The 117,390-nt window shown below is 41.0% G+C and overlaps 2 protein-coding genes across 10 annotated transcripts; one reads left to right on the plus strand and one right to left on the minus strand.

The window, feature by feature from the left end:
* The first annotated feature begins 226 nt into the window (after positions 1-226).
* ICA1 (islet cell autoantigen 1) lies at positions 227-64,373 on the plus strand. 7 transcript variants are annotated; one of them, XM_081164702.1, is made up of 15 exons: positions 227-492; positions 12,315-12,353; positions 12,682-12,853; positions 15,040-15,112; positions 17,336-17,459; positions 19,828-20,026; positions 40,435-40,560; positions 40,744-40,842; positions 47,263-47,360; positions 50,143-50,192; positions 51,675-51,737; positions 51,932-51,973; positions 57,771-58,043; positions 62,743-62,838; positions 64,089-64,373. In XM_081164702.1, the coding sequence occupies exons 2-15, from the start codon at positions 12,337-12,339 to the stop codon at positions 64,208-64,210; spliced, it is 1,554 nt and encodes a 517-aa protein (XP_081020828.1). In that variant the 5' UTR covers positions 227-492; positions 12,315-12,336; the 3' UTR covers positions 64,211-64,373. The 7 variants fall into 7 exon arrangements, with proteins under 7 accessions (XP_081020828.1, XP_081020831.1, XP_081020833.1 ...); XM_081164705.1 differs by having other exon boundaries at positions 228-492; positions 12,685-12,853; XM_081164707.1 differs by lacking the exon at positions 227-492 and adding an exon at positions 513-682 and having other exon boundaries at positions 57,774-58,043.
* A 10,071-nt stretch (positions 64,374-74,444) lies between these two features.
* GLCCI1 (glucocorticoid induced 1) lies at positions 74,445-117,153 on the minus strand. 3 transcript variants are annotated; one of them, XM_081164237.1, is made up of 8 exons: positions 116,218-117,145; positions 104,722-104,873; positions 92,917-93,003; positions 91,289-91,402; positions 89,693-89,845; positions 85,804-86,014; positions 78,010-78,130; positions 74,445-76,961 (listed from the first exon to the last, which is right to left on the minus strand). In XM_081164237.1, exons 1-8 carry the CDS (start codon positions 116,762-116,764, stop codon positions 76,610-76,612), a joined length of 1,737 nt encoding a protein of 578 aa, XP_081020363.1. In that variant the 5' UTR covers positions 116,765-117,145; the 3' UTR covers positions 74,445-76,609. The 3 variants fall into 3 exon arrangements, with proteins under 3 accessions (XP_081020363.1, XP_081020364.1, XP_081020365.1); XM_081164238.1 differs by lacking the exon at positions 92,917-93,003 and having other exon boundaries at positions 116,218-117,148; XM_081164239.1 differs by lacking the exon at positions 78,010-78,130 and having other exon boundaries at positions 76,726-76,961; positions 116,218-117,153.
* Between the last annotated feature and the right edge of the window lie 237 nt (positions 117,154-117,390).

A 117,390-nucleotide genomic window follows, 5' to 3' on the forward strand; every position in this document is an offset into this window, starting at 1 on the left:
GAGGCAATAAATATCACCATCACGGAGTAGGACGCCCTTATTGGAGGGTCTGCGACAAATTCCCTCAGGTGAAGTGGGACGAGCTACACCTGTTGAATGTCAAAAAAAAAAAAAAAAAGGCACAGGAGCCCTATTTTATTTGTTGGGAGAGGCGGGAGGGAGCAGCAGGAACACTTCCAAGCTGCAGTGCCGTCTCGGCGCTTTGGTGGCGAGAAAGGGAGAACAATCGCAGGAAGCCACAGCCGCGCCAGGCGCCTCCGGGCCCAGGAGAACAAACGAGCCCGTCAGGCCGCCCGGGTCTTTCGCCCGCCTGAGGCAAAGGAGGGGAACCGGGCAGTGGGGACTGGGGGGCAAGCTGAGGTAACAACGGCAGCGGCGGTGGCGGCCGAAGCTCCTCCCCTGCTCGGGGCCGTTCTCTTCCCCGGCGGAGGAACATTGTGACGCTGGCGGCGCTGGAACACCTGAAGCCACGGCGGCCGCGGGCGACGTGAGGTAAAAACAAAAGCAAACCATTCTCGGGCGGAGGAAAGGGGAGGGGAGTCCCTGGGCAGGCAGCCGCCGCCATGAGGCTCCCCCTGTGAGGAGGGGCGCGAGGCCGCGGAGCCCTTCGAGGGAGTTGGGGGGGGGGGACGACGACGCACGCAGCCGCCCTCCGCCCCCTTCCCTCAGAGCCGCGGGCAAGGTAGGTGGGGAAGGAGCGCCGCTTCGGCCCAGCTGGAAAAGCAGGTTCTTCCTCCTCAGGCAGCGGCCGCCGCCGCCGCAGGGCGGAGCCGCGCATGCCGGGCAGGGACCACCAACCACCTCGGCAGGCGGCAGGCGGCGTGTCTCTCACGGAGGAGGAGGAGGAGAGGCGAATAGCTCGGGGATGCCTGGAAGCAGGAGGTGGGTCGGGGTGCGAGGGTGGGGCGCGTCCCTGGCAGAGGGAGAAGGGAGCTGCGGTCTGAGGGGGGGGGGTCAGGATTCAACCCCCCCCCATTGCTTCGCCTGGGTAACCACAATTCCCCCGGTTCCAAAATGGCATCTCTCCCCCCCCCACCCCGCCTCACCCTTCGCTTGCTCGGTATCCCCCGCCCTCCCTTCTCATCCTTTCAGCAGATATGACAACCAGCAGGTGCATTTGCTTCCTCCTCCCCGGTTTGGTGTTTTTCTTTTTTTTCCTTTCGTAATTTGCTGCATTATTTGCTTTCAGTCGTTAACTTGGGCGCCTGCTGTTCGCAGGCCAGGGAAGCTGCTACTGACACTTTTTGAGGTCAGCAGCACAGTGTTACCATTCAAGCTGATAAGTAATAATAATGGGTATTATTATTCTTAAACCCAGTGCTTTTTTTCCTGGGGGTATGCATACCCCTAAACATTTTGTTAATCTAAGTTTGGCCTCATTGAGGGGCAATATTTCAATATGAGTAGGAAAATAAGAGGACCCCTAAACATTTTTTTTAAGGAAAAAAAAAGCACTGATTAAATCTACAGCACTGGTACCAGAGGGGCCAACTTGAATGAAATATTGGGGGGTGGCGGCACATAAGCCCAGTCCCACATAATCACAAGATGCGGCACCCACCCACTATTTGAATGGCAACGTCCATTAACTTGGGGTGGGCGCTAAGCCCCCTCAAATGTTTGGGGGGGGCAAAGAGACCCCGGGCCCTGAGAGTTGGCTCCGAGGACTGGTACTTTGGGTGCCTGCTAGGCACTGCAGAAGCCCTGAATTATATTGTCTTGATCTGTGTTTTAGAGATTGCATTATCCAGTGATAAAGACTGTGTTGGGGTGGTCATGTCTCAGCTTCGTAAACTGGAGTATGAATGAGCCTTTTGCCCACACATGTGTGCAGCCCCTTTGCTTCTTTCCCGGCTGATTCAGCAGACAAATCAGGACGGGGTGCCAACTTGAATAACATATTGGGGGGCATGTAAGCAGCACCCCACATAATTGATCACAATATGTGGTACATGCACACCATTTGAATGGCAATGCCTATCAACTTTGGGGGAGGGGAACCAGCCCCCTCAAATATATTATTTGGTGGTGCAAAGGGACCTTGCCCCCTAGGAGTTGGCTCCTATGAATGGGGAAGTTTCCAGTCTTATCCAAACCAGGAAACTATGGTTATCAGCTGCAGAACAAGCCAGTATGTTAAACCATGGTTTGAAGTTGTTTTAATATCCTAGTTTGTAACCATAGATTCATGGTTTGGATGATACAGGAAATGATGGTTAATTGGAGACTTACTGGTTTGATTGCAAGGAGTGGTGGGGCTGCATGCATAGGGGAAAGGCTCATTTGTAGCTTGACCCATTAAGTATTCAATATATGATCATCTGAAAGCAGAAATCACGAATTATAGCTTATAACTTGCACCATCTGAAATGTTTAGGATCATGATGGCAACTGTATTGCACTCCTGTCCTAGAAATAGTGGCAGGTTAACAGGAGTACAGGGAGAACAAGTGGATGGAAAGCTCCCTGGGGGCTTATTTAGACCTCATCATCATTGTATGCTGTCTTTCCATTGTTAAACCGTGCTTACAATATCGATATGAAAACATCATTAAATATGCAATAAAATCAGACAATCCCTACCTAATTCATCATAAAGTATTGACAAGAAAAATACAAAAACAGTTGCAGTATCAGTAAAAATGCTTCTCCAAAATAAACTCTCAACCCAACAGAAACCCCTAAACACACCACCACCCCGGTAGTTTCTAGGCATCCTGAGCAGGAAGTCTCTTTGGGCTTAAGAGCAAGATAATCTCTGACCCCTTCAGCAGCAGCTTTGTAGTTGGAGTCTGTCAGGACCCTACCTTCCCTAAGCCATACTTCTCTGTATGTATTTTACATGTTGCCAGTGTTCTCCATGCATTGCTTCACATTGTATATCCCACCTAGTCTCCAAGGGCACTGTGAGATGGGGACTTGTCCAAAGTCATCCTGTGACCTTCATAGCTGAACAGGGTTTTCACCTGAGTTTTGTCCATGCAAAACTTTCAGGAAATGACTCTGACAACAAACTTTAGGGAAACCCTTTCAAACCAATCCAAGTGAGAATTTCTGACATCTCTGAAGTAGACTCACAGGAAGTGTGGCATTCATGCCACACTGTATTTGAGCAACTTTTTATCAACAAAGAATCAAACTAAACAATGAGTATTGCAGTTTTGTTGATGTTTCTAATTACGTTTTGCAGATACTGTAGTTATTTATTGATTTCATTGTATTTATGTTGTAAGCTGCCTTGATATTTGTTGCGAAAGTGCAGGTCACAAATATACAAATAAATGATAGTTTGCCTTCCAGCCAGACAACTCATTCACCAGCTGGAAAGGTTCTGTTGTCACAAGGTAGCAAACTACCCATCATTGTCACTTCATAGGCCTGGATATAGACTCCCTGGGATATGCAGTCATTTTTTTGCTTGGGTCTTTCTCCACTGGTGCTCAAGTTCTTTCCTAGCCCATTTCATAGATCCCAGCACTTTAATATACTAGGGTGTCAAGGAGGCATTTGTTTAAGCCCTCTGCAGTCACTATCTGGTTCTAGGTATGCCACCAGCATCACTTTTCTATCTGAAAAAATATTTTTCATCATAATGGTTCCACAAGTGGAAAATGGAAATAGTCGTCATGTACTGTAGAGAGTTGTTGGAAGAACAAACCAAAATAAAGTTGTAAATCATTCAGTACATAAATTGTGCTGTATACCGAAGAGAGCAGCTTAATGAATATTTTGTTCTACTAAGAATGCTAATTTTATTTGTCAAATGTACATATATTTATTTATTAAATTTGTATACCCATAGATCTCAGGGCAGTTCACTACATATGTTGTCTCTTTCCTCCATGCAGTTCAAAAACGGTGTATATTCCCTGGTCTAAACAACTTCAAAAGCAGATGATGTACCGTATTTTTAGCTCTATTGGACACACCGGACCATAGGACGCACCGGACCATAGGAGGGGGAGAACAGGAAAAAAAAAATTCTTGTTCTCCCCCTCTAAGTCAAGGTGCGTTCTGTGCATTCAAGGTGCGTTCACTTGAAGCCTCCGGAGCCCAGCGGGAGTTCCCGCTGGGCTCCAGAGGCTTTGGATTCCTTTCGACCTGCTATTTGGGGCTGGCGGGGGGGAGTGCTGCTTTCGCCCACCGCCAGCCCCAAAGACCAGGTCGGGGAACAGCGGGAAGGCGGTGCTCCCGCCGGGCTCCCCAGGCTTGTGGATATCTGCCCGAAGCCTGGAGAGCGAGAGGGGTCGGTGCGCACCGACCCCTCTCGCTCTCCAGGCTTCAGCGAAAGCCTGCATTCGCTCCATAGGATGCACACACATTTCCCCTTCATTTTTGGAGGGGGAAAAGTGCGTCCTCTAGAGCGAAAAATACGGTAAATAACATAACTGAATGCTTTCCAGTGTTAACCAGATAAAATCTTTTAAACATAGAAACTAGCAAATCAATGGAAGATTTCCACATGCAGCTTCATATTTATTCATTTGATTAATTTATGAATCACTTCCCAATGAAGCATGCAGAAGCAATATACAATATAATATAATATAATATAAAAGAAGTCACAAATATTAAAACAGTTAAAGCAATTGCATATATAAGAACAATGGGAAACATAAGCATGTGACAGGAAACATTTGAGCATGTGATTGCTGACTTGCAGCATCCTTGGAAGAGTATAGCCACATGAAGTTTCTGAATATGAAGTTTGGCTCTTAAACATAAAGACTCTTACAGACAAAAGCAACCTGAACGAATGGGTATGATTATGCGAGTTTTTAATGTTCATTGGGCCCAGGATCCCAAGAATTGTTTCTCTTGAAGAAAATTTGAAGAACACTTAATATTATCCCAGTCAAGTAGTTTATCATGTGTGAAAAATGATGCAAAAATAGAAGTTGAAAATACCTGTGTATCAGCATAAAAGCAAGAAAGCCGCACATAATTGCATTCTTCTGCCAAACTTGGTGCATGATCAGGCTGGAAGTTAACATTTTAGTTCCACTGAATCTAGATAATGCTTAATGCATTAAATTACACTGGATCGCTCAGTGGACCCATATATCCTTTAGAATACCACATTGCCAGACCAGACAGGACTCTGTCCCTCATTCTGGTAGGGGGTGGGGAGGCAGAAGTATTTCAGCCTTCATCAACCTGGTACCTTTCAGATGATTTGGACTGCTACTCCCGTCATCCCCAGCCAACAAATGCTCATTAGGACTGATGTCACCAATTTTGTTTTTAGATGTGGGTTACCATTTTAAAACTAACAGATGGCTATGCTAAAAGCAATATATGCTGCTAATTGCTAGTGTGGAATGCTGAATAAATGTTGGACTCAGTCTAGTGAGACTTGGCTTTGTATTCCTATGTGGCCATGAAACTTGCTTAACCTTTCTTACAGAGTTGTGATAAAATGGTTTGACCTTGTGTATGCCACCCTGACTTCTTTGGAAGAAGGATGGGGTGCAAATGTAGCTAATTAAATCTCAAACCCTTGCAAGTTAATCCTTTGGAGTGAAAATTCAACAAGTGCAAGTTATCATTGCTGCTCCACGAATCACTGCCCTTCATTGCACAATGAATTTTGTTGGAGAAAACATTACAACCCTATTTTTCCACATTTTCTCTTTTTTCACATGGTTAACTTGCAGTAAGTTCAACTAGGTTCTGTAGGAACTGAATCTGTGTATGTCCTTTAGATGTATCATACTTTAAAACTTTGCTTATATAATATCTAGAAGTTGGGTCCAGTATAGTTGAATAAGGTGTCCAATCCCAAGTAAGGGATTTATTTATTTTTAAGATGAAACAATTAACTTGCTCATTTTAAAAGAAAAAGAAGCTAACTTGCTGAACAACCAGTGTGTCCTTGGCTATTTACTATGGCTTGGATTCTAAAACGAGTGAATGGAAGGGGGGGAAATGAAAGGTACTCACCCACCTCACTCATTCAGACACCTTTGCCCATGGCTAGCCTCTTTGTAGGATGTGGATTCCTAACGAACAGCACAGAGAAGGATGTGTGTGTGTCCAAAATTAGGAGCAGGCCTCTGCCTGATTGTGGGCTGTTCTTCCCTTTCCAGCAGCCTGTGTGCTATATCCTACATTATTTAGAAGCCCCCCCACCTAATCCTCCAGAGTAACTTTGGGGATTGGTGCATGGGAAATTTCTGTGAAATTTATTCCATTCACTTGTTTTAAGATTCACCCCCATATCTGTTACGTTGGGTTATAATTTCACTTTCATGTAATAGCTTCAGGATCTTTTTCTGACTTGGTCACTAAGGTAGTTTCATTGGCCTTTGAAAACTTTGGTGTAACTCAGAAGCAGGGATAGCCAGTGTTTTATACTTGGAAGCTGCTTGCTTCTGAACTTATATGTTCAGGTGCCTTTTCATAGCAACAGAATAAGGTGCATTAAACTGCAATGGGGGTTGAGAGATGCCAGGTGGCTATTCATTGTAGCTGCAGGCTGAATTACCTGGCAACAATACTGCATGAGGCCTGAAAATGTGCAGTTGTTTCCATGACAAGTCGTCTCATTATTTCTAGGACCAGGTTGTATTGAATGTCCCCGGTAGACGCTTCCCACCATTCTCTGTCACCATCACTTCCATTGCATTGATCATCCTTGGCAACTCTTCCCTTCACAGTCCAGGAAACTACCCTTTGAGTTAAAGGTGCTTTCCTGCCTCCAGGGTAGTCAAGGCAAGAGCAATATCAGGGTTGGGAGTGGAGTGTGCCCTTCACATGATCACTTAGGTTCCCAGCTGTGGGGGAAATGTAAACACATCATTCTTCCCTTTACAGACTCTCTGCTCCTGTTTGTGGTGATGGGGAAATGAAGGCAGGATCAGTGGGCACAGCTCTCCTTTCCCTCTCCATGCGCTTACATATGTGTGAACAAAAAACCCAAATAGGGCTACAATGTCCTTTTTTAAAACTGACAGTTCATTTGGAAGGCTGAGAATGTCATTTATATATTCAGTTCATACTGAGGGGAAGGTCTGGTTTTGTGTAGTGCAGAGTTTTCCCCAATAGATATTCCTACTAGGTCAATGACTGTTTGCTTCAGCTTTATATATTTAGCTTTTTATGTTTCCTTGTCATAGTAGCTTATAATATAGCATCAAAATATCCCACATCTTTGTATAGTAGTTTCCAAGAGTGTGTAAATTTTACCTTGGATACCATGTTAATCTCCCCCCCCCCCCCGGTATTTTTCTTACATGAATATTTTAAGCAGCTGTTTAAATTGGCAGGTAAATCCTGGTTTTTGTTTTTACAGGTCAAGAGTAGCATTTCTACTTGTTCTTTGTGTTTATTTTAAAAACTGGTTTGCTGTGCCTCCAGTCATTATATATTAGTTCCGTTGTTAAGGCAGGTGGCTAGTATTTTGCAATGGTATAACCTTGAAAGCACTTTTCTAGATTAAATCCTTCAGAGTATGGTTTAAAGCATCGCAAACAGCTAAGGTCCTTGAAATGTTGTACTTTCCATCTCTGATAATACTAATGTCAGCAATCACACACACACACACACACACACACACACATATGCCTTGCCAACGTTCAGACCAAATTTATAAATAACTGCACACCTGGATTGCCTATGGCAGTCGAATTGTTACGGGGAATCTAGGCAGGAAAGCTTCTAGGCCACAAATGGTTGACATGGGAATGTGTGAACAAGCAAGCTACTGAGAGGTAATTTTGTTTAATTGAAATCTATTTTCACCCTCTTTTTTTTACCATATATGCTTGCCAGTCAATTGACTGCCTATCCTTTTCTGCAGTCAAACCCTTTCCTGAAGCCAATAATGCTTTATGAAATTCTTGGTAGCAGCTTAACTTTGCCTATTTATTGATAGCATTGTTTATTGTAAAGGGCAGGAGCAAGAGCTTAAGGCTGGTTAAACCTGCAGTAAATACGGGAAAATGTAGCAGCATAACAAACCTTCTCTTTGTAGTCACCCCTTGTAACCACAGGTTTCTCCTAACTAGACCACCTCAGTAGCAAAGGTCACTGTTGAACCAAGCAGTCCAAAAGGGGTGGGTAGGAGTGGGAGAATTCAAGGCAGAGGAATCATGAAATCACAAGGTCTGCTGCACTAAATGCAAAAGGTGGGTGGGTATCTTTAGTTTTTCTTTCTGTCCACTGTGGTTTCCTTCATATTTTCCTTCCCATTGGTCCCAACAGTTGCTGGAATTGGGTTATTTGCAAAGCTGACCTATATTTGACAAGAAGCAGGATGAGGCTGCTGTGTGGAACAGCCAACAGTCCATGCTTGGAGATCTTTGGCTGTAACTCACCCCACCCTACCCCCCCCCCACTCTTCACCTTAGCCTGTCTGTATTTATTCCTTTGTTCCTCTTGCTTCTTGGCCTGCCCATTTGTTACCTTTCCTCAGCCTTCAGTTTTCTTTATTATCCGGGATCAGGTTTAAGGTGCTGGTTTTAACCTTTAAAGCCCTATACGGCCTAGGACCCTCGTACCTACGGGACCGCCTCTCCTGGTATGCCCCACAGAGAAACCTACGGTCTACAAATAATAACACCCTCAAGGTCCCAGGCCTCAGAGAGGTTAGGCTGGCCTCAACTAGAGCCAGGGCCTTCTCAGCTGCGGCTCCAACCTGGTGGAATGCTCTGTCACAAGAGACTAGGGCCCTGCGGGACCTGACATCTTTCCGCAGGGCCTGCAAGACAGAGTTGTTCCGCCAGACCTTTGGTCAGGGCGCAGCTTGACTCCCTCCTCTGGCAACCTGCACAGAATTTTGTTTAATCGGTTGCCATCAATTTGATTTTAACTAATTTTTATAATGAAATATTTTTAGAATGCGTTATTATTTGATTGTTTATTTGATTGTTGTTAGCCGCCCTGAGCCCGGCTTAGCTGGGGAGGGCGGGATATAAATAAAAATTATTATTATTATTATTATTATTATTATTATTATTATTATTATTATCCTGCTAAAAGCACCTGGTCCAGCAATGCTTCTTTTACCCCTGTAAGACCCCTGACATCTAATTTTACTTTAACCTTTGTGCAAAATTAGGGACAGCTAGAAACTCTCTGCATGTTTTCTGAAGTTAAGTGCTGAAGGAGAGGGTGCACTGGGAGCCTGAAAGCAGAAAGAATGGGGAAGGGAATATTTTGTGGGGTGGGTAGAGCTTACAAGAGTGGCTGATTATACAGGGGAAAGAACCACTTGGGTAGTGACCCGTGTAGAAATAAGTTTAAGGCACATCAGTTAAATAAAAGCCGAACCTTCTATCAGCCACACCCTGTGTTGGCTAAGGGTGTTGAACACAAGGTAGTGAAACAGAAATGCAAAATGGTACTGAAGGATCTAAAAAGTTACATATAGTTAATCAAGAGTATGTTGGCTGTACAGAAGAATGTATTCTCCCCCATGTGCTCCAGTGTAGAAGGGTTGGATGACTTCTGCATTTAATCTTCCAGGAGCAAGGTAAACATATTTTTCACAAGTCTAGTTAAATGAGTTTAGAATTGGGCTATAAGTAGTTCAGGTATAGGATTAAAGAACAATTGAAGCTAGGTCTGTGCACCTCAAGGATTTTTGGACATCCTACAGCCTTTGTGCTGTGTGATAAACCACTTTTGCAACTGAAAGGATCTTCAAGGAATTTTGCATATGGTATATGGGGGTGATTCTGGTATTTCAGAGGAAAAATAGGGGGAAATGTCTCTAGTGCGTAGGTCAGGGGTTGTCAGCCTGGTCCCTACTGACCACTAGTGGGCGTTTCAGGATTCTAGGTGGGTGGTAGGGGGTTCTGTGGCACAAGCTGAATTCTCCTTCCATCAAGCACTGGTGGGCAGTAAGGAAATTTTACCATCAAGAAAGATGCATTAGTGGGCGGTAGGTATAAAAAGGTTGACTACCCCTGGCATAGGTCTTCAGCTGTTGGGTCGGGGCCCAGTACTGGCGGGTTCAAGAAACTGCTGCAGCTGCAATGGACAGCATTGGAAGCATGGTCTGTTCTTCCTGAAATTTAAAAGCTGAGTAAGAGGAGCAAAAAGCATTTCACATTTTATAACTGAGAATTTTGTATTGTAGAAAGAGGTTTCTAAATTCATTGAGGATTTTTTGCTAGATATTAGTTGCTAACTAGGTTTTTACTACAGCTGGAGGAATATTCATTATAAAAGCTACAGATTCCCAAACAACTCTTTTGATGCAAAATGGCAGCCATCAACTTGAATACTTTGCAAGAGGCAAAATAAAAAAAATCCTTCCTGTAGCACCTTAAAGACCAACTAAGTTAGTTCTTGGTATAAGCTTTCGTGTGCATGCACACTTCTGTTTTTGCTTTTTAGTTGGTGATAGATTTAGGAACTTAAAAACACAAAAAACAAAATAACTGCCACTGACAAGCTACAGCTTAGTCAGGTCACAATGAAAGGCTTTTTGTTTTCATATTTGTTACCTGTCTGGTTGCATAAACAAGTAATTGTGTCTGCAAAACCCAAATCCTGCCTCTTCCATTAGGAGTATTCCTTTTAGGCTATTGGAATCTAAGGGTTCTTCAATTGATACCTTAACAGCATAGTGGATTGTTATAAAAACAAACCTGCATCAAAAGCAGTTAGAAAATGAAGTTACCATACTTTGTTTAGCAACATTTTTTTGCACTTATCCTCCACTAATTTTACTCAAGAGTTGAAGAAATGAAATAGCTCTAAGGCAGAAACAGTTTTCCCCCCCTTGGCCTTTATTCAAGATAGCAGCTGCCGTCTTGTTTTGTGAGAAGCTGAGGGATATCCATAAAGAAGTCACAGTCCAGAATATGTGATTAAGACATCCATCTACCCTTATGATTAAGAAATGAACAGAAGGTAGCCCAAGGATGAAGGAAATAAAGCATGTTATAGTTATTGCCAATCTTACATATATTCATTCCTTTTTAGAGTATTTCCATTACTGCAGTGGGAGTACATGTAAATGTAAATACCATGATTGGTATGAAACTAATATCATTGGTAATTGGCTGCCATACAAAACATACCATCAGCATAGCTGGGCTTAAATTGATGTTTAGCCTATTACACAATCCTGTGAATCATTGCTATATAGTTGAAAAAGCCTATTTTCATGTAAAATGCTGTTTCCAAAGGTAAATGTTTTCTGACAGTTTGAAAGCCCCAAAGTATAAATGGAAAAGGTAATTTTCCTTGTCTCTTACTGACATTTAAATATATATTAAAAAATAATACTTGCTAGCTTTATTCGTGGATGGAGATGTAATGCTGGCTTCTACAAACCACAGTTTGCACATGGACATCCAGTTTCAGTAATGTGCTCTCACTTCTCTGTTCTCTGGAACAATTTCCCCTCACCCTTCATTTCATTGTGTCAACCATGTTTAGCATGATATGGACGAACACTACCCCTAGTGCTTTACTAGCCCAAAATATAACCATGGTTTGAGGTGGCTTATGAGGGAACCTGGTTTATGTTGATGATAGTTTGTGTTGGTGTAATTGTTATGTAGCATCATGGTTAACTGGAAAGAAGGAGGGAATAAAATTTCTCCATAGAAAGGTGGGTGTGGCATGTGTTCATAAGATAGGTTCCATATTTGCACCTAATGATTTGCAAGAATCTAGTGTTGTACCTGTACTGGGTTTATCTCTTCATTCTGAAAGTTTATGTGAGTTGTTAGATGTGTTCCAGCTGCCCTCTTTTTCAACATTAAATGAAGTATATATCCAGCAGTACCAGGGGCAGTACAGGCAACTCCCCATTCACATGCATTCAAGGCATGTGTGATGGCGCACATGTGCATCACCATGAACCAGGAAGTGGCACAAAAGGGGGCAAAAATGGCCCTAAAAGAGCTTATTTTTCTTGTTTGTTTATTATAGTGAAACTGCTGAATATCTATACCTTATATATCCTGTGATATATATCTCTATAAAGTGCATAATTGGTATCTGTCAGCTAAATGTTGTCTGTGCCATGGTTTAGGGCTACCATAACTGAAATGATCTCATCCACTGATGCAAAAGAAAATGTGATGATTCTGCAATAACATTTACTAAGGAGAACTTCGTTATCCATACGTGAACTTCAGCTGAATCTTTGGGATTCACTGAGGATACAAGAATTTATCTTCTCTGAGAAATGGATAATATTGCAACACAGAGGGGTTTGGGAAATACCCTCTATAATTTCAAACTGCTTTATGCATTATATTTTTCAAAGTAAACAGTATAAACATGACAAAGGTTTGGGATGCATAATCACATCAATCATTTTGCTGTGCTTTTCTCCCCTTATTTCATAGTGCTTGAAGAAAATAACAAAAGATGGACGACCACAAATAGTAAGTAGATTTCTCTGTGTTTGTATCTGTATCTGTAGCAGTAACGAAGTTAAGGCACGGCCTTTCTTAAAACTGACAAAAAAAAATTCAAGCTATAATGCATTAGCTGCAGAATAGTTCATCCATACCCCTAAGTATGAAGAAACCAGGAAAACTGGGGTGGTTGTAGTAGGAGCTAAGGTTGGGAAAATGCAAGTCCGTGTAGAACTGTACAAGGAATGTAAATACAGACAGAGATATTGCATCAAATGCTGCTTATATGATATCTTACATGATTTCAAATTGTCTCTTAAATCTCTTGTAAATAAACTAGCATCTTGCTTCCTAGCAGTTATTCAAGGGAATTTTATGATCGGTATGCCCAAGGCCAAGAGAAGTCTGTGGTCAATAAAATGCAGCAGAAATACTGGAAGACAAAACAAACTCTTATCAAAGTCACAGGAAAGAAGGAGGATGAACATGTGGTGGCCTCAGATGCAGATCTGGATGCAAAACTGGAGGTAGGCATGGCAGCCCAGATATTTCCTCACAAAGGGGGAAAATCCTATGTTAGGAGGTCACAAAAATTGGGCCAGGTTCCAAAAAGCCATTCATGCCCTGCGGCTTTTCAACCCTACCTTCCCTGTTGCAGCTCCCCTTGCCACTCTACCCCTCAAATGCACCCTAAAGTTAGAGGGACCCTTGGATATGGCATTTCATGAGGCATGAAAACAGTGGTGCAGCTGTTAACATTTATCTCCTCCCAGCACCATTCTGTACTTTCCAACTGCTTTTTCTTTCCTGATAAGTTAGAGCAGACCTCCCCGCACCAAAAAAGAAAGAAAGAAAAGAAACCCAACACATTTACCAACCTCGATAAATGAAAAAAATATACAGAGCACTTGCAATTTCTCATTTTAAGACTCGCTTAAAGCATAGCACCATCATGAATACAGGAATAAAATGGAGTATGCTTCTGCTTCCCAGATGATAAACAGATTTTGTTGTAAAAAAGGACAATATTCTTTTAATAGTAAAATGAGCATCTGTAATCCCTTATGTGTCTGGCTGGCCTCCCACTGGCAATTTTTTTAAAAAAACCCAAAACAAGTAGAAAGAAAGGATACTGTGGCAACTAGTGTGAACTTCAGATTACCCATGCCAGCCTAGATGCTGGTGCTGGGCCTGATGTTTGCCTCTGCCTCCACCATTTCCTTTTCTTTGGGTGGTAATTTGAGAGCCCCCTGAGCTGCAAGTCCCTGGACTTAGGCCTGGATATCTTAGCTGCACCACTGCAGGAAAAACTACATTGGGAGAAATCAAGAAACAGCTACATGCACCTAATTGAAATCACTGTCCTCTGGCTCATGTGCCTGATTTAGTTGTAAAGATAAAAAGTGTCCCCAACCTCTTGGAAGAATGGGATACAAATGTAGCAAATAAATCAATGTTATGCCATAGAAGTCTGTTTTCAGCCATTTCCTTTCCTTCTTTTGGTGTGCAATTGCTGATGTTTTTTCCATTTTATTAGCAAGGTTGAGGGAATTGGATATGTTTAGCCTGGTAAAGAAGAGACTGAGAAGAGATAGATAGCCATATTCCAATATCTAAAGCAGGCTTCCTCAACCTCGGTCCTCCAGATGTTTTGAGACTACAATTCCCATCATCCCTGACCACTGGTCCTGCTAGTTAGGGATCATGAGAGTTGTAGGCCAAAAACATCTTGGGGGCTGAGGTTGAGTGAGCCTGATCTAAAGGGCTGTAAGATGGAGCAAGCTGTTTTCTGCTGCTCCAGAGGCTAGGGCCCAAACCAATGGGTTCAAGTTACAAGAAACAACTAAACATCAGAAAGAACTTTCTGACAGTAAGAGCTGTTTGAAAGTGGAACGGACTCCCACGAGAGGTGGTGGGCTCTCCTTCCATGCAGGTTTTTAAGCAGAGGTTGGATAGCCATATGTCATGTATGATTGAGTCAATATTCATGTATTACAGGGGGTTGGACTAGATGACCCTTGGAGTCCCTTTCAACTCCACAGTTCTATGAGTCTGATTTTAAAGGATATTCGTTACCTAATGGTAGAATTAAAACAAGCATAGCAGTGTTATAGAATTAGCATAGATAACAGAGAACCTGTTAATCCCTCTCTGGTCTCTCTTTAAATAAGCAAATGTTGATGTCTGATTTGGACTCCTTTTTTTTGGTAACTATTTATTTCCTGAGAAATTCTAAAACTAAAATAATATAAACCTCATCTCTGGAAATATTGGATAGTTTGAGTGTTTACTTCTTGGAGTGGTTCCAGCTTGCAAATTACATTTTACATATTTACTTTCTGCCTGTGACCTTAATTATACCTCTTAAAATCTGTGCCGTCACATTCCTTGCACAGAATGGCCTTCCTGCTATACTGTAAACATGGTTGCATTTCATTGGCAGAGAACATATCACAGAGCATAAATGCCCGTGAGACAAACTGATTTGCTCAGACCATCTTACATGCTTTGTATTTATATAGGAATTGTATTGGAAAATTGCTGCACATGTGATGTTGTACATTGGAGGAAAACACTATGAATTCATAGGCAAGGAAAGCTGATAAGGTTTCAGAAGCAACATACTGTTTTGAAGGGAAATATAGTTTTAAGGAAAGTGTTTTTTCTGTGTCTCCTGTCTCAACAATGGTTTGTATTTTATGTTTCATTTCAGCTCTTCCATTCAATTCAGAGGACGTGTATGGATTTACTTAAAGCAATTGAACTATATCAAAAAAGGATTTGTTGTAAGTATTTTAGCTGTAGTTAGCCTTGCCTTTTCAGCCTAACTTAATCAGTGGTAAAATGAAGTGTCAGAGCTGCCCGAGGTCCCAGCTCACAAAGGACCAACGCCGGTTCATTGTTATATACAAAAGTCTTTATTGAAGTTCAGTTTCGTTTTCACAGCCGCAGCGTGCAGCTCTACGTCTGAAACTCTAGACCGCTGAAGCTCCGTCTGAATCTCCTCCCCCCAGACACCAGTTTAAGACTCTAGCCTTGCTCCACCTCTTCCTTTGCTCTTTCCTCCTCTGGTTCCGCCTGTCAGCTGGGGTCTTGCCCTTCCTAGACTCTTCTGACGCTGAGTCCCCTGAGTCTTCCCCCTGCCTCCGGCGGGCTTTAGGACCTGGTTCCCAATCCGGGTTTTCTGCTGTCCCACGCGCCTGTACATTCGAACTTGGCGCGCGCGCCCAGCCGGCAACCTTCCTCCTGACCGTTACACTGCTCCTGTCACTGCTTCCCCCTTCGGGGAGGCTAGCTGGACCTGACCTCCCCTCCGTTCCCCCACTCTCCGATAGAGGCGTGGTCAGCCCTGACTCCTCTTCTCTCCCTGCTGGAGGAGACGCTGGCCCTGACACATGGGACTCTTCCCCCCCACTACGCTCTGGTGGGGAAGCTGGTCCTGATCTCCCGCTGCTGCTTTGGGAGTCCCCGCTGGCCCCTTGTTTCTGGTGCGTCCCCCCTGGGACCCCCCTTGCCCTGGCCATCGGTGCCTCCTTCTGGGAATCTTCTGATTCGCTGGAGAAGCTCATGGAATCTCTCGGGTCACTGCCATACTCCCCTACGCTGCCCTCAGATTCTTCCCCTTCGCTCTCCATTTCCTCTCTCCCCTGTGCCTCTGTTCCTGAGCCCCTGACATGAAGATAATTGTGAGGTATTCTGCAGCATTAATCAGAGTTCAAGTTGATACTAAAATTATTTATCAGTCTAGGCTTTAAAGATAGCTTTGTACATTTGGCGGAAACAAATACTATGACAAAGAAAAATATGATATTACATTGAACTTGATTAGATCCAGTCCAAGCGGTTTTGCTGTCTGAGGCCAAAGATAAGATTCCTCTCCCCATTCCATATGCAAATCATGCTTGCAATTAAATCTTACTTCAACGTTGATGACAAGACAGCATCCTCCACCACACCTAAGGGGTGTGGGCTAGCTTATTAGGTGCAGAGCAGACCAAATCACACACAGAGCTCTGTCTGCTGACAAAGGGAAATGACCAGCAATGGTGTGTGCCTTAGGACAGATGACAAGGGTCCAGCACTGCTGCTCCTCACCCCAACTGCTGCCTAAGGCAGCTACCCCACTCTTTCTGATAGTAGGGACAGCCCCAAGATTGATAAACTGGTCCAATCTTTGTGTTACACAGAAAACATGAGAAATGTCTCCCTAGCATGTTCTTATATGTTCTTATAAGTGACTACCTGGGAACCACTTAAACTTCTTGAGTAACTTATTGAGTTACATGATGGAAGAAAGGTAGGATATAAATGTAAGGAAATAGAAAAAAGTAAAAATCATCCATTGAGCGATTGCATAACTTGATACCTTTTAATTTGGTCCTCACATTTGCTATTGTGTATGGACCTGTAGGACATGCTTTGCCCTGCCTTAGTTTGCTTTTTTTAAAAAGATCAATATTTTAAAACATTTTCTTAATTTAAATGCAAACTCTGTGAAATCAAATCTTCTAAATGAAAAAATGCAAATATACAGAGGGAATAGAACTGAAGGGTGTATGATGCCCAAGTTGTTTCAATCAGCATCCATTTGACGAGCCCCTGTGAACTTCTGTCACTTGAGCATCAGGCTCAAGGAGTTGAAAGAGAGTGTAAAACAATCAAGGGAAATTCTAGGTATTGTAGTCAGGTCACAGCAGTCTACTTCATCTGATCCCACCAAGCTTATAGCTCTATTCAAGCAAAAAATAGCACGTTCTCCTGTTGCCTTTTCAGCGTAGAGGTCATTTTGCAGTTCTTGTTACATTACACTGAGCCCATGAAGGGATGTGCTGAAGTGAACCCGGTCGTCTGTTTCGTAAGTGCGTGGGATTCATGAAGGTTAATTAGAAATTGCAGGGTTATGTTGGAGGGTTATTCTGTGACCTGAATAATGGGGGCAATGCAACATTTCCCTTCTTTAAACTTAGTGGTGCATCACCACTTTCTCTCTCTCTTTTTTTTAATCTCAGTTCTGTCTCAAGAAGAAAATGAATTGGGGAAATTTCTCCGATCCCAAGGCTCTCAGGATAAAACCAGAGCGGGCAAGATGATGCAAGCTACAGGAAAGGCCCTCTGCTTTTCCTCTCAACAAAGGTATGTTTGACTGGAGAGACTTCATGTATGAAATAGCTTACCATCGTTGCCCTGCCTTCTGAAGCAGGCCTGCACAAGAAGCCCACGTGAGGTTTCAAGCTTTTTCTATCTCCAGCCTCCCAGCAGCCCCAATAAAAAGCAGGAAAGGACTGCTGGTAGCTTGAAGTCAAGAAAGCTCTCTGGCTATATTTTTTGTCTGTGTTTTTTTTTTGGGGGGGGAGGGGTGTCTTTCTTCCTCAATGTCACTTATATATTACATTTCTATCCTGTCCTTGTTCCAGTGAGTTCAAGGCAGCATCTACAATAGGCAGGAAATTAAAAGATTAATTCCTTCTCTGATTTGAAGAGCTAATGAAATGTGCATCCCCTTCTGCAGAGAGGATCCCTCTCAGTTTCCAGCTCAGCCTTCTGACACATCTTTACCTCTGGTTTGTTAAAGCCAGGAGTCTTTGCCAAATGTGTTGTCTCTAAGAGGGCTCCCTTTCTCAGAAAAAAGACTCCAGGCACTTCAGATAAACTCAAACACCAACAGCTATATTTAAGTACAGCAGGCAGGGACCCATACTCACTTCTTTCCCCCACTCGCCTCAACAGGACAGTCCCTCTTCAAGTATTTCCTCTTGACCCAGGAGCTAACCACATACACACATACACACTTTCCGCTTTTCATTTTAGCTCCAGTATGATCATATACCTACACTCCTTGGCATCAATTTCAAATGTGTATGTCCATCCTCTGGTTTAGTATGATGCAACACTAACTAGAAAATGGTGTTTTCTTTTCATCAAAGAGTTCATCTGTATCCTTGTGATCAGGTTGGTATCTAGAGACAGGGTACACCAGGACATTATTGCACCTTCCAGTGCCAAAAGTATCACAGCTTCATTGTCAGGAGGATGGAACAGCTATCGTTCCTTGGTTTGTGGTATTCAGCCTTGCTGGACACAAGCCAGGGGGAAGCCATCCTTGTCCAAGAAACCTATCAGCTGGAAACACCTTAAGAGTTTGTCATATCTTCCTGATAGCATGCTTTGACAAGGCTTTGTTCTATACAATCTCACTAGCTACTGTTGTCCCCCCAGCTCCAGATTGCACACAAGATCATTGGCCAGGTAAGGATACCTTCAGAGGCAAGGAAATCCTGGACTGGTGTGGACCCACCAGAGCAATCTTGTGAGGCATGTGTTTCACAAGAGATGTAAGCCTGTTTGGATGGTGGATGGTGTCGCATTGCCAGAAGTTGATAGCCTAGGACAGAGTACAAAAAGTTTGCTCCAATACCAGTGCTATCTTGTATAATTTAGTATAAATGATATGTGAACCAGGAACATCAGAATGGAATGCCCAATCAAGGAAGAGTCCTTTGTGTCTCCTAATGCTTAGAGATACTGTATACCATTATGAGTAGTTTGAGATATTCAGGAGTTTGATGGCCAGGTCACCCATGCATGCACCAAACTGGAATTCTTTGTTGATTAAACTAGCTTTGCTCCAGTTTAAATGGAGAGTGAACCTATGTGTGAGTAGGCTGTTGTATCTCCAGATAAGTGATAGCAGAAAAAGGTAGTGTGTGCTGTATTCTGAGAATTGTCAAGGTGTGTAATTTGGAGGGAAGGCTTCTCTTGATCTCAGGATGGAATAGGAACCATATTCTAGAAACTGCAAGAGGGAACTTTCATCTTTCACCCAGACTGGCTCCATACTTTGAATGCTTAGCCTGTTATCCACATGGCCAATAACTTTTACCTTGCGACTGCATATTAAATATTAGCTGTTTCACCACAGCACCAGCATACTGTGCAAATTAACTAGGGCTGCTCACTGATATAATAAATATTCTGTTTAGGCTGCAATACGACAATCACTTTCCTGGAAGTAAGGCCCATTGTACCCAGTGGGACTTACTTCTGAGTAGATGGGCATAGGATTGTCTTGTTAATTAATTGGTTACATTTCAACAGGTTATAAAGCTTCTCTGCCATTTTAAGGATTATGAAGGAAAGCTTCAGTCTTTGAGAGTGTGGAAATTAATGAACTGTTAGTGAGAACATGCTTTCTTAAATATTTTTTTAATACACCAGAAGCAATCAGGAAAAAATGGATTTGCTAAATCAGTTCTTGCATCGAGAAATTGTGTGCTGTGTACTTGTGAAAAAATTGTCCTAAATGTTACCATCCGAACTGAACCTTGCGGGGGAGGGGGTCCATTCTAATTTGCCTGTTGGCATTCCTTCCGTTGGCATTTCCTTTCTAGCAACCCTTTGTCTCTCTGGTTTGCTAATCAAAACAAAGCCTAAAAAGTCTCTTTTGGTTTGGTTTCAGGAGTCCCTACACTTGCCATTTTTGTTTTTGCTTTTTTGGTCACAGGTTGGCATTGCGCACTCCTTTGTGCAGGCTATACCAAGAAGTGGAGACATTTAGGTACAGAGCCATTTCCGATACGTGGTTGACGGTCAATCGAATGGAGCAGTGCCGAACTGAATACCGAGGAGCTTTATTGTGGATGAAAGATGTGTCTCAGGAGCTGGATCCTGATCTTTACAAACAGATGGAGAAGTTTAGGAAGGTATGAAAATTCCCACCATTTGCTAGAGAGCAATGCTTGAGAAATGGCAATGGAGCATGGGTTTTATCCCAGTAAGAGAAATATAGTTCAACATCTAGCACTGAGGGTGAAATTAATCATAAATTGATCTTTCCCATGTGGCAGGATACAGTTCATCTGATAGTGAATATATTTTCCATCTTTGAAAGATGCAACTATCAGAAATGTTTTCCTAAGAGTGTAACCCTATACATATTTACATGGGTGTGAGTCCCATTGAATTTAATGGGACTTACTTAAGAGTAGATAAAGAATGCTCTATAAGTAACTGTATTACAGTTGATTATATGTAAACATACATAATATATTACACAAAATGGATCAGATATTACCATAGTAGGCATCTCTTTAGGGTTTTGAGGAAAGACAGATATAAATGTTTTAGGTAAACGTCTGGGCAATACTATACCTGAGAGGAATTCAATTGCACTTACTATCAGGTAAACATAATAGATTGCAATCTATAGCAGATGCATGCAGCCTGTGCTTTTCCATGAAGACTATTGATTGCTAGCTTTCTTTGTTGATTCTGCCTCTATACCCAGGTGGAATCTACACACATGTTAAAAACGTTTTGAAAATGCTTTTGTTAAAAATCATTTTGAAAAATGCATTGAATTTGCCATAGCTCACAGTCACCATCTAGTGTCACAATTGCATATTGCACTTTACAACATATTCAAAGTGTTTTATTTGCAGCTGTGTAGCTGAGTCCAATCAGAAGGTTGGCGGTTTAAATCCCCGCAACAGGGTGAGCTCCCGTTGCTCAGTCCCTGCTCCTGCCAACCTAGCAGTTCGAAAGCACGAAGTGCAAGTAGATAAATAGGTACCGCTTCGGCGGGAAGGTAAACGGCATTTCCATGCACTGCTCTGGTTCGCCATGCTGGCCACATGACCCAGAAGCTGTACGCTGACTCCCTCAGCCAGTAAAGCGAGATGAGTGCCGCAACCCCAGAGTCGTCCATGACTGGACCTAATGGTCAGGGCTCCCTTTTCCTTAGCTGAGTCCCCAGTGGGTCCAGTCCTCCTGAGCTACAAGTTGCTTCTCAGCTCACTATCCAGTTAAGGCATCTGTAGCGCGCGCGCGCGCTCTCTCTACACACACACACACACACACACACACACACACACACACAGAGCTGGCTAAGTGGTCTCTGGAGATGGGCAGAGGACATTTTGTGTAGCCAGATTCTGCTGAAAATGTCTGGTTGAAAGATGTTTGGTTGATTGGGGCAAATCTGAGCCGCAGATCTACGGTATGTGCTACATGCCCTGCCATCATTTTGGAGACTCTTGGTTTGTCAAGAATTCAGGCCTGAATTTGAAGGCCTGCAACCTTGTTGATATGGAGTTGTTCTAAGAGAGGGAGAAAAACGTTTCTCAATCAACTCTCTCCATGCCATGCATAATTTTATAAACTTGTATCATATTGCCTCTTACTCTCCTTTTCTTTAAACTCAAAAGTCTCAACCGCCGTGACCTTTCTTCATAGTGCTCTATTATCCCCTTGGTCATTTGGGTTGCCCTTTTCTGAACCTTTTCCCACTCTTACTGAACTTGCCTTTTAGAATTGTTTATAATACAAAACATCAAGCTAAACACCCTGTAACTTTGAAGAAGCTAACTTCCTCTTCTGGACACCAGGTTTTACAGAGCACATCCTGTAACAGCAGTGGACATCTGCATTGCTTCACAGTTGAAAATTTGATAAGCAAATGTCTTATGTTTCCTTGATGAGAATTAACAGAGAACTACTTCCATGTTTTTCTGAAGGGGCAGTGGAGCTGCTTTTGTCTTTTAGTGTGCAACTCTGATTTGTGCCATTGGGTGGCAGTATTTTACTAGATCTTTCAAGTTATTTGAGGATTTGTATCATAACAAGGGGGACTGCACTCCTGTCTTTGTTCAGGAGGTTGTAGATGTGCTAGGAAAAGAAAAAGCTGTAAATTCTTTTCCTAATCATGATGAATGCAGTTGACAATGCAGGCGATGTGGCAATTTTTTATTATGATTGGGTGAATGGAAGTTGTGTGTTACTACATTATTAGAACATTTTTAATACTGGCATATTTGGGACAATTTCAGTTTTCAAGTGAAGTCATTTGTTGCAGTAGAGAACATGGTCAGAATAAAGTTACTTGGCATTTATTGTCTTTTCCTATGTGCAATACATACATAATTGCAAATATGAAAGTTTATACCCAGTAATGTCATTGAGCATACCTGACTTGGGGCTCGTCCACACTTTGCTTGTCCCACAGGTCCAAGAGGGTTTCTTTGCTTTCTAGACATGGGTCTGAGTAGTTTTCCATTTGCCCCACTGCTTTCCCCAGGAAAAAACTACTATTTAACACTGAATTGGAGCAAACATCAATCCACAGAAAAAACAATTAACATTTATTCCAAATCAGAGGTAAAGAGCGGGGTTTTCCAGGAGAAACCAGCAGGACAAGTGGAAGTGTGGACGAGACCTCATTGCTGAATAATGTTTATTTTTGGAAGAGTGAAGGTAGAGTAGAACTGAGTGCCCCGGAGTAGATGGGATTTTTGTTCATTTTTGGTGTGTTGGGGGAAAGGCAGTGCTTTTTTCAGGGGGAGGGATGCAGGAGTACACATACCCCAAAACATTTTGTGAATCTAAGTTTGGCCTCATTGTGGGGCAGTATGAGTAGGAAAATGAGAGTACCCCTAAACATTTTTTAAGAAAAAAAAGCACTGGGGAAAGGTGAGTAAATTTCCTAAGTATGTTACAAATCTGTTAGTTAAGGTACCTACTGCAAAACACCTGAGTACGTTCCATACGAAGTTGGCAAGGGAGCAGTAGCCTTTTTCATAGTTCCTCGGGAGTGACTTATGTGATGGTTTTATCCTTGCTGTGCACACATTAGCATTCCAACTACTGAATGTTGGGCAAGCAATATCCCTGTGTTTAAGGGGTCCAGCTGCTTTGTTGGGTTCTCCACTACTCCAGTTAGATAGCCCCAAGTACCTTTTGGCATTGTTACTGAGATCAAGAATGCTCAGTTCTGTACTGTGCTACAGGGAAGTTGCCACACTGCATGCTTAGGTCCACTTTAGATGTTTATATATGCGTATAAACATATTGTGATTATATATCCTTGTGATTAAGGTGTTTTATCTGAAACAGGATATGGGACCTGGTATCCCATTAAGGACTTATCAGAAATGTGCACTTAATGTTTGGGCTTTATTAAAGCTTTTACAGAATTGCATTCAAGACTTGCTTTGAATGATAGCAGTTTCAAAATACAGGGTATTTTGCTTCACGTGGCCTTTTTTGTTTTGTTCCTCAATTATGCCAAGCCAAGAGAAATGCCAGCCATTCATTTCTCCTCTTTCTCTTCCTGCCCTCAATTGCAACATATAATTTCATACATTTTAGGCACCTCTTTGCCTTCTTTTGTGTGGGGTTTTTTGTTGTTCTTTCCATAAATTACATGGAACAATGGGAAAGATCTGCCTATCTGAACTTTACAGCTAACCTGTGTATGTTAGGAAGTACAAGGAGAATCTATGTAGGTACTCAGTAGCATTCCACCAACTTAAATCCTAAGCATTACTGGATGGCGACTTTCAGTATGACAGTTTTCATGCTCTTTGCACTACAATGAAAACTTACTGGGAAAGGAGCTGCATTTCTTGAAGCATATTGTCTTCTCTCTCTTTCTGCATTCAAGCTTGGGTGGGGGTAAATGCTTTACTCTATTGGACTTTGTTTTTGCTATTTCTATTCTTTGGACCTTCATCAGTACAGACTGGTGAGTTACCTGTCGGTTGAAAAAAGCTGGCAGATGAAAAATTGTCAGTCCAACAGAGCTGCCATCAGTCATGTTTACAGAGCAAAAGCAGGGCTTTAGCTGATTTTTCCTACCTGCAAATGTTCTCCTTTTTTGCTTATTTATGTCATTTTGCTAGAAGGTTTATAAAGTGTTCTGGCTCTGTGTAGCAGTGGATGCCATTTTATGGATTTCAGGTGATAGTAAAAACCCAGAGCTGTGTGTCTTCCACCATTCTGCATTTGTACACATGAGTCAGTATCCTGAGAAACTCACACATGCAACCATGCAAATTCAATCAATTTGCAAAATGTACATTTTGCTCTGTGCAGAATTTGGAGGAGGTGTTTCGCACAGTGTGCATGGCAATAAGTTACAAAGAGCTGCTACGTGATTGGGGCCCTGAACTCAACCTAGCACTATCAGGGTCCTCTGTTGAAAACATAGGAAATATAGGAAATATCAAGTTAGACCATTGGTCCATCTAGCTGAGTAGAGTGGTACCTTGGTTCTCAAACTTCATCTGTTCCAGAAGTCCGTTCCAAGACCAAAGCATTCCAAAACCAAGGCGCGCTTTCCCATGGAAAGTAATGCAAAACAGATTAATCTGTTCCAGACTTTTAGAAGCAACCCCTAAAACAGCAATTTAACATGAATTTTACTTACTAATGAGATTAATTTTACTATCTAATAAAATGAAAGCAATAATCAATGTACTGTACTATAAAATAAATAAGACAGTATTGTAGAAGATAAAAATTAAAACTACTTTTTTTTTCTTACCTGCACTGCTGATAGTCATTGTTTGGATTGTGGGGGGGGGGGCTTTTATACATTTCTGCACAGAATCAATCATTCAGTAGCTGAAGTGGCTTCCACACAGTCACAAAAACAAATTAACCGAAAAAGCCTCAAAAACAAAAACGCAAAATAAATAGCAAAAACAAAAGCACCAAACTTAATCCATTCTGGAAGTCTGTTTTGACTTCTGAAATGTTCGAAAACCAAGGTGCAGCTTCTGATTGGTGCAGGCGCCACGGAAACAATAGCCGACAACCGCATCGGATGTTCAGCTTCCGAAAAATGTTTGATAACCGGGACACTTACTTCCAGGTTTTTGGCATTTGGGAACCAAGACGTTTACGTACGAAGGCGTTTGAGAACCAAGGTACCACTGTACTGGCTACACTGACTGGCAGAGCCCCACCAGGGTTTCAGTTTCAGGCAGGGTTTCCCCCTAGCCTAACCTAGAGATGCCAAGGATTGAACCTGGGATCCTTTGCATGCAGAGCATGCATGTTATACTCAGCCACAGCCTTTTGAGGCAGTCTGCATTGGGGGGGAAATTACACAATGCCCAAATTCACTATTGGGAGAGAAAATACAACTGTAACGTTTTCCCCCTTTTGATAGAAGTGAGTGCAATTTGTAGCCTTTTCAGAGTGGATTAAGCACGACAAATTACAAGCAAACAGTTCCAGAGTTATTTGTGCTGGTCTCCTCTTAAGGTTTGAGGTGGTTTTTTTAAGGAGCCATCTATAACTTTTCTTTATTTCTTTGTAGAATTGGACCAAAGTTGAACCAATTGCTACCCCTTCAGAGGAGGTAAATCCTGCCAATTTGATAGCTGCAGTTGTTTTCCAGCAAGGGCAACCTTTTCAATTTTAGGGGTGGTCAAAATGATACCACTTAATGTTCCTTAGGGTTTCTTGGAGAAATAGTCTGAAAATGTCAGACTTGAGAAAGGTGCTCCTAGATAAGAAACTGTCAAATTTCAGGCAAATTGACCCAGAGGTTTTTGTGCTAGGCACCTTTTAAAGTTGATTTTGAGTGTGTGTGTATGTGCGGAACTAAAAGGGATGTGAGTCAGGGTAAAATAATTTCCTCCACTTACAAACTTGATGTGTCAGTCACAACAGAGCTTTCCCTCTCTCCACCCTGGCATCTGCTCTTCCTATCACTCCTTTCTCACTCTCACTCACACACACACGTATTTTCCTTATATGAAAGACGATAAAGGTGTAGGTTTTTTTAAGCAGTCATTTGTCTGTAGTTTCATTTTTGGCCACCACAAGGGCCTTGGGGAGGGGTACTTTGTAGGGTGCCTTGTACAGAACCTGCTTCACTTGGACAAGCCCAGAAGCACCCCACTGCAGCTAAGGGCTTGTCTGATGCCACTGAACACCCCTACTGCAAACTCAGCCTTGGTCAGTGTCATTTGTCAGACTCCTTTTCATTCCAAAGAGTTGCTTTGGAACAGGAGACAATGAATTTCTTCTTTAACTGGATTGTGTCTGGCCAGCTTGTGATCTTTTCACTCACTGATTACTCAGAGGGAGAGAAGGAGGAATGGAAAGGAAAATTCACTTTAGAGGAATGCTCTAAGAATCTTTTTAATGCAAACATATATACTTCATGAATTTTAATTGCCATAGCAGGGCTACTGGTTAAAGCATTGTAGTTACTCTATGATCAATAACTGTCTACCTGCAGTCACTTAGTATGTATTAAATGGCTGGGAGGACTACATCATTGCTGTTCATAGGTTAAAAGCAGTGTAATAATGTGTGATAGAGATGCCCTTCAAATCCATAATGAAAACTGCTCTTTAAAAATAGAAGCAAGCTTCTGGGAACATATTACATCATCTTAAGATGTATTGCTTTTAGAATGTTGTAGTAACTGTAGACCAAATGCCCTTGAGTGATTTCCTTCCCCATCTGCTCCATTTTAGTCTTAAGAAATAGAAAACTGAAATGATGTTCTAGGAGAAGTGCTTTTAAATTAATGAATGGAATTAAAATAAAAGTGGTATTGTAGATACACAGCTCTTCCAGTTATTCCCACTTGCTCTGTGATGCAAGTGAAACTAGGGTAACGGGCTCTTTTTAAAACCCTTGGGCACATGCAGAATCCAGCAGAATTAAATGTATGTATTACAGTGAAAAATACAGTTTCTGTATCAATGTTCCCCCCCCAACAGAGACCTGAATGAGTCACTGGGAATGCTTGGATAATCATATTTTGGCTTAATAAATGGGGATATAAAGGAGCCCTTTGGTAGTGTGCACAAGCCCTTCACTCCTCTGAGGTGCAATCAATAAAATTGGACAGCTCATTATTAAACATAGTTTCCAATTTTGTCCAAACCAGGAACCTGCAATAAGCCAGGTTATTAAACTAACTTCAAACAGTGGCTTAATATCCCGAATTGTTCCAAAGCTTGCATTTTCCTGGATTATTTTTTTAATGACTGGTTATTGTGTACTGGTTGTTGTTGTAGTGTTTTTTGAAGAAATGTGAAACCATTGTTAGTTGAAGACTTCCTGGCACATGCTTGTGTATGGGCTGCATACATTGGCAAAATTCTTGGCCATATCTCAGCTTCTTAAGATGAATTCAAACCAGCTCACTGTTACATCTCAAAGGGAAAATATCTGCCTTGGGGTTGTTCACAACCTCTAAAGATTTTCTGTTGATATTAAACAGTCACTGTATTTCAGATCTTCACTATAACAATAAAGAAAACAATGTGTTAATGCACTATGTTAGAGGTTTATCATCATCAATACTATTACAGCTATACTTGCTGTTGGACTATAGCCAGTGTGGACAAGATAAATATTGGAGCTGGATCCAAGAGAGGTATGCTGTAGATTTACAGAATGCCCATAGGTTGCTTTCTCAACCTTAATCATGAAATTATATTTTAGAAGTTTCTTTTTTCTTTTCTTTTTGCTATCTGACTGTTGACTTCATATTAAACTATTGATGTAATATCTGATTACATTATAGTGTGAATATTTATAAATGTGAGCTGCTTGCTAGATCTGAGAAGCAATAATTGCTCACTCTTCTTGACTTTGCTTCAGTGTCAGAGGCATAGCGTGAGGGGGGCTGGGGGTGCCCCCCGGTAAGGTTTCAGGGTGGGCGCCCTTCTACCCGTCATGAGCCATTGCATCCTTCTCAGACACCCTCCAGCAGGAGGGAGCCTGAGGAGGCATCAACAGCTCAGGTGTCCTGAAAGCCCTGTGCTCGCAAAAGGAGCACAGGGCTGGCACTTGCCTGTTACCGCCTTCTCAGCTACCCTCCAGCTGGAGCTTGGTGGGCACCTGAGAAGGGCACAACAGCTCAGACGTCCTGCAAGCTCAATGCCATTTTTGCGAGTCTCACAAAGTGATGCTGGGCTTGCAGGGTGGCGTGAGGGGCAGCCAGGCAGACAGTGTAGCATGGCCCCCAAGCATCGGAGAGACGGTGCTGCCCCTCTGTCTGATGCTGGGGTGATCCAGGGCTGCGAGGGCGCCCAGAAGGGTTGTGGCGGCTCAGGTGCCCTGCAGGTCCCGTGCTGCCTGCAAAAGTAGCGAGGGGCTGGTGCATGGAGCTGCTGCATCCCTCCAGCTGAGAAGGATGCAGTTGTTCCGGTGGCGTGTGCTACAATCCAAGCAGAGTTATTTGGAAGCAAGTCTCACATAATACAGTGAAAGCTATTTCTGCATAAAGATGCATAGGATAGACTGTAAACACTCAAAACTTTCTATAAAGCAATAGCTGGTAGTTGGAGGCTATAAGCAGTGTTCCTCCATAAGATGGGAAGACTGTCCTATCTGCTTGGTAGAGCAATAAATGTTCATAATTTGAGAAGTGAACACATTGTGCTGTTCAGGTACTTGGGGTGCATAAAAACTGGAATGTAGCTCTGTGGGCCCTGCAGATGATTCTGGTGATATGCATGATGCATCTCCTAAATCACGAGTGGGAAACCTCTGACCCTCTAGATGTTGTTGGAATCCAACAGCTAACAGCCCCAGCCATTGCCTTCATGGCTGGTGGTCAGGGATGATGGTAGTTCCACGTGTTGCTGGGCCTAAAGTTTCCCATCCCTGTCCTACATATTGGCAGTTGTGGGAGCATGGTTCAGTTAGAAGCCCACAATAATAAGTGCAATACATCACTAATCATTCTATTTATATACAGTGGTACCTCGCAAGACGAATGCCTCAGAAGACGAAAAACTCACAAGACGAAAGAGTTTTTCGTTTTTTGAGTTGCTTCGCAAGACGAATTTCCCTATGGGCTTGCTTCGCAAGACGAAAACGTCTTGCAAGTTTGTTTCCTTTTTCTTAAAACCGCTTGAAGAGGTGCAGTTGCGACTTGACCGTGCTTGGCAAGACGAAAAATTCGCAAGACGAAAAAACTCGCAGAACGAATTAATTTCGTCTTGCGAGGCACCACTGTGTGTGTGTGTGTGTGTGTGTGTGTATAATAATAATAATACATAAATAAGCTTACATAATTTTAAATAAGTGATTCTGCTCATAGTTTTTTATATATGCTCATATGAGTTTTTTTATATATTTCCTTAATAAAGGGTGGATATTACATAACAATATCATTCATGTACTCAAAGCCTAGAAAATATGTATCAAACGCTACATTTAATAAAATTATTAATTTGCACTTAATAATGCACATGGTTGTACAGAGTCCTGTACCTTCAAATTCTCATACATAACAAAAATACTGCACTTTTCACAAAACATAAACTTGTTTACGCTTTTCTTGCTGTAAGAAAATGTCTCAATTTGATCATATAGACAATATTCCAAATTCTCCATAACAGTTCTAAGAAGGTTGCATTATGTTTCCTGTTCCTCATAATTGATAAGGCATTCTAGATACCACAAAGGGGTGTATAATAATCTCATGATCCTCTGTTGGAACTTACATAGCTAAACAATAAAATTAGGGGATCTGAAGGAAGACAATAATGAGAAATTTTTCTATATAGATAGGAATTAATTTCATTGTTTAAAAACTTAAGAGACATCCAGTAAATATGACTTACATTTGCTCTTACTGTGTTTTAGTGACATTGTTAGCCCCTGAATAGATTTGCCTCAATAATTCAATATTTTCCCCCATGGTTTTTGGTTTTTTATACAGAGGTTAAGTAGAGATATTATGATCAAGAAAAACAAAGTATATAACTTGAATTAATGATCTAGGTTACTAGAGGCATGATGCAATTGAGTTGTTGTTGTTTTATTAAAAAACCAGTTCATGGTGGTTGTTTTTTATCCTCCCTCTCTTGACAGAAGAGCATGGAATCTGAAGCGCTACCATAAACATTTTTTTTTCTCTTTAACGATGATGTGTCTGAGCAAGATTTGTTTCTTTCAAGCAAAGCTGCAGCAGCACCTGGCAAACATAGATGCCTTTAGCAAAACGATAGCAGTGAGACTGTTCACAGATGGCCCACAAGGCATTTTTCCCCTCGTCTGTCCCAGAGGTTCTTGTTAAAAAAAAAAAATCAGTGGAATCTCCTGTTTACATTTTTTTTCTCTTTGACTTTTTTCCCACAGCCATAAATCAAAAGGTTTTTATTTATTTTTTATAAAGAACAGCTCCTATGTTTTTTAATATCTTTGCACACTGTTTTGTACTTTTAAGCATGTGGCTTGTTGAGTGAACCTGTTGAATTCTCTACCTCTACTTTTTTTTGGGGGGGGGTTGCTGCAGCAGAGATGCTGTTCCCACTTTTTAAATATTTTATCAGCCCTGGAGTAAGTGAGTGGTTGCATTTTAGAGTTCTGTTGCTGCAGGATGTCTCCTGTTTTCTTCTGTGAGAGGAAAGCTATCTATGCTTGATCTTAATGAATGAATAATTTGTTAAGTAGAAAAAGAAATCTTCATAATGCAGGCCAGGTTAATATAAAAGGCTGATTCCCTATATTACATGAAAACTGATGTTACTGGGTAAAGAACTGGACTTTTGTCAGCCTCCAGGCAGCACCCCTCACTCACCCCAGCTCCACACCCTTGCTGAGCATTTTCGCCTGAATGGAATGTGCCCTTGAACTGTAATAAAGCCCTTCACTTGTCTAGATGAAGGACAGAGGAGGGTGAGTGAGCGTATGCAGATGCTAGCCTATAGTACAAAAAATAAAATTTTACAAACATTGCTCCATCCAATTTTGCCTCTGGTTCTACCTACCACTGGCATGTGGTGCTGGAAGTTTACCAGGAAGGGAATGTGCCCCACCCCTTGTTTACAACGGAGATGATCCTAGTGGTCTGGTAGCCAATTTTGGGCTGGTAAATTTATTCTCATTCTCTCTCTGCCTCTCCGTCTCTTTTTCTCCCTCTCTCACATCTTTCCAAACTCTTAGTCACCTTTTTTGGAGTTTGCTAACCCATATACTTCAGAGTTTCCTTTGCATGCCCACTCCATTTCACTCCACTGATGCCAGGTCACAGAACATATATCCCAATGTTGGCATCCTTCCTCGAAAATGTTTTTTCATAGGTCTTCAGCTTGTTGCTCACGTCCTGTTGTTTTTCTTCTTCAATTCGAATATCCCCCAGCCTCTGCTTCTCAGGAAGCAAGGGACTTGAATCTGCACACACAGTTTCTTGTGTACATATGAATCAGACCAAGCACAAGAGAAAAAGGTACCATGCCCAATGTTTCCTTTGTGCTATGAGTCACCAGAGATAAAGCCTGGAATCTGTGTTCAGTATCAGGGAAGAGTCTTGGAATATGCCTCTCAGCATGTGGCGAGCAGGTCTCCTTATTTCTGAAGAACTACAGATTATTTGCACACACCCTCACAATTAAAGGTACAGGTTTACAGGGCATATGGAATGACTACCACACATACCTGAGTGGTAGCCTCTTTTTTTATCTATTGAGCATGGCTTCCACATGAGGCTGCCACCTTGCTGAATCTAAGTACATCTGGGTCTGGTCAGTGCTGGGATAGGTGACAGTGTGGAGTTCCCTGATGGAAGAAAGGTGGACTGTAAATACAAGTAAACAATATGCAGTTGTACAACCCAATTATTTCCATAAAAATCCACTCCTTGTTTTCCTCCTATCCCCTTTCCTGTGGCAATAAAAAAAATATATACTCTTCCAGTGCAACAACTGTCTTCTTTCCTTCCCTCCCCACAAAAAAGCAGGGAAGTGGACTAAAGTTAGTTACTGCATCCATGAAGGAAAGAAGTCAAGTTTCTAACAGTAGAACTTAGCCCAGAAATTGTCTCGTTTTCCTACACACACATCAGTTCCCAGTCTCTTTTCATTTTTCATTTTTCCAGCCACACTTATGGAGTCCTTCCAAAGACAATAGTCAACTTCTGGAGAAGGATAGGACTGGCTTGGTGGGAACTTTCCTCCCTCAGGCAAATAAAGCAATCTGGCTCTTTGGGCAGGAAAGCAGCTGAGGTGAGAGAAGGGGCTTTCAAAATGGTGTCACCATTTCTCTTCTCCTTTCCTCCCCCCTCCATGGCTAGCTGTGCCATCAGAGGACTGCGGGTCTCTTCCACCTCTCTCTCCTCTCCTTCCCCGGTGTGTGCCTTGTTTATGTCACCAGCCACAAGTATATTGCAATATAGACAATCAAAAGCACTCATAATTCTTTTTTTTACATATTGCAGTTGGGAGTGGCAGCCTTATAGTGCCATGGTCCATATTGAGCATATTGGGGCATGGGAAAGAGAGAACCATTTTCCTTCAGTCTTTTTTGCTGCGGATTGGTTGAAGATACATTGTAACAGATTGAATGTGAATACAAACCATCATAAAATATATACACTACCTAGGTTCTAGGTCTGTTCAGAGTTTGAAGCTTGCCGTACAAGGAAAATGCCAATGTGGAGAGAGGAGGCAAGGAGACCTCTTCCCTGACTGAAAATCTGATTGGAAATGATTTCACCAGGGCTCTTCAATCATAGTGCCTTGGGGGAGGGAAGTTAAAGTAATATATCACCTTGTCATTGTCTGTTCGGCATTCTTTTCTAGTTTTGTTAATGGTGCTTGTTTGGAAAATGTGGGATGGTCAGTTCCTTCTGTCTCTGCCACATTCATTCCTGCCAGTTCAGTTTTGCATTTGGTTTCTGAGATTTATGGTGCCAATTGAGCAGAAATCAAGCCCAAAACTGTTTTTTCCATTCGTCATAATTCTCTATCCCCTACAGCCATCTCTATCACCTGCACCCACCCATTCTATGATGTATGCCATTTTCAAACTGAAAACCATTTTCTACAAAACTGCATTCCTTTTAGACCGCTATCTAAATCAAGCATGGCCAAACTTGGCCCTCCAGCTGTTTTGGGATTACAACTCCCATTATCCCTAGCTAACAGGACCAGTGGTCAGGGATGATGGGAATTGTAGTCCCAAAACAGCTGGAGGGCCAATTTTGGCCATGCCTGATCTAAATCAATGTTAAAGGTGACTGACCCTGTATCTATCCTACTGGAATTCAGTAGATTTCTTACCTTGAAGCTGGTGTGTGCTTCCCACCCCCTACAAATCACCCGCTAAATGTTAAGGGAGATTAGAGGAATCCCCCAAGACTGTAAAGATTGTCCTCACAAAAAACCACTGCAGCTACTCTGTAACCTGGCAGTATGCATCCCCTTAAAAGGGGCTACCATGCCTACAAACATCACCCAATTATGTCAAAAAATTATAAAGTTATAGACTGTTCCTTTATTGCTCCTGTGAAATTTTGTCAACTAGCCACAGAACCTGGTGTTGTAGGGCAGTCTGTGATTTGTATTCTGTTATTGTCAAAACTAGATAATGTTGAGCAGTAGTTTGAGAAAACAAAAGGGGGTTGCATCATGAACTGTGTGTGCTTACACAAAGATAAGTCTTGTAGTGCTCCACAGTGCTTACATATGTATTCAGGTAAGAAGACTAAAATGTAACCATCCCAACCATCCCTTCTAAGAGATGATAAACACAACTTAGATCCTAAAAACCCCAATTATTACCAAACTAAAATTCTCTTTTTCTTAGTAAAAGTGATGTGTTTCTGCATTGCTTCTTAATGGAACAATAATAGTTTCCATGAAAATCAACTGGTGATCATTTTGCAAAGGATGCCTGTCAGAAACGCTTTCCTGCTGGGTGCCATTTAGACTCTCCTGTCTGCCACCCTGCTCAGGTTTTACTTGCTTTCAGTGTTGAACACAAAACACTGAGACAAGAGCAGTTAAAATCTGAAGGGAGAAATGGCATGCTAGCCCAGTCAGCTGTGTGTTTTTCCTTTAATTCAGTTCAGTCAATATTTGTGTTTGAGTCTTGAACGGAGAAAAAGAGATGAAAAGTAAGCTGCATTCTATGCTCGCAATTAATTTATGTAGCAAAAGTAAAGCAGATGGACCACATTAGGTATAATCCCAACCCTCTACCAAGTCTTGAAAGCGAGAGTGGCAATCATAGCAAATCTGTTCTGTAAAAAACATCCGCCCAGCAGCTGTGTTTCCTTCCTGTTTACTTTTCCATTCATCCCCTATTTCTTTACTCTTATTTCTCCATTTCAGTCCAGCTGTAAATCATTTTTATCACATAGTTCTGCAGATGACCCACTAACTGTACACATTATGGAAATGTAGAAGCTTTTTGCTTCCTTTTGGTTTCTGTCCTTTGCAAAATCTGAGCAGAATTATTTTCTAGAGGGTGGTGTAAGGCCTTGTTTGGGCTGGCTATGAATGAACAATCAATATGCCAAAATACTTTAAGTTTGTGTTGACACACAAGTTTAATGGTGGTTTCATCCATTAGAAACTGAAGTCAGAACCCAGGTTGGAAATTGAAATAATAACTACACTATCATTGAGGGAATTTATACCCCGCCCTTTGTCTCCAAGCAGCCCAGGGCAGCAAACAGATACGACAGTTTAAAAGCAAAAGCATTCTAGTATTCTGACCTCATGGGTACCTGTTGTTTTCTCCAGCTTTAGTGGCCTAAATAGAGCCTGTTTGGGGTCTTTCTAAAACCTCAGCATTTGAAATGATCAGTCTTAGAAAACAAAGTAATAATAATAATAATAATAATAATTTATTATTTATACCCCACCCATCTGGCTGGGCTTCCCCAGCCACTCTGGGCGGCTTCCAAAAAAAATATTAAAATACTGTACTACATCAAACATTAAAAGCCTCCCTAAACAGGGCTGCCTTCAGATGTCTTCTAAAAGTCTGGTAGTTGTTGTTCTCTTTGACATCTGGTGGGAGGGCATTCCACAGGGAGGGCGCCTCTACTGAGAAGGCCCTCTGCCTGGTTCCCTGTAACTTGGCTTCTCGCAGTGAGGAAACCGCCAGAAGGCCCTCGGTGCTGGACCTCAGTGTCCGGGTAGAACGATGGGGGTGGAGACGCTCCTTCAGATATACTGGACCGAGGCAAAGTGGCAAAGAGTTCTGTTTTCCTTCAAATATCAGAAACTACAAAAAGCAATTAACAGTGCAATCCTATCCTCTAGTTATGCCTGCTTGGTGGGCTAAGATTGTTCGTAAGAACATAGGAAGTGCCTGCTGGATCAGCTCAATGACCCATCTCGTCCAGCATCCTATTCTCACAGTGCCATATCAGAAGCCTGTGGGGAAACCTGCAAGCAGGATTTGAGCACAGTTGCACTTCCTCCTGTGTTTCCAGCATTCAGTAGTATTCAGAAACATCACTGCCTCCAATTCTGGAGGCAAAGGATAACCATCATGGTTAGTAGCCTTCAATAGCCCTCTCCATGAATTTGTCTAATCTTCTTTTAAAGCCATCTAGGTTGGTGGTCATCACTGCCTACTGTAGGAGCAAGTTCCATAATTCAGTTGTGTGTGCACTGCTAAATCACCTCATCCAATAGAACACAATGCAGTGCCAATAGAAAAACATACATAACTTAGTTAACTAAGGCTGCAATCCTGTGCGGTCATATTGAGGCGTAACCCCTTTTGAATTCAGTAGGACTTTCTTCTGCATAAACATGCATAGGAATGCGCTAAAAATACAGTATAACAATACAATGGTACAATTTGGCAGGACCAAAATACCATTTACATTGTAAATCTAAAATATCTCCTACACAGCTCATAGCATTATTGCCCCTGAACCCTTTCTGTGTTCTGCAAAAGTAGACACTCTCCTGGTAACTTGAATACTTGAGTTAACTTGAAGATGTTCATTTAGATGTCATGGGAAACAAGTTTAAGCAAATCACGATTGGAGCCAGCATGTCAAGGGAATGGGGGAGAGTAAAGGGAAATGTTTGAGCATGACACTTGTTTTTGGCTCAATAAGCCAGTTTATGCATCCAGAATTGTTTTGCCAGAACCATCCCATTCGGCCACATTTTACTCCATTTTGTAAATCTCAAAGCTCAATTTCTGTTTCACCAGCAAATATCCAGTAAAACATCTTGCCCTCCCTGGCTCAGTTCTCTATATCAGTTTTGGGGACAGGGAAGAGCTAAATGTACACTGACATTCTTACAGGGGGGAAAACAAAATAAGTTTAATAAACTTAATATTACTGCTGGACATCATAGTGCATCCCCTTCAGTTAGGAAATTCCCAGTGTTTGTGATTAGAAAACCGTATCTCATCTCCTTTACAGCAAAAAAGCTGCATGTGTTCCCCTATAGATCCTGATCCAGCATAAGGGGTATTGTCATCTGAGAATGGAGGGTGTAGAGGGAGGCATCAGGTCCTATGAATTAACAGATACTTCTGTTACCTCTCAGTACTCGGATACTGCACTGAGTACGTAGATAATGTCCCAACATTAATAAGGCAAAGACTTTTCTGTGACCTGTATCTGAGGTAATGTCTGAGGAAAAATTCCTGGAAAACATTCATGGGAACATTCACAGAAGTAATAAGGGAGTAATATGGAGAAAGACATTTGTGGAAAATATTTCATTGCAATTTATCTCTTTCTGGGATTTCTCTATAAGAGTAGATACAATCCCTATTTACTCAGAGAACTGTAATGCATTGTTTCCCTCATGTGAGTGAATCCTGTACTCCAGTTCCATTATTTCTTGTGGGTGGTGGATTCTAGTGCATGCCCAGATGCAAGTTGTTATGTAATATCTTTCCCATTCATTTAAATTGATAGATAAGTCATGGGGCTCTGGGTTCAGTTATACAACTTGAAAACATCTGCAGTTGCCTTGGAAATGATTGGAATGAGCTCATTTTAAAGACTATATATAATTTGGAGCTTTCAAACCCTGGCCTAATAGATATACCGTATTTTTCGCTCTATAACACGCATCTGACCATAACACGCATGTAGTTTTTAGAGGAGGAAAACGAGGAAAAAATATTCTAAATGAAACAGTGGATGTATGATTTTTATGGTTCATGCTGTGGCCACAGACATGTGATCTGACAGTGAGTTTGGGGTAGCCCAATGCAAAAATCCTGAGGATCCATGTGGATCCGTGCTTTGTAACCACGTTTTAAGTGGGGAGGGAAGGAAAAGAACTCAAGGGACAAGGAGCTTTTCCGCGGGGAGGAGGGAGGGAAAGAGCACTGTTGCTTTAAAGGTATACTTAAGGTATTTGCCCTGTGCCTGGGTTTTTTTTCCATTTAACAGTTTGCAGCCTTTTCCTTCCGCTCCTTGTTTTGAGGCGGAATAGATTTGAGCAAGTGAGGAGGACTTGGGTTGCAGGGGATTCGCCATTAGCTGTGTAAAACTGCTCCTCCTTGCAGCCTGAATGATAAGCAGCCACCAGCAGCAATAGAATGGAGCACAAAAAAGCGGTAGGGGCACTAGGACCCAGACATTGCTCAAATCTATCCTGCCTGAAAACAAGCTGCTCCATCCCAGCCGATCAGCTGAGACGCGGGGGATTTGCGAAGTTTTCCCCTCTCCCTCATGCCCTCCCCAGCCTTTTTTTTTACTTCCTGGTTTTCACTGCGCTGGCTCAGAGCTCGAGGTTGGTTTTATTTTGCTGCTGGTTGCTTAAATTTTATCTTTCCTGCCGTCTCTCTGCAGCCTCATTGCTCTGTTTAGAGAGCGCGCAGACCTTTGCTAGCGTCTCTCCCTCCCGTGTAAGCGGCTGCTGCCGGCTTTGCTGCTATGGCTCTCCTTCCCTCCCTCCTTCCTGGCTCCAGGTCGCTTTAAAGAAAGCAAAGTGAGAGCCTCGTAGAGCGTGTAAGTGGCTCCCGCTTTGCCTGACTGACGGCAGCCATGGCTCTGATCCGTGCATTCGCTCCTTAACACGCACAGGCATTTTCCCTTACTTTCTCGGAGCAAAAAAGTGCGTGTTTTGGAGCGAAATTTACGGTAATATTCTCATTTTCCTAGAAGACCATGACTTACCTCACAAGCTCTCACACTCTTTTCCTCATATTTCCTTCTCTTGTGAATTACCCCTCCCTTCCCAAAGCTAACTGTGGTTTGCCAATGTGACTTCCAGTATTAATGATAAATTTGGCTAGCTCCAAACAAGAGTTTGTCAACCTATTTCTGACCATGATTCTAAGAAGGGCTGCTTTTTCAAGGGCTGCCATCAAGCCAGCCCTTGAGTCCATCTATAGCTCCTTCTTCACCATACCTGTAGAGAGAAACAGTTCTTTTCTCCACCTGCTTAGCACCTACTTTGCCTCTGTCTTCACTGAAAAGGAAAGCAGTTCTCAACATAATGATAATAGAATAAAAGATGCACAGATACAGCCCAAGATAGGAAAAGAGGTGGTAAGGAAACAACTAGCTACCTTAAATGAATTTAAATCTCCAGGGCCTTATGTGTTGCATTCAGTAGTAGTAAAAGGAGCTTATGGATGTAATCTCAGAGCCTCTGTCTATAAGCTTTGAGAATTCTTGGAGAACAGGTGAGCTCCCTGCAGATGGGAGGCAGGGAACTGTCCCCATCTTCAAAAAGGGGTTGTGTGGCCATCTGTCATGGATGCTTTAGTTGCATAGCAGAGGGTTGCAACTAAATGACCCTTAGAGTCCCTTCCAACTCTACAATTCTATGATTCTACTGTTCTGAATTCTGTACTCAATGCCCTGCACTGCTGTGTTGGAACCTCTTGTACCTTCCAAGTATAAAATAGAATCCATCCGTGTTAATAAAACTTGATACTGGAACATTTCCTGTCTTGGCAGAGGAAAACATGTAGCATTTGGTAACACCACAGTGCTTTAAGTATTATAATAACCGGTATTGACACAGAAAGCATATGGCCTTATGTTACATATTGGGTCAAGTACATTTAATGTTAGTCATCCTTTCCTGTTTATAAGTTATCCATCCCTTAAAAAAAGAAAATAATTGTGGTGTTGCATAAGAAAAAAACTATTTCTCTTAAGAAACAACAGTTGTAATAAACAAAGACCGCATGTATGAGTTTTTTGGTGGATATTACAGTATGTTGTGAGACAGGATTCTAGATTATGGGATGTTGGTTTAATCATACTCTTCCCAAAGACAAATACTTGGAAGCTAATGCCCGTTCTGCTACAGTTAATGCCCATTTTGAAGTACTCAGGACTGCTACTGACTAAGCTGTTTGAGTAATGAATCCTGGGGTGCATTGACATATGGGTAAAGCATATTAGATTTTTTTATTATTATTAAACCAGTCGCTAAGTTAGACAGTATATTTTGAAAATGAAATGGTAGGATCACAACTGCAATCCTTTGCAGCCTTACAGAATGGGAGTGGGAATAGAAAGATCAGTTTACATAGATACCATTTCTATTGTCTTTTCAACCCTGCTGTATTTTTAAGTCCGATGCTCTAATACCACTTGCAACAAAGTGAAGTCGAGCCAATCCACAGTATTTGCATTTTGAACAAAAGCTTACATGCAAAAAAACCTCAGATTTGAATAGTTTAAGTTAATTTTGTCCTGCTTATTATATTTCATTTTAATGTTTGTTTCATTTTGCTTTGGGTCACTCCTTGTGAAAAAAAAGAGAGACTCATAATGCAATTAGTAATAATCAGGTGAAAAAGCGTATGTTGTGTGTTTAAGTGAATGAGTTCACCTGCAATAAATAAAAAAGGTGAAGTATGATTCTGTTCCCATCCCCCAGCCACTGTTGCCTGAGTGAGATAATTCAGAAGTAGATGCATCGTTTGTGTCATGTATCTTTTGCCAGTTTAAGCACAGAAACCTTTGTGTCTAAGTTAATGTGTGAACATGGTAGGATTAGAATGTAGACAGTCAATATATTATAGAACAGGGCAGGAACATTGTCAGAAGACGTCCCAGGTGGCTTGAGCTCTGGAAGTGTCTGGATTAGGTTCCAGGGTAAATGTTTGAAAATTCTTCTATTGACAAAAATGTGGTCTAAGAAAGAGTGGGTCACCTGAGAAATATGACCTTAATATATTGATGGAAGAATAGGCATGTTTGAGAGCTGGACCTACCATTAGTCACTGGTATTCATTGTCTGTCTTTGCCAAGAGTGAGAGAGGTAGCAGCTACGTCTGCAACAAACTTTGGGTTTTGTTGTTTTGCCCTGACATAGATTTTGTTGAGACTGCACTGTAAGTGTGTGTGTGTGTAATCTGCCTTTTTCAAGCATGAAAATTTATTTGCTTCTGTGGATATTGCTTACCTCTGGAGAATCAAATTTATTCACTAGTACTTCCAAGAACTTATTAATTGAAGTGTGGTCTATAAATCCATTAAATAAAACAAATAATGACTCTGCTGAATAATTATTTGGAAATATGACAGACATGCTGATGAGTGGGTGTTTTCTGGGATGTCCTGGTATCTGAAGAAGCTCTTACTCTCTGGAACTCTCTATATTTATAGGTCCAAGCACAAGTCCGCCATGCAAAACTAAACTTTGACAAGCTGAAAACTGATGTTTGTCAAAAAGTGGATCTTCTCGGAGCAAGCCGATGTAATCTTCTGTCTCATGTGCTCACAACATACCAGGTATCAGAAAAGAAAGTATCCACTAAACCAGAACTTCTGCTTAATAATGATACCCACCTGCCTTTATGTAGCAGTCCAATCAAGTTTTCCTCCCCATAAGGCTAAGGTTGGGTATATGAGCAGGAAATCTTAAGTGTCAGTCAACATGCAAGTGTTAACTTTCATTGGTTCTTTCCATTACAGACAACCCTACTTCACTTTTGGGAAAAAACATCTCATACCATGGCAGCTATTCATGAAAGTTTCAAAGGGTATCAGCCTTATGAATTCATGATGCTAAAGGTAAGCATATACCTTTTGTTCATTTCTAGCCTACTTGGCAAAGTAATTTGGATAAATGAAAGAGGGGTGTCAAGCTTCCTTTTTGTAGAACTTTTTTACACTTAGGAGTGTTCATCAATTTCTATATATCGTAAGTGCAGCTAGTCCACACACACTATGCTAGCAGGCACTTCTAACATGTATTAAGAAGAATGTTAAAATGTATGTTGTAATCCCATACATTTGGGTCAACCCATGTATGTAACCCATAATGTTGGGTTGGTATGCATGTAATTCTAAACCATGGTTTGGTGCTCTGCAGACAGTCTTCAGTCGCCTAGAGCAAAGCATCTGCCTCACCCCCTCTCCCCACCCCTGCGTGGCCTGGCAAGGAATTCTGTCAAGTTCAGAAGAATCACTGCTCAGTGCTATATGCAAACCAGGAATTTTGGTTTAAAACAAACAGTGGTTAGTTAAATAAACCAGCTGCACAATTCATATCACATCTAGTTTGGCCTTGAACTTTGTTACAAAGCAGATATTTGAATTTGAAGCTAAGCAGGTATGTAAGTTTGGTCAGTAAGTCCAACACAATAGCCACTACAGCATACTCCTACTAGTGAAGCTTGCTTATAAATGTGCTCTCCTGTTATCAGAAATGAGCATACGGGAAAATTATCTTTTGGAATGCCTTGCCTTCCTAATGCAGAATAAGCATGTTCTTAGTTTCGTTAAATAATTATTTGCACAGACCACACTGCAGCTGTCCAAATTAAGGAAGTGTGTCAGTTTTCTAGCATCTGAGTACAGCTTGGTGAAGCTTAGGCTTTTTAAGTTCAACAGGTTTACTTTTCAGTTTTCTATTGTAGTTAATAATATAATTAATAAATCAACAATTTTATGAAGTGATCATTTATTCATGCTAAAGTGTTATCTCCAGAAAGAGAGACTCTGCCCTTGGGAACGTGTCTGGAAATAATACATTGCTTTAGCAGTGGGAGTTCTTCTCTCTTCGCTAAACTCTGGTAATGAACAATCTGATAAAAAATGTTTTCTTAGCTTCAGGGTATATTGTGGAAGTAATGTAATTGCAGCTGTGTTTCCTGATAGTTGTATTTGTGTTTAAGAGAATATTTTTAATGCACTAACAAGTCCAAGAATTTTGTTGCTTGTGGGTAACCAGGGGAGTTTGTTCAAGTTTTCAGGATTCATTCTTTTTATTGTTAGGAGAGTGTTGATTCCTCTTGACTCCTTTTTTTGTTAAAGATTAACATTTTAAGTTTTGAAATATGCTGAATAGAGAACATGGACGCACCATTCATATGGTATTATTAAACTTGGATATTTTGTAAACCACTTAGCTTTGTAAACTGCTTAGAGGTTCTATTTACAGTCAAGCAGTATATAAATTTTGTTAGATAAATAAATTTATTTTAACTGCTTTAATATTGAAAGCAGAGAAAGAAAAGAGGACATAGGAACAAATAAGAATGGTAATATGTGAGGAAGGAAATGGTGGAAGGATAAATTGCAGTAACCTTGTATTAGGGGACCTTCAGCCTTCAGTGTTTTCTCAATTTCCCTTTTCTCAATGGTCAGTAGTGAAGCATCACTATTTTATGATTTAGAAAATATTATTGAAGAAATGTTGAAAATGAGCTCAGGAAAATATAACTAGGTTCCTTGTCATCTCCACAACCCTGAGAAGGAGGCTAAAATTCTTAAATGTTGCAGTAGAGTCTGAAGACCTAGTAATCATAACTACTGCTGTGAGCCTCACCATTTCTTATGAAAAGGCAAATAGGATTTGATGGGGTTGTATCTGGTATCTGTTACATTACAAATTGTATTATATGGTTGCTATGTATCTTGCAAAAGGGAGGGGGGAGTCCAGTACTAATTTTAAATGAGTTTGATTAGACACAGAGGCAGCTACAAAGCCTGTGAGATAAATTAATGTCTTTACAGTTTCATCAGCAACTTCTGTCTGCTGCTTTCATGTATTCTGTATTTTAACATTATCATTGCCAGAAGATACGTCGTTGCTATTACTCAACCTTATTTATTTTAAAAATAAACCTTATTTACAAGTACCTAGTTCTTCTTGTCAGTAGCAGTTAAAAAAAAACACAATTTGTATAACTTTGTACCAGAATGCTACTGAAACTGCCATAACATATTCATTTAACATGTATTTTGTTTTAATTTTCTGCTTGGCATAAATTTCAAATTTTGGCTTTAGTACTTATAGTGTGTTCATTTTCCTAATCCAGAACGCAGTTATTGTGAGTGTGCTGCTTTGCAATTTCTTTCCATGTTCCCTTTTGTCTGTATGCTTAGGATTATCATGTAGGCTTTTGGTTAACTTATTCAAAGTTTGAATTCAGCGGCACCTTTTTCTGACCAATTATGTAGTTGTTAATATTGCATAAGCTTTCATTGGTTACAATCCACTTCAGTTGCGAAGATGGAATGACCAGAAGTAGGTCAAGACAGTTAATGGAGTGTTTACCTGTAGTACGCCTCTTTTTTCAAAGGGATGCTAACCATAATTTAGTGGTAGAGGACCTGCTTTGCCTGCAAAAGGTCGCAGGTTCAATCATGTCCATGAGGGCTTGGTGAGACTCCTATCAGTGTAGACAAGAACTGAGCTAGGTGGGCCAGTCTGAGTCAGTATTAAGGCTGCTTCCTGTGTTCCTACTTGGGCTCCTGTTTTGCTACCTCAACTAGCATTTTACCAACCAGAATCTATTCCCTTGAAAATGGCCCTTCTGAATATTGTTCTAAACTGTCTAAGAAAACAGAAACATTAAAACTTGTGAATCTATTTCTGGGTTTTATGTCCATTCATATGTTTTCTTAAGGATGGTTCCATTTGGGTGATGTTAGATTGATGTAAGAGCACAAGGTTATAGGGTGATATTATTTAGTCCTGAACTATGCTGCTGCTGTTACTGATCTAAGTGGTGTAACTGGTATCTGGGTCAATCAATCAAATACCTTTATTGGCATCACAGTATAAAACATCTCAAGTAACTGGAATAATTAAAATGACAAGGGTAAAGCTATCAAGGGTTATAAGGTCACACTATGGTTGTATGCATTTGGATATTCTGCTACACTCAGTGCTTTGGATGGAGTCCACAGTGACGCCACTACCCCCAGATATAAGAAAAGCATAGAAATTCCTTAATGAAATATTTTCTTTCAAAATCAGTCGGTGATCTTGATAAAGTGACTGTTTCAGATGTGGAAATATACAAAACTAGTAGCTCGCAGAAATGTTTCCTAGCCTGCTTTTACACACTCATTGTTACTCATTGTCACATTAAAAAAAAACCTATACCAACTCTCATAAATCATCTGGAGGCAATTTCTTAGTCTCTAAAGGTGACCGGGCCTAGACTATGTATAAATAATTATTGTGTAAAAAATATTCATCTTATATAAATTGCTTTTCTTGCAAGCTTAAATCTAGGTTCAACTAGGCAATAATGTTCCTTAATAAGGGTTTTGCTGTTGCCTCTTCTGTTAATTCACCTGCTTGAGGAATATATGCATCTCCTGGGCTTCTAATTCATGTAAATATTTATAGAAAAGCTTATTGTGACAGGAGGAAGAAATGAAATTGCCTGTTTGTTAACTAAAAACACTTAAAAATACCAGAGGTAACTTAAGTACAAACAGCTGTTTTTGGATCAGCATTACATTGGCAGGACTTTGCAACGCCTCCACTAGTGAATCAGTTTGTTTAGCTTTGGGACCAACACAGGAGCTAATGGAGATAAGACGGAATATTCTCCACTTGGCACCCTGTTTGGAATGAAGAACCTTGTGGTAGATCATCTGAGAATATGTGAAGAAAATCTGATTGTGCCCCACCTGGTTTATTGTGCCCTAGTATTTCAAAAGATGGATAGATAATTTACGGTAATTTTAAAAAATCTTGTTTTTGCTGTTTGTAACTTGTATTTGCATAAAACAACATTCCTCCTACATGGTAGGATGACAACATGTTAGTCAAACATCTTTAAAGTACTATTATCAGAATCAGACTCATCAAATCATAGAATCGCAGAGTTGGAAGGGATCTCAAGGGTCCTCTACTCCAATCCCTTGCAATGCAGGAATCCTGCCCACAGTTGTCTCTGGGTGGGTTCGAACCACCAACCTTCCTGTTAACTACCTGATGCATCACTTTCCCTATCTCAGAATGCAGACCATGCAACAGCAAATAGCATGAAATAGAAAACTTTTTTTAAACAAAAATAATCTTAAGTGGGCAGAACACTGTAAATGTAGCTGTAAACTTATAAGTGGAATGTTCAATCTTTTGGCAGCCTGAAAATTGCATGGTAATAATGAGGTTAAGAGTCTGATTCTTGGAACAGCATTTTATTATATCTTCTATTATAAATCCCACAACTTGCAAAACTACGCAACGTGCTTCTTTCTTTTCAAATAGATTAACTTGTGTTAGTCTGTTGCAGCAGTCTTGTGACTCCTTAAAGCAGTGCTTTCCAAACTTTTCATGTTGGTGACACACTTTTTAGACATGCGTCATTCTGCAACACAGTTTTTCAGTTTTACTAGCAAACCAGAGATTAAACTAACCCCTTATAAGAGATACAGACACTTATCACGCAACACATGTACACACTGCAGCTGACACACTAACGTATTGCAACACACAGTTTGGAAAGCTCTGCCTTAAAGACTATGGGAGGAATCCTGCTAGAGCCATTGCACTCATGGAAGAGCTTTTGATCCTGTGAATGCCTCTACTAATGGACAAAAAGGGGAGGCGATTTTTGCCAATTTACTCCTGTAGAATCCAGTGTCACAAAAAAGGAATCCAGATAGTGGGGTACCCTTCAGAACATCTAGATGCTTCAGGAGGAAGGATGAACTGGCAAATAAAAAACACCCCACCCTCCCCTCTTCTTCCATTAATGGATACCTCTGCTGGATCAAAAGTGCTTCTTATGAGCACAAGGCCACCAGAGGAATTTCCTCCCTAACAAACTAATTGTGGCATGCACTTTAATAAAATTCACTCAGTGGTGGTACTAGAACTGAACAATGCATCATAGCTCCATGGCCCTGATGTCCCCAGGGTGGGGAGATGACTGCAGCCCATCAGCAACAGTTGCCCAAAACATATTTTCTTTACCTCCTTTCATTCCTTCACACCCACACCCACACACCATTTTTTAAAATAGTGGGCATGATGTGGAACAACCCTTCAGAACCACCTTGGTTTCTCAAAGTGCTGAGCCTCTGGGCTCATGAGGGACTGTGAGAATTTAAGGTGATGTGCACAACTGTCTGGAGCTTTGTTCTGCCTTTGGAAAAGGAAAGGCATAGGAGTCACTATTGCCACTGTCACATGACCTGAAAGGAGGAGAAAAGGAGAAAACCAAATGGAAGGTTGCATGAGCAGGCGGAAAAGAACAAGCCACTGTTGCTTTCTTCAGCTTTATTTCACAAAGGTTGGTGGGTATGCTGGAACTCAACAACCTCCATAAAATGTTTTGAAGAAAGCAACAGCAATCCTCTCTTTCCTTCCTTCCTGCATGCTGCATGGTAAACCAGGTCTCTTTATCTCGTACTTAACTAAAAGAAGGGAAAATTGGCCAGTTTGTCCAGGAAGGGGACAAATGGTTCCTTTTTTCTTTCTGTTTACAAAGTAAAGAAAGGGGGATCTTGTTCCTTGAGCTCCTTCTTCCTCTCACTTATCTGGCGGCAGAAAGGAAGGAGAGCTTGGGGGGGGAGGGATATGTGTGAGAGGGAGAGAACATGCTCAGTCTGGGAGGTGGGCTCCCATAGCGCGTTTTGTCCAGGTTGTCGAGCCCATTTCTTTTCTTTCTTTTCTTCCCCCCTTTATTTATTAATTTTCCCAGAGATCCCCCAAAATACATAATACCCAAGTGAAAGCCATTGATGTTCCTACATAGTAGTCTTCTCATGTGTAGCATAGTTGAATCACAGATGGGGACAAGACAAGAAAAAGCTTGTTGTGGTATTTTAAGAGACGTTCTACCGATTATTCGTAAGAACCTTGTATATCAAAGCTGCCCTTTGCCACTGATGCCTAATATTAACAGTATTTTTTTAATGCATATGCGGCAGGATGGGTCATCTCTGCCCATTTGCCACAGTGTATATTTAGCTTTTCTTTTGAAAATCATCTCTATTACATTTGAATCAAATTTATCGAACTACCTGCCTGTTTTCCATTCTGTTTCCATTAAAGTTATTTTTCACTGAATTTTAATTGGTGGCTTCTTAATGTTTCAGGAGCTCTCATTTTTCCTGTTTAGATAGAAGTAATTTCCATCACTATGAAACTGTTTTAATGCAACTTTGGATAAGTTTTCAGCATTCCTTCTTGTTGTCTTTCTGTATTCTTTTTCATACGTTGATTGGTGGGTGACCCAGAGCTTACAAGAGCCTGTAAATAAACTAACGGAGAGTGAAGAAAAAGAGGAGGAATTGCGGCTAGAGAACGCCAGATTAGAAGATGATCAGCAGAATCAGTAAGCCATATGATAAGAATCTGTTGGAACAAAATAATACTGTAGATGACAATGGGCTTTCAGATTATTTTTAGCTCTACAGTTAGGAAAATGCATATTTTCCCCAATCCCAAAGTGTATGAGTATCCCAGTATCCCAAACAGAAGAGACAGACAGTGGGAAAGAGGTGGAAGCTTCTCTGAGTTTGCCAGGAAATCTCCTTCTCATTTTAAAACACACAAAAAACTGGTTGAAGTGAATGGAAGAACCTTTCTACACCCATTCCTTTTTATGATCTTTTTGTTCCCCTGGCTGAATCTCTTTCTTATTTTCTTCTTTCCCCTTGTAATATTTTCCCCTGCAGACAACACATTTGAAAAATATTTTGCAGCCATGCAAAATATACATTGTCTTTTGCCTTCCATGCATATGTTCCATAAGTTTCCCTACAGATGCCCTTTTGCATAGGAAAAGTGTTACATTGCATAGATATTAATTACATTACATTAGTCCACCTATCTGCTGTGCCTGGGCTTTGTTCCTGAATGCTGCCCCTTTCCCTTTTTTGCTCCTCCTCACTGACATACTGTGGGTCAGCAAAGCAATAAGCATCTTAGGTATATCATACAGAAGATATAAGCACATTTCTCTCTATACTTTGCCTCCTCATCACTGCTCCTATTGCATACATGAATTGGAACATATCCATTGCTCACTTTGAGCACTGATTAGCTCTTGTAATCTATACAGGGTTTGGCAAGTGATCCAGTACAGCAGCAAGTACGCTGTAAGAGTATACCCTGAGAACTAAGCCTGGTGGGATTCTAGTTACTGGTGTCAAGAGGCACTATACAGATAGGCTGTATCTTAATCTTTGGTAGTTTGGCTGATGGGGACATGTGAAAAGGAGAAAGAGATGTGATCCTCCTTCTATGGAAACATCCAGAATCAGCGAGGAGGGTATGAGCCTTGCTGTAATCACACGGCCAGCTGTTTAGAATATTCAAGGTTAAGGGAAGGCTAGTTGTTGATTCATTGAAGAGCAGCTTTCAATGTTTGTCATTAGACCTCATTTCGTTGCCTTTTTAGTTTCTCCAAAATGTTTTTTGTCCATGGGGGAAATGGTTTTAAGTAGCAGTGTGACATAGATTAGATAATTTTGCTATGTGTCTTTCTAATTTTGGATATTTAAATGAGGGGTGGGAACCTGTGGCCTTCCAGATGTTTTTGGGCCACAGCTTCCACTGTTCCTGACCTTTGGTCACACCAACCTGGGCTGATGGAAGTTGGGAGTTTGGAAACATCTGGAGGGCATCAGATTCTACATTACTGGTTTGGGAGCTTGAGAACACCCACTGCTGAGTCACTTTTCTAGATAGCCATTTTCACTCCAGCTATTGTGTTTCAAGGGAAGCAGGTTAAGACTCTTCTTCACAGATCGTGTAAATGTCTTGCTTAACAGTATACGAGGAATTCTGAAAGACTGCTGTGAAGAAAATTCCCACATGGAACCTCTTCCTAGATATAGAGACTTCATGTCAACAAAGCACTTCTAACAAGCATGAGGAACACCAAAAAAAGCACAAAAATGTGTTGACAGATGTTAACTTCCATTTCAGCCTGACTGCATAAGTGGCTCAGAAATTCATGTTGTGTTCTTCTTTTTTCTTCCCTCTTCTGTCCTGCTTTGCACCAGAGCTTTATTTCTAAAAGCTTCTGCTACTTGACTTGGCCTGTGTTCTTGCACACCTAAAGATGCAACTGATATGTCCTCAGCGCTGGGCTCATGGTTCAGATAAAATCACAGAGCGACAGCAGGCAGAGTAATAGCAATGATCCCTGTCAAGCCAGTACATGTCAGTTGCCCTGTAATCAGTCCTCTTGCTTATTCAGTGGTTCTGCTGGCCCCTCCACACCGTATCAGGGAGAGTAGTTCCTCTTGCCCTCCAGACGGAACCTTGAGTATCTTCTGCTCTCTTTAAATCTTTAGAAGAAAACAAAATAAACCAAGGTCTAAATCTCAAAAGCAAGGATAGCCAACATGGTGCCCCCTGGATGTTGTTAGCAGCATCCATTGTTCCTAACCATTGGCTGTGCCTGCTGAGCCTGATTTGGAGTCCAACATCTGGAAGGTACCACATTGACTTCCCTTGCTCGTGAGAGTCTCCAGTGAGACTGCTTTAAAATGCTGTTTTGCATTAGTTAGAAAATGAGGAAGAAGTGAACACAGCTGTAGTGAAATCACCAGGGCAACAAAGAGAGCTAGGGAAGATGGGAAGATTGTAATTTAGACAGGGCCCCCAACTCATTTTGATTCAGTCACTACACTGACCATTAAATTTAGAAGGATTATCCTCCTGTCACTGTACCTTTACTGCCTGAAATGCCAACATACAGTGGTACCTTGGGTTAAGTACTTAATTCATTCCGGAGGTCCGTACTTAACCTGAAACTGTTCTTAACCTGAAGCACCACTTTAGCTAATGGGACCTCCTACTGCTGCCGCGCCGCCAGAGCACGATTTCTGTTCTCATCCTGAAGCAAAGTTCTTAACTTGAAGCACTATTTCTGGGTTAGCGGAGTCTGTAACCTGAAACGTATGTAACCTGAAGCGTATGTAACCCAAGGTACCACTGTATTTTTGTTTTCTGAAAACACCTTGGAATTTGAGTATATCTCGACTTGGTCTGTAAAAACTGAAAGGGGGCAGAGACAGTTGTAACTTTTGGTCATTATTTTCCCCAATAACATGCTACACCACAGCATAAACTAAGTTCTCAATTTTTTTACCTTCCAATTTAAGGTTGATTTCATTAGATGAGGACAGCCACACCAAGGAATCAACCAGCTCAGGTATTTTCTTTTATTATGCATTTCAAATGTTCAGCCTGCTTAAAAGTCTCTCATTCATCCTAATAGATGCTATGTGCCAGTTTGTTCCTGCAAGCTACTTTAGTGTATATAACATTGTCTCAGTCAGGGTTTTCTTATCCTAGCTCTAAAAATCTGAAGCACATGAAATCAATTAAGAGCAGAGATCTAAGAATAGAGATTTTATTTAACAACTCTAAAGGCACCTTGGAAAATAAATATCATGGAGTGCAGGCCTCCATATCCTTCTACTTGCTGCCATAACTTTGAGTGACCTCCAGCCTGTTCTCTATAACACAGCACTCACTGTGCTAGTGCTATTGCCTGTATTGTGGTACCGTCACACCTCACCTCTTTCCAGAAAAAAAAATAGATTGGGGCCACTGCTAAATTAGTTGCATTGCTCTGCTGTGCTTCTCCAAACACACCAGACTTTTTTACCTTCCCTGCATCCCCTGCATGCTTTTTGTGTGTGGAGCTGGGCTTGTTTGAGGTTTTAACTTGTTCCAGGTGAGGGCCTAAGAGCAAGGTTACCAAACATTGTCAAAAGTATTTTAATTCAACTGGATTTATGGATAATTAACTGGAGCAAAAACATAATCTATTTCTAATTGTAGGCAGCCTGACGGGGGGGGGGGGGGACCTGCATTTTTGAAATAATTTTACTGTAAACCAATTACCTAACCTGGAACAGATGCACCTCACTATCAGAATCACACTGCAGCTGCAGATTGAGGGGAGACTTTGACATCATCAAATATACTTTGAAGAGCAAAATGGGATTTTATCTGTAGGTAACAAAAGTAGGAACCCAACCCTTTCTCTGTTATTGGCAGTATGTTCTTAATTGTGCAACATTCTGTCTTGTGCTGGTGATTAGCTTAGCTAGGAGGATGGCCAAATAAGGAAGATTAGAATGCTGATATTTATCACTTCCTTAAATGATTAAACTTGGTAAATGGTCGACCATATTTGGAACTGATTCAGTGGCCTTTCCTAAAGTGGCACCCATTAGGTACACTAGACCTAGTTCATGGTGTTTTTGTGAAACAAGTTTTGCTTTGGAAAGACATTGTGTAATATTCAGTGGTAGTCATGCTCAGAGATGACCCATTGAAATGAATGGACTCAAGCTACTTAAGCCCACTGATTTCAATGGGTTCATTCTAAGCATAACTACTGTTTAATACAACCTACTGAATTAAAGGAGACCCTTTAAGAACCACAAATAGTTTTTGTGAGTGCCTAGTAGTAGGCTACAAAGTACTGAAGTGTGTGTGTGTGTGGTTCTGGAGATTTTTAAGACACCACTGGTAAATAATTTATCTGGGATAGTTTCAGGTTAAATGTGAAATCCTAACTGTGCAAGTTAACAGTGCAAAGAGTGTCATACTAGAAAACCTTTGAAGCACATTCCATGTTTAAAGCACTTAGGTTCTGACCTAGAAAATATTTTGGTTACAGCAGAAGAAACTAAGGACATCCTGAGTACTTTTGGGGAGAGCTTCAACCACAGAGAGAATTCAGGTATGTCTGCTAGACATGCAGTGCAGCCCTATACATGCCTACTCAGAAGCAAGTTACATTGACTTCAATGGGACTTACTGACAGACAAGTTGCATATGATTGCTGCCTAAAGAAAACAGTATAACTGCAAGTTTGAAATGTACATATAAGAGCCTACAGCTCAATAACTTTCCCTTATGTTTTGCCATTTTTAGGAGCCATAGATGACTTATTAGACTTGAAACCTGAGGAAAATGGTATGTAATCTTTTTGTCAACTGTTTTATCAATTCTGCAAAGGGGCACCAAACATAGCATTTTCTTCTTTTTCTTTGGTGATCACTCTTACCCAAGTAAGATTGTCTTCCATGAACACTGTCTTAACAGTGAGTCCGTAAGTGACTAAGGAGGCCAATTCTGGATCCACACGTCCTTCCACAGTGGGAACATCGATTTCCGAGTGAGAGTGATCACTGTGCGGGTTTGCCATTTCTCCCTTTCGGCCTGAGTTCAAGCGTCTTCAAAGTCCATGACACCTTTGGTAGAGGCTGGTCTCCAACTGGATAATTAAATCTTTTAAACAATTGGATTATTTAATCTTTACTAATATAAAAACTAGCTATGTCTTGATGTGATCATCCACTTTGGGCGCTTATGGGTTGTAGAAGAACATTCACCTCAATTTGTGAACTTTTTAGTATGATATTGATGTAGAAAAGTATCTCCTTCTGAACTGATAGTGATAGAAATAGTGTTTGTCAGTTTCCTTGACTTGAAATGCTGTTGTAAGCAACAACTATTCTTCCACTGAATTTTTCAGCCAGGCAAAATTTGCCAGCTATGCTTCAGTGGTCCATAGCAACTGTGCTTTTTTGGGGGGGGCAGGTGTGTGCGCCATAGTACATTCATCCTGGCAATAATTCTATGGGTGGTATTCAGCTAGGTTTTACTCAGAGTAAAAAGTAACATGACTAAATCCATTAATTTCAACAGGTTTGCTCTGAGTAAAACATACCTCTTCTTGTACCTATCCCTCCCCCCTTCTTTCTTTCTTTCTTTTTTTTTTGCCTCTGAAGCTAGATTCCCACATTTGGTTGCGACATGCTGAAGTTATCACATCATTTCTGATTCTGATTGTTTCAGCACAGCTCCCACACATGGGGGTGGCTAGTATTTACTGTGTAAGGGAACCTATTAGCTCACAAGTTTTTCCCAGCAGTAGCTGCCTTTACAGAGATACTTATTCATTTAAAAAAACCACTGTGTGTAATGTATGAAGCAGAACCATCTTGTATTGACACTTGCAACCACATTAGAAGTGACTGTGAATTAAGCTTGGCTTGGCTAACCACTAAAGTGCTAAACATACAGCAATCTCATAGTATGCCACATGAAGGAGTAAATCTATCAATGGAAGGTAAAAAGCAGACTGTGTTCTGTAGAATTTTCTTTCTTCAATACTGTGATGGCAAAGGACAATTTATGAAAATAAGGGATAGATTTACTGTTGGAAAAAGGAAGCGGCAAGGAAATGCTGAACACAAGGCAAAGAACAAAAGGGAAGAGAAGGGAGAAGTAACAGCAGTGCAAATAGTTTATTGATAAAAGCCATGTTGGTCCTTCTTTAATAAGAACTCTGTTCTTAGTGAGTACACAGCTACAGTTTTTAGAACACAGAGAAATTGTTTATGTCTATTATACATGACTTCTTTGTGAAATACCAGCAGTATATGATGACTGCATCAAATAGCCTTGTTCTTTGCTGTATTTCTGTTAGGTTTTTTAAATAATAATAATAATAATAATAATAATAATAATAATAATAACTATCATTATTATCTATCATCATTATTATTTGCTATTGTGGTAGATGTAATTTCTAGCATAGCAGAGGAATGGTGAAATGTTACTATTAAAACCATGTCTTCAATATATGTTGTAACTTCATGATTCCCTGCTAGATCTGGAAATTCCAGGAAGCAAAACAGGCTCTCTCAAACACATTAAAACACTTTGTAATATATCAGGGCAGAGAAGTCAAAATAAAGAGGAGTCTTACAACATAAGATGTGCCTTACACCAAGGATAGAAGAGTTGCAGTGTTTTATGTCACATTTATCAAGAATGTTTTGCCACTTCTAGACCAATAAGAGAGTCTTTTGGCACAATTGCTTTTCATTTGAGTCACATGGGTCAGCTATGGCTTCTGAAGTGAAATATCAGTGGTGTCACCCACTTGTAACATGAGCTTTACCATGACTGAAGACTGCTTATATTTCTTGTATTGTGACTTTCTGGCTGTAGTGAACTGCTAACCACAAATCCTGTTTTCTTTGAGAGAGAGGAGGGTGGTGCTAATTTTTTTAATACCTAATTCATTCCAAATTTGGTATGCTAGGATGCAACTTTTGACTGCCATTTTTGATGCAGCTGGAAACTCACACTGGATTATACCAGTATAATTGACTACTTATAATATTGGCCTTTCTTGACAAGTAAGTGTGTTACTGCAAAGAGGATTGAAGATGTAAACAGAAAGTTCAGCCCTCAAAATTGTCACCCATCGTGCAGGTTAAAGCTGCTGTTTTCTTTCCTCCAAGTTGGTTTTATTCATGGTGTGTAGGTGTTTTTTTATTCTCCCAAGTGGTGTTGACTCATAGGCATTTTTTAAAGTCAACTCTGTCCCCTAACTTCTCCTCTTTTCACGCCCCCAATAACTTCACTCTATGTGTTTGAAAGAAGACTCAGTCACTTTTGAGTAAGACCTACTTAATGTATAGACGAAATATTCTTTCATCTATACATTTCTAATATGCCCAACTCATTACAAGAAAGTATTTATCTTTGCTGTGTTATGTGTGGATAATTTAAGTGCAGGGAAGGTTACTTGGCCAGCTGAGGCTTTTATTAGAGAAAGCTGCCTATTGTACATACTACCACTTACTTTGGGTAAGCTACTGAGCTCCACAGTGATGAAGCAATGACAGGAAGATTTCAAATGACAGGAAGATTTCAAAAAATGCCTAGCATCATACTCATTGTGGCAGTTTTGGAGCAAAGCTTCAAGCACTTTCATGCCTGTTTGGAGACAGTAGCCTTTTCTACCCTGGTTCCCTCCAGATGTTTTCAACTACAGCTTCACCATTGACTAAGCTGGGTGGGGTTGATGGGAATTGCTGTCCAAAAGATCTGATGGGTACCAGGTTGCCTCCAACAGCAATGTTTTGGGAGTTTTGATCATCTGCTGTCCCATCACACCTCCCAAATAAACTCTTCTTTTCAAAAGTCAAAAAGTAGCAATGCCAGATAAAGGACCTACTGGGGCCTCAGGTAGTTGCACTGAAATGAAAAGCATGTAGAGTTCCAAAGCTCACGTTCTGAAAGAGATCATGTTTGAGGGAAAATGGAGAAGTAGGTTGCTGGTTATACTAAATTCAGTTTCTAATGAGGTCAGTGTTCAGTCTTCAAATTCGCTGTAGAAAAATGTTCCAATAGTAGGTGGAATTCATTCTCTGAAATAATTCAGCTGTGACAGCCCCCTGGAGTATGCTTCCTTATGAGTAGGTCGAAATGAAGTTGGCCAGACTGGCATTGCCAACTGTTATGAACCCGAAGTTGTGGCAAGGATGGCATCAGACAAATTCTAGCATCAAACACATTTTTATTCTCCCAGGCACTTGGACAGCGTGGGCTTTTGGCAGCAACTGATGCTCACCTTGTACGGAGTGAATGGATAATTTGTGTTGCTTTTGATGATCCTTGTGCGTTCCCCCCCCCCCCGCCCTTTTGGATGACCTTTTTTTTTTAAGCATATCATATTTGTATTGACTTATTAAATTTATTGTGCATTGTGTATTTTTATTATTGCAAATTGTTTTGGAACACCCCTGGATGTGTGAATAAATATTGATTGATTTAAAAGCATTTCTGAACTGCTTAATATGTAAACAATCTGTACAGAAATATAAAAATTTAAAATGTAATAAAAACAATAAGAAGGGATTATAATAACTAGGAAAAATATATTATGAAAACAGATAAAAGCAGGAATACAGTAATAACAGGGTGTATTCTTTTGGTCAGGGAAAACTTGGGCAAAAAGAAAACATCTTTGCAAGATGTCTGAAGCAAAGGATGGATAATGCTTCACGTATGGCAGAGGAAAATGCAGGGGCAATGGCAGAAAGGGGCCCTTTGCTTTGTTAACACCCTGTTATATTCTGTAGGGTGCAGTGCCCATGAATAAACTTTCCCTAGATGTTCTACAGATCTTGCAGGTCTTTACAGGGATAGGAGGTCTTACGGGTAACCTTGTTGTGCATTGTCTGCTATATTTCTTGCCCACTCATCATAATGTCCCAGGGTGCATTAACATCTGAATATAGCTGATACAATACAATAAAACAAGTTAAAACTAAACCATCAATCCAGAACAGAGTGGATAGCCATGTCTTGGTGAGGTGGTCAGGGTTATTTCTGCCGCACAGTTCTTCCCACAAACATGCTCTCTAGAGAAGGGGAAGAAACATTGTGGCTGGACAGATTCTCAGGGTAGAATCACATGTCCATTTCCCATGGAGTTGCTATTTTAAAACTTCCCATATGGTGAGACTCGCTTTTGAGAGCTGGTCCGTATTTCAAAGAGGCTAGGGGAACATGGTAATGGAGAGCTCTGAAGATTCCACCATTCTTTCCATTGTCTCCTTGAGAGGGAGGTGGAAAGTAAAACGATTGGCTAGCAGTAGGCTTTGGTGACTCATTTGCTGGCTCATTGAGTTTTCCTAAGACCATAAGAAGAGCTAGTCTAGCATGCTTTCTCCTACCGTGGCCAATGGGATGCCTATGGAATCCCATAACCAGGAAATGAACACAAGAGCTCCCTTCCCCTTCATCAGTGACTGGTATTCAGAGGTCTACTACCTGTACCTGTCATGACAAGTAGCCCCTGATAGCTTTATTCTTTATAATTTTCTCTAATTCCCTTTTAATGCTATCCAAGCTATTGGCCATCACCACAAATTGCGGTAGCAAATTCCATAGCTGACTTTGCCATTTCTGAAGGAATTGCTGAAATTTAACTCCTTTTGCCCAACAGTGGTTGATTGGACACTGTTTGTTATCCCTGAGCATCCATTCTTGCCCCTCCAGTGCATGGGCACATAATCAATGTACAGTACAATGAATCACTGTATCTCTCTGCCTTCCACACTGGTAAAGCAGCCAAGTCATATTCCCTTCCTGTTTACTTGTCATCTGGAAGAGGGGGCATTCTATGCTTCTCCATTATGTATTTCCTTCATTTTTCATCTTGTAGACATCTGAGCCGGCATAAGGTCAACCCCATTCAGCAAAATTCCTGGTTGGAATGCTTTGCTCAGTAGGAATAGTGTAACCGTAAAGTAAGCTCTTCCTTTTCTAGGTAATCCATCATGAACCTTCTGTTTCTTGTCCATATTAAATCCCATTTCTATTACAACAAGGATAAGGACTTGTGCAGGAAAGGGGTTTTTCATCATTTTGGATCATTGGTCAAAGTAGTTCTTTTGTTGAAATATCTGGTTTATATCTGGAAAAGTGGGGGTGTACCCCACTGGAGGTGTCTGCATTTTAAATAACTGTCAAAACATGAGTTATTTCATGAACTATGGCATCTAGTGAGGCTAAACTGAGAGGTGAGAAATCATAAATGTCCAGACTGAATTCCAGAATGTGAGGAATGAGAGGTGCAACTGGAAGATCATCTAGTTTAGGTGCTCCCCATAGAATTATTTTATCTATGCCTCAGCTCTAGGGCCTATACCAGGTCTCTTAGCTAATCCCTTATTGTCTACTCTGACTGGCAGCAGCAGCCTAGAGTTTCAAGCAAAGGTCTATCCTGTTCCTTTTAACTGGGACTTCTAGAGATTGAACCTGGAACCTTCTGCATGTACTGCGGAGCTATAGTTCCTTCACTACTGGTAGATCTGAATGGGCATTCCTTAAGTCTCTTCCTCTGTTCTTACTTGTTGTTGTTTTTTCTGATTTCTTTCTGCTTTGGTACTCCTGCTTCTCCCAGCAGCATCAATGGACCCGCTTGCAAATTCTTTGGAGACTGAGGCTACTGATAAGGATGATATGGTATTACTGAACGAGATTCTCAATGCATCTTCTTTGGACGACGGCGAATTCAGCAGAGAGTGGAAAGCTGTATTTGGAGAGGACCCACTTGCTGACATGCCCACAAGCTCTTCCGCAGGAGAAATGGAGAACAATCAGTCATCAGCGTCAGGCTTCCTTCCTTCTCAGCTTTTAGACCAAAACATGAATGACTTGCAGTCCTCCCTTCAAGGTAGGTTTATTTTAGGCTGATTAGCAAACAGATGGGCTCAGTCCACCAACCTGATGCCAAGCACTGTGCCATGCATGAATGCATGTGAACAAAGACACATACTTACTCGGGAGGGTATAGCCATAACCACTAAACCAGAGCTTTCCAAACTTTATGTTGGTGACACACTTTTTAAACATGCATCATTTTGCGAAGCAGTAATCCCCTCCCCCAACCCCAGGAGGAGAGTGGGGAGCAATTGCATGACACACCTGCATACTGCAGCCAACACACTAACATGTCGCAACACACAGTTTGAAAAGCTCTGCACTAAACCATAGGATAGTGTTATGTGCATGAACCTTGGGCTTAAGTGCTCTCTCCCTCCCCCTTTACAACCATGAGGAGATAATTTTTTATTATTATTTAATTTTGTATACTACCTTATACTTGATCAAATAACTGGTCCATCAATCTCAGTATTGTCTCTAGTACTGACTGACAGTAGTTTCAGACAGTGTTTTCTCCCAGCCCTACCGACAGATGCCAGGGATTGAACCAGGGCCAGTTTGCATGCAAAGCATGGAATTTTAACCTAACCAGTTGGTTGTGTTGTCCAAATTGGAAAAAACTATGGTTAGGATAAACAGTGGTTTGTCAGAACAAGCCAGGATCAAGCCATGGCTTCTGATCCTGGCTTCTTTGGATAAGCATAGGGAAACTTAACTGTAGTTCCCAGTTCAGACAAAACAACAAATTGCAGTTAGTTTAAAATGGAAATGAATGTTTACAATCTCCATGCAGACAGGAGGGAAGTAGGCTTGTTCACATAAAGCTGAACTAGGTCTCAGCCAACATTACAACTGAATCAGGTCTCTTCTCTCAGCCACGCTAACACTCTCCCATGAGGTTTGTAGGTGTGCCTTCCAGGAAATAGCTCCTTCCCTTGGGTTACTCACACTAAGCTCATTTATGCATTTTCCTCTCCCTATTTTTACCCTGCCTTAAGTATCAGTTGGCTACTCTGGTGCTGTAAAATAGCTGCATCTGCACAACAGGCTCAGAATGAAAGTGCTTTGTTAGTTTGCAGCTCTTGTTGCTTCAGTGCTCCGTGCACAGCAAACCAGCCTCCTTGCTGCCAATATTCTATGTTAATCTCTCTGCTGTTTCTTGGGCAGATGGTGGTTGTGGGAGGGAGGCGTAGAGGGTGAAAGGAAAAAATTGTCTCATTATTTTTAGAGTGAAGGGATGACGTGTGTGAAGGGTTCTTAACTCCTCCAGGGTGTTAACGTGGGCTGGTTTGCTTGTCATTTGTTGATGGGAAAATTATTCCTCTGACATTCCTCAGGTAGAAGAAAATAGTAGAGCCTGGAGTAGCAATAAAAAAAGCTGTTGTTAAAGGGACCTTGTCAAGACTGGCATGCCTAAAATAGGAGCGTGTCATCAGTGAGGCTTCAATGGCTTCAATCCAAGCACTTTGGCTTAATAGGTCTGTGGACAGGGGCATATCTGGCCTCTTTGTCTAGCGTAGTGCAGATGCTTAATGGAATCGAAGTACTCAGATTTTTAAGGTGATATGGCGTAGGAAAGTCACTAAGAGGCAAACCAGACACAGTGGGGCAGATCTGCAAACAGGATCTCCTATGATTGTTGGTAGCTGCTTTTTTAATTACAAACTATCACCAAGGGTAGGGAGGGCAATTAAATTTAAAAGCAGCCAGTCAGAGAGAGAGATGTGTGATACCGCATATTGTTGTGGCAAATAGCTGCTTTTGGATGAGTGTGATTTAAATCGGGAAATGGCACAGATGGGGAATGGTTAGACCTTTCTCCCCCAGCACCGTGGCCCCAGTGTAGATCAGCTACTTTTAAATGAAAACTATTGTTCACAAATCTTCCACATCGCATATGGTTTGGTGCTAAAAGACTGAATAGTGAGCCAGGAGGTCTCTAGTTTGAATCTTGCTTTTGCCCTGAATAGAAGGCTGCTGTATCCCATCCCACCCCACCACACCCAGTTTGGACTACGGGCTTGTTCTCTTCCCAACTCTTTCAAACATGCAGTCTTGTACATTTGTTGTTACGCAGTTCAGGCTGCAACATAGTCACAGATCACTTAAAGGAACGGCTGGTGGGGAAATGTATTATTTACGACGTTGGCAGAAGGCTTTCTTTTTTGCCAAATGCAATTATGTCATTCCTTCTCTAAGAAACCCATAGTGCAGGCTGGGACCCCAGGCTGAAAGAGCATGACCACCCCAAGGCCAATGAGAGAGATCAGGGCAGAGCAAGGGCTGGGGTTTGTGTCTCCTTGGTTCAGTGCCAGCACAACTTCCCTTCAGAAAGAACACAACTGTTTGCAATGCTATTGGTTATCTATGACATCCAGCACAATATGGAGAGAGGTTGTTTTCCTTCTAAGTTAACCAGTAAAAGCTATGCCCTGTTAAATAATTGAAGGTGTATTATAAATGCAAGTAACCTCTCATTTTGCATGGCTGAGGAGCCAACCGTGGCAACTATTTTTTCAGAATTTCCATTCCTAGTAATGTAAGTTTCTTCCAAAGTACACAGGCTTTGCTTGTTAATTGAAAATGTCTCTTTGCTAGGATTATTTTTCAGAGATCTGTTTAGCGTATGACTTGCAGAAAACAAGTCTTCTTCAACTGCAAATTACTGCCTTATTCCACAATGTCTGTTAAGTAAACTTACTGTTGTGTGATCAAAGCAGTTGTGTACAGGTTGCTAGCTTTGTGTCTCAGTTTCCCATCTAGCTATTAATTATCTTTGATAACATCATATGTTAATAGAGCAGATGTTTTTGCTTGTATAAGGTTCCAGGTAAAATCCCAAGCATTTACAAATAATAAAATACGTTGGAGTAAACAATGCTATTCAAAAGAATCCTGGCAGACTCGAAAAACCTTCTGCTAAGTCAGGTTCCTAACTGTGTTCACGTCGTTAGTTATTGCTGATCAATTAAATTGATTATCTGTTTTGTTTTTTTTTAATGGAGGTGTCCTAAGAGCTGTTAGACTTCTTCCATCTCATTTACTTTAGTGGGATTTAATCATCTTAAAGCCGGTTTCAGATGTAATAAAAAACTATGATTATGCTAACACCACAGTTGAAGATCCCAGTGTTCAGTGTTACATCTGAACCAGATCAGTTTGTGGGGAAGCTCAAGTTCAGACATTGAAACAAACCATGGTTTACCCAAGTACTCTGCGGTTTTGTGTTGCCTCTGAATTCAGCCTGTGCACAACATTTCAGCAATTTTTCAACTAAGCATGCCTGTTAATCCCCATTGACCAGCAAGGAGGCAGGCATCATACAGGCATGATTCACTTCAGACATGGGTTAAGAATATATGGAACACTTTACATCCACCGGAAATTGTCTTAATTATATTTTCCTGTTCCCTTAGTCTTTTATCCAGTAAATACAGTCTTTGTCTTTTAGTCTGTTTTGTCTGCCTTTAAAACTGTATTGTTACTGCACCCATTTATTCCGAGTCTTCAACTGGTCCTCCAGGCACTATTGTACTGCAAGAAACTGTTATTGTTGAAGGGCTCCCTTTGCAGGTGAAAGAAGGCAAAAAGAACAAATGATCTGAGTGTGTTTCAGTTAGTCCACTGATTATGTCACTGCCTCCTCTGGCTACTTTTCTAACTGCAAAGACTGCTTTAACAAAAAGGCAATCCCTTTCTCCACTCCTACCTGTATTTCATTTTGATAGTAATAATTATAGGAATCATTTTTAATTTATGTGTACAGGAGCTTTTTTCTGTGGCTGAACAATCTAGCTGTTGCTTCCATTTTTAAATTTAATTGAGGCCAAGAGAATGACTGCTTGCTTCACCTTTTCCACATTTGTACAGTTGCTGGCAGAAGAGTAGGAGGTTTGGTTTCCTTAATGTCTCACTGATAATCTTGCGTCTAGTCATATCATGAGCTGCTCTTTGAGCAGCCAGCTAGTAAGCACCAATATTTTTTCCCCAAAGGCCAATTTCCCCTGTAAACTTTGCTTGTATTAGCAATGGAGAACACTACTTTGTAACATCATTCAAAAGTTTTTCCTAACCACCCTTTTGGACCAAACGTACAGACCCATAGGGCACATGTCAGGCACCTGAACTGCTAGTAGTAATACTAGCAGATCTATTACAGAAGGGCTGGAGCCTGTTTGTTGTGGGAGCCTTTTCCAGACGGTAGGCTGGATTGACTCCTGTTCACTATTTGAAACGGCAGTCTGAAGGTCCCCACTCCCAGTCAGCAGATAGATCTGCTCATGAGCTCTGCTAACAACTTCAAAAATATCAATTGTCAAAACAAGTTGTACTGTTAGTTTCAGTAGATGAATGGATTTGATGGAGCAAGCAAGACAGTTAAAGTGAATGCAAAAAACAACAAAAAAGCAGACTAAAATACAACCCTGTTGCAGTAACCTGTAAGGAAATGAGAGTTGTTTAATTTCTATCCCAAAGTACACAAGAAGAATTTACAACGGGGTTAAAGTAACATAATACAAAGTACAAAATGTAAAGACCTACATAAAGCAATGAAGCCAGAGCTGTAAAGCAACAGATCAGGACAGGATTTTTAGAATTTGTTTTTAACAGAAGAGTTCAAGCTTCAATTATTACTGTCGTGAGCAGTGTGAGCTCGTTAAGTAATTATAGTTGATTGACAGATATGCAACTGTGTTATTGAATTTTAGGTTGGGCAGCCAGCAGCATCAGCCCTACGCCTGTCCCACAGACCGCCCAGAAATCCAACAGCCTGAACACGACCGTCAACAAGACACCTATGAAAGGTGACAAACACGTTACACTTTGATTGTGTGTGCACCAACACAGCAATACAAAGCTTAGAGTTTTCCAGGTGTTTGGTTGTGTGTGTGTGTGTGTGTGTGTGTAGTCTCACAACTATTTACATAGAATGGCTTCCTTTCAGGAATTATCCTCTAATTGTGCCCTAATTGGCATGTTATTTAAGTAATCGGCACTTGAATATCAATGCTTGCTTGTTGGTTGACGTTAAAATGTTGCCAAGACTTGAGTGGAGATGTCTTGTTTCAGTAACGAAAACTCCACTGGGTCATCACTTGGTCACACTCTGTGTTGACAAAATCCCTTTCTAGAGACGCTCTATGAACTCAAGTACTCCTGGCTGCAGGCAGAATGGACCCGTAGGGCCCTCCCAGTGTTGGGTCTTTGGTGATCTCCCTTTCCATTTTTGTACAACCTCCAAAGGCTCATCCAAGTGAAGATGAATTCATTTAAATGCTATGAAGTGGTTGGGAATGGAGAAACCATGAGCCAATCCACCGTTTGAGGGAGTTTGTGGGCCACCCTCCTCCTCTTCCGATGTCCCTGTGCTTAGGAGCCAGGGAAGTGGCCAATTGCTAAAAAGGCCTTCTCTGTGATGGCACCAAAATTATCAAACTTCCTCTTCAAATGTGTTTTCTGAGCAACATCGTTATCTTTCAAGAAAAACCCATCCCAATCTCTTGTTTGTGTTCTTAATGACGTTTTAATGGCAGTTGAGATCCTCTTAATTTCTTTTTACTGCTGTTATCTGATATCTTCGTTTTTACTTGCCAGTTATGCTGCTTTAGTTTCCATTATATTTTACTGCAGTATATTGAGTTTTTTCTTATTGTAGTCAACTTTAAGGGCAGTGTGTGTGTTGCAAATTATATAAATAAATAATATAGAGCTGTAAACTGCTTTGAGATTTTTCTAAAAAATATAAGAAAAATGTAGAAATGAAATAATAATAACTGCAGAATATTTAAATTTTCTGTCAAAAGCAATACATGAATATGGGTTCTATCAGGCATATACTACATATTTTCTTCAGTAGTGCATTCTAAGTCCATACCATGTTTGTTTATGTCAGCATTAGTGTGTGTGTGTGTGTGTGTGTGTGTGTGTGTGTGTATGTATATATATATATATATATATATATATATATATATATATATATATATATATTAAAAAACTGTCAAGCAAAAATCTTAACTTCTTGGGGATTGTTTGTCTTTGTTTTTCCTTTTTGCAGAAGCTGCAAGTTCCTCTAAAGATCTAACGGCTTGGTTTAGCCTCTTTGCTGATCTGGACCCCTTGTCCAACCCAGATGCAGTTGGGAAAACAGATAAAGAACACGAATTGCTCAATGCATGAGTTGTCTGCCTGTGGTAACTCTCACTTCACCATTCAAAAATGCATTTCTTGGGGCTTTAGAAGAGTTTAAAACCAGATCAGTTTACTGTTGTACGACTTACTTCTCACTTCTGTGCCATTCTAATAAAATCAAGGGATTGACCTAACCCCTTTCTATAGGTAACAGTTATTTGCTCTTGTTTTGTACAAAGAGTTTGCAACTTCTTTTTTTGTATGTGAATGTACCAAACGAAGTTTTGATTTAGAGAAGACTACTGAATAGATTAGTGTACTTGCTGTAACTTGGCAGGCAGAGTGCCACAGCTAACTCGAGTGAAATATAAATAATAAACCTATTTTTTATATCTTTTTCTTTGTGTAAATCAAAACAAAATCATGTAACTGGAGACTGCATGACCCAGTGGTATATTCGATACTACCATTTAGAAAGTAGTATATAACATACTGCTGTGATGTTAATTTATAATTTCTTTTGTTAGTATCCATAGTGAAAAATCTATACTCTGGGGCTAATTATTAGAGAATTATATTTGAGTATCTATGAATCTACTGTGCTCATTCTCTAATTTTAAATTATTAGGCAAATGGCATTGTATAAGTCCAAGCCGACTGCCCAAACTACATCCTCCAGGCATGTTCAGTTGTACCAGCAGTTTCGGCAATTGGAGACCAGGTGGTATTGACTTTGCCAACATGTGTATTTACAGTAATCATGGTTTCCATACAAAGCACTTTTCATCAAAGCTGGTTTCATACACACATGTTCTGTCGCAACACTCTCCTTTAATAAAGATGGTTTTGACAAAAAGAAAAAGTGTAGCTGAACCTTTGTCATAGGGAATGGGAACAATTCAATGGATGCAATCATGATTTAATAATAAATTATTGTTGTTGTTATTGTTATTTATTTAATTTATATTCCACCCATCTGACTGGGTTGCCCAAGCCATTCTGGGTGGTTCCCTGCAAAATAATAAAAACACAATAAAACCTCAGATGTTAAAACCTTACCGGTATAGGGCTGCCTTCAGATGCCTTTTAAAAAGTCATTTGGTTGCTTGTTTGAAATCTGATGAGGGGGCCTTCCACAGCACAGGTGTGACTACTGAAAAGGCCCTCTGCCTGGTTCCCTGTAACTTCTTACAGTGAGGGAACTGCCAGAAGGCCCTCGCAGCTGGACCTCAGTGTCTGGGCTGATCAGAAGATATCGTTCACTGCCTTCAAAAAATAAAATCAGGTGAGAATTCTGAGGTAATAGAGCAGACCAACAGATCACAGGTGGGAATAATCTTTTTGAATGCTCCCCCTGCTTTTTAATAATAATAATAATCCTGTTAGACTTCTCCCAACTTTTCTATATCAACTATTTTAGTTTCCGTCCAGTTAGTTTTCATATATGGAAGCCTCAGAAACATGATTACTTGCTGAAATGTTACAGTCCGTTCTGCCACCTCTCCTTCCACCTCATTCTGCTTCATGTGCAGATCCAGTCTACTTAAGAAAAGCACATTTATTTTGCCAGACATTTACTTTGACACTGTTTCCATGCAAGCTTAAACTCATGATGCAGGATTTCTGAATTTGAAACTGATAGAAACCTTCCTTCAGGTACCTGGATATTCAGAGTGCCCTAAAACAGCATAAAAGGCTTATTGAGAAGAACACACACACACCCCTGGCTTATGATAGGCTTTCCTGGATTAGGCTAATGCAACAAAGGTAGAAGAAGTTCTGCACATACCTGTGAAGTTTTGAACCTTGGCCTCCTGAAGTAGATCACATGTTCGAGGCTCATAGGAACACACATTCTTTTGGGTGTACTTGTTTAAAGTGTAATTTGTGGAATGGTCCTTTGTCGTCATCACTTTAACTAAATCTGATGTCTAAAGTGCTTCTGACAATCGCTTCTTAATACTCTTCATGTTGTTTGTCCTTATTGGGATGGAGGAGGGGGGAGAAAAATCCCAGTGCAAGCTAGCATCTCACATCGCTTGAATTTATATTTCATATTGTTGAAGCCCCGTAAGACGGTGACTCAGAGTCTCATATAATTATATGTTTAAAGGCAAAGCTAAATTTTGCTGGAGGCAGCTGGTGGTCTTATCAACAATGGATTGTGCATTCCAAAATATATTGAGGATTCTTCTGCATTTCCATGTACTGTTTACAGTGCACTAAAAATCTCTGGAGCTGTTATTTTGGTCCCAATCTATGTTAGATCTACAGCCAAACAAACGAACTGAAGCTGTAACTTTGCCAGCTTATAGAGGTAGAATTTTTTTTTGGGGGGGTGCTAATAATGTGAATAGATTGCAGTGGCTTTCAAGCAAGCTAATACGCTACTGTGTCAGACTTAATTAGAGCTGTTTTTAGGTCACAGATCATAGACATCTGAGCTGCAAATGGCTCCCACTCAATCAGGGTATTGTGCAGAGAGTACTGCACAAGTGTAACAAAGGTCTGCGTTGCCACCAATTCACATCACACTTCAGATACAATAGCTGAACTGACACATGATTTGAGACAGAAAAGCTGGAACTGTATTTGCAGCAATTCAACCTCCCTTCAGATATATGTGTTATGACTGACAACCAATAAAAACCTGTGTTGTTTAATGCAAAGAGTGCATTGTCCTTTAGTGTTGCATAGTATATATTTTTGTATTTTGCTTTAAACAATGGAAGTTATAGTAATGAGAGTCTAAAAATGGAACTTGGCAACCAGACTCCTATCTTTGAGTTCCCAGACACATATACAGTGGTGCCCCGCAAGACGAATGCCTCGCAAGACGAAAAACTCGCTAGACGAAAGGGTTTTTCGGTTTTGCGTTGCTTTGCTAGACGAATTTCCCTATGGGCTTGCTTCGCAAGATGAAAACGTCTTGCGCTTTTTTCTTAAAGCCGCTTGAAGAGGCGCAGTTGCAACGGACCATGCTTCGCAAAACGAAAAACATCGCAAGACGAAAAGACTCGCGGAACGAATTATTTTCGTCTTGCGAGGCACCACTGTAATTCATAGTATCTTGTAATTAAAAAACTATATATTACATGGAACTAAAAGTCATAGTATGTAGAATACTTTTATAGGATTTTGCTATGCTGGCCATATGCAGTCTCTATTATATAACAGAGCAAAGCTGTTAATCATTCTGTTAACAATTAGAAGTCCGTTATCGGACCAGCTTAAGGATTCCTTTTGATTTGCAGATACTGCCCCATAGTTGCATATTTTATTATTTTAAGTAGCATATTTTTAAATGCTGCAGAAAGTTTATGATGGGGTGGGAGGTGAAGCAGCGATGATTGATTTGCTGTCCTCAGAACGTTTATTTTTAAAAAACCCTAATGATTTCAGCTAGCATGAATTTCTGCTAAGTTAAGAGAGGCTGCCTTTAGGGACCTCGGATGGAGTCGTTGAGAGAACAGATTGAGTAATTTTTATGGACTCTTATCTAAATCTGCCTAAATAATCCTTTAAGTATAACAGGAGCAGAAACATTATGGGCCAGTCAGTCGTTTTCCAAAGAGTGTGTAAAGCAAGTAAGAAGTGACACGACAGAATTTTTTAGAAGTTATGCATGGCATGAAGTGGAAAAGTTTATGTTGGAAGTTTCAGGGCAGATAAAAGAAAGTGCTGCTTCTTGCAGTGCATAGTTTAACGATGGAACTCAGTCCCAAAGCAGGCAGTGATGGCCACCAATTTAGATGGCTTTAAAAGAGGAGTGGACAAATTTGTGGAGGATAAGGCTATCTGTCAATGGTTACTAGCCATCATAGTTATGCTTATCTCCACAGTCCAAGGCAATATGCTTCTGAATATCAGTTGCTAGAAACCCCAGATGAGGAGAGTGCTGTTGCGCCCGAGTCCTGCTTGTGTGTTTCCCACAAGTATCTGGGTGGCTGGATTAGATGGGCAGGAGTCGTCTTATGTTTTTATGTTAAAAGGTAAGTGCAGGCCCCAAAGTAAGCTCCTAACAAGATTTATTCTACCTTGCCTTTCAACTTGGGGCCAGTTTCATCCCCGCTCAGCATCTCCAGTTAAACCGACTCAGGTAACAGGTATGTCTCTTCCTGAGACCCTAGAAAGTGCTTGCCCAACAGTCTTCGACTAGAACAGACCGAGAGTCTGAAGTGAAGAAATGTTGTTCTGTTCCAAATGCAGCTTACAACAAAGCAGTAAAATAATAAACTAACAAACTGATTTTTAAAATGCAATCAAACATCAATAGCAGCAAATGGGTTTTACAAAAATTATGGCAAGCATTTGTGTGTGTCGGCAAATATCTCTCTCTGCAGGGAGAAAAAGGGCTGGGGATTTGTGTGTTGCTGCAGGTCTTAATAAGACAGACTTTCAGTTGATCTTGGAAAATACATGTATGAACCAACCCTTGGAGAGGTTCAGTCGGTCTTTTGTTTGCGCATGCACGCGTACGTACATCCTGGAAGTCTACACCGGCATAAATCCTCTTCTGTCAGAAATTGTGTGCTTGCCATCCAGTGAACTCACAGCCAATGTGAATTTTTCACTAAGGGCTCCCTGGCTCCCTGTTTATTTTCTTCGCCACTAAGCTCTTTTGCAGCTGCCACTGTTTTGGAAATGGCTGCAGGCAGCGTGTAACCCATTTCACACAGACGCAATTCTATACACAAGGGGGCTCGTGTATTCCTGCTTTTAAAAGGGGACTAGTCTGAAAGCCAACTTGAGAGCAAAAAATATGATGCTTAAGTATGCAGGAATTGATGAGGTAGGTGGGACTGGAACTAGCAGTCCTTCCACAGGATCTTAATGACAGATCATGGCTGAAAATAGGGAGCAATTTGCCATATTTGTTATGGAACCATGTCTTGAGACCAATCAGTGCTGCCTGAATATTCTGCACTCCCTGTTCCACAGTGCATTAGTGAGTCAAGATGTCATCTAGGTAATGCTACAGAAACATTCATTGCAACCTCACAAGTGCCACCATGGTTACTAAACCTTAGTGTACACCCTAGTCCTGATGCAAGTTCTATCAAGAACACTTCGTACTAATGATTACGAGAGCTGTACCCACATCTCAAGTCAACTGGGCACATGGAGATACGTAGAAATGCTTCTGCACAGAAAGTTGGATGCCAGGAAACCCTGCAGATAGCCAGTCTCCTGGCCTGCACAAGGAGGTTAATGTGAAGAACTGAAAATGGCCTCTGAAGGATAACAGGCTATGTATCATTACTCTGCAAAATAAAATTCTGGAGGAGAGCTTAGGCAGTTGCTTTCTCTTTGCAGTCTCTTCTGGAGGTGTAAACACACAGCCAAGGAAAATGCAACACAGAAGCATAATTGGAGTTTAATGTAGGTGGGGTGAGTATTCTTCCCCTTTCTCTTCAAACAAAAGCATTTCCTCTGGCATGGAAATATATTTCCTGAATTACTTTTTCTATTGATATTCTATTGATATTCTTCCTTCGCGAGTTGTTGATGCTTAAAAAATAAAAAGAATCAAATTTAGAATTCCAGTATTATGTTGGCCACTGGAAATGTGTTCCAAAGCATTATTATAGAGGTCATGTTTCCTCCTGTATACTAGAATTCAGGGTCATTCAGTGAAGCTGAATGTTGGAAGATTCAGGAAAGACAAGAGAACATACTTCTTCACAAAGGACCTACTTAACTGGTTTGCTCCCACACGATGTACTGATGACCGCCAAGAAAAAAAAGGATTAGACTCATTCATGGCAGCTAAGGCTAAGTTGTAATTCCACTGTGAGTCAATTTCTGGGAACTACAGGTGAGGAGAGGGCACTTGCACTCAGGCTGGTTGGCACCATGAGAACAAGATGGGTGATACCCAACTAAGACATACTCCAAATCAGATACATGGAATCCATGTATACATTTAAGATAATCTTGGTTAACTCAAGTCCATATATTTCAATGGGACTGATCAGAGTATGACTTAGGTCACATCCACACCATTTAAAGCACCATTATACCACTTTAAGGGACGCGGGTGGCGCTGTGGGCTAAAGCCTCAGCGCCTAGGGCTTGCCGATCGAAAGGTCGGCGGTTCGAATCCCCGCGGCGGGGTGCGCTCCCGCTGCTCGGTCCCAGCGCCTGCCAACCTAGCAGTTCGAAAGCACCCCCGGGTGCAAGTAGATAAATAGGTACCGCTTACCAGCGGGAAGGTAAACGGCGTTCCGTGTGCTGCGCTGGCTCGCCAGATGCAGCTTTGTCACGCTGGCCACGTGACCCGGAAGTGTCTCCGGACAGCGCTGGCCCCCGGCCAATAGATGTGAGATGGGCGCACAAACCCCAGAGTCTGTCAAGACTGGCCCGTTCGGGCAGGGGTACCTTTACTTTACCTATACCACTTTAAACAGTCATAACTTCCAGAGAATAATGGGAATTGAAGGGTGCCAATCGGCTGGAGCTGATGGAAAAGACACAGCTGGTTTACACAAAGACAAAAACAGATTGTAGCTTACCTTGTCTGAGGTTTGCTTGGCTCCATCCCTTGCCATCTTCTGTGGTTTGGTGAAGATTGTTTCTGGTGCCTTGCTAGGCAGATGTTTTCTGTGATAAAACTTTTACCACAGCTCATTTCTTTGACATTGTGACGAAGTCCGTTCTTTACTTAGAGTGTTACTTTAATTGCTGTAAGCTGCCATGAGGTATGCATAGGTGTTAAATTCTCAAATAAAGAGATTGCTCTCTTGGATGAGCCAAGCTTAACTGCTTAACTGAGCTGCTCAGTTTCCAGGCCAATTTTTTTTGGAGGTGGGGGTGATTTTGATGGGACACTGGGACAGATGATGGGATAAGTGGCCATAGTGTGCTGCAAGCTTTTCGTTCTGCCCTCTCACTGTTGTCTCCCTGCAACGATTTCCCCTCTTCTATCACTTTCAAGAGCCAGTTCAAGGTGAAGTTTCAAATCACTCGATTTATTATTTATGCTCTGTTTAGAGCGGCTCAACATGGGCATACACTAAACAAAGGGGCATATTTTTAAAAGCACACAACTTAAAACAACCATTTAAAAAATGAGAGCAGTCACCCAAAAGGCAATGAAAGGCAACACTAAAAATGAGGGGTTTGTTTTTTTTTAAAAAAAAAAATTATGGTGAAAGGAGTTCTAAAGGCAAGGTTGACAGGGTGTTTCTTCCAGTACAGTATTCCAAAGGCATGAGACCACCACTAAGAAATCTTATGCTCTCACGATCACTATTTAACAGGTGAAGAGGACGGTAGAGAGCATCTCCAAAGTTTATCTTAAAACTTGGACTGGCCACTATGGAACAATTCTTAATGATGTCCGATTCCAGTGCTTCTTAACCCTTTTTCTCTATGTTTCTCTATGGGCCACTTGAAAATTGCCAAGAGTCTTGCCAAAACACCAAATTGGTTTTTCTGTTGGTTGTGCTAGATGCTGCATGATTTTATTTTCACAGACACAGCACAGGCCACCTGAATAAAGCTTTGGAAACACCATCCTAGACTATTTAAAGCAGGGGAGGGGGAACCTCAGGTCTGGGGTTGAATGTGGGCCCCCAGCAGCCCTGTTTATCTGGTCCTCTAGACTCTCCCCAAGCCAAACCCCTCAGTATCCCTGCTCCGCACCTGGAACGTTTCTTCCGGGATGGAATGTGTTCTTGAACTCCGATAATGCCTTTTGCTTGTCTGGATGGGGAACACAGACGAACACACACACACACACACACACACACACACAGTAGCCTAATGCACAAAGGTAAAATTTCATAGAACCCTAGTTGGAAGTGATTAGAGAAACAACTAGTCCAACCCCCTGCAATGCAGGAATCTCAACTAGACCAACACATGACAGATGGCCACCCAATCTGCTTAGAAACCTCCAATGAAGGAGTCCACCACCTTCCGAGGGAGCCTCTTCCACTGGCAAACAGCTCTTACCTCCACCCACTTTCACCACTGGCTCCACCCACCACTGGCATGCAACCCTCATGGACTGAAAAAAGTTCCCCATCCCCGATTTAGTTTCAAAAAGCGAAACCAGCACCTTAAACTACACAGAGACAGGCAGCCAACTAAGTTGAGAAAGACAGTTATACATGCTGATCAGAGCACGCAAGTCAAGCCTAGCTGCTGTAATTTGGATTCCTTAGGAAGGAATTATCTCCCATGGGTGCACCGAGTGCTCTTGGGCTGCCTTCCAACTACCGCAAGGGAGGTCTCACATTGAAAGCTCACAATTGTCATTTCCTCCACGTTCAATCCTACCCTATCTTAAGGCCCCCTTTGGGGAAGGGATAGTAGGTTTCCGCCCTCTTCACTTTCCAGATGTGAAGGTGATTGTCCTTCCCTAATAATTTATTTTTTTCTCAGCTTCTCTAGGATCCTTAAGTTGGGGTGGGGAATTGTTTATGGCCAAAGCTCTGCCTGGCTAGGCAAGTCCAACTCTGCTACCAGAAGAGGACCTTTCCTATTAAAACAAGCGTGAAAGCCGAGAAGATTGGCTACATCTATAGCGTGATAATGCACCCTTCACCTGCCTTATTTGCTACTGTTCACTCAGACATTATTGCTCTCAGGTGCATGCGGGGAAGATGGGAAGTCACACACCATTGTGTTAACTAGGTCGCAGGCCTTTCCCCACCCCTTCTTATTTATTGCAGTCACATTCACAAGTCCAACCCCACAGCTGCTGAGATGGAACAGGTAATGCAAAGCAAGCACTATAATGAGATACAAGTTGCACCCAGAATTGCACCAAAGAGCAAAATACAATGCAGACACAGCCATGGATTAATCAAAATGATTATATTGCCATTGCAGCATGTTACTGGGATATTTATAAATATAATAGGCAAGTTAGAGAACTATCCACTTCAAACGCAAACTAAAATGCACTCATAGTAGGAACACAAGTACAAGAAAATGTTACTGATTTGTTTTCTCAAATTTATGGTGTTTGGGTCACTAAGTGAAGTGTTGTGTTCAAATGAGCCAATACTAAAAGCTTACTGGAAAACATGTCACAATGTTAAGCAGAGTTTTAAAGGGTGCTGAAGCGCATGATGACACTTTCCCACGTATATAAAAGCTGTTGCACTGGGGGAAATGTGCTTTGCTGAAAAATGATAACCAAACTAGGTTATGTTCTTTGGCTTCTCCTAAACAGTAGAGGTTTTTGGAATCTTTAATATGTTAGAAGACATTTGGAATAGTCCATTTTGATATGCCATTCCAGTCCTGAGACTGAAGAGAACAAGTTGCGAAAAAACAGTGAGCCAGTTCCCTGCTATTTGTTAAAGTCATGAGAAATGAAATCTACATCATCATAACAAGATGAATGGCCTATGAAGAAGGGAATGTTTTCTAAATTATTTAGTCAGGTTGGCACTAACCTTATTCCACTATGTACAGTGGAATGCAGTTTTTGCACCATGTTACAGTGGAAATAAATGATTAAGCGTGCAACATAGCAATAGTTCAGCTACAATAAGCTACCATTTCGATTCAATGATTGATTAATATTGCACTTTACAACCACCTTTTCTGCAGATATATGCAAGCAGAGAATCCCACCTCTCAACTAGTTTCTCTTCTTCCTGCTGCAGTTTCCTTATGGAAAGGGGAGTTTTAACACAAGGCAGCACTTTTTGTGATCCCTCAACCCTCGGTTCTGGAAAAGTTCAAGACTACAGCTGGTGCTTTTTCTGAATGTTCAGCTTCTAGACAGCTTTCAAAAGACAGACAACACACTACATTTTACAGGTTGTAGGGTGTTTTTTTCTAATAATTTTATTTAAATAAGACACAGGGACGTCTATACTGAAAAAATACAAAACAAAAGCCACACATTTCCTTGTGTAAAGCAATATTGTGTGGTAATTCAAATACTGTTCAGCACAGTGGCTAGAAATAACAGTACAACTATGTACAAAACTCTTGAAACAATATTTGACAAATTTCTACAGCTGAATGTAGGATATATTGGAGATCAACAACTGCTGGGAAATTTACATAGCAAAGCATTAGGTTTTAAACACATTTGATTCAGAACCTTCCAATATGCCAAGGGCAAATGTGTGTGACAATTAATATTTAGTTTCTCGTGAGAAAACAGAACAAGTAATATCACTGTAAATATTGTTCACCAGAGTTCATTCTTGATCTAAAAAGTCACCTGATAGTTTCTCATAAAACCCTATAACATCAAGAACCGTGACAATGTAGTTATATTTGGAAAAAAGAGAGAGGGTGAGAAGGTAGATGTACTGTCATATTCAACTTTAATGTAAAACTTCAAAGAACACACATTTAGGTCACAAGAAACTGGATGCTTTTTCCCTTACCCTTTATTAACATACAAACTATATAGTGCTTCCACCAAGGCCTGAGATTAGCAAGATTAAAGATACAGCCTGTTGCTGTATTAAAAAAAAATACTGTGAAAACAAAAGACAAACAGATCTTTTAAGCTTTCCACTCTCCGCCTGCTCCTACAGTCAGTCACACAGCAACTGAAAAAGAGGCTGTCAGTCCAACTTCCTAACAGGTTATTACCAAACTCTTTGGTGATGATAGGAAGGAAACTGGGCTTCATCTTGCAACAACATACATGTGCTGTATATTTCATTGCTTTTCTTAGGTACTTTTCACTGAGGCCTTTATTATTATTCCCCAAATTTCTTCCACAAAAGAAGCAGCGGAGAGAGTATAAATGCTGCAGCAGCTGCAGTCTTAATCTTTTCAGTTCCTGAAGAGGGGCAAAGTAGGCTTTCTTAGGAACAGGCTTGCATAAAGGTACTTCCACTGAACTGAAAGCACAGAGCTAAGAATATTGAGTGGGTCTCTTGCCTTTGGGGTCCCTCTTTGTATTGCAGGTTCATTCTCTCTGAAAGCAGCACTCGCACAGTTCCAGGGCTACTGTAATGTAACACTACTGGAGGCTTCTAAGCTATGCAGCATCTGGAAAGACAAGCAACTGCACTGCCTGCCCAACTTCAAACTGCAATAAATTTACCTGCCAATGGGCCTAAACCAGAGGGTACTAAGAAAGGCTTCGATTAGATACATGACTTAAAAACTATTGCTTCTTTCTTTCTTTCTTTCTTTCTTTCTTTCTTTCTTTCTTTCTTTCTTTTTTGTTTTTGTTTTTTTTCTACAAAACCTCATAGCCGCTTTAAGAGATTTTTTTTTAAAGTTCAGATGCAAAATACCCCCTGTACAAATAAAACAAAGTTCACCGATCATTGCTTGTCAAAAACCCGAGATAAATTTTTTTTTTTTTTTTGCAACCAGCATGTGAATGGAACATTTCCTCCAAAAGAGAAACTAAACATTAATTAAGACTCCTAAAATGGTAACAGTAGCATTTCACGTCCTTATAACTTGCCAATGCAAACGCGTGAGGAAATTCCCACCCACCCCCTCTGAAACCTGTGGGGAGGGGGGAATGAATTTGCTGAAATTAAACGAAAACATTCTTGCCTTAGAGCCTCTCTCTCACACACACGTCATGGAATGTTTCTTATGTGCAGCCTAAAACTGAACACTTTATTCACAACAGCTTAACAGTCATTAACTGTGCAAACACCTGAAACTTTAAAATGCCACAATTTACACGCTGAAACGATGGCAAATGCAACAGTTTTTTGTTTTACTTGTAACCACATGACAATGTGATGCAGCACACCACAGATTTGCTGGTTCTCCTCATGTTCACCCACGTCCAGGGTTCATATCCCCCTAGATCTGAATGCACTTTTTCCAAGAAAGTGGAATGTAATGAGGAAATATTAATGCATAAAATAAGGAAAGGCAGAAGAGTGATGATCCCTCTTTAGCTTTTTAGCTGTAAAATATTTTATATCCCAATATGATATACATTCCAAGTTACCTGAGTTTAGACTTCGAGAGAAGTACCTGAAGCTAGGCCATATAGGGTGGGGACACTGTGCAACTGTTGTGGCCATTTTTTTTTTTTTTTTGCATTGTATGTATTACAGAAGTTCAAAACATAAATACCTGGATAAATTGTAAACATAATCCTGAAGTACAGTATTTTCCATAGAATACAACACAGCAAGACATTTTCTATTTAGACAGGCAACCTTTGTTTGATATAGAGCTTATTTATACTGTAGAATTTGAAACAGAACACAGGACAAAGTACTAATCTGGTCAAACATTCTATGAAATGCATAGTCTCCACTTAAAATGCTTAATGATACACAGATTCTGCAAGCATTCTGCCCCCCCCCCCGCAAACTCACACACAAACACAAAAATGCTGAATGCATTTTTGTCCCTGCCAAGAACAGTGCTGAAATGCAGAAAGATGCTGATAAGTAGCTTTGTTTTGTTCCAGAAAAGTGCCACTCATGCAGTTGAGTTTTAGACCGTCCCTCTGCCTTTGCTCATCTAGATTATCATCTAGATTATCACGTAATTTTGAGGAGAGGAGTGTTCTTCGGACTGCAGTTCTTGCAAAAGCTGTGGTGGCTGCTGCTGGGATGGCTGTTGTACTAAAACCTCTGTAGAGTCCATTGTGCTGGTGTCGTCTGACAGAGAGGAGAAAGAGACCCGAGATGAAAGCTGCTCAACAGTCAGAGTACTCAAAGCTGTGCTTTGACCAGAGTTTGGAGAGCTTTTGAGCATCAGGTCAGAAGCAGGTAGTAAAGGGCCCAGAAGTTTTACAGGACAGAAAGCTGATCCGGTTGGGATGAAATTAACTTTGTTTTTGTCAGGACATGAAAAGAGAGGGGCTGAGACAGGCTGACGAGTCCTAAAAACAAAGGGGTTGAAAAAGAAATTAAAGTTACATACTTGAACATTTGCAGATAACTTAGCATGGGTTGGCAAGTTTTGTATGTTGCTAGAATGTGAGTGACAAGAAATGGGATTATTTGACAAATGGGCAAACATCTTCCATATTGGTAGTCAGCTGACTGATCCACAGCAACAAACAATATACATGCAAAAAGCAACCAGAGAGGTAAGACTTTTCCACAATTCCCTTCCCTAAAGGATTCAGATGCACAAACCATATCAGAAATCCATCAATGTGCTGTTTATCAATAGAAAACTCACTGTAGCAAACACACATGAAATGATAGCACAATGTCCTTTTTTCTTTATCTCTATTTTGTCCAGCAAAGCATCTACATTCACTTTAGAATCTTCTATTAATGATCCGGAAGCATTTTTTACCAGCATCTGGCTTCAGCTATTTTCCCAAGCAATATGTCTAAGCCGTCCTAGTCTAAATTAGTCCCATGCTATTTCCTTGTACAGCAAAACAGGAGAGAAAACTGGCCAAACTTTAAGATATTTCTGCATGTATGTACTTACATACTGTGTTCTCTCCCCCACTCCCCAAAACACATAGCTCAATTAAAAAAAACAAACCAAAACTCAAATACTACCAAAATAACTCTGGTCACGGCTGTTATTCACAGCTTCAAAGGCTAAAAAAATAAAGCTGAACTGGTATCATTATAAAGACAGCTTTACTCATGCTGGAAAATACTTTTTAGAGCACTGAAGAAACCATAGCTCTGCCTGCATTTCCTCCTCAGTTGTGCTTTTATACATCTGGGTCATGTGGTCAAGAACAAATAGGTTGCATTCCCGCCCCGCCCCCCGCAAGCTGACAGGAACACTTCAACTTCTTGCCTGTGCAAAATTGGCAAGAGTGGTTTGCTCCTGAAAGAAGAAGAAGGGGGAAAAAAAACCTCATCAGCTGGAGTAGTTTATTCATCTGCAGTTGAAAAGGTCCAGTAAAAAGGTTTCCTGCATTTGCAGATCCAGCTGATATAAAAGGCATTACTTACGACATTTCCTCAAAGACCTTCACTCGCTCACATCCCTCTGGGGGCTCTCGTTTGAACATGTAGCTGTTGTTGGGTTTAGGAGAGGAGGCATACTTGGGCAACGGTGAGCTACTCCCACTGTCTGAAAATTTAAAGCAGTTGTATTACTAGGGATTGAGAGTGCTTTTTAATTAAATTTGATTTCCAAACACGATGGCTTTTGCACAACTTCACTGCTAATGCCAGTTTGTTTCAAGTCACAAAGCTTCTTTTATTGCAGGCTATATCCAACACTCTGGTAGAGCACATTTCTCCTGAATAAAAGCTTTAGAGGAGCAGTAATCTACCATACAGCAGCACATAATGGGAGGATATTTTTATCCAGAATGTTACAGACTGAATAAAGCAGAGCTGTAATCCTGGAAACAAATAAGTTCTTTATTATGCATTTCAAAAATGTAAATGATCAGGGCAACATGTACAGCATATGCAAAGAAGGGCAAGTGGTTAATGATAACGTAAAGTTCCGTTGTGTCTTGTTAAAGCATAAACACAGTAACTGGAAAGTGCTCGTAAGCAGCTTTTGAAATATGAAGCCATTAGAAATATTGTCCACAGTAATGTCACCCACAGAAAAGACCAAAAAGGAAACAAAACCAAGGGCATATATAATGCAGATGCTGATCTTCAATCTGCTGTGTATGTGAGCTTTGGAACACAGGAAAGGGCTATTCATTCTCTGCATCCCTGCTTTTCATGGCTGACACATTGGTACAGCTGTTCCTGGTAACCCTTCTTTCAACCTTGGAATACCATTTATCACAACAGCAGAAACCTACAAAGAGCTCGGGCACCATTCTACCTCCTAAAATTCACCACTGGACTTACATGAGACAAGCTGGACAGCAGCCCTACATTCCTAGCTGTCCTGCATATGTTTCTTTTTCAGACAATGGCCTAAAACATTTACACTTTTAAGATCAAAAGGCTGAAACAGGCACCTCTCAGAGCCTTTTTACTTTTTTCCGTATCTTGTGGTTGTAAGTCCTGAACTCACCAAATGCTCAAATTTGTTCATACACTGTAGTAATGGAACAGGGCTTTTTTTTTTAACTTAAAAAAAAGGAGTTGCGAAGGAGTAGGCAACACTTAGCCTACTATTATATATAAATTATAAAATTATTATAAAGCTGAGGACTCATGATTTATTATTTAAAACACATTCTGTAACCCCCTAAGTCAACAAAGCTCTCAGAGAGGCTTGCAACAACCCCCAGTTAAGACAATCCCTGCCCTAAGGCTTACAATCTAAAGAGACACACAAGGCAAGAGGGAGGGGGTTATAGTTCTTATGACTAGTTGTATACCGCTTTGGGAGTGTTTCTTTTTTCCCTACAGATAAGCGGTATATAAAATTTCTTAAATAAATAATACTTGTGATGGGGACTTTCCAGGTATCCTGATGGCTGCTAGGTGAGAAAGGGCTGTAGAGATTGATCGCTTTCTCATCCTAGGATACATGGCCACGTAAACAACATTAATACTATCTAGGGCGATACTGCATTCCCTCTATGGAACTATTAGTATTCTAAAACAAGTCGGAGTGTGAGGAACTGCCAACAACAACTTTCTAAAGTTCTCTGAGAGCTAGTAGTAAAAGCCATAAAAGGAGAAACACAAGTTCTAACCATTGTTGTTGTTTTTTGAAAAGTTGAGTGTCATTTCTTTTGCTGTTTTCCTTTCCCCCCTTAAATGTCTTCCTCTGTGGTTTCGAAATCAAAGTTTGCTCTGAATAGACCCACAAAAATACCAGAATTGGATGGTTCACTGGAATTTGCTGGTAATAACTTTTTACCTATACAGCTCAATTAAATCATTCTAACATAATCCAGTGACCAATTACACTGGGTAAAGACTATGAAATGCCTACGGGCTCATTTCTATATCCTTCCGTTCCCTAACCATATATAGCACACAAACTTCCCTCCTTTCTTTCCTGTGTGTATTCAACCCTGTATGTTCCCTTGAAGTATTCAAAATTTAATTTTTCACATAATGCTAGTCCTAAAAAACTAACCCTGGAGGAACCACAGAGTAGTGAGCAAAGTCTTCAGTAACTTGAGAGGCGCTGTGCTCAACAGATGGCTAGCAAACAGTGTCAAAGGCTGGTTGTTTTTTAATTTTTACTTATCAGAAGTGAAATTTAATTTAAAAATTCAGAAAGTAAAGGCTGAAAACCAGTATCTTTCTTTGTGGAGCAAGGTCTCAAAACTGAACCCTCCAGCTGTAAATAGCACATGGGGTCACCAAACTGAATTCTAATCACTGGCACCCTGTGGAGCTGGCACTTCTAATGCAATAAAACTGCTTCTAATCACACGGCGGGCTGGGCCCTTCCTCACCTCCCCTTCTCCACACACACAACAGGTGCCATTAACATTTTCTCCACCCCCTGCTGTGCAAGATCACTCTCCCATCCCCAAGCAGACCATGGGTTCCCTTTGCAGACTTTATGTTCATTTTCTTTTGAAAATTTCAACCTCTTTAAGCAGCTCTTTATAGAAATGTAAAGTAAACAGCTGATCTGATCCAAAGAGCGGCAGTGGAGCCTGTGGTCAAAGCGCAGACTTAGACAGAAAAGAAAAGATGCTTTAGAAATGTAAAGCAGGTCTGTGTCTGGCCAGCAGGTTAGCTCTCCCCATGCTTGATCAATTATTAACTTCCATTTTTTATTCAGAAACACAGTCAGGTCCAGCTTAAAGCTGATTTACGACTGAAAAGTATAATGGGAATTTAGCTGGAGAAGAAAACAAGCCCTACGACAGGGAACAACAGAGCACGGAACCTTTGGGCATTATTTTAAATGCCTTTTTAGCATAAGACATTCAAACTTGAAATGGTCTCCTTCCAAAACACTGATACAGTACATTAATCAACTGCTTAGGTTGAACCATCACAGAAGAGGCCTAAAATTAGAGGTGCCAGATGGCTTGAAGAGAGATTAAACCGCCAAAGGTGGGATTCACATCAGAAGTTTGGGGACTTCAACTCTAGAACGCGAAGTGGGGGAAATATTCAACAATAAAAGGAATTGCCAGCTCTGTTCTGCAAACATGTTGTGAACTACCACTAAATGTGGTACCAAAGATGCTTTTCCAGTACAGTAGGCCAGGATCAAATTATAATCACTAGCAATGATTAGTCTGGCTTTCTTCCTAATAAAAAAGTATTTTAAAACATGCATTTCTGATAACCAATATTATAATGGGATTGTGTACTCCAATACACATTTCTGTAGCTTCATAACAGACAGTACAATGCCAACCTAGATCAATCTACTTTAGTAATTTCCCCATGTTTCTATAAAGTTACGAATTCTGCATATGTGGTACAAATACCTATGACTGAATAAACAAACTTGGCAACTGTTTTCCACAACTGAAAGATTGCCAGTGTTGGTGGCCTGATAGAATAGGTTAGGTAGGAAAGGTGTAACAATTGACATCCTCCCACCACCTTAATTAAAACAGAGCCAGTGATTTTCAACAGTTGAAACAAAGCAGAAAGTACAGTTGGCCATACTTCTTTAACTATTGTTCAGAGATTTAAGAACACTTCATCCAGAAATCTTCCTGGAGCTAGCGCATACTGTCTGGGTTGATATCAACAAGCTTTCTTTTCTGAAAAAATAGATTATCTGTTTAAGTTAACAGGAAAACGTAGTGTTCTGCAGTACCTTGTCTACATTTAGCAATATCACAATGCATTGGGGGGGAAATCACACATGGTCTAGCATACAAACCAAAATAATTATTTTATTCAATGCTCCGTTATTTTTCTGTACTCAATTAAGCACACAACACAGTTGATGGGGCAAATGTACATTTTAAGGGACCACTGAACTAGTGAGCAATTTGCACAGCCTTTTATCAAACTGTGCCTTGTTCCAGAGGTACCTGCTAACAGGTAACCATCTGTGAAAATAAGTATCAGATTCATCCTAAGGTAGCATGTACAGCAATTAAAGTTGTAACCACATCAGAAACTGGCTAACCCAAAAATACAGATCCCCAATGATCTAAACTGGGACCAGTGCAAATCATCTGGAGTGAGAGGTGAGGAAGGAGGTAGCTCAGTTAGTGGGCAATAACCAATTATTCAAGGTGGGGAGAACAAAAGAGGGGTGCCGAAAGCTCAAAAATGAACTCTCCAAACTCGCTGATTGGGCATAAAAATGGTGAATGGAGTTGAATGTTAGCGTAAAATGAAACACATCCGGACAAAACATCCTAATTTCACATACATCCTGATGCAGTTTGAGCTGGTGGTGACTGGCCAGGAAAAGGATCTTGAGTTCATGGTGTATTTTTTATTTATTTATTTATTATTATTATTGCACAATTCTGGTCATCACACTTCAGAAAGGACATTGGAGAGAGAGGCAAAGGGTAACCAAAATTGTCAGTTCTATACGAGGAAATGTTGCAGCTTTTCCGTTATCAGGACAAAGAGAAGTACTTTTTCACCTAATAGTTGAACCATGGAATTTGCTACTGCAAGTTGTGGAGATAGCCACCAACACGCAGCTTTAAAAGGGGATGAGACAAATGCATGGAGGGTAAGGTGATGGCCACTAGTTATGATGAGTATATGCTACCTCCAAGAACAGAAACACCATGCCTCTGAATACCAGTTGCTATGGAACAAACAGGGGTGTGCTATTGTGTTAATGTGGTGTTTATGGGCTACCCATAGGTATCTGGTAGGCTGCTGTGGGAAATAGCAGACTGGACTAGACAGGCTTCTGTTCTGATCCAACACTGCTGTTCATATGCTCTTAAAACTGTTCTTAAAACTGTTGATGCAATCAGCCATTATCAGATAACCCAAGATAATGATAATGGTGGCAGCTCTGCCTACCGAAGAGAGAGTTTTGTGAATCCTTCAAGACTTCTCTCTCTCTCTCTTTTAGGAAGAGGAGATGTGAATGCTACTTTTCAGGCATTCTGCTCTAGTGCATTCCCAAAGCTGGATCTGTGCAGGTGTAGATACCATGAAGAACCGTGACCTTCAATCGAATGCACTTATCACATCAACTCCAAAAGAACTCTTATCTGTGTTCACCATTTCAGACGCCATTAAGAGAAGCCCTCTCTGTAAAACCAAGTGCTGACATTGCTGAAACATATCTTAATGGCCACAGGCAAAATGCACAGACATGGACTTAAAGTTCTGCAGAATATTATCCCCCCCCCCCCCCAACTAACAAATGTTAATCATTCAACAAGCATTTGAATGAGGTCTGTGAGCATGAAACTAAGGAAACTGGAATTTTCTAGAGGTGATTTAGCCTAGTACCTCTGGGTTTGGTGGGCTGAATACTTGAGTTTTAGCTATATAAAAGGCAACATCGAATTTGGAAAAAGGGCTGGGGTATGTAAGATCTGTGGTGGCAAAGCGCTAATATAATGTAGGAAGCATGGTGCCCTCCACATTTCTTTTTACTACAATTGCCGTCATCCCTGATCATTGGCCATGCTGGCTGGGGCTGATGGGAGCTGTAGTCCAAAACACAGAGAGGATATCTCGTTGGCTAACCCAATTTCTAGTATGTGAAAGTGACAATAACGGACTTTTTGTTTGTTTGTTTCCTTTGAATACCAGTTGAAAGGATGGTTGACCATCGAAAAATTTACTGGTTGTTAGTGTCTAGACTGGGTGCTTAGATGTAGATAGCTTATATATTATAGACTGTTTATCTATTGCCTGGCGTGCTCTGGTCCATGGGCTCACGAAGTCGGACACGACTAAATGACTAAACAACAACAACAATCTATTGTTTTGTTTTTTATCTGTCCTTGTTTTATTGTATGAGTATTTGTGAATGTCTGGTAGTTTTACATTATTTTATTGCTCCTAGTATTGATTGTTCATGATGAAGGGTGGGATAGAATATTTTTATTTTATTTTAATTAAAATTCAAAGTGAGATCATGATCTTTACTTAGTTTACCATGAAGCATATATCCAAAAGGCAGGCCAGATTATAAATCTCTCCTCCAGAAGTTTTTGGACTTTAATTCCCATCAGCTCCAACTAACAGTCAATGGTCATGGATAATGGGAATTGTAGTCCCAAGATCTGGAGGACACCTTCTGTAAGTCACAATCCCTAGGCCTTTTTTTGGTTTTTTGGCATTTCAAGAATGTCTTGCCTTTTTGTGGAAAAATATTCTATGTCTGGCTTCAACTGAGTAAAGAAACTAGACCCAAGATAGCAAAATCACATGTTGGGGTTGAGGAAGTGTCCATGCATTGTAATCCTCATGAAAGAGAGAAAATGGCAGGGCTACAAATGGGAAAGAAAGTTAAAGAAAGAAAAACATGAGGCATGTGAGGAAATGCTTTAATTGTAAATGATGTGCACGAATATGAAAAAATAAAGGCAGGATGTGGCCAGAAAACAGAAACAGAAATTAGCATGGAAGATGGAAAACAAAAGAGGAAAGAGCTGGAGCACTCTAAAAATAATTGGGGAAAAGATGGAAAATACAAGGCGTTTTTGTTTGTTTGTTTGTTTGTTTGTTTGTTTGTTTACAATACTTAAATGGAGAACTCCCCTTCTGCTGTTTTTAAAATCTGTATACCGGGAGACTTCATTATTTTATTCTTAATTTAAAACAGCTCACATTGACCAGGAGGCCTACAACTAGTGTTAAAAACATGCACGTATTCAATCCTACAAACCTACATTCATTCCACAAACCAAGCAAACTAATGATCCCAAGGCATGGTCTGAAAGCACATGGTACATCAACTTTTCTGAGACTAAGCAGCCAGGAGCCTGGTCAGTGTGCAGATGGAAAACCAGCTGGAAATGTCCCACGTGTCCTTCAGCTCCATGGAGGAAAAGGGGTATATAAGAGAAACAGACACATGTATTTGCAGATTGTGCATAATCTGTTCTACTCCTGATAGTTATAAAGTGAACCAAGCACCTTTGCAGAAAACTGAAACCACTCCCCACTCCTTGTGGTTTCTGCACTGTCACCAAGCATCGGCCATATGCTTCTAAGCTTCTGTTTGCAGCCATTAAGGGCTATAACTGTAGATCTAAAAAAGGAGACCGAAAACCAAGAATCTAATCATGCTGAATTCTGGGTTCACCACCAACCCTTATGCTTGAGTAGAATTGCAAAATTCAAAAAACCATTGACTTTGCCAAAAACTGAGAACGCTGCCAGACTTTTAAGGCTGCAAAATCCTATATTCACTTTTCTAGGAATCAATTACTATTAGACTCAGTGGGGCTTACTTTGAGTAGACATGCATAGGATTACTCTGTTAAATACATACAGTGAAACATGACCAGCATTGATTTCATTCCCACAAGTCATTCTGTTGCCATAGTATTTTGTACACTAGACTCAAATATATTATTGTCTTCCTAATTTACCCTTTAAATGACCAATAAAAGTGATACCGCAACCACAAACTCTGGATTCACTCATTTCACCAATAATTCTCACACTATTTTATAAAATATTCACTTCATGCTTTTCCTTAACTTTTCATACTATAGCTTTCATAAAGAGTTAAGCTCATTTGCTGTGTCCTTCTGACATTTATGGAAGATGTTTGTGAAACTGCACAAACAAAAGGGAAAACAAATGTAAACAAGCAAAAACAATTATGAGCAGTCTTCAGTTCACACCAACACGACAAAATAAAATGAAATCAAAAATCTGATTTAAGCACAATGACAGTACAGCAGAACAAAAGCAAGCCATGAACCAATTATTCAAATAGACTCTCACCTTTGTCACGGTCATACAGCATGTCTTCTGTGGAGCAAGGACTCCCATCCTGAGACTCAGGAGGACAAAAAGGAGAAATGCATGGGGAATGGCTGCTGCAGCTGCTGCTGCGCTCTTGCACAGAAGGTGTTTGTGTATCGATGCTACGCGTGCTGCTGCTACGATAGTGAGCAGGTAAGGGAGCTCGTCGGCCATCAGGAATATCCAAGGGCTGCAGCAAAAACAACATCCTTAAAAGGCACAGTGAAAACTCCTGCCCCAGAGTGAAGTCTGGGACCTGGAGGGCACTTTGACCTGTGCTAATTTCTTTCAAGCCAGAAATGACCTTGGGAGAGGGAGGGAAGTCAGCTTCTTACAAAAGGAGGCAAGTGACACAATGGCATGCTGTTCATCAACTCATTTAGTGCAAGAGACTGCATGAAAATTCTAGTCACTTGAACGTGCAGCTATATCCTTAAATAAACATCAAGGCTAGATACACTTCAGCCGTTAGGCCACATGCTGATATTTATGCTTACTAAACAAATGGTTCAGCATTATTTAATAGTAACTATATTAAAGGGACGCGGGTGGCGCTGTCATCCAAACCATGGAGCCTAGGGCTTGCCGATCAGAAGGTCAGCGGTTCGAATCCCTGTTGCTCAGTCCCTGCTCCTGCCAACCTAGCAATTCGAAAGCATGTCAAAGTGCAAGTAGATAAATAGGAACGTGACTGGACGTAATGGCCAGGGGTCCCTTTACATTTTTATATTAAAGGAAACAAGAACAAGACATTTTGCAATTTCAAAAGAGACAGGAAATGTCACACAGCTTAGGACTATCCCTATTACAATTAAAGACAATAACCCCCCCCCCCAACAACATCAAGAGAGGAAAAACCCCACAAACACTAATTTTAAAGCACAGTCCCCTGGGATCTTGTCATAAAGGGCAGGCAACAGTAATTTAAGGGGTCAACTCAGACTTCATTTTTTCCATGAACTAGTTTCTCTTTTCTTAAGGAGAGTTTATTATTGCTTTCAGGGTAGAGAGAGTTGAAAGAAAGCAGTGAAGCTCTTCCATGTTTTCTACAAAACAGTTTTGCAGTCTTTTTTTCCTTATAACTTACATTTTCACTGGGAATCTTTCTAAAAAGAAATATCAAACTTTATGATGGTCTCACCGTAGACATGTCATTCATTAGAAGTGAATTACTGACAGCCTATTCATACCACTGTTCAGCTACCATCTCATCAGCCTTGATTAACATAGCAAGTAATTCTTTCAAACACAGTAAATAAGTTGTTAAAAAAGAAGTACACAGATTAAATTGTGATTTGAAAAGTTAGAGGCATCACACTTCAAAGAAAATACTGACAAAAGAGAAGAGTGATGCAAAGATACCGACTTTGCTTTAAGATCACAGCAATTTTTGCTTTCCTGGAAAGCTGTAATGAAGAAAATTATAATACACTGATGTGCACTCCCTTTGAGAGAAACACAAAAGGCTTAAGTTCCAGAAAGTAAGATTTAGCTTAGGTAATGCCTTCTTGTTCAACATCCTGTAAGTGTTTGAGAAATTACTCTAGCGTTACAGAACACTATTTTCACTTCATTTTTTCTGGGCTTTCCAATTCTTCAAGGCATTTCATTTTTGGCTGATTTAGAAACAAAGACTGAAGTTTTTCCACTAAGTACTTTTCCCTCAAAAGCTTTTAAATGGCATCAACAAATGTATAAAAATAGCTTTGTCTTGCTGTCAAATAAGCAATGTTTCAAGAAGGCTTTCCATTTGTAACACTTAAAGCCTGATCCTCTGAGCGCACATGAACTGCAGCAGCAGACATGCCAGAAGGGGCTCTGCAGGGTGATAGCAACATGCCACCCCAAACCATTTTCTTCAGGGGTCTTTCCGATCTAAAGGTACTTTTAGAACCATGCGTCTCCTCTATGAGAGGTTGGGAGGGTAGCAACACAAGAACGGGCCTTTTCTGCAGTGGCTCCCTGCTTATGGAATGCTCTCCCCAGGGAGGTTTGCCTGGCGCCTTCATTATACACCTGTAGGTGCCAGACGAAAAAGTTCCTCTTCAACAAGGCCTTTGGCTTATTAACAGTCTATGTCCTTTTAAATGTGTTTGGGGGGGAGGTCAATGGTTTGGTTTGGTTTTTATTATGTATTTTGTATCTTATCTTACATTTTTATGCTGTGAACCACCCTGTGATCTACTGATGAAGGGCAGTATACAAATTTAATAAATAATTATTTTTTAAAAAATATATTAAAAAACTGAAACATAAAGGAGCTGCAGCAGCTCTCTCATTTTCATTTCCTCCATCAGCACCAGCTGGCACCAGTGTGCTATACCAGGGAAAGTTTCATGCATCCCAGAGAGGTAGTGTTGATATCTTCTCCCAAGCTGGCAAACTGACACAAAGCCAAGCCACCTATGAGAGCATGCTAGAAGAAAAGGTCTGAGTTAACTAATGTTATGGTTTGCTGTGTTTGTGTCTCCATCAGACATGTATATATTTGTACATATATGCCTATCTTTGTCTCAATCATAATGCGTAACAAAAGCAACAGAACCAAAATTTTAAAAACTGTAAGCCTATGAAACTAACTACTTTGCAGTTATGTGGCTTGCTGTCCTACTTAAAATATAAGTTACTTCAGAACCTCCTTTCAATTTAGGGTAGCAAAATCCCAGAAACCTATATAAAAACACCTGTGCCATTCAGCATTTTCTGCATTCTTTTCTGCATTCTGCTGGATGCTTACTAATGGAATAACAATTATGCCTGTGAAGAGAGCATACTGTGATGTCAGCAATAGCTAATGATCTCTCAGTAACTCTCATGAGAGCATGGGACACGAAGCTTTGAGCTTATTAAAGCCTATGACCTAAAATGAGGCATGAATTTCTGTTATTGGGCAGATCAAATTATACTAAGTGCCAATTATTCAGCAGGCATATTTTCAAGCGTCTAAAAAGCACATTATGAAATGTAGTAGTTGATGAAGAAATATAAAGCAATATAGTACATGTAAGCCCTGTCTGGGCAGTAGCCTTCATCCAACACAGAAATTATTTGCATATATGGAGTACTGAATATATTGACATATGAACTCTCGCCTACACCCCCCCACATACACCTGTAAATGTGCATACTTTTCTAAAATATAGTTTCTTCAGTTGTGACTTCTCTGCTGTAATTCTGGAGATAACAAGAGAAATATTGGATCTAGTTGTAACTTTGGAAAGGGGATTCTTTTCAGCTCAGTATTGCCTCTCATCAGAAGCCCTGGCAAAAATCCAGCAAATCACTTAAAACTTTGAGGAGTCCTAATGAAATCAACATAGTTCCTCCTCATTGTACTGCTTGATCAGAGCATAAGGGCTCAGAGACCTAAACCTTGAACAGCCAGCAATAAATGTTTAAGAGGACAAGTATGTCCATTTTATTTTTCACTTTAATTTTGGGAGGTATTATTGCCACAATGACAATGACACTGTAATATAAATTGTGGGGAAATGGTGTAAAAAGCAGTATTTAGGAGATTTCAGCTGTTAAAACTGTAACCACTCTGAGTGTTTTAAGATCAGTTCTTGCACTGTTTTATTCAAATTACTAACCTCTAAAAATACCGATCACACAAGATGCCTGGATTACTTTGCCACCACCATCATTGTAGTTAAATGCAGTAGTATATATTTAGGGTTTTTTTGCCACCTTACACTACCAGGTTCTTTGTAAAACTGAAACTAACTATATTAGTTGCTTATATGAATACATGCAGAGTATTTATGCTCTCAGAGATTAGTTCAGTCATTTTGCACAGATTCACACATTTCTACATTCAATTTCTATATTATGCAGCTTAAAGTAACCATGCTTAGCATCAGCTTACCTTGGACATTTCTTCCTTTCCACTGTTCTCTTTGATGAACACCTTTTCTAGTTCTGGACTTATTCCTTCTACATTGCACGGCACACGCGAAACAGCTGATTTTGGCACTGAAATGTTTGAGAGCGGCATAGGGACTGATCTCGATATAGAAGCCTTTAAAGACAAAAGATATGTCAAATTTAGCTTTAAACTTATAGCAGGATAATTTATTATGTGAAAGTTTGAGCTGTGCACTCATCTGAAGGTAGAGAAATATTAAAGAGCTATGCATCTTAGATTTCTGATGAAAAGGAAGAAAAGTTTACATCCCTACTTTTATAGAGCTTTACCTGCTCAGTACTATGCTTATCAAAGTGATCAGTGTACTGGATCAAGAAAAAAGACATAATACTTGCAAGGAACACTGTGACATCCATGACATCAGAAAACCAAACACATTAAACAAATCCAGCGGTATATGCTAACAGCCAAATGTGCAGCCACTGCACCAAAGGTATCGGAGTGTATGGTAGTAAAGGGTATTTTTCACCCCACATCCGAAAGGGCTGAATAAACACAGACCTCTAACGAGTTACATGGTACTTATCAGGAGTCTTTGTTAGAGCAGAGGTTCTCAATCTGTGGTTCACTGATTACTGGTGGTCTGTGAGCTCCATTCAGGTGGTCTGCAGAATGGTTGTGAACCAGTCAAGACTATCTGTACTTGACCCTGCAGTTAATTACTACCCCCCACCCCCAGACAATGGAAAATACGGGCATTCTGACCAGCACCAGATTACTGAACTGGTTAACAAGGCCCTAGGGCCTGTGCTGAAGAGAAATACTGAAGTGGACTGCTGAGGACCACCCCCACCCCCACCCCCCCAGCAATTTTCAAGTGGTCCATGGGGGAGGGGGATGTTTGGGAACCACTGCACCGGAGGTTTTATATCCTGTTCTAAAAATGATTGCAGATAAATGTGAATAATGAGTACTGAAAAAGGGCACAATTGGTTTAAAATATTGCTGAATCTTTCTTAATGCTGTATATAGTCATTTGGTGCGCAAACACTTTTTAAATCCTTAAAACAAGGGTTTCTAGCAAGGTGGCTGTGACTAGTAAGATGGTTCAAGTATCCTGCTTCAGTGGGAGTAAAATGACAAAGATAAACAGGACCTCCTTGGTCAGCAGGACAGAATAACCAGGTGGTGATATATTAGCATTTTTAAAACATCACAAGTCCACAGGAGGACAGCAAGGTCAAATAACTGTGACTATAAATAATATAAATGGTTGTTGCTGCTGAGAAAGTGGCACTCCTTGACTGCCTTTAGTGAGTAATTTGGATGCCAGGATTCAAACCTAACCCTTGTTTCTGGTCAACTCAATGCTGCGAATTTATTATTTTTAAACAGGAGAGTTCTCCCCAACTTTTCCAGGCTTGTTAAACAACCTGTCACTAATTTTTCCTGCATGAATTAAAACTGGTATAAAATCGTCCTTATAATTCATAACTATGGAATCCATTTTAAACTGTAGACAGAAATTCAGAAGTGGAAAAGGATGATCACTGTTAATTCTGAAGGCTGCCTGAACAAGCTCAGTTGTCTGCTTACCTGAGTCTGATTGATTGCTATATGGTTGCCATGGAGAGGCGACTGACGTTCTTTTTCTTTATTGTGACGACTACTCTGTTTACTGCGCTGGAGCTGCTGTCTCAATTTGGCAATCTAGCAGGAAGAGGAGACAAAATCAAATAAAAGAAGGCGTGTAACTGACAATGCGCACATCTTGAGTCTAGCTGAAAGGGGGAGGAAAGGCACCTGCCATACAAATAAGACTAACTACAAAACTACAATATCACACTTCAGAGATAAACATGGGTTACGATTACTGCTTCTTGCATGGAATTTAGTTGTCCTGATATGAATGCTCTCTTCCAAATACTAACCATTAGCTTAACATGAAGAGTTGCTTTCTATGATTGTTCTGAGAAGATAAAGAGGTATATTTGAGAATCACAACCATATCTAAATGTTCATAAAACATAATGTTGTAATTCACACATCTGCCTTGGAAAGAAGATACACTCATTCTGACCTGTTTACAGAGCTCTGAACATGCCTTCTAAGACAGAATGGTGTACTGTACTTACAACAGTGGATTTTAATAGAGTCTATGATGAACTCTCAAATACAACTGAGGGCTGTCCTCCAATGCAAAAGCCTAATAATGATGGGATTGATTAGAATGCAACCTTTCTCAGAAAAAAGGCTGGCTGCTGCTCTTTTGCATATGTAAATTAAAATAGCTTTCTAAAGTTACTCTTAAAACAAACAGCCAGGTGGCAATGTTAGCTAACCAGAAAAAATCAACTAGGCTTTGATGCCACAAAAAGGCATCATACAATAAATAAATAAATAAACTGCACCATTTTATTTCGCCATGTAAAGAATGTGTGACATTATATCTAGGAAGATCTTGCTCCTATAAGCAATAATCACACTTTTAGCACCTTTTGAATATATTTTCAGTTTGAACCTTAAACCCATCAAGAATGTTAGCATTGTTCCCAGTGCATAGGTGTTTAACACCGTCCTATTCTTGCTCTTCACTGTGTTAATTTTGTTCGTTTTACTCCTCTTAAAATATTTCAGCAGAGACTTGCGGGGGAGGGGGGTCCAACTGAGCAAGCTGGAATACTTGCACTGACGAGGCATTTACTTAGTGCTGCATTGTATACAAGCAACAATATCTACAGTAATATGCAGTATGCCATTTCTATGGTGTCAACTGAGCATATAAGAATTACTGTTACAGACAGTATATGATTATTTCAATTTTAACATATAATACCCAAATATATTAATTGGCTTTCATGTTAATTGTGGCCAAATAATGACAAGAGTATGTGAGTCACGGATACTAAGTTATATTTCAAACATCACTGCAGGGACATTTTTGAATCTGGGACAGATTTGATTCTTATCACGCATCTATCTACCTTTGGAACAATGCACACAATAACGTAAAACAGTGCAGTACAGCTTTATGTCAATATTATCAGAGAGTACTCTACTGACTTCCCAATGCATTCTGTCCATTCATGCACATTAAAGAAACCCTTAAATCGGGAGTTTGTAAAAGGGAGAAGAACATGAATGTGCTACCATGGACAAACTACATCCAGTGAACCTGTGAGACTTGAGGGCCTCCTGTTTGTCAAACTGTTATAAACACTTACTTCTTTTAGTTGATCAGCGCTCCCCCATGAAGCTGAACGCTGATGCGATCTCTTTTCTAATACCTCTTCTGCCCAACAGCTAGGTGTCTAAACGAATGAAAACCAACAAGTATGATATGGCACCATTACTTGCTCTTGTTTTGATCTTATGTTAGAACACCATTTAACAGTTATATTGCATATATGTATATTTCACATATGTATCTTCTTAAAGCAGGGTCGCCAATGTGGCACCCATGAGTGCAATGGTGCCCTTGAGGTCTGCCCCTGGCACACCCAAAGCCTCTGTGCTCTGCCCCCCACTTCCCCCTTCAACATCAGGTGGTGAGGGTGATTAGCTTTTTCTACCCTGAACAGTAGACAGAGCTGAAGAAGGAAGCTAGAAGAGTAATGCTCTTTCCCACATCCTCTTTCAAGTCTATGTGCTTTTTAAGGCTCAGATTAATGCTACTGGATCCGGTTTTTGCTCAGATCCCTTGGAAAAGCGAAGTCTGTGTACATGCACTTTATAGTTTTCTCACTCTTGGAGGTGGGGGTGAGAAGTGACCAGAGCAGGTGGTGCCTCACCATCCTTGCTCAAAAATCCAAATGTGCTCATCAGGGTAAAAGATTGGGGGCCTCTGCCTTAGATCAGCCCTAAAAGAGGATTAATATCCTTTATTACTGATGGATGCTGTTACTGGGGGAGAAGGGGTTTAGTTTGCCGAAGTGAGTTTGTGGCAGAGGTAACATTTGAACCAGAAGACTTCCTGGTTCACAGCTCAGACAACTAGTCATTTCTAGGCACGACAATACCTCTCTACAAACAACATGCAAGAGAATTTCCTTCATATGTTGCTAATAACATTTTCACCACGGAGCACTGTTTTAGATAAGTGCACATTTCACTGCTGCATACTGAAGTCACAAATGCATGCTTAGAACATGAACTAAATTAAAAACTTATAAACAGCAAGAACACAGACCATGTAATATTGGCAACTTGCAAGCTGTGCTCCTGCCACATCCCCCACTTTTCTTTACACTGCATCTGCTATATTGAAAAAGTGGCTTGCAAAGGCAAGTTGAACCACATGAACAGAAGCAGATGTGAAAAGCTTCAAAACAAAGGAAGCACTTGTTTAGAAGTGCACAAGTGAAGTGCTTTAGTGCAACTGCAAAATACAGATTCCCAGACAAATAAAGAAAATAAATATTTAGCTCAAGAAAAAGGACAAGGAGTAGATATTGTAGTAAAACTTGCCAAAACGTCAGCCTGTGGGAATGAGAAGTCAGATTTGCAGTTTTGAATTAGAAAATGGAGAACTGGAAGTAAGATATCTTCTTCAGAGCTATCCCTAAAGCAAAACCTATTCACTCAGTACCACTCATCAGATTACATTGAGCTTTTTGATATCAAACTAACACCTGATTATCTATACTGTAATACTATGGGTTACACCATTTGTCATTTGTGTTAAATGGTAAATGGGTAATATATTTAAAATGTTAATCATGCAGAAGAATTGGAGACATTTCTAAAGACACATATAAGAGATTCTAACATTTCAGTGGCTCCACAGACCCAACAATGGACTAATATGTTCATCTGCAGGCACAGTAATTCCTTTCGCAGCAGAGTGGCTTCTCTCACCCTTACTTGTATTTAATATTCAGAAAATGCGTGGAAATTTTTGACTATGCACAGAGCAAGCTTGTAATAAAACACTTGCCCTGATTGAAAATGGGGCATAAAAGTTGCCTCCAGGCAAGGTTCTTATCACCACCACCTCTGAGCTTCCTCTTTTCTTCTGACAGATGCACATTCACAGACCTCAGCTGTGGTTGTGGTGCATATGAGAGAGACTCCACCCAGACTGGCAGTAGTAGAAGGAAACACAGCAGCAGCATGGCCACTGCAGTATCTGGCTTCCTTCAGACAGTGAAAGAAACACCAAGACAAAGGCAGCTCAGCCCAGAGGCAGCCCTAACAATGCTATTGCCCCAGCTGGCAAAACATGCAATATGTTGCATGAGCTTGCTTACTCACTCTCCTGTTAAAGGGAGCTCACATTCCACAGCACTATCTGATCTTTTTTAGCTGGTGATGATAGGGACTGAACATGCAAAGGATGTGCTTTTTCAATGAGCTATAGTGTCTTCCCATTTAAGTGTCAGAGGTTGAAAAGTATTGCCAATAAGGCCCTTTAAAAGCAACCATGTCAAAAGGACCATAACCCAAAATTGCTTTAACAAGCAGGTAGAAAATTTGAATTTTCAGATTTAGGAATGCCATAGCTCAAGTTGCTGGCTGGCTTTTCAATGGACACAAAGATGAACTAGAAAAAAAAATTGCACCAACTCATTTGATTTTAGCAAATTATGACTGTGTTATAGTAAGGTTGAAACTTGAGAGCTTTGAAGATCTCCGTCCCCACCTCAAGTATTATCTCATTCTTCTACTCATTTGCCATATAAATAACTCCAAATTCTATTTTCTCAACACCTATTATGAGGAGGAAAAATGCTACCCACATACTTTATTTTTAAAGCTACATATTAAAGAAACACGCAACTATTAAAATGAGCACCAGCAACTGTTTGGGTACAGTGTACAGCCCCCAGTATTCCATGACTGTTCACCGGGCTTCTCTGATTTTCAAAGCACTAACTGTGCACCTTTAAAAGGCAGCACAACTGCCAGAAAGCCCTTCTATGCCATCCCTTTCATCAGTGTGGACTTTTGTTCAAGCAGCAACCTGTACTATGGGCGCAGATCTGTTCCATCACTCCAACCTTCTAGCCCCACACTTTATACACAGTCTGGAAAACAGTGGAATGTAGCTGATGATTGTGCATAAGCCCACATAAGAGAAAATGAAAAAGCTGTCAAGTGTTTCATGGATAGCAACTTGTGCACAGAAGATTGCAGGTACATGCACATAACCCTGCAACTGTATGCTTAGGAGCAACTAGGACTTCAGCCCTTCTCCGTGTGAAAGTCTACCCTGCACTAAGCCACAGTTTTGTTACATGTCAAAAGCAAGTATTTTTTTACAAAATATTAATAGCTAATTTATGCATGATGTCCTTTTATCTTCTACCACAGTTTCTCGGGTTCTCCTTCACTATGCACGATAATTGAGTGCTAGTCCTGAAATGTAGCTTTTTAAACATTCTCTCTTATAAAATAAGGTGCAAGTGAGCTGAAAACTATTTTTTTAAATCCACTTTTTTTGTTAAGAACCAAAATAACAATTATTATAATTTAAGATGCTGGTTCTGCAATATATTCATATTGACTGCTACCCGATACACGTGTCAAGGCTACAGAATTTTGAAGATTTCGATCTCCAAAGCAGTAAAAAATCTGCAGCTGTAGAGGAATTGTAACATTCTTAAAAACTCTGTAACTTGTGCATATGGACAAACTTAAAAAGCCCATGTCTTTACTTGCACCACTTGGAGAGAAACTGTACACATGGAAGGTTTGAATGACATGTTATGAAGACACATGATGAAACCACGCTGCTGAAGCTAAGCAGGCCTGGATCTGGAAAGTGCCTGGATGGAAGGCTGCCTGGGAATCCCAGATGCACCACCCTGAGTTCCATGATAGAGAAAACCGACAATATAAACAGTACTGAATAAATGTCCACATTCCATTTTCTTAGAAGCTACTTCAGTCACTCACCTGTGGAGTACTAAATGTTGCCTCTAGGTGAATAATGAAGAAAAGTTTTGTCCACTCAAAAGGGAGATGGCTTTCCCAACACATTCATAATGCTATTTGTGTCATAAAGTATTAAAACACAGATATGACATCAGATGGAACAAATTTTTTTTTGAGGGCTAATTATCTCTTGCAAGACTATTTGCCAGTCGGACTTCCAAAGGTGAGACATGCATGTTGTCACGCAGTACAACCTGATCAGCAGTACAGCCAAAATCTGTACTCAATAAGCATTTGTGGATTTCCTCTTTTCTAATGTTTTTTAATTTAATTGGCTGACTTTTTTTTTTACTTTATGAACTCTTATTTGATTTTATATTGTTTTATGACAGCAATAAAATTTTTAAGTATTATATTTTCCCAATGCTTCTCCAAGCAGTTAGTGGTAAGATATAATTACATCCAAAACTCAACATGAAGCATGAAATCTCATTTGCATACAACTTTTGGAAACAAATGTTCTTTTCCCTGAAAGTGACTCTGTAGGCAATATTTTTGGTACACCTTAATTAAAATTTGTGACAACCTTAAGGCACTAGATAAGATCACGCTGCAAGTCATATCTGGGTTGCAGGTTACCATCTGGATATAAAGTCTGAAGAATGGAAAGCACTTTATTTGCTTTCAAAATAAGAAATTGCTAAGAGGTGCCAAATTCTACACTTTGGATTTGGTCATTTGAGAACAAAATGATTTAACTGCTTTGAAAACAGACAATTTTGAACTGCAGCTTAATTTTTCTAAGTCTTGTGAGCCTATTTTGTCCATTAAAACAGATTAAATACCACAGCATTTAGTTTTAATTTGGTCTCCGTCATGTTATTTTAGTGTTGTAGTACTAAAGTGATGTCCATAATCGTGGTAAAACATCATGCTCAAAGGTTTATCAAACAGTAACTTGCATAGTTCACTCAATTCAGGCCAAATATATGATATTCTGTCTATTTTTAACACATGGATTAGCTGGGACTGGCCATTAATTAGGTGGCTGGAAGGCATAAGACCAATCATGATCATTTTGAAGAGTGGATGGGTTTCTTGCATACAGAATTATGGTCTTGAGATAAACTGATTTTGGTCTAATACAGTTTATCCATCCCTAACAAAAGTGTTGAGAAGCAGCTGGGCCCAATACATGTTACTACCAGAAATGAAGGACAAGACAGGCAGGGGAAGAATATACAGAAATCAACTGAACTAGCCATTTAATCTCACTTAACATTGATGAGAGGACAGTGTCCTCCACTGCCCTTAAGGGCAGCAGGCTAGTAAACTGAGTTACACACAGAGGAATATACCTGGGGGCTGCCACTCTGTGCCCCACACGAACTAGCATGTGGCTCCTGAGGCAGCAGCCAATACTCTTTTGCTTACTGCTAGGATAGTTCCTGGTTGAGAATCCAAAATTGAGAATCCAATTTTTAGAGAATATAAAAATTGTGAATCACCAACAGAACACAAGAGCCCATGAAGATTTTTGTGTGCGATTTAAACAGAAAGTGCTGAGACTAAGACCTTAAGGGGTTCCATGCCCAGTATTTTTTAAAAATGAAAATTATTCTGCTACATAGGGAGCTGCCCATGGATGGGTGCTGTTCCTGCTGCTGCCTTTTATTAATGTTTTGAGGTCTGTGATTACTGGTTTTGTTCTAAAAGCCACCTTGAGAGGATTTTATTTTATTTTTACCTTACAAGCAACTTGCAAACTTTTTAAGAATAAAAATTAATAAAAACCAGGTCAGACCGTTTGCCCCTCTATCCCAGAATTGTATACTCTGATTCACAGCAGCCCTCTGGAACAGATGTATGTAGCTAATGTGACACTTACCAGATGTTGCTGGACTACAATTCCCATCATCCCCAACCACTGGACATGCTTGCTGGGGGTGATTGCATTGTGAGTCCAACAATGTCTGGAGGGCACCATGCTCTAGCTCTAGGATACAGGTAGCCAATGTAGTGGTCTCATGACATGGACCAACTCCCATTAGCCTCAGCCAACACAGCCAATGTTCAATGATGAGAGCTACAGTCCAACATCATCTGGAAGGCGCCATATTGGTCATTCCTGCTCTAGGGACTCTGACAAAGGTTTTTCTATCCCTTTCTACTCAATCCTTTTAACTAGAGACGTCAATAGACTAAACTTAGAACTTTTTGCATTCAGAGCATGTGTTCCACTTCTTGGGATATGACCTTCCTCCATTCTCTGAACTGACACTCAGAAACTGAACCAGTTCACCATGTTTTTCAGTAGTAATGCAGTAATTATAACCCAGATATACTTTTAAACTAAGCTAACCAGTAGTTAAAGGAAAACATGGTTTCACCCCAAGTAGGTAATAATTGATTGTATTCCTCTTACATAATAGTGCCTAAAACCATACATCCAGCAAGTCTAACCATTCCATTACTGCTGAATGGCGCTCAGTATTTCCAATACTCCCAGCTACTATTATGTCAATCAATAGCCAGATCTTCATGTAGAGTCAGACCAATGCATTAATAAGGACAGAATGAAACACTCCAACAAAATGAAAAATGGGTCAAAGTGACCATGTTCCCTAAAGCTCCAAGTTAAATCAATAGAATTTGAGTTAATCAACTGTACATGTTGAGGTCTTGCTAGGCCATGTAACAGACAAAGAACGACAGTACCTCCAGTTTGCAAAACAGATACTATGCAATTACAATATTAGAATTACTATGACAATTCACCAGTGACAGAACTGAAGTTGAAAATTTAAATCTCAACTCCAAAAATCCTTTCACATCTTTCTTCAAATCTGTTCTATGCAAACCAAAGGAGGGCATCTGTACCACTGATTAATTTGGAATAATCATAGAGATAAAAAAATTATTCACCTTCTACAAACAGTACTGTTCACCTGAAGTATCACACTCAGCAAGGTATTTTTATTATTATCATTCATTCATTGTGTCGTACCCAATGCACTCTTTCTGTAAGCCCAAGATATACACAGTTCAAGTTCCCCACCCCATGTGTACCCTTCCCAAGTCAGCTTTGAAGAGTTGAGGCAACTCCCAAAACTGATTTAGGGGGCGGGGCACCTGAGAGTGGGAGAGGAAGTTCCATTGCACAGCTAAATGTCCTTGCACTGATGGAGCAATTCAGTTGAATACCACTCACTATTTTTATATTCCACCTTTACTCCAATCAGGAGCACAGAGCAGCTAACACTAAAAATTAAACCATACAGTGATAAAATAATCAAAACCATAAAATCTCAATATAAAACAGTAAAATCTGCAGCAAGGGGACCACACCTAATTATCTGAATGACTGGACAAATAAAAATATATTCAGTGACAATTTCTACTCTAATGGCAGATTGAACACCCCCTGGAAGGGAGTTTCAAACTTGGGTGTCTCATTATCCTAGTTAGCCCTGGAGTTAACCAGGGCTATTGACTGTTTGGCTCCGAAGCGCCCTCTCCGATTGCATGGAGCCCGGACAGCCCCGTGGTTTTCCACGGATCTGAGGGCAATGAAACAATCGTTGAGACGGCTAGAGCGCCGGTGGCGGATAACTCATTCCGAATCTGACCGGACACAGGTTAGAGCTCAACGTCGAGCCTACCAAGTGGCGATAGCGACGGCGAAGAAGAATTTCTTCACCGCCTCTATTGCATCTGCAGAAAACAGCAGCAGGAGACTTTTTCAGGTGGTTCATAATTTAGCAACATCGGGGCCCAGTACGGGCCACATGTTCTCCTGCAATGATTTTGCAAAGTTTTTTGCAGATAAAATCGCTCAGATTCGGGAAGAAGTAGACTCCACCGTGGGAGCAGGGCCGGGGCGGGAGAGTGCTAGAGCTCTGTCTAGTCAAGTTGAGTGCGATCAATTCCAATCTGTTACCTCCGAGGATGTGGACAGGCTGCTTGGACGAGTGAAACCAACCACCTGTCTCCTGGATCCTTGCCCATCCTGGCTTATAAAAGCTAGCCGGGAAGGACTGGGCGATGGGCTTCGTGGGGTGGTGAATGCTTCCCTCCGTGAGGGAGCCTTCCCAGACCCGCTGAAAGAGGCGGTTATTAAACCGCTTCTTAAAAAACCATCTTTAGATGCGGCCACGATGGCCAACTATCGCCCAGTCTCAAATCTTCCATTCCTGGGCAAGGTGATTGAGCGAGCGGTTGCCGAACAACTCCAGGCACGCCTGGAAGAAGCGGACCATTTGGATCCCTTCCAGTCGGGATTCAGGCCTCATCATGGGACTGAAACTGCCTTGGTCGCACTGGTTGATGATCTCCGGCGGGCTAGGGACAAAGGTGAGAGCTGCTTCCTAGTTCTGCTGGATCTCTCAGCGGCGTTTGATACCATCGACCATAGCATCCTTCTGGACCGTCTTGAGGGGCTGGGAGCTGGGGGCACTGTCATACAGTGGTTCCGCTCCTTCCTCCTGGGCCGTGTTCAGAAAGTGGTGGTGGGGGATGAGTGTTCAGACCCCTGGGCTCTCACTTGTGGGGTGCCTCAGGGTTCTGTCCTCTCCCCCATGCTTTTCAACATTTACATGCGGCCGCTGGGAGAGATCATCAGGAGGTTTGGGCTGGGTGTTCATCAGTATGCGGATGATACCCAGCTCTACCTCTCTTTTAAATCAGAACCAGTGAAGGCGGTGACAGTCCTGTGTGAGTGTCTGGAGGCGGTTGGAGGATGGATGGCGGCTAACAGATTGAGGTTGAATCCTGACAAGACAGAAGTACTGTTTTTGGGGGACAGGAGGCGGGCAGGTGTGGAGGATTCCCTGGTCCTGAATGGGGTAACTGTGCCCCTGAAGGACCAGGTGCGCAGCCTGGGAGTCATTTTGGACTCACAGCTGTCCATGGAGGCACAGGTCAAATCTGTGTCCAGGGCAGCTGTTTACCAGCTCCATCTGGTACGTAGGCTGAGACCCTATCTGCCTGCGGACTGTCTCGCCAGAGTGGTGCATGCTCTGGTTATCTCCCGCTTGGACTACTGCAATGCACTCTACGTGGGGCTACCTTTGAAGGTGACTCGGAAACTACAACTAATCCAGAATGCGGCAGCTAGACTGGTGACTGGGAGCAGCCGCCGAGACCATATAACACCGGTCTTGAAAGACCTGCATTGGCTCCCAGTACGTTTCCGAGCACAATTCAAAGTGTTGGTGCTGACCTTTAAAGCCCTAAACGGCCTCGGTCCAGTATACCTGAAGGAGCGTCTCCACCCCCATCATTCTGCCCGGACGCTGAGGTCCAGCGCCGAGGGCCTTCTGGCGGTTCCCTCATTGCGAGAAGTAAAGCTACAGGGAACCAGGCAGAGGGCCTTCTCGGTAGTGGCGCCCGCCCTGTGGAACGCCCTTCCAGCAGATAAACAACTACCTGACATTCAGGAGACATCTTAAGGCAGCCCTGTTCAGGGAAGTTTTTAACGTGTGATATTTTATTGTATTTTTGGTTTTTATGGAAGCCGCCCAGAGTGGCTGGGGAGGCCCAGCCAGATGGGCGGGGTATAAATAATAAATTATTATTATTATTATTATTATTATTATTATTATTATTATTATTATTATTATTATTATTATAGCACACTAAAGCTGCAGTTATTTAACCACCAGGTGCTGCCAAATATATGTGTTTAATATGGGGATTCAAGAACAACTCAACACCAGCTTAGAAGATCAGGCTGCCTTTAACTTTCCTGTATTTAAGGGGAAATTCCAGCTTTCCAGCAAGGCATTAAGCAGGGTGGTAAAAAGGGCTTAGCTACTTCCCATCTTAGCTAAGTTATCATAACCCTGTACTCTGTTTTTCCCATTCATAACACACAGGAAAAGTACAGAAGAATCATATACACTGCTACAGGGTATGGAAAGCTGACTACAGATCTGAGGGAAGAGAAAAAAAGCATTATCTTAATTGCTTTATATTCAAAAGAACCTTAAAGCAAAGTACAAGACAGAATAAAATAGAATTATACTGTCAAAAATCAACAGGGACCAGGCCAAGAAAATCCTTCTGGGAAGGCATTTTGGAATAAAAATGCCATTAAAAGGCACTGAAATGCCAAGATAGCCAATGCCTGTCTGATATCCACTGGAAGGGAATTCCTACAACAGTTGTTGTTGTTGTTATATACACTGCCCTTTTGGCGGGGTTTCCCCCAGTTGTTTGTCACCATGTGGCAGACCTCAGGGGCATGAAGCACTGCAAGAAGTGCATACTCCATGGCTGTACCAGTATGTAGGAAGGTAAGAAACTCTCTCAGGTACTCTGATGCCAAATTCTTTTAAAGACCAATATGAAAACCTTAAATCTGACCCAGTAGCATGTTGGCAGTCAGTGCTGATAGTGTCAGGAGCTCGTCCTACACTCAAGTAGGACCCTGGCAGAGACACATGCCCGACTGGCGTGTTCCCTCCTTCCTGGTCGATCGTTCAGGAACTTCAAAAGCTTTCTTCTGCCCGAACAGCACAGCGACCGATGCCAACCGACACCGGCACACTTAGGGATCCGCAGAGTCTTCGCACCTTGTGTGACAGACCTCGGCAACTCAGCATTTTGGCTAATCTACATTATTTACATAAAAACACACATGGAGAACTGCAACATGGCTTCCTCTCTCTCTAGCATCAGACAGCAAAGAGAAAAAGAACAAAGGACAATAGTCCCACTTCACGGAACACAGTAACACAAACATCCTGTCTCCGTCACTTCCCACTCTGTGGAGTCAAAACATACACCGTCATGTCAAAGACAACAATCCCATGACTGTAATTATGGAGCAGGAATCGCAACAGTTAGTAGTGTAGATGCACTACATTAATTAATTAATTAATTAATTAATAATAATAATAATAATAATAATAATAATAATAATACAGTAATCAAGCCTAAAGGTTACTGATTCATGAACAACTGTGGCCCTAGCTGGAAAAAGGCACTCTTGGCTACTGATAACATCTGGGCCTCTAGTGACAAGGATGTATTCAGGAGTACTCTCAGATTACAGAGCTCCTCCTTCTAAATGCATGCAACTCTATCTAGATCAGGAAACAAACCTGAACATGGGAACTTCTCACCTATGGTGCCTCCATCTTGTCAAATTGATAACCAGCAATTGTTCTTTTCCCTGGGACTTACTTGGTCCTGGGGTTTATCTTCAATTAAACACTCCAGTTCAAAGCCACACTAAAAGAACCAGCCTGTCCAGATATTAGACTCAACATCTGAAGCAAGGAAGAGTCAATGCTAGGGAACAAAGCTCATTTCCTGAAAGAGCAGGCTGAAGCACCTATCTTGTCCCAGTGCCGATTTCTAGAGGTACTGCAAGCCCATAAAAAGCAGCATAAGAACAAAAAAGAAAATAAAAATCAAACTGGAACAGGAGACAGGAGATGTACAGGTGGGCCTCTAGAATGGATACACATTAGTGACAGCTGCTTTTTGGACTTTCACATTTCCATAGTATTTAAAAAAGAAGACTAAGTATAAGGTTCTGAATCCCTCCTGTATACCCAACGTACTCATGTCTCAAATTTTAAAAAACTTCATTAATAAAGCTGTCCTGCTCCAAGCAAGAAGACCCCATGGCCATAAGGCAAACCTGAAATGATTTCAGAAGCCACAATCCCTCGCAAATAACATGCAGATGGTATTCTATATATCAGAGCTCACCAGTGATTTATAAGCTAAATAGGCCAAATGCCCTAGCTTTGCTGCAGTAGGGGAAAAACACCATCTTGCACATGGCTGCTCAGAACCTTATGACCTTTCCAAATGGACTCTAAAATAACAGATCCCTGCCTTGAGGAACTCCCAACCTAAGCCTGGACTGTTGGGTAATAAGGAAAAGAGAAGTTGAACATGGCAGGGGTGCGTGAAGTGGAGGCAAGGGTGAACTAGAGAGATGTTTCTATTAGGGAATATTACAATATGAAGGAGAGTATGTTCCCTCAGCTTCTATTCTGCTTCTTCTCTTACCTATCCTCAACCAACTCATCCACAGTGTTTTTAGGTACCAGAACTGCTATATATTGCACATATTATTTGGAATGAATGACACACAACAGTTAAGTAAATAGCAATGATTGGCTTCTCAAACATACCTGAGTGGATTTATCCTTCATGCATGAAGGATAGTGTATGTGGGGATCTCGTGGCCACTGTCCTGTGAGGTAAGGTCCCGTTATTGTGTCCAAAGAAGAGGTACGTCTTATGGTGCTAGAAGTTCTAATTTGCTGGGCTTTTGGCCTGTCCACTGAAACAGAAATATGTTATATGCAACAGTTAATATGGTGTTTTTAGCTATTCACATCTGTTTTTAGTGTGGCAACTTGCACAAAAGGCCTTTTAAAACTGAAAATATTTGCCTTAAGTACAAAAAAACCCTCTCAACGGTTGAGGTACATGTGATCAATGCCAAGTATTCTGTAACTAGAGGGAATATGCACAACTGTTACAACCAGACTACACTGAAGGTAAACTCAGGAAAGAGTATTTTTGTAAGTTTTTCTCTCACTTACTCTTCCATCTTTCAATCCCACCATATATAAATCCAAGGCTTGATATTCTGCATTTTGAAAACTGATGGCAAGATACAGTTTCCCGGGAGGGGGGGAGAATACACCAGAAGGCCACACGCTGTCTTTAAGACTAATATTTTTTATGATACAATTTGTAATAGGTAAGGCTGAAAACCTAATTTCACCTTCTTAGAAGTTAAGCCCCACTGAATAGGACTTCTGAGCAGACATGGTTAGGGCTGCACTGTAAGAGTTTATTTCATTGTATGTGCAGGCACAGAGTGCTAGACAAAGAGTTATTATATTAAGAAAATACAACTAATATTAGAGCTGGGGAAGCTACACTATTCCAGTTAGATCACTTCTCATTGTTTTACCTTGCATTTTATTAACAGATTCTGAGCCTCATGTGACAATGACGACTTGAATATAACATCCAATTATGGGGACAATGTATCCCATGAAGTCCCATCTCCATGTCCTGAACTACGTACTATCAAATAGCAGGGAGGGAGGGGAAGCTAGATCATTTGGAGAACCTGCAACTTTCTACCTCCAAAGTTATTAATAATTCATTTCTATACTGCAAATTCATAAAAAGATACCCACGTGGTATACAGAATTAAAAACAAAACATCAATAAAAATCAACATATATAAAAGAATCTGAAATACAAAAAATAGATGTTCTAATGAGATAACGAAAACAATAAATTATTTCCCTAACACTTGCTAAAATAACAAAGTCTTTAAGTTGGCACTTGGAGCTCATTACAGACAACACCAACTTGATTTTATTAGGTACAGAATTCCTTAACTCAAACATAATACACAATTTCTTGCCGAGGACAGTCTAGCACTGCCAGGCACCGTCAGACATGCCTCTGTGGCAAATTACAAAGATCAGGCAGGGGAGTAAGGAATAAGGCCATATTTTAAACACAACGCCCAAGATTGCTTAGAGCTGTATATAATAATGGGATACTAAAAATAACTCGGTAGGCATAGTGACTGCCAGTGAAGCTCCCACATAGGTGCAGGGTAGCATGCCCAATAACAACCCGGCTGCAGAATTCTGTGTCAGCTACTGCCTCCAAACCTACTCCAAGGGCAGCCCCACATAGAGTGTATTATAGTAGTCTGTCCTCAGTTATCAATGCTTGAACCACCATAACCAAGCTATCCTGATTCAGGAACAGTCACAGCTAATGCACATGCTGAAGCTGGTGATTGGCATTCCTAGTTACTGAGGCAACCTGAATCTCAAGGGACAAAGCTGGGTCCAGGAGTACCTCCAGACTGAATGCCTGCTCAGAGGGAGTGCAAGAACAGGCAAATGGTCTATATCTCAGACACAGAAACCACTCATCAACCATGTTTCCACCTGGGCAGGATTTCAACTCAATTTACTGGCCCTCATCTAGCCCACCACAGCATTCAGGTACCAGTCCATGCTTTGCACAACCTCACCTGACTCAGATGTTATAGAGAAACACAAGATGGTTGTTAATGGCATATAGGTGACACCCGGCTCCCAACCTCTTAACAACTACTCCCAACAGTTTCGTATGTTTATCAGGGATAATATAGCGCCCCGTGGCACCCTATAAAACAAGTGCCAGAGAGCCGAAAGGCACTCCCCTAATGCTATCCTTCATAACCAACCTGGTAGGTAAGATTGGAACCATTGTAAAACAATGGCCCCCAATATCCTTTCCTTGGAGGCAGTCCAGAAGGACACCTAGTTGATGCCATCAGAAGCTGCTAAGAGATCAAGAAGTAGTTACAAGGTTGCACTCCTCTGTCCCAAGAAAGGGAATCCACTAGGGAATCCAAGGTCAAACTCAATTCTGTTCCAAAACTGGGCCTAGATAATCAGTCTCCTCCAAGAGTACCTACACTTGTGCCAACACCTTCTCTCAACTCCTTTGCCCTAGAGAGGGTATTTTTGACTACATGATAATCATTAAAAGCCAATGGGTCCAGCATGGGTTTCTTTAGAAGAGGACACTTTCAGCCAGGCAAATAAACTGCACCCAGTGGCGTAGCGTGGGGGGTGCCGGGGTGCCGGCCGCACCGGGCGCAACATTTGGGGGGGCGCGTTTGGCCAGCCCTCCTCGAGGAAGCAGGAACCCCACTGTCCTCGGACCTCCTCCGAAGCCTGGTGGTGGGGCTGAGAGACCTTCTCCCCGCGCCAGCCTTCGGAAGGATGCTCCGAAGCCTGGCGGTGGGGCGGAGAGACCTTCTCCCCGCACCAGCCTTCGGAAGGCTGTCCTGAAGACTTGTGGTGGGAACAGTGGCGTAGCGTGGGGGGTGCAGGGGGGCCTGCTGCACCTGGCGCAACATCTGGGGGGCGCGTGGAAGAGACTCGAGTGCTAAAATCCACTGGTTAGGGGGCGCAAATTACTTGCCTTGCTCCGGGTTAGGGGGCACAAATTACTTGCCTTGCCCCGGGTGCTGAGAACCCACGCTACGCCACTGACTGTACCCAACCACTCATACCTCCTCTACTAGCTTTTATGAACCAAGGTGGACAGGAATCAATATGGTGATTTCAATGATATATATTTTTTTCCCCAAAATGAAAGAGCATGATAACCTATCTTAAGTATTTTTTTAAAGTCAAATATACTACAGTAGGATTTCTAAACTCAAGATTCAAAGTATTAATGTTAGCAATGGTAGCACTGTTACTAGATTACTAAATAAGGTATTCAAGCTACACTATTATGATTCAATGTTGGTAAAAGTGCTTTCAGAAGTTACAGAATATACAGCCACTTTATTGTATTTGGTTCAAATCATTAGTGTGACACATATTACTCCTGCAGTGAAGTTGCAAGGCTTTTAGACAAGCAATCAAAATACCTCCTGCTTGTCTCTTGCCACAAATTCCTTCATTTTCTGCATCAAGTGAAAACTGATGAATGTTTAAAGACAATACAAACAAATATGAATGTTATTTGAATGGCCACTGGAAAGAAAGGCTTTTCAAAGGGGGCAACAAAACTGTGGAAATCAAACTGTTTCCCCATTTCCCCTTAGGTGCCAGTTAATACCTATTCTGCTGCCATGCTTTCAAGTGTCTTCTGTAATGCTATTATGAAGCTAAAACAAAAGTTCAAAATAAGAAGCTATGGTTCTTTCGGACATAAATTCCAGTAACATTACTATTTTTGAATATATATTATTTACAGGTATGGAACAGGACATAAAATAAATATGGTTCAATATAAACAATTCCCTGTTTTTTATAATTTTATGTTGTATGCTGCTTTAGATTTTTAATATAAAGTGGCACATAAATAAAAAGCAAAGTTTACTGCCCTAGATTGCACATCACAGAAAGGCAAACTATAGCTAGAGCTCCTCGATAAGACAGATATGCCATGATGAGTAAAATACAGTATATGTTGAGCTTTCGAGGGAGTAAAGAAGCAAAGCACACCTCCCTTTTCCACTAGTCTTTTCCCTCCCTCTACTCTGCACCCCTTATTAGTGTGCACGCACACACAATGTCCTTTAGTGCCATATAATACAGCCAGCAAAGGTTTCAGGAGGCTTGGAGGCTGCTCCTGAAATCTCCCTTGTGAACTCTGTTCTAGGATAGCTGAAACCTGAACAGCAGTGCTCTTTTTAAGAAGTCATGGATACGCTGCACCATTTTGTTGCAGATCTCCAGCTGTGATATATGTAACATCCAAATGTATTACTGCTCCTTCATTTACATTCTGGCAGGATTTATTTCCCAAGCTCAAAAAGACAAGTTTCTTCAAACGTCTACATATAATTTTAAGTCCAACAAATAAAACCTTCCTTTGTATACTACAACGTTGGATTTTCTTTTTTTAAATTCTTCCTCCTCCTCCACCCCCCACAATATTTTCCCAAAGGGCAAGAACAAATACATGTTCTAGATCTTTACATGCAGTAGCTTGCAGCTTTATCTCTAACACTATTTTCAACTGATTTCCATTTAATTTTTTTGTACTTTTTTGTATGCTTATGTACTAAGCTATAAGTGATATTTACAGAACATTGTCATGTTTGCTACTGACTCTTGAAACCAGAATTCCCATATACAGATAAAGTACTGAACACATGAGTTTTCCAGACTTTACTGGGGTCATGTAGCTGGCACTCTTGCCTTTTTTTAAAAAAAGAGCAAACAAAACTAGGAAAGATTTCGACTACTGAGCAACTATTGGTAAAGATAAGATTACATGACCCCATGACTGCTAATGAATGCTTGGATTACAGCCCAAACCAGATCATATTCAAGAACATTACACTTTTTGTAGAATACACAATTAAGTTCAACTTTTATTTAATGTATTTTCTCTCTGGAGCTAAAATAGACTTCAGAACCTTAATAGCTTAAAACCACTCATCTGAAGTTAAAAAAGAAAAGGAAGCTTCATCTCAGTTATAGGAGGAACTTAGTAAACTGTACTAGTCTGGGTTCCTGACAGTATTTTACAGTTGTACACAGATATGTAACAACTTGAAAGTTTTAAACTTCAAAAATCCAAGTTAAATTATTTGCAAAACTGAGTTATGACTAAACTTGCCTGTCATTTTAAGAAGATGGAAAGTATTTTGTACACTCTGCTAAGCAACTACATATCATGGTTACTTATGAAATAAATGTTTTATATAGGTGTTTATCTAGATAAATTACAAATAAAGATTTAAGCTGCTGCACCCTAAGTAGCAATCCCACATTTTATTTTATTTTGCACACTGGCAAATCAGAATACCAGTTGAAGGCCTTCAATGAATTAAAGGGATGGAATAAGCAACTGGGAAATTCCACCACAACAGCAACAGCACAAGATTTCTAAACCCTGGTACTTTAGCAATTGTCCTGAGGAGGGGGAAGTGAACAGAAAACTACCTTGATAACTCTGATACAAGGAAATAGTAATAACTGAACTTAAACTGCTAATCTATCCCTGAACATGAGCTATATAGCATAGATAGAATGTTTGCATCTCCCTGCCTTAACATATAGAGTCTGGGTGTGGGAAGATTTGGCCTCAAGGGTAGGAACCTCATGGCACACTGAATAATTGGAGAGAAATCCCTTAAACTATGGGTAGGCAACTAAGACCCGAGGGCCAGATCCAGCCCAAACGCCTTCTAAATCCGGCCCACGGACGGTCTGGGAATCAGCGTGTTTTTACATGAGTAGAATGTGTCCTTTTATTTAAAATGCATCTCTGGATTATTTGTGGGGCATAGGAATTCATTCACTTTTTTCTCTTCAAAATATAGTCCAGCCCCCCACAAGGTCTGAGGGACAGTGGACCGGCCCCCTACTGAAAAATGTTGCTGGCACTTGCAGTGTTCTGGGTGGAATGAGGCAGGGTGGAGAGGAGAGAGAGGAGGACATAAATTATGAGAGCTTAAGCCTTTTGGTCTGAGTAGGTCCCAATTTCTCATCTCCTTGATGCTTCTTGTATTCACCACCTCCTAGAGAACATCGAATATGCTCAGCATGCTTTGTGTCCTCTTTAGGGTTTTTAGTTTATTATTCTAATTCAGACATATGCTTTTAAAAGTTTTTATCCAAAATATTTTTAGCATAAAGGTAAAAAAGGTAAAGGACCTCTGGACAGTTATGTCCAGTCAAATTTGACTATGAGGTGTAGCGCTAATCTCTGCTTTCATACACACCCAATAACATGACCAAAATAAATCAGAAAGGTTGCTCTACATAAAGAAGATACAGCTTAAATGAACGATGACAACTCTAACAATTTACTAAGATGCTGAAAAGGACATCTTTTAGCCACAGATAAAATGCTTATTTGTATAAGCATTTATGCGACATGTGGAGTGCTCATTTGCATACATCAACATGTTGTCTATCTGATGTCAGAACAGGCACAAATTCTACATGTAAAGGTGTTGACATGAAGCATGCAACATATGCTGGTGGACGCATGGAATTTTCACAAAGTACTTTACTCATAGCCACCATAATGTCTGTTTTGGTTCCACGCTTTCACAGAAGCCAGGATTCTGAGAGCTACAATCTGCTAAGCAACTACATACCATTGTTACTTATGAAATACAAACAATATCATTCAGAAAGAAGATGATAAACGAGCACATTATCCACAACAGTAGTGAAAACACAAGAATAAAATGTCTTCCTAAATAAGGTTTTTCAATATCTGTCTAAAACAGGAAGCTTGTTGAACTTTTGAGAAAGTGTCCTGTAATTGCAGTGCCACCATCAAGAAGGTCTTGATTCTTGTATCTAATTTCCACCAAAGATGAGCCAGAGAGCAAATGTTTTGGGGGGGACATGCGTACGGTTGGGCCAGAAGCAACCTGTTTCACACTGAACCATTCTGAACATGTGAGATCTCATTCTCAATATTAGTTTAGTGCACCATCACAATGCAGTCATAAATAGTTAGCTTTTCAGCTAAGTGTCCAGGGCATCACCAAGGGGAGTTCTAGAGAGCAGTGAGATCTCATATATGACATTTTTCTACACACTATGGAAGAAAAACACAACTTTGTATGTGAGGGTGCAAGGCACAAGTACACTGAGCATGCCAACAGGAGCACCTGATGCATTAGTACTCTTATTTGAAACAACTGTATATGTATAACCAGTAAATAAATCAAACCAAACATGAAAGCCATGAACTTGGGCTATGTTTTCACAATGATTTATCACATAGGTCAACTGCCCTTCACCTTTAAGAAAACAGGTCTAGTTAACTTTATCTTGTATTTATGCCAATGTAGCCCAAGATAATTTATTCTCAGCAGTAGGGGGAGGAAGGAGCAAGCTCTAGGCCTCAGAATATATTCAAAGGCTACTTGAACTTGTTAACAAAAGCATTTAAAGATTAAATTCACTGTCCATAACCCTTTAGAGGCTTGTAAGAAAACATCTGCATCCATTTTAAATTACAGGCAATAGCCATGTCTCATCCAAATAATTTGCCAGAGATGATACATTTTAAATTGTACTCTCTATGCTTAATTTATCGTATTTTTATCTTGATTTGGTAAAAGGAAACCTCCAGGAGTAAATTTAGAAGTCATGATTTCACAGAAGGACAGCTTAAATATTTTTTTTAACAAGTGAATTCACATTTATATTAGTTTAAAAAGGGCCGGATTAGAATGTAAAATGTGGATTATGTAATTGAAATGCATTAGTTTTATTACAAAGCAGCAAGCATTTCTCCCAAATAAAACACTATGACTGTTTTATTTGGTTAGCTAATATCTTAACACAGTGGCATTCAAGTAACCAAATGCTGTTCAGTCACCACTATTTTCCAGTACAACTTTTTGCACTGGGTTAATTCACATATGTATTACTATTCATTTTTCGTATAACCATGGCACTCAGTAAAACAAATGCTTGCTTATTTAGCGTATTTATAAACCACTCTTCATGCAAATATATCCCAGGCTGGTTGTAAGACATCTGTTTTTATCTTCAAAAATGCAACAAGGAAACAGTTTTTTAAAATATAATAGAAAGGGAAAGGGAAAAAAGGGGGGAAGGGAATAGAAAGGGGAAAAAACTGCAAAGCGTCAGTTTTAGTAAAATATCAGATGCTGTAGTACTCCAAATAAATATGCACAAAACCCAAAGCATGCAATGACTATTATGCTTTAAAATGTAGGTTGCTGAAGATCATAAATATGTAGAAAGAAAGAAAATGCATTTTTGTAGAAAAACAACAACCCTGTTCTACAAATTTAAGCTCTAAAGATTGGCCTGGCTTGATTCTATTTTAAACCAGAATTAATGTTTTGTTTTTTAAAACCAACATTTTAGATCATCCTTAAGCTGCAAAAGGGGGAAGGATGATGGAAGGGGAAAAAACCCAGAGGAAGCTGTTTTCATTCATGCAGTAGTGATGTCAGCGTCTGCAGTGGCAGCTGCCTGACCTGTACAAGCTTTCAACCCAGAGCACTTTTGCAGATTTCTTTTAAGAACCTCTGGCAGCTCCATTTTTACTAAAGAACTTAAATCTGAGCAATGTCCTTTAAACATCTACACTGTAAGAAAGTGAAAGACATACCTATGTGTGTGTGTGTGTGTGTGTGTGTGTGTGTGTATATATATATATATATATATATATATATATATATATATATATATATATCCTAGAATGGCTCCAGTACAAACTGAATAATGCAACTCATTTGCAAAGCCAGAGCCATGCATTGCAGTACAAACACTAATGCAAAGAGAAAACAAGATACATTTATGTGTGACTTAAAACATTCTGAAGTATGGTATCTATGAAACATATTTATTATTCTTTCATGCTCTTTGAAAACAGTTAAAATAAGTAACTGAATAATTAGAGTAATTAAAGATTGAAGCTAGATTGATTTATTCTGCTAAAAAGGAGTTTTCACAAAGCAACCGAGTTCTCTGAAGTTATTCCATAATGCAGGTTGCCATGCTAACTATACTACATGGGCCAGAGTCACAAGAACTGGTGAAACTAGTCCACGGGGCAGATTCTGCAGGCTAAGAATTTGAAAGTAAAACTAAATATTTTATTTATTAGCTTGCAGAATTAAATAAGGCTTGTTCTGCTATCTAAGATGAGTGATGCCATAGACCCTAAAAGGCAACAAAATCTAGTGGAACTTTAACGGCTAAGAAACTGATCATGGCAGAAATCTTTTGTGGACTACTGCCTGCTACATCAGATACAAATGTGGGTTATGGTCCATAAAAGCTTACGTCATAGTAAAGTTAGATGCCAATAGCTTGGTTTGTTTGTTTGTTTTTTGCCACAACAGGCTAACATAGCTGTCCTTCTAGAAATTATATTATGAAATGAATGAATTCAAATATTCAGTACGTGGGCACATATTTTCATTTGTTCGGGATTTACTGGAGGGTGCTTTGAAATGCCAGCTCAACTAATGAGGATTTCCTTATGGTACATGCAGGTTAACAGTTCACTGCGGTCAATCCATAGTTATATATTGTATTCTCACACCTCTATTAAACCGTGGATGCTGCTATGATGGCTTAAGGCAGGCTCAAACAAGTTTAATGAAGTCATTCAGTTTTAATTTAAGAGGACTGAATCATTGAAAGTAAGGCAGCAACATAATTCATCTATTAAAAGAGATTGTATTATTTCAAAATACTTTGACAAAAGAATGATAAGCTTTTTAGTATTTGTTCACAAACACAACACATTTAAATGCAGATTCAAACATGCAGTATTTGTTAGCAGTTTTCCATTTTGTTTTATTTTAGCAAGCAAACAGAAATGTTTGAGTTAGCTTAATTAGAATTGTTTGCACTTGTCTTGTCCCCATAAAAGGAGAAAGCTTACATTTTCTAGACCCAGTAACATGGATTAAACTCCATTTTTACAAAATACTTGGTTTAGAAACACTAATTCCATAAGGGTTTCCATAAGGATGAATCAATATCATAGGCCTGTTGCATAACTTACATGTAATTTGAAATGCAAGAGGGGAAATTAAATTTCATCTAGATGTAAATGTTTTTAAGGCTGGTATAATACAAGCAACATTTTGGAGGAGTGAATTTAGTACAATCCAAATAACCATAACTGCACAACTAAGTTGCAAGGATTCATGGCAATAATGCATCCAACTTGCTGCATTCAATACTATTATCAAGAGGGATATCTAATTTGCTTCTGAAACAAAACACAGTCTTGGCATGATTAAATAAGTGCTTAAAGATACAGGTTACCCAATATCTATAGAAGGATAAGCAGTATATTTCATATGATTCATTCAACTGCTTAAGGGGAGGGGACAGAGCCACCTTTTAAAGAAACTTTTTCAAATATGTTTGGAGGGAACTTTTCCTAGTACATTATATTCTTTAACAAGAATACCACAGAATGTGCATTCTACTTGCCTCCAGGGGTTCAACAAGGTTTAATTTTAGCTCTACAAAGGGATGCATTTGAGGGAGAGGGGTTTTCGAAAGCTTTGTGAATAGATTTGTGCATCTTATATCTTGGAAATATTGCAGGAGCGGCATGGGTGTTGTATTCTATTTAGAACCTGCAGTTTTGCTAGCATTAGGTCAGGTGTTTTTTATACCTTCCTGGTAAAAGGGTAAAGGAATACTTTTACAAACACTGCTGTTTTGCAAATCTTATGGTCTTGGTAGAGAATGCTAGTATCTTTGTGCTTCAGCTTCCCTGAAGGCAGACATCTCAGAACTTACGCTTCAATAACCTACTGAAGTATTTAAATGTAAGTTGGCCAATATGGAACCATCAGACATTAGCCCAGCCTTTAGGCACTAAACCAGATGAAAATTTCCATACAAGGCATGGATACAGCATGCTGCAACGCAAGCGTTGAAAAACACTCTTCTAACCCCTTTTAAAAAAGGTGGATAAAATATACTTCATTAAACTGAGAATTCTGCTTCAGGGCACAAGCCAGTCCAAGCATTCTATTCACACACATAAAACGCAGCAGCTTACTTTCTAGTTTAGTAGCTCTGCATTAATAGAGCTTGGGAGTTCCACTCTCTCCTTTAAGTATATGCAACAAGGTTCCCTTTACCAATAGATAATGGATTGCAAGGTAGAGTTTAATAGCCCTTCAGAAGCCTAAACTTCGAGGAGTATAGCAGAGTACGGTAGATGCAGGGTGTTAAAAAGGGTCACTAAGCAAGACTGCCCCGTTTCAAGATCGAGTTGAATTAAGACCCTGAGTCTTAACATTTAGGGTGGTGTATTGTTGGGTGTTTGTGGGTTTTTTTTTTAAGGGCTGAGTCACTTCGCCTTCTTTAGGGCTGGCGATCGTATTCACACTTACCTGGGCATGAGGCCCCCACCGAAAAGACGGGAAGATACTTCCGAGCAAACCCTTGACAGAAATGCGCTGCTAGATCGGGAAGGTGGTGCCATAATCCGAAACATGAACCGCGGGGTCGTTTATTTTTTAGAGGGGTGGCTCAAGGAGGGTCTTCTCCACAGTGCTGCGTGGCGAGTTTGAGGTGGAAAATGGGGATTTGGGGGGGGGGCGGAGAGAGACGGATTCCAGGTGAGAGCCCCACAGGTGCCCTTACCTCTGTAGATGGGCGAACTGGGGCTCCTCCTCTCAGGTGAGATGCTTCTCCGCCTGCCGCTGCTGTCGGGCGAGCGCCTCTGCCTCACCTTCACCCTCCCGGGCTCCGCCGCGCCGCCTGCTCCTGGCGGGGAGGCGGCAGCCGCGAGGGACAACGGAGGGGTCGAGCTGGGCGGGGGCGGGCTGCTGCCGCCGCCGTTGTTGCCGCCTCCTCCTCCTGCTGCTCCGCGAGGCCCCCCGGGGCCGGTGTTGCTCCCCACCGAGGCTGAGGCGGCGGGAGAGCGAGTAGGGCTGTGCTGGTTGCCCCTGAGGAGCTGGTAAGGGACGGTGGCGCGGATAGGTTGGAGCAGCCGGCTAGTCCCCGAGCTGCCACCGGGGGCGCCGCTACCGCCGCTTCCTCCTCCTGCTGCTGCTGCTGCTCCGGCCCCGCTACTACCGACTGAGGAGGCTCCGGCGCCGCCGCCGCTGGTGGGGGACCCGGCGGCCCCGCGGCGCATCCTCTGCGCGGGCGGGTGGTGAGGAGGGGTCTGCGAGGAGGAGCTGGACATGGCGGCGGCTCCGAGGGCCACAGGAACGAGGCGGGTTTTCCCCCCCCCCCTTGAGCCTCTTTCCCCTGGGAAGGAAAAAAAGGGGGGATGGGAAGGCGACCGGGGATCCCGAGTGAGGCAAGTTCTACCGCTCAGCTATGACCATGGCTGCTGCCCTCGTCGGCAGCTCGGCTCCTCGCGGCTCACATTGTCCACACGGCGCCGGCCGCTGAGGAGGCACAGCTGGGGTGGCGGTGGTGGGAGCGGGGGGGTTGCTTAAGGCTCGCGCTCCTACCTAGCCGCGAGCTTCGGGGGGGGGGGGAGGCGGCGCTACCGCACCTGCAGCCAGCCAGTCCTGCCAACCTACCCTCCTGCTCCGCCGCCCTCCCTCCGAATGGCACTCCGCAGGCTCCGCCGCCCCGTCTGTGGCGGGCGAGGGGCGTCAGGCCTCGCGCCCATTGGGCGCCTTGCCTCCGTTAGCTCGAGCCGGATTGGACGCGGACCGGGAACGGGCGGCGCGTCTGCCCAATCGCCGGGCTCTACTTTACCTGGAGGAGGGGAAGGGCAAGAAAAAGGAAGGGGTTGGTAGTTCGGAGCCGCTTTGTGCGGAGGAGGGAGGTTTGTAGGTGGGGGGGGGTGGGGGGGGA

The sequence above is a fragment of the Podarcis bocagei genome (genome assembly GCF_964188305.1).
Source record: "Podarcis bocagei genome assembly, chromosome: 12".
Classification (NCBI taxonomy): domain Eukaryota; kingdom Metazoa; phylum Chordata; class Lepidosauria; order Squamata; family Lacertidae; genus Podarcis; species Podarcis bocagei.

What these genes read in the sequence shown, in the direction of transcription:
- ICA1 (XM_081164702.1), top strand. An exon ending in AGATGGAGAAGTTTAGGAAG is followed by an intron (nt 20,027 to 40,434) that starts GTATGAAAATTC and finishes CTATATTTATAG; the next exon opens with GTCCAAGCACAAGTCCGCCA. An exon ending in CTTGAAACCTGAGGAAAATG is followed by an intron (nt 51,974 to 57,770) that starts GTATGTAATCTT and finishes TGCTTCTCCCAG; the next exon opens with CAGCATCAATGGACCCGCTT.
- GLCCI1 (XM_081164237.1), bottom strand. Translation starts at nt 116,764, where the DNA reads ATGTCCAGCTCCTCCTCGCAGACCCCTCCTCACCACCCGCCCGCGCAG. An exon ending in GCTGTATGACCGTGACAAAG is followed by an intron (nt 78,131 to 85,803) that starts GTGAGAGTCTAT and finishes TTAAATTTTCAG; the next exon opens with ACAGTGGGAGTAGCTCACCG. An exon ending in AAGGTCTTTGAGGAAATGTC is followed by an intron (nt 76,962 to 78,009) that starts GTAAGTAATGCC and finishes CTTTGTTTTTAG; the next exon opens with GACTCGTCAGCCTGTCTCAG.